The 136,259-nt window shown below is 40.5% G+C and overlaps 1 protein-coding gene and 1 long non-coding RNA gene across 5 annotated transcripts; one reads left to right on the top strand and one right to left on the bottom strand.

The window, feature by feature from the left end:
* The first annotated feature begins 21,826 nt into the window (after window positions 1-21,826).
* Window positions 21,827-52,835, top strand: prkcq (protein kinase C, theta). 4 transcript variants are annotated; one of them, XM_063007138.1, is made up of 18 exons: window positions 21,827-21,944; window positions 26,733-26,932; window positions 30,034-30,094; window positions 30,758-30,917; window positions 33,163-33,194; window positions 33,279-33,364; window positions 34,753-34,882; window positions 34,974-35,083; window positions 37,112-37,114; window positions 38,057-38,201; window positions 39,462-39,628; window positions 46,785-46,958; window positions 47,669-47,760; window positions 49,632-49,694; window positions 49,788-49,926; window positions 50,021-50,209; window positions 51,778-51,906; window positions 52,659-52,835. In XM_063007138.1, exons 1-18 carry the CDS (start codon window positions 21,827-21,829, stop codon window positions 52,815-52,817), a joined length of 2,157 nt encoding a protein of 718 aa, XP_062863208.1. In that variant the 3' UTR covers window positions 52,818-52,835. The 4 variants fall into 4 exon arrangements, with proteins under 4 accessions (XP_062863208.1, XP_062863200.1, XP_062863191.1 ...); XM_063007130.1 differs by lacking the exon at window positions 37,112-37,114 and having other exon boundaries at window positions 30,740-30,917; window positions 38,057-38,191; window positions 39,464-39,628; XM_063007121.1 differs by lacking the exon at window positions 37,112-37,114 and having other exon boundaries at window positions 30,740-30,917; window positions 38,057-38,195.
* An 18,778-nt stretch (window positions 52,836-71,613) lies between these two features.
* LOC134325073 (uncharacterized) lies at window positions 71,614-72,674 on the bottom strand. Its single transcript, XR_010014256.1, has 3 exons — window positions 72,591-72,674; window positions 72,115-72,162; window positions 71,614-71,697 (listed from the first exon to the last, which is right to left on the bottom strand). It is a non-coding gene; the product is annotated as an uncharacterized LOC134325073 (long non-coding RNA).
* Window positions 72,675-136,259: the final 63,585 nt, after the last annotated feature.

Below are 136,259 nucleotides of genomic sequence, written 5' to 3'. Positions count from 1 at the left end.
TACCCAGTGATCAGGCGTCTCATCCACCCACACAGTCAGAAAGAGAAAAGAAAGAGAGAGAAAAACAGACACAAAAGTGAGAACAAGGAACACTGGCACTAACAATCGTGCACATGTAACATGCTAATTACAACGAGTGTGTTTAAAATAAGCTCAAACATTCAGTGCAGAATTATTAAAGTACATTTATTACAATGTTTATTTATACAAATAAATAAACAAAAATCAGATGTATGGTACATGCAAATAAACCATTTTGTTAATTTTTTGTCATGAATTATAACAACTTTTGCAGCAAATACATATTTTTGCTGACTGTAATCCATTTACTTTATATTTAATTACTATTTATTTATTTATCAGGGTTTTACACTTTGGTTACATTCATGACAGAAACGGTAGTTACTCATTACACAAGATTCATCAGTTCTAGTTTAATATCAAACACAGTCATGGACAATTTAATGTCTCCAATTCACCTCACTTGCACGTCTTTGGACTGTGGGAGGAAACCAGAGCACCCGGAGGAAACCCACACAGACACAGGGAGAACATGCAAACTCCACACAGAAAGGACCCGGACCGCCCCACCTGGGGATCGAACCCACAGCCTTCTTGCTGTGAAAAATTCTGAACTCATTCGGGGAATGACATTCTAACTGCAGAATTGTGTTTACAAGACAAACTCCATCAAGACTTCAGCGTGATTATTCTACACTTTGTCATGTCTACCAAGCTGGCAGTTGTTACAAAATTAAAAGAATAAAAATATTATGATATTTATTATTATTATTAGAAGTATTATTATTATTATTATTATTATTATTACCAATTTAAATAATGTATTTGGGTCTTTAATGTACCTAATTATTTTATTTATTAGATTTTTTATTTCCTTTATTATTATTGTTATTATTATTATTTTTATTAGTAGTAGTAGTAGTTTTTTTTTGCTGCTGTTGTTTTTGTTATTATTATTGTTAATTTAAATAATGTATTTGGGTCTTTACTGTATACATAGATATATCTAATTATTTTTATTTATTTATTTTATCTTTATTATTATTGTTATTATTATTATTATCATATTATTATTATTATTGTTGTTTTTTATTATTAGTAGTAGTAGTAGTATTTTTTTGCTGCTGTTGTTTTTGTTAATGTTATTATTTTCTATTTTATTTATGCATTTTCTCCCAATTTAGCGTAGTCATTTTGTCTTCTGCTGCTGGAGGTATCCGGTATCCCGCCCTAGCAGAACCGTGTCTGCTGCAGGCACTGCCAATTATGCCCGCTATTATTATTATTGTCAATTTAAAATATGTATTTGGATCTTTACTGTACCTAATTATTTTATTTTTTTATTTTTTTATTTACTTTATTATTATTATTATTATTATTTGCAACAGATTAACTGTTAATGTTTGCTAAGTGTGCATGCAATACAAATAATAATAATAATAACAATAATAATAATAATAATAATAATAGCTCAGTAGTGATGAGTAGTGGTTATTTTGGTGAAATTGCTCCCTTTGTATGTATGAGAAGTTTTTTTGTTATATCAGAGAGTAACAGGGTGGGTCACGTCTTGCCACTGAGGAAGCTTGCCACTGAGCAAGAACTAAAAATGAAACCAACTTGTCTTGATAAAACAAAACTGTGGCTAAAAAAGCACAAACAAACAAACCGGGTAAAAGGAAAATAAAAGCAGTGGCCAAAATAAAAGAAACAAAAAAGGACACAAAAATGTCTGCAGCCACAATTGAGTACAGGGACAGAAAAGGGACAGAGCACAAACCAAAACTGGTTTTCACAATCCCAGAACAAGCTGGGGATAAATATTGCACACCCAGTGTGGATCCATAAGGGCCATCATGGAGCATCTGGGGCAGATTATTATTATTATTATTATTATTATTATTATTATTATTATTATTATTATAATTATTATTATAATTATTATTATAATTATTATTATTATTAGTGTTATTAATATTATTATTATTATTATTATTATTATTATTAGTGTTATTATTATTATTATTGTTATTATTATTAGTGTTATTATTATTATTATTATTATTATTAGTGTTATTATTATTATTGTTACTAATATTATTATTATTATTAGTGTTATTATTATTAGTGTTATTAATATTATTATTAGTGTTATTATTATTATTAGTGTTATTATTATTATTATTAGTGTTATTAATATTATTATTATTATTATTATTATTATTATTATTATTATTGGTGTTATTATTATTATTATAATTATTATTATTACTATTATTGTTGTTACTATTATTGACTAGCTGTGACTATAGAGTGTTTCAACCAGGCCAGTGGCCTCCTGTTGATTCTGTTCACTGTTGTTTAAATGCCAGCGAGGTGAGTGCCACACAGCAACATGCCCTAAGAACTTGGGTTCCATACTTGCTCTACTGGTGTATGTGTGGATCCTCCAGTTACTCCAGTTTCCTTTTATGCAGTGGATTGGCTGGCCACGTAGTTCCCCGATGTTAACACTGACACCAGGGACTTTTTAATGCCTGTAGTTTTCAGAGTTTGTATCTAAGGAGCTGGGTTTAATCTGTTCCCTTGGTCAATGACTGTGAGAAGTTCTGCTCGTTCCTCCGATGTCCACATGGTTATGTGGTTCTCTCCCACATTACAGGTGAACTAACTGCCCACATTTTGTTGTGCCCATTTTCTTTTTCTGTAATTGAGTGAGAAAACATGGAGTTGCCCCTTTGCTGCAATAACAGTTACCTCTCCGCTGGGAAGGCTCTCAACAAGAATGATGACCTGTGATACATGATGATGGCCTGCGATACATGGGCAGCCTGTGTAGATTTTAGTGTTTCTGTCTTGCCAGAGGGGCGGCACGGTGGCTCGGAGGGTAGCACTGTCGCCTCACAGCAAGAAGGTCCTGGGTTCGATCCCCAGGCGTTCTCCATGTGTCTGCGTGGGTTTCCTCCGGGAGCTCCGGTTTCCTCCCACAGTCCAAAAACATGCAGTCAGGTTAATTGGAGACACTAAATTGCCCTATAGGTGAATGTGTGTGTGTGTGTGTGTCTGCTCTGCGATGGACTGGCGCCCCGTCCTAGGTGTTACGGTGTGTCTTGCGCCCATTGAAAAGCTGGTATAGGCTCCAGCCCAGGGCGCGACCATAATTGGATAAGCGGTTAAGAAAGTGAGTGAGGGAGTGAGTGTCTTGCCAGACCAAACGGTGTTCCTGGATGATGCCGGGCCACCAAGACCCTGATCAGGTTAGTAAAGATGAAGACATTAAGTCATGTGTTGTATTAGTTGCTTTACTTTCACTTTTATTAGAGAAAAACTTTGCATTGCATGGGAGGGTGGAGGGTGGGTGGCACTTGCCGTCACCTATAGAGCTGTTTAAACACACTCGCACCCACACACAGACACACACGAACACACACACACACACAGCGACCTGTGTTCACTCAGCTTTCAAACACTGGCTCAGTCTTACGCAGCGCTGTGGGTTGCACGAGTTCACCTGCTTTTCCAAACCACCACCACACAGCTGGATCTCAAACTTACTGCACAGCATCTGTACTGGTGAGTACTGGTTTGTTTTTTACTTCTTCATCTGCAGTGTTGCAACACAGAATTATTTCTTTCATTCATTTTTGTTAACGCACTGAGTGTGTTGTAGGAATTTACTGATAATGTTTATGGCAGGTTCATTAAAGATTAAAAATCATGTAATATTTCGAGAATTACAGAATAATACATGTAATTGCATGTATTACTATTTAGTTTTCTCTTATATGACTGTTCGGTCGCTGTAGCCGACTTGTAACAGAAGTTGACAACATAGTGTAGGCGACAACAGTTTTCCTCCAGCAGCATCACTTACAGGAAACTGCAGAAAACCACATAAACACGACAGACAGATTTCTCAACTTAACGCTCCAAAAGTTGCTTTTCCAGTCAAAGTCTGAATTTGTTTTTTGCCCCCTAAGCAGTTTTCTGTGTTGAAAGTTTCATTATGATACCAACATATTTTAATACAGACTTACTACACACATTTTTCATTAGGTTATTCCGAGACGTAATTCTTCTTAAAATAACTTAATAAACATTCAGCATGAATGACATATGACATATTCTACGACTCCTCCTTAATGTCCAGACATTTGTGATGCATCGAATCTAAAAATGTGTGGTGACAATGATCCTGGCTATATTTGTACAGAATGAAATTGTCTGTTTTATTAGGATTTTAACGTCATGTTTTACACTTTGGTTACATTCATGACAGGAACGGTAGTTACTCAATACACAAGATTCATCAGTTCACACAAGGTTATATCAAACTCAGTCATGGACAATTTTGTATCTCCAATTCATCTCACTTGCACGTCTTGGACTGTGGGAGGAAAACAAAGCTCCCAGAGTAAACCCACGCAGACACGAGGAGAACATACAAACTCCACACAGAAAGGACCCGGAGTGCCCCACCTGGGGATCGAACCCAGGACCTTCTACCCACTGAACCACCATGCCGCTCCAGAATGATATAACCTCACTCACCCACCCACTCACTCACTACCTTAACCGCTTATCCAATTAGGCAAGTAGGTCCTGGGTTTGATCCCCAGGTGAAGTGGTCCGGGTCCTTTCTGTGTGGAGTTTGCATGTTCTCCCCGTGTCTGTGTGGGTTTCCTCTGGGAGCGCCGGTTATCTCCCACAGTCCAAAGACATTCAAGTGAGGTGAATTGGTTTGTTTTGTTTGTTTATTAGGATTATAACATCATGTTTTACACTGTGGTTACATTCATGACAGGAACGATAGTTACTCATTATACAAGGTTTATCAGTTCACACAAGGTTATATCAAACACAGTCTTGGACAATTCAGTATCTCCAATTCACCTCACTTGCACATCTTTGGACTGTGGGAAGAAACCCGAGCTCCCGGAGTAAACCCACACAGACACGGGGAGAACATGCAAACTCCACACAGAAAGGACCCGGACCGCCCCACCTGGGGATCGAACCCAGGACCTTCTTTCTGTGAGGCGACAGGTGAATTGGAGATACAAAATTGTCCGTGACTGTGTTTGACATTAAACTTGAACTGATGAATCTTGTGTAACGAGTAACTACCGTTTCTGTCCTGAATGTAACCAAAGTGTAAAACATGACATTAAAATATATAAATGAAACAATGAGAAGCAGTAAAACATCATTATTTCACTATTGGGTCATTCCTACAATTCGGTGCCTTTTGTGTCCCCAGTACTGATCAGTACATTTTAAACAGTACAATTTCTAAACATCTTACTGAAATTATTAACACTTTCAAATACTAAACACAATAAAATGACTATATACAGTGTATCACAAAAGTGAGTACACCCCTCACATTTCTGCAAATATTTTATTATATCTTTTCATGGGACAACACTATAGAAATAAAACTTGGATATAACTTAGAGTAGTCAGTGTACAACTTGTATAGCAGTGTAGATTTACTGTCTTCTGAAAATAACTCAACACACAGCCAATAATGTCTAAATAGCTGCAACATAAGTGAGTACACCCCACAGTGAACATGTCCAAATTGTGCCCAAAGTGTCAATATTTTGTGTGACCACCATTATTATCCAGCACTGCCTTAACCCTCCTGGGCATGGAATTCACCAGAGCTGCACAGGTTGCTACTGGAATCCTCTTCCACTCCTCCATGATGACATCACGGAGCTGGTGGATGTTAGACACCTTGAACTCCTCCACCTTCCACTTGAGGATGCGCCACAGGTGCTCAATTGGGTTTAGTCCATCACCTTTACCTTCAGCTTCCTCAGCAAGGCAGTTGTCATCTTGGAGGTTGTGTTTGGGGTCGTTATCCTGTTGGAAAACTGCCATGAGGCCCAGTTTTCGAAGGGAGGGGATCATGCTCTGTTTCAGAATGTCACAGTACATGTTGGAATTCATGTTTCCCTCAATGAACTGCAGCTCCCCAGTGCCAGCAACAATCATGCAGCCCAAGACCATGATGCTACCACCACCATGCTTGACTGTAGGCAAGATACAGTTGTCTTGGTACTTCTCACCAGAGCGCCGCCACACATGCTGGACACCATCTGAGCCAAACAAGTTTATCTTGGTCTCGTCAGACCACAGGGCATTCCAGTAATCCATGTTCTTGGACTGCTTGTCTTCAGCAAACTGTTTGCGGGCTTTCTTGTGCGTCAGCTTCCTTCTGGGATGACGACCATGCAGACCGAGTTGATGCAGTGTGCGGCGTATGGTCTGAGCACTGACCGGCTGACCTCCCACGTCTTCAACCTCTGCAGCAATGCTGGCAGCACTCATGTGTCTATTTTTTAAAGCCAACCTCTGGATATGACGCCGAACACGTGGACTCAACTTCTTTGGTCGACCCTGGCGAAGCCTGTTCCGAGTGGAACCTGTCCTGGAAAACCGCTGTATGACCTTGGCCACCATGCTGTAGCTCAGTTTCAGGGTGTTAGCAATCTTCTTATAGCCCAGGCCATCTTTGTGGAGAGCAACAATTCTATTTCTCACATCCTCAGAGAGTTCTTTGCCATGAGGTGCCATGTTGAATATCCAGTGGCCAGTATGAGAGAATTGTACCCAAAACACCAAATTTAACAGCCCTGCTCCCCATTTACACCTGGGACCTTGACACATGACACCAGGGAGGGACAACGACACATTTGGGCACAATTTGGACATGTTCACTGTGGGGTGTACTCACTTATGTTGCCAGCTATTTAGACATTAATGGCTGTGTGTTGAGTTATTTTCAGAAGACAGTAAATCTACACTGCTATACAAGCTGTACACTGACTACTCTAAGTTATATCCAAGTTTCATGTCTATAGTGTTGTCCCATGAAAAGATATAATGAAATATTTGCAGAAATGTGAGGGGTGTACTCACTTTTGTGATACACTGTATATACGGTTTTTATCTCTCAGATAGCAGAGGTTTTCCCATGTCCCCAGTGCTGTACATTCTGATTTAGTGATGATCATGAAAATATCTCAGTCTTTTAATACTGTTTAAAAGTTTTGCTTAAGTCCCTCTAACCCTGGATTTTTTTTTTCTTTATGAGTTTGATTTTATTGCTGATCATGAGGGTTTTTCACACGTCCCTCAAGTTGCTGTTCACCCTGTTATTTCTTACTACTGTCTCTTAAAATGAAGAGCTGTTTTACATACTGACATCATTTCCTGGAGCTCATGTGATCTTTTTGGAGGGAAAACAACTGTGGAAGATGAGCGGCTTATTAAACTCCTCATTTTAATGTTGTTTTTTTTCCACATTTTATCCTAAAAGTCTTATATGGTCAACCAAACCATAACATGTCCACCCTGTTATGGGATATATGTTTCATTTTCAAAAAGTTTTAAGGTCCAAAAGGCACCCAATCCCAGGAATGACCCTATTGCTATTTAGTTTGGAGTCTATTTACTTCATTTGCTGTTTTGCAGTTCCTTGTTCTTGTTGGATATTCCTTCTGGATATCACAAAGCTACTTTCTATCAAAAACCATTAAAACAAAAAAACATTAAAAACCATCTCCAACACCAAATACCAACAGTTCATCAGTAAAACATCAGCAGTTCCTTTTAAAAATCAATACAGATCAAGTGTTGGCCAAGAAGTTTCTTCCAGGTTGGTTTAGTGACGCTTGACCTTATGGAAACAGTTTCATAATCGCTTTGAAACCCTTATATGTCAGTGATTAGTGTGTGTGTATGTGTGTGTGTGTGTGTGTGTGTGTGTGTGTGGTTCTGCTGGAGTTATGAATAGTTCAGGACGTTAAATTTAGCTTGTCCTTTCAAAACACAAAACCTCAGGTGGTCCCCTGCTGGGTTCTTCAATTAATGCAGTGGATTTTTGCAACCTAAGCCCAGATTTTCCACGTACAGCTTAATAGCTTTTCAGCCCCAGTGTGCTTTAATCAGGCTGCATATTTTCTCTCTAAGCACAGTGAGCTTCACACAAAATAATGAAATAAGTAAATGAAATAAAAAATAAAAGAAATAAATACCCACACCTGTTGAGTTATGAATGCATTAAAATGCATTAGTGATTATGTGGTCCTATTTATTATTTTATCACATTCTGTTAGAGGTTTATTATTATTATTATTATTATTATTATTATTATAGAATTATATAATCTCTTAACATTACCAGCTAGTTATTCTTAAAATAAATGTTTCTCTTGGATCTTTATTTAAATAAAAAGCTATTATAAAAATAGGGCAATTCAGTATCTCCAATTCACCTCACTTGGATGTCTTTGGACTGTGGGAGGTAACCGACAAAGTCACGGGGAGAACATGTGCAGAACATGGGCAGAAAAGACCCGGACCGCCCCGCCTGGGGATCGAACCCAGGACCTTCTTGTTGTGAGGCGACAGTGCTACCCACCGAGCCACCCACGCACAGTTTACTGTCTTTTTAAAGAGATAAAATACGTATTAAGTGGAAATAAGTTCAGCCCATTGGTCCGGCCCACCACAACGGTCTCAGTTTCTCATGTGTCCCCTTGCAAAATTGAATTGCCCACCCTTGTTTTAGATGCTAAATGTTGGCCTTTTTTTGCACAACAAATGGAAGGTGGTGTCTTATTAATTATTCAATAGCCTGCCCACTTCTTTTCATCATACTGGTTACTTGAACTAAATAATGAATGATCTCACAATTTTAAACAAATAAAATAAAATAAAAAAAGTCAGCAGGTGAACTGGTAACAGCTAACAGATAATCTATATAAAAGTAGGGCTCGGGCTCCGATGGGTCATGGCTCACCACTTTGTTTCACTTTTCATTTGATGTTTTCTATTATTTTTATTTTTTTTGAGAGATTTGTCAATTTGTTTCAGTGCAGGACTGCATTAAGGTCTATTACCATCTACCATTAACGATATTGTGGAAAGATAATTCAGAAAAATCTTCATCCATGTAGATCAAGGTCAGAAACCACTGTTTGATGTAGGTGAACTTAGCAATCGACAAATGTGGAACAACCAACGGAGTTCTTTTCAAATGTAAATAAATTCTCATTTGTTTTTATGTTTTTGGTACACGGATGGAGACGTTAGCTGGTGTGCTAGCGGGTTTGTCATCTCAGCACATTGGTTTGAGGTTAACTGTGTTAGCTTAGTAAGCTCATCCAAGTGAGCTGAGCTCAGACTAAAGAAGTCACTTGGATGCACCAAGCTTTGTGTCCAGATGAACTGATAGGCATTAACATGAAGTTGCCCCTTTGCTGCTATAACAGGCTAAAGAGCAATTCTCAGGTCATGCATGGGTGTTAGACGAGGAGGCCTGGCTCACAATCCACATTCCAGTTCATCCCAAAATGGTTTAACTGGGTTGAAGTTTGTGCTCTAAATGAGCCGCTGGACTTTCTTAACACTATAAGACTATAGTCTTTATAAACCTCACTTTTTGACAGTGGTAGCTCAGCAGTTAAGGTGCTGGACAAGCAATCAGAAGGTTGCCGGTTCAAGCTCTACCACAGCCAAATTACCACTGATGGGCTCCTGATCAAGACCCTTAACCCTCAATTTCTTGAATTGTAAGTCGCTTTGGATAAAAGCGTCTCCTAAATGATGCACATGTAAATGCAGCACGGTTTTACATAGGCAGTTGTAGCCTAGCGGTTAAGGTACTAGACTAGTAATCAGAAGGTCACTGGTTTAAGCCCCACCAGTGCCAGGTTGCTGCTGTTGGGCCCTTGAGCAAGGCCCTTAACCCTCAATTGCTTAGCCTGTATACTGTCACAGTACTGTAAGTCGCTTTGGATGAAAGCATCTGCTCACAAACGAAAACATGCCAGACTTCCTGGTAAAGTGGCTTGTATTGTATGGTATTATTCTACACTTGTGAGAAATGAAAACGATCAGCTGCTGTAGTTCACCTAGAAAACATTAAAGCCAAAATTTTAGTCTGTCGTCCTTAGTACCATTTTCACTACTTTGTGAACGTAGCGGTTGGTGAGGAGTTGATGTTTGATCTCTGCTGGACCATCTGAACTTTACTGGAGGGTCAGATCTGGACTTCACTCGCCTCTCGTTGTTTGATGAAATATTAAACAGAGCAGTGAGAAGGGCAGAGGGGCTTTGAACGATAAATGATGACATTTTAGCCTCTCCCACACTTTGACAGACTACCTTTTTGACACAGGAAGTGTGCAGTTTGAATCGTTACATAAAGACAGGAAGTAGAAGGCATCGAGGCATACATGAGCTAACAGTGTTAGAATGCTTACCTTAAAAACGTCAATGACTGAAACACATTAGGGTTGGTAAATCTCAGGACTGATGTTCCTGAAGTTCATTCACAGATTTTGTGTATATGTGTAACTTTATACGCTAGTATTGGGACGCCCCTACTAATTATTACATTAATGTGTTTCAGCCACAGCAATTGCTAACATTATATAAAGAAAATTATAAGCCTCTAACTTAGCAGCCAGTGGGTAGCACTGTCGCCTCACAGCAAGAAGGTCCTGGGTGCGATCCCCAGGTGGGGTGGTCCGGGTCCTTTCTGTGCGGAGTTTGCATGTTCTCCCTGTGTCTGCGTGGGTTTCCTCCGGGAGCTCCGGTTTCCTCCAACAGTCCAAAAACATGCAGTCAGGTTAACTGGAGATACTGAATTGCCCTATAGGTGAATGGTTGTGTGTGTGTGTGTGTGTGTGTGTGTGTGTGCCCTGCGATGGACTGGCGCCCCATCCAGGGTGTTACATTGAACAGCTGGGATAGGCTCTAGCACCCCCCACCCCCGGCGACCCTAATCGGATAAGCGGTTAAGACAGTGAGTGAGTGAGTAACTTAACAGCAATAGTCTAGGGAAGACCGTTTCCTGTTCCATCATGACTGTGCCCCTGTGCACAAAGCTAGCTCTATACAGACATAACTCACTCAACAGCTCTGGAATAACCTGGAACATTAACTGAGGCGTTCTTGACCTACATCAGCGCCCAGCCATACAAATGCTGTCATCTTTTGATTGTATGGGCACAAATTCCAACAGACATACAGTACTTCAAATACCTCACATATAGGTCACTTTATTTTAATAGGATTTGTTTTTGAACAAGCTGTAGCCTAGTGATTAAGGTATTGGACTAGTAATCAGAAGGTTGCTGGTTCAAGTCCCACCACTGCCAGGTTGCTGCTGTTGGGCTCTTGAGCAAGGCCTTTAACCCTCAATTGCTTAAACTGTATACTGTCACTGTGTCACAGTACTGTAAGTCACTTTGGATAAAGGCGTCTGCTAAATGCCAAAAATGTAAATGTAAATTGGGTGTTTAACAAGCTCACGGTCAGGTGTCCAAGTACTTTTGGACATAAAGTGTATGTGTTGATGAATGTGGGTGCCAGTTTTTGAATTGTGTAATTTGTTGCAATTTTTTTTACATATTTATGCCTGGTACAGTACAATTCCAGACATCCCTAGAGTGGACCATACCATTTCTTCTCTCGTCTGCCTGCCTTCACTTCCATGACTGGTTGCTTCTTCATTAAGGTTGCAGTTGCGCAGGCCAGAGAAGGAGCTGTATGGTGCTGTATGTTAATGTTAGTAACTCTGTATTACTTTATTAAAACACTTTATTACTTTCTAAGGTTCTGGATCAAATTGTGTCAACTGATATGTATGAGTATATGAGTGTATACTGATACACTCTAACATCAGCTAGTTTTAAAGTTTTGCCTTAAGTTAAAGTGTAGGTAACCTACGACCCAGAGATAGGGACTTGAGTCTGTGACTCAAGTCTGAGTCACACATAAGTCGCACACACAGCGACTTTAGACTTGACTCATGACTCGCAAAAAAATGACTCGTAAACAACAAGAGTTGCTAGTGTCAGCATGTGTTAACATTAGTTACGTGTGACAATAACTAATAACGCTCCGGCCGTCTTAACCCGCAATGCACGCAATGGGTAAATGTTCCAGCCAGCTTCCGGCGTAGTGATGAAGCGTCGCTCCCTACTCCCTAGACAGTTTGAAGTTCACTTCATTTGAACATTTTTGTTACCTTTGGATTGCAATCTCATTTAAAATGATGGAATACCCTACGTAGTGCACTTCACAGGAACAACTGGGGTGAATGGAACGCTCCTACAGAATTGGTGCTAATGGTTCAAAGAGCGCTTTTTGAACCAATCAGACCTTCTGATTTAAATTTTTAGTAAGTTTGCGTCACGTGACGTGGTAATGAAACGCTTCATTGGCTTTCTAACGAGTTTGTGTTTTACTTCACAACCCGGAAAAGTTTGGAGGTTTTTAATTATAAGCACATTTACAAAATAACGGATTCTATTCCTAATGGGACACACGCTTATAAATGTAATAGCATCTGGAATAACATAAGCTAAGGTAAGCAGTGGTTATGATTTTTTTGCTGGGTTTTGGATTTTGGCCGCTGTGCCGTGATTTATCGCACGCTTTTGTTCTGCAGTGAAAACAAAACGTATCAGTTGAAGCTTTTAACTGGAACCTTCTTGTTACGGAAATTACATTCATTTGCACAATGACTAGGAAAGTAAAGGCACGAAGTTCGCTTGCTAATCTGTTGTTGTTTTTTATCTGAATTTACAGATTATTTGTTTATTTCTGCGCTAAATTTCCAATATATGTTTTGTGTTCATTATATTGACTTGTGACTTGACTTGACTAGTATTCTGTGACTTCTCTGCACCTCTGCTACGACCCCAAAACTGTATTTTTGACATCTTTTTTGTCCCCCAATCCTTCCCTGTTATTCGTACCATGACCATAACCAAACTCATCACAGACAAGTGGACCTACCATGAGTCTGTGCTCCATTTATCTTAACAGATATTGTACAGACCACTAAAATTGTACAAACCACCATCAGCTTCTACTGTTTCCAGTGTCCACTAGTGACTCTATTGTTAGGATGTTATGATTCATCTGAGCTCAACTGAATATTTTCCACAGAAGCCGATTTACAGAAATGAAACTCTTAAGTCATAATTTACGTAATGCCTGATGAGAGCTGCCAGTAAAGCATATCACAAATATTTGGACTGTTTTCAGCGTTAGAGACCCTGAATATAACGGTTTGGGTCCTGTTAAAAGAAATATGCAAAATTTTTTGGACAAAATGTGTACTTACTTAGAGAAGCTCAATGCTCCTTTTCTGATTCATCTTTCAAAGAATGTATCAGCGTTCATTGTTGTGGGTTGAGGCGTGACACTTTCTAATCAGATTTTCCACACAGAAGATCTTGAAAAGTTTAGCCAAACATTTTAAACAAATCATTAAAATATTTCCATTTAAAGGGACTTTTTTTTTAGCAAATGTTTGCTCGCAGGTCAGATGGGTGGTGGTAGCTCAGCAGTTAAAGTACTGTACTTGTAATCAGAGGATTGTTGGTTTAAGTCCCACTTTTGCCAGGTTAAAAGCTTAACCCTGAAAAGCTTGGCTTATATACAGCCTTTTACATAAAGTGTAAAAGAGTGTAAAATTACGTTTCCATTCAACAATCTGAGTGGCAGCATGTAAATAATAATAAAATTCGACTGTTGGTAGCTCTACATAATACAGACAATACAGTATACAGACAAAACTATACATATACACAGACAAAACTATACACAGACAAAACTATACACAGACAATACAGTATATAGACAAAACAATATACAGACAATACAGTATACAGACAAAACAATATACAGACAATACAGTATACAGACAAAAGAATATACAGACAATACAGTATACTGACAATACAGTATATAGACAAAACTATACACAGACAAAACAGTATACAGACAAAACAATATACAGACAATACAGTATACAGACAAAACAGTATACAGACAAAAGAATATACAGACAATACAGTATACTGACAATACAGTATATAGACAAAACTATACACAGACAAAACAATATACAGACAATACAGTATATACACAAAACAATATACAGACAAAACTATACACAGACAATACAGTATACAGACATTACAGTATATACACAAAACTATACACAGACAAAACAGTATACAGACAAAACAATATACAGACAATACAGTATACAGACAAAACTATACACAGACAAAACAATATACAGACAAAACTATACACAGACAAAACAATATACAGACAATACAGTATATACACAAAACTATACACAGACAAAACAGTATACAGACAAAACAATATACAGACAATACAGTATACAGACAAAACAATATACAGACAATACAGTATACAGACAAAAGAATATACAGACAATACAGTATACTGACAATACAGTATATAGACAAAACTATACACAGACAAAACAATATACAGACAATACAGTATATACACAAAACAATATACAGACAAAACTATACACAGACAAAACAATATACAGACAATACAGTATACAGACAAAAGAATATACAGACAATACAGTATACTGACAATACAGTATATAGACAAAACTATACACAGACAATACAGTATACAGACAAAACAATATACAGACAATACAGTATACAGACAAAACAATATACAGACAATACAGTATACAGACAAAAGAATATACAGACAATACAGTATACTGACAATACAGTATATAGACAAAACTATACACAGACAAAACAATATACAGACAATACAGTATATACACAAAACAATATACAGACAAAACTATACACAGACAATACAGTATACAGACATTACAGTATATAGGCAAAACAATATACAGACAATACAGTATCCAGACAATACAGTATATAGACAAAACTATACGCAGACAAAACAATATACAGACAAGAAAGTGTACAGACAAAACAATACAGACAATACAGAATACAGGCAAAACAATATACAGACAATACAGTATATTGACAAAACAATATACAGACAATACAGTATACAGACAATACAGTATATAGACAAAACAATATACAGACAATACAGTATACAGGCAAAACAATATACAGACAATACAGTATATAGACAAAACAATATACAGACAATACAGAATACAGGCAAAACAATTTACAGACAATACAGTATATACACAAAACAATATACATATAATACAGTATATACACAAAACAATATACAGACAATACAGTATATAGACAAAACAATATACAGACAATACAGTATACAGACAATACAGTATATAGACAAAACTATACACAGACAAAACAATATACAGACAATACAGTATATACACAAAACAATATACAGACAAAACTATACACAGACAATACAGTATACAGACATTACAGTATATAGGCAAAACAATATACAGACAATACAGTATCCAGACAATACAGTATATAGACAAAACTATACACAGACAAAACAATATACAGACAAGAAAGTGTACAGACAAAACAATACAGACAATACAGAATACAGGCAAAACAATATACAGACAATACAGTATATAGACAAAACAATATACAGACAATACAGTATACAGGCAAAACAATATACAGACAATACAGTATATAGACAAAACAATATACAGACAATACAGTATACAGGCAAAACAATATACAGACAATACAGTATATACACAAAACAATATACAGATAATACAGTATATACACAAAACAATATACAGACAATACAGTATATAGACAAAACAATATACAGACAATACAGTATACAGGCAAAACAATATACAGACAATACAGTATATTGACAAAACAATATACAGACAATACAGTATACAGACAAAAGAATATACAGACAATACAGTATACTGACAATACAGTATATAGACAAAACTATACACAGACAAAACAATATACAGACAATACAGTATATACACAAAACAATATACAGACAAAACTATACACAGACAAAACAATATACAGACAATACAGTATACAGACAAAAGAATATACAGACAATACAGTATACTGACAATACAGTATATAGACAAAACTATACACAGACAATACAGTATACAGACAAAACAATATACAGACAATACAGTATACAGACAAAACAATATACAGACAATACAGTATACAGACAAAAGAATATACAGACAATACAGTATACTGACAATACAGTATATAGACAAAACTATACACAGACAATACAGTATACAGACAAAACAATATACAGACAATACAGTATACAGACAAAACAATATACAGACAATACAGTATACAGACAAAAGAATATACAGACAATACAGTATACTGACAATACAGTATATAGACAAAACTATACACAGACAAAACAATATACAGACAATACAGTATATACACAAAACAATATACAGACAAAACTATACACAGACAATACAGTATACAGACATTACAGTATATAGGCAAAACAATATACAGACAATACAGTATCCAGACAATACAGTATATACGCAGACAAAACAATATACAGACAAGAAAGTGTACAGACAAAACAATACAGACAATACAGAATACAGGCAAAACAATATACAGACAATACAGTATATTGACAAAACAATATACAGACAATACAGTATACAGACAATACAGTATATAGACAAAACAATATACAGACAATACAGTATACAGGCAAAACAATATACAGACAATACAGTATATAGACAAAACAATATACAGACAATACAGAATACAGGCAAAACAATTTACAGACAATACAGTATATACACAAAACAATATACATATAATACAGTATATACACAAAACAATATACAGACAATACAGTATATAGACAAAACAATATACAGACAATACAGTATACAGACAATACAGTATATAGACAAAACTATACACAGACAAAACAATATACAGACAATACAGTATATACACAAAACAATATACAGACAAAACTATACACAGACAATACAGTATACAGACATTACAGTATATAGGCAAAACAATATACAGACAATACAGTATCCAGACAATACAGTATATAGACAAAACTATACACAGACAAAACAATATACAGACAAGAAAGTGTACAGACAAAACAATACAGACAATACAGAATACAGGCAAAACAATATACAGACAATACAGTATATAGACAAAACAATATACAGACAATACAGTATACAGGCAAAACAATATACAGACAATACAGTATATAGACAAAACAATATACAGACAATACAGTATACAGGCAAAACAATATACAGACAATACAGTATATACACAAAACAATATACAGATAATACAGTATATACACAAAACAATATACAGACAATACAGTATATAGACAAAACAATATACAGACAATACAGTATACAGGCAAAACAATATACAGACAATACAGTATATTGACAAAACAATATACAGACAATACAGTATACAGGCAAAACAATATACAGACAATACAGTATATAGACAAAACAATATACAGACAATACAGTATACAGGCAAAACAATATACAGACAATACAGTATATACACAACAATATACAGACAATACAGTATATAGACAAAACAATATACAGACAATACAGTATATTGACAAAACAATATACAGACAATACAGTATACAGACAATACAGTATATAGACAAAACTATACGCAGACAAAACAATATACAGACAAGAAAGTGTACAGACAAAACAATACAGACAATACAGAATACAGGCAAAACAATATACAGACAATACAGTATATAGACAAAACAATATACAGACAATACAGTATACAGGCAAAACAATATACAGACAATACAGTATACAGACAGACCTATACACAGACAATATACAGACAATACAGTGTACATACAAAACAATATACAGACAAAATACAATATACAAACAGTGTGCATATCTTTACGTGCTAAGCAAAAAAAAATACAAATACAGGAAAATAGAAAAAAATATATAGGATAAATAACAAATAAATAAATACATACAGTAGGAGTAGAAAACAATAAAAGAATACTGAGCTGTTGAGGTTTTTCTCTGCTTTGTGAATGTACTGTGGTATTAACAAATAAATAAATAATGAAACAAAGCATGACTTGCTGGTACGTAAGTCTGGCGTTGAACTAAATTTGGCCATGACTGAGGGCAGAGGTCACCTCAGATGGTAGTTTTGGATTACACAGCTATTAATAGACATTTCCTTCTCCAACACAAAATCCCCCCCCACGCTTTCATTCTCTCTAACGGGCAGAGCGTACGTTTCACTTCTGCACTTAAGGCTTCTTATCTCCCAAAGGTAAGGCCTTTTAACCTCACCACGCCGTGTATCCACTAGTCCTGGAACATTAGCTGGTAAAGTTCTGAATGTGTGTCTGTGTTACTCTAATCCAGTGACTGACCTGTCTGTGACTGCTGAGATTTTACACACATTACACCCTGTGTACCTTGTGTTTGTTTTTGGGAAGTGAAAGTGTTGGTTCCCAGTGGTGCATGCGATAATTCTACAAAGTCTTGTGATCTAAAGGTGTCTGTTTTTATCTGAGCGTGCAGTGAAGGGATTTAACACTATCACACTCACAGAATCAACTCAGATTGAACCTGAGTGCGGTAAAGCTTTGTTAAAGCTGTTGATAACAAAATAAAAAATCAGATCATGACCGCTTGTCCAGAATATTATAAAAACAAAGATCAAAGAAGGTAAACCAAAATCGCTGTGTGTTATTACACTATAAGGACAAAGGTATTGGGGCACCCCCTCTAATTATTGAATTTACACTGATCAGCCATAACATTCAAACCACTTCCCTGTTTCTACACTCAGAGGGATAGAGGGCACAAGGACAGAGGGCACAGGGATAGAGGGCACAGAGGGATAGAGGGCACAGGGATAGTGGGCACAGAGGGATAGAGGGCACAGAGAGATAGAGGGCACAGGGATAGAGGGCAGAGGGATAGAGGGCACATGGATAGAGGGCACAGGGATAGAGGGCACAGAGGGATAGAGGGCACAGGGATAGAGGGCACAGAGGGATAGAGGGCACAGGGATAGAGGGCACAGAGGAATAGAGGGCACATGGATAGAGGGCAGATGGATAGAGGGCACAGGGATAGAGGGCACAGAGGAATAGAGGGCACAGGGATAGAGGGCACAGAGGGATAGAAGGCACAGAGGAATAGAGGGCACATGGATAGAGGGCAGATGGATAGAGGGCACAGGTTCTCGACTACGAAAATTTGACAGCGACTTCTACAATCAAACTAGACCACACAGGAGACATGGCTCAGAATGTGGAGCAGCTCTTGGCCACCATGTTACATACGTAGGGCAAGCAGGGTCTGCCTGAAAACCTAGTGAGCTGCCTTGCTGCCTGCTGCCTAGCTAGTCAGCTGCCTCAGTGGAGAGGATTCTATTAAGACGTCAAACTCATAAGGCAGATTATTTAGACGCACTACGTAGACAGAGATTGTGGTGATTACGTCACCGCAGTTTTTACTTACTAAGCTAACACAGTTAGCCTCAGGACATTTAAACCAATGGGCTGAGATGGCACAACCCGCTAGCACGCCAGCTAACGCCTCCCTCTGTGTATCAAAAACGGTTAAACTGTCACTGACGAGCCTGAATTTACAAATAATAAATGCACCTTTATACAAATTACAAATCAATAAGAATTTATTTACGTTTGAAAAGAATTCTGTTAGTTGCTCCGCATTCGTCCAACATATTTGTAATTTTTTTGTGAGAAAAGTTGTGCTGCACTGAATCCTGGGATTGCCTTCAGCACTGAGGAAGCGCCAGACGCTCCCTCGTTATTCAGTCAGATTATCACTCAGAATTAAGGTGCCTCAGTAGGGGCATTTTAAGGCATCTAAGAATTTAGACACGCCCACTTCTCGGGAGTGTAGGATGATGTAAAATGCGTCTATGTAGAGAGATCACCAGGTTTTCAGACAGACCCTTAGTAAACCAGAAATGAAGGAGCTAATCTCTGTAATCAGAGCGTTGAAGCCAAAGCTGTTATATGGCTTTGCTGAACGCTCGTTCTGATCAACACAAGACGTTTGTTTTAACTAACTGGTTAAGTTCTCATGATCTGAACCTTCTGTTTCTAACTGAGACGTGGGCTACGGTTAGGAATGATGTCCAGCAGTCTGTGATTTCTTCAGTTTACCGTGGTATACGGGTCGTGGCGGAGGTGGTTTTTAAACAGTCTTAGATGTGAAATGTTAGCCGTGGGACGTTCAAACGTTTTGAGGCTAGTTTTTGAAGTTTACTCTATTTTTCCTTTACTTTGTGCTGTAATATATAAACCTACTAAACCACACAGAGATTTGATCACAGACTTTCTTTGCTTTGATTGTACTGATGTCAGACAGAGTCGTACTTATGGGTATTTTAATATTCATGTTTGTTGCCCTGATAAACATCACACTAATGATTTTATTCAGCTTCATTTTATATATTTATGGGGCCATTTACACCGATCAGCCATAACATTAAAACCACCTCCTTGTTTCTACACTCACTGTCCATTTTATCAGCTCCACTTATATATACTGTATATAAGCACTTACATATAGCAGCACTTTGTAGTTCTACAATTACTGACTGTATTCCATCTGTTTCTCTGCATGCTTTTTTAGCCTCCTTTCATGCTGTTTTTCAATGGTCAGGACCCCGAAAAGACCACAGAGCAGGTATTATTTAGGTGGTGGATCATTCTCAGCACTGCAGTGACACTGACATGGTGCTGGTGTGTTAATGTGTGTTGTGCTGGTATGAGTGGATCAGAAACAGCAGCGCTGCTGGAGTTTTTAAACACCTCACTGTTACTGCTGGACTGAAAATAGTCCACCAACCAAAAATATCCAGCCAACAGCGCCCCGTGGGCAGCGTCCTGTGACCACTGATGAAGGTCTAGAAGATGACCGACTCAAACAGCAGCAATAGATGAGCGATCGTCTCTGACTTTACATCTACAAGGTGGACATACTAGGTAGGAGTGTCTAATAGAGTGGACAGTGAGTGGACACGGTATTTAAAAACTCCAGCAGCACTGCTGTGTCTGATCCTCTCATGCCAGCACAACACACACTAACACACCACCACCATGTCAGTGTCACTGCAGTGCTGAGAATGATCCACCACCTAAATAATACCTGCTCTGTGGTGGTCCTGTGGGGGTTTTGACTATTGAAGAACAGGGTGAAAGGGGGCGAACAAAGCATGTAGAAAAACAGATTGACTACTGTCAGTAATTGTAGTACTACAAAGTGCTTCTATATGGTAAGTGGAGCTGATAAAATGGACAGTGAGTGTAGAAACAAGGAGGTGGTTTTAATGTTATGACCGATCAGATTACAATGTAACTGTTCTAGATTTTTTTTTGTACCTAGTTTATTTATTTATATTTATTTTTAGTGGACTGTCATCCTGATTCTGCATGACTGATTACTGCAGTCAGAAAAGCTGGTCCAGATCTTCTCATCATTTCATCTCATCATCTGACGTACACCCAGTCATCAGTGTCTTCAAAGAGCAGAAGGGCACCAAGAGGGATCAGAAGCTGACCTTTCGTCCACCCTCACACATGCTCACCTACACACTGGCACTGCTGCGGAGGAGCTACTCGTGGAGGGGTCACTGAGCCAAGCCAACTCTACCAGCTCAAAAATAATTACTCGCTTCTGCAGATGCTCCTACACCAACTCACACAGCATTAAATAATCGTTCTAACAAGCTCCAGCTTTTGCTGGTACCATTCTGTATTTTTGGAACACCAGGAACCGACTTCACTAGCATGGTGGACATCATCTGAGGGGATTTATCAAAAGGGTGTTAGGTGTAATAAATATTGTAATATTGTTATTTAATACCTTGAGGAGGATCCAAGTGAGTGAAATCATGTCTCCGTTCCTGAGGATCGGCTTCTCCAGCTTCGAGATGGACCCTGGACTTGCTTACCATGAAGAAGTGCTGAACCCATACTGCGCTGTCTACATGAAGGAAGCTGTGGAGACTGGTAAGCATGTGTGTCTGCTTCAGTTTGGGTTACGATGATTAGAAATAGAAACAATAACATAAAGTGTATGATCAGAAATATGTGGACATTATTATGATTTTAACGTCATGTTTTACACTTTGGTTAGATTCATGACAGGACAGGTAATTACTTATTACACAAGGTTCATCAGTTCACACAAGGTTATATCAAACACAGCAGACACGGGGAGAACATGCAAACTCCACACAGACCGGACCGCCCCACCTGGGGATCGAACCCAGGGCCTTCTTGCTGTGAAGCGACAGTGCTACCCACTGAGCCACCGTGCCGCCCCCAGATGTATTGCATCAAATATATTAAATTAATTAATTAATTATTAATGAGGGGCAACAGTTTGCAAAAAACCTCTGGAATGAATTCAGACACTGACTGTGAACCAGGCTTTTTAGTGCAACGTCAATGCCAGACCTCACAAATGATCTTTTGAATGGCACTGGCATGCCCTCACGCTGGTTTAAACACAAAAAAGGGTTAAAGGTGAACGCATAACTTCAATGACATAATGCTCTCTCTCTCTCTCTCTCTCTCTCTCTCTCTCTCTCTATGTATATATATATATATATATATACATATACAGTATATATATATATATATATATATATATATATATATATATATATATATATATATATATATATATATATATATACCGATCAGGCATAACATTATGAGCACTGACAGGTGAAGTGAATAACACTGATTATCTCTTCATCACGGCACCTGTTAGTGGGTGGGATATATCAGGCAGCAAGTGAAAATGTAATTCTCAGAGTTGATGTTAGAAGCAGGAAAAATGAAAGTGTGAGGATTTGAGCGACTTTGACGAGGGCCAAATTGTGATGGCTAGACGACTGGGTCAGAGCATCTCCAAAACTGCAGCTCTGCAGTGCTCAGTATCTATCAAAAGTGGTCCAAGGAAGGAACAGTGGTAAACCGGCGACAGGGTCATAGGCGGCCAAGGCTCACTGATGCACATGGAGTGCGAAGGCTGGTCTGTGTGGTCCGATCCAATAGACGAGCTAATAACTGCTAAAAAAGTTAATGCTGGTTCTGATAGAAAGGTGTCAGAATACACAGTTCATCCTAGTTGCAGGGCTGTTTTGGCAGAAAAAGGGGGACCAACACAATATTAGAATGTGGTCATAATGTTATGCCTGATCGGTGTATATATATATATATATATATATATACAGTGTATCACAAAAGTGAGTACACCCCTCACATTTCTGCAAATATTTTATTATATCTTTTCATGGGACAACACTATAGAAATAAAACTTGGATATAACTTAGAGTAGTCAGTGTACAGCTTGTATAGCAGTGTAGATTTACTGTCTTCTGAAAATAACTCAACACACAGCCATTAATGTCTAAATAGCTGCAACATAAGTGAGTACACCCCACAGTGAACATGTCCAAATTGTGCCCAAAGTGTCAATATTTTGTGTGACCACCATTATTATCCAGCACTGCCTTAACCCTCCTGGGCATGGAATTCACCAGAGCTGCACAGGTTGCTACTGGAATCCTCTTCCACTCCTCCATGATGACATCACGGAGCTGGTGGATGTTAGACACCTTGAACTCCTCCACCTTCCACTTGAGGATGCGCCACAGGTGCTCAATTGGGTTTAGTCCATCACCTTTACCTTCAGCTTCCTCAGCAAGGCAGTTGTCATCTTGGAGGTTGTGTTTGGGGTCGTTATCCTGTTGGAAAACTGCCATGAGGCCCAGTTTTCGAAGGGAGGGGATCATGCTCTGTTTCAGAATGTCACAGTACATGTTGGAATTCATGTTTCCCTCAATGAACTGCAGCTCCCCAGTGCCTGCAGCACTCATGCAGCCCAAGACCATGATGCTACCACCACCATGCTTGACTGTAGGCAAGATACAGTTGTCTTGGTACTTCTCACCAGGGCGCCGCCACACATGCTGGACACCATCTGAGCCAAACAAGTTTATTTTGGTCTCGTCAGACCACAGGGCATTCCAGTAATCCATGTTCTTGGACTGCTTGTCTTCAGCAAACTGTTTGCGGGCTTTCTTGTGCGTCAGCTTCCTTCTGGGATGACGACCATGCAGACCGAGTTGATGCAGTGTGCGGCATATGGTCTGAGCACTGACAGGCTGACCTCCCACGTCTTCAACCTCTGCAGCAATGCTGGCAGCACTCATGTGTCTATTTTTTAAAGCCAACCTCTGGATATGACGCCGAACACGTGGACTCAACTTCTTTGGTCGACCCTGGCGAAGCCTGTTCCGAGTGGAACCTGTCCTGGAAAACCGCTGTATGACCTTGGCCACCATGCTGTAGCTCAGTTTCAGGGTGTTAGCAATCTTCTTATAGCCCAGGCCATCTTTGTGGAGAGCAACAATTCTATTTCTCACATCCTCAGAGAGTTCTTTGCCATGAGGTGCCATGTTCAATATCCAGTGGCCAGTATGAGAGAATTGTACCCAAAACACCAAATTTAACAGCCCTGCTCCCCATTTACACCTGGGACCTTGACACATGACACCAGGGAAGGACAACGACAATTTGGACATGTTCACTGTGGGGTGTACTCACTTATGTTGCCAGCTATTTAGACATTAATGGCTGTGTGTTGAGTTATTTTCAGAAGACAGTAAATCTACACTGCTATACAAGCTGTACACTGACTACTCTAAGTTATATCCAAGTTTCATGTCTATAGTGTTGTCCCATGAAAAGATATAATGAAATATTTGCAGAAATGTGAGGGGTGTACTCACTTTTGTGATACACTGTATATATACAGTATATACTGTATATATATATATATATACAGTGTATCACAAAAGTGAGTACACCCCTCACATTTCTGCAAATATTTCATTATATCTTTTCATGGGACAACACTATAGACATGAAACTTGGATATAACTTAGAGTAGTCAGTGTACAACTTGTATAGCAGTGTAGATTTACTGTCTTCTGAAAATAACTCAACACACAGCCATTAATGTCTAAATAGCTGGCAACATAAGTGAGTACACCCCACAGTGAACATGTCCAAATTGTGCCCAAATGTGTCGTTGTCCCTCCCTGGTGTCATGTGTCAAGATCCCAGGTGTAAATGGGGAGCAGGGCTGTTAAATTTGGTGTTTTGGGTACAATTCTCTCATACTGGCCACTGGATATTCAACATGGCACCTCATGGCAAAGAACTCTCTGAGGATGTGAGAAATAGAATTGTTGCTCTCCACAAAGATGGCCTGGGCTATAAGAAGATTGCTAACACCCTGAAACTGAGCTACAGCATGGTGGCCAAGGTCATACAGCGGTTTTCCAGGACAGGTTCCACTCGGAACAGGCTTCGCCAGGGTCGACCAAAGAAGTTGAGTCCACGTATTCGGCGTCATATCCAGAGGTTTGCTTTAAAAAATAGACACATGAGTGCTGCCAGCATTGCTGCAGAGGTTGAAGACGTGGGAGGTCAGCCTGTCAGTGCTCAGACCATACGCCGCACACTGCATCAACTCGGTCTGCATGGTCGTCATCCCAGAAGGAAGCTGACGCACAAGAAAGCCCGCAAACAGTTGCTGAAGACAAGCAGTCCAAGAACATGGATTACTGGAATGCCCTGTGGTCTGACGAGACCAAGATAAACTTGTTTGGCTCAGATGGTGTCCAGCATGTGTGGTGGCGCCCTGGTGAGAAGTACCAAGACAACTGTATCTTGCCTACAGTCAAGCATGGTGGTGGTAGCATCATGGTCTTGGGCTGCATGAGTGTTGCTGGCACTGGGGAGCTGCAGTTCATTGAGGGAAACATGAATTCCAACATGTACTGTGACATTCTGAAACAGAGCATGATCCCCTCCCTTCGAAAACTGGGCCTCATGGCAGTTTTCCAACAGGACAACGACCCCAAACACAACCTCCAGGATGACAACTGCCTTGCTGAGGAAGCTGAAGGTAAAGGTGATGGACTAAACCCAATTGAGCACCTGTGGCGCATCCTCAAGTGGAAGATGGAGGAGTTCAAGGTGTCTAACATCCACCAGCTCCGTGATGTCATCATGGAGGAGTGGAAGAGGATTCCAGTAGCAACCTGTGCAGCTCTGGTGAATTCCATGCCCAGGAGGGTTAAGGCAGTGATAATAATGGTGGTCACACAAAATATTGACACTTTGGGCACAATTTGGACATGTTCACTGTGGGGTGTACTCACTTATGTTGCCAGCCATTTAGACATTAATGGCTGTGTGTTGAGTTATTTTCAGAAGACAGTAAATCTACACTGCTATACAAGTTGTACACTGACTACTCTAAGTTATATCCAAGTTTCATGTCTATAGTGTCGTCCCATGAAAAGATATAATAAAATATTTGCAGAAATGTGAGGGGTGTACTCACTTTTGTGATACACTGTATATATATATATATATATATATATATATATATATATATATATATACTGTATATATATAGTATATATATATATATATACGTATATAGTTATAATAACTCAATGTGAAACGTGCACAAAATCTAAGTTTAAAAACAATGCTATGTGTTGGACTAACAACCTGTCTGAGGTGAATGTCCACTTCATGCCAGGTGTTTTTGTGAGGCACCAGACACACTGTGATACTGATCAGGAGAAATGAGGTTACTGAGAAAGAATCAATCAATAAATCATGTACATACCACACAGATGATTTACTGTGTAGTAATGTGGGTGTTTTATTTAATTATTAATTAATTAATTTATTATTTTCAGAAAAAGGCCAAGTGTATAAGCAGAAGCGACCCACCATGTACCCTCCATGGAGCAGCACATTCGACGCTCATGTTCACAAAGGGCGAGTAATGCACGTGGTGGTAAAAGATAAAACGGCCGAGCTGAAGACTGAAGCCACGGTGCAGTTAGACACGCTCGCTTCCCGCTGCAAAAAGGAGAATGGCAAACTGGAGATCTGGGTGAGTAAAGAAACATTACATTACATTTATACGGTAATTAGGACTTTATTCTGGTTCTTAACACATGCAGTGGAGCCCATGTTTCAGGATAATGCACTCAGTAAGAGAACTGAAACACAGATTACACCTAATAATACCGGTGAGAGTGGTAAATATAACAGAAACTAAAAACAGGCAGTAAAATGCAGGGCGCATGTGCATTAAATTTGCAATCTCATTATTGGGGCAAATGAAGATTAAAATCAGAGTCCATAACAGGGGTCAAGAACCAGGCAAACCATATTCGAGCTGGACACACTCTGGTACTGTAGTGTAAGGTGAATGCACAGACCGTAAGAATTGAAATACATAGAACCCAAGTGCAGACGTTTGAATGGGGGTAGAATGATACTGAATCAAACATCTGAGCCTCCCTGCACCCTCCACCAGCCAAAATGGCAATGCAGAAGTACACAACTCTTTAAAACATGTAATCAAAGGGAGTCAAACTGATTTTACTTTCTCATCATAACCATCCTCCTTGGGATCAAGTTGTTGCTTGAAATAAAGATGTTCTTCCTCACACCCTTGCTGTGCTTATCAGAGGAGCTGCATTCTTCTTCACTGTCCAGGGCAAAGCTAACCTGGATCAGTTGCAAGGCATCAGCAGTTGAGAATCATGAGCGTACCATCTCAAAGCTCCTGTGCTCTGTATGAAAGCAACTAATAAATGTTTATAGGAGTCAAAATGGGCGTTTCACTCATTGGGTTTGTTCGAAAACCTAGTAAGCTACCCTGCTGTCTACTGCCTACATAAGCAGCTGCCTAAGTAGAGAGGATTCTAATAAGTCATTAAATATAAATCAGGTTATTTGGACGCACTACTTAGGCAGAGATTACAGCGATTACATCAGTTTTTGCTCACACAGTTAGCCTCATGCCATTCAAACCAATGGGATGAAGTGGCACAACTCGCTAGCATGTCAACTAACATCTTCCTCTGTGTACCGAAAACGGTTAAACTGTCCCTGATGAGCCCAAATGTGCAAATAAAAGACACTCGTGCAGCTTTATACAAATGAAACATCAATGAGAATTTATTAACATTTAAAAAGAAGCTTTGGATGCTCACTCGTTATTCAGTCAAAATACCGTTCTACCATCTACCATCTCTACAGTCTTTAGAGTGTTCAGCTCTAGGTTGTTCTGACTGCACCAGAGCACCAACCGTTCAATCTCCTGTCGATATGCAGACTCATCTCCAATGCGCATTTAAATAGTACTTAAAGAGTCCAGGTGTTGCAAATATTTAAGAGAGCTCAACGGTTTTTGAATGCACCCATTGTATTTCTTCATAATACCCCAGTTGCGGCTGCCGAATTATCATGTTTTTAACATATAATTAGCTGAATTTGTAAATTTTTGAATAGGTGGGCATTTAAGGTTTGTGGTCTGACTGAAAAACTAAAGCTTGCCTCTTGTTATTTATGCTTCTCTTATAATGCTAAAAAAATATTTTATTTCAACCATTATATATTGTAAAAAATAGATCGTTTAATGTCTCTGTGGGTTAGTTTATTACGTTTAAGGTCAAAAACTGGCATTATTTAAATGTTTGAGCAACATTTTTGTTTTCTACCATCTGCGAGCATGCCAGCTTCAAAGAATAAAGGACAGCATGCACTCCATCTGGCATAGATTTAATAATCCATGTTCTCCCACCATGATTTGATAATAATCCTATGAGCATCTTGTGTTTCGACTTTCTCTGTCTTCAGACGCCCCCAATAATTCTGGATGGGCTTTAGGTCAAGTGACTATAAAGAAAGGTCTTTGACTGCCAGCAGTGCTTGATCCTCTTAGGAGTTCTTGTAGTTGTTAAAAAGCTTTGAGGGTTGAGAATTATAATGAAAAAAGAAATATTACATGTACAATTTACACATAACAAGCAAACAAACAAAGAGACGAGACACAGGAACAAGGAAACAGGAAAGAATTGGGAACATGAGAGAAACGCTCTGTGTGCACGTATAGTCGGCAACACTTATCAAGGGGTTACAGAGTGACATCATGAGTGTTGTGATGAAAACCAAAGATTAATTTACATACACAGTATTTTCATTAGTACATTATTACATTAGTATGTATTTTTATGCCAACAGACATGCACACATACTGTGACCCAGAAAAAATGAGGGGAAATGTGATCTTACAGAATATTAAGGGTCTAATACGCTAACCCACCATCACTGAGATATTGAGCTTTTGAGTCAGAATCCCAGCTGGTGCTATCAGCCTAGTGGGGTTTCCAAACAGGCACAATTGGCCATATGTGAGGAAGGTAGGAGGACTGAGCTTCATTGCCGATGTACTATTGCGACCTCTGCTGTCTGGCTGAAGATAACGCCACTGTTGTAATGTTTGTGAAGTTCATAGTGTGTCTATCCAAGCATGATACGTCTCTCTCTGAGACTCTAATATAAAAACAAAAGATGTAGCTGGTGACTGTGCGTGTGTGGGAGGAGGCAAGTGATAGTCTCAGCTCTCCTCAGCCTGTACAGGGGTGGTACAGGTAGCAATGATTAGATTGGGAAATAAAATGGGAATTAAAGACGTGACAAATGATTGCAGTGAAAAGTAAAAACAACAACAATAAAACAACAAGGGTGTTATTAAACTTTATAGTTCAAATTTATCAATGATGCTACTTAAATGAACTTATGAGTCGTAGTGTGTACATTAAATTTGTCCTAGTACTAAAATGTACCTGTATTGAGGTAACACCAGTAAACAAAATGTTTGGAAGAAAAAAGTTTCTGATACAAACCTGCATTATGAAAAATACACAAGTTCAGGACTGAAAAGTACATCATTCTGCTTAGAAAATGTGACTTAAAGCTTTACTTTGGAGCTGGGACACTTGTACTATATGACCAAGAGTATTTGGACACCTGACCAGAAGGTTGATTGATATCCTATTCCAAAACTTTGTGTATTAGTATGGAGTTACAAAACTTTTGCTGTGTGTCTGTACAGTGTCGTGTGAGGTCGGGCTCTGATGTTGTCCGTGAAGGCCTGGCTTGCAATCGATGGTATGACATGTTGAACTTTTGTTGTTAAAGGTGGAACTAAAACCGCAGGGTCGTCTACTGATGGAGGCCAGATATTTCTTGGAGAGAAAAGGTGAGTCTGTCTTACACACACAAACAAATACACACAAATACATAAATACACACATATACAAATACATCTGGAGTACTATGGGGGCTTTTAAAAAGTACTATTACAGATATAAGCAGGCGTAAAGACCTGAGTGACTTTGAAGAGCGCCCGTGCCTATGGGTGGCTATGGTTATAACCTACCAACAGTAGTCTGAGGGAGGACTGGTATTAGTGTGTCAAAGCTTGCCACGGAGGCACCAGGTATACTCTCGCAACTGCAAAAACTGAAAATGCTCTGGTCTCCAAAAAAAAAAGTGAAATTCTGATTCATCTGACCACAATACACATTTCCACTGTGTGATGGTCCATCCCAGATACGTCTGAGCCCAGAGAACTTACTGCTTCTGAACATGGTTAACACAATGCACACACACACACACACTCAAACATTCAAACGTAACTTTGTCATGACTAAATATGGACATTTATATTGCCAAAGTATAACACACACACACACACACACTCTTACTCACACAGAGAGAAACCCATACAAATACACTAGCAGATATACATAAACATAATTAATGTCTATATTTAGAGCATGTAACTAATGGCAGCAGTGTACAACATCACATGTCCTGTCCTGACTGTAGCTCGTGTGTTTAGATGCAGGTCATGGGGAAGGCGATGGTGAAATTGAACAAGAGAGAGAGGTCAAGTTTGCCCTCCATCAGAGACGTGGTGCAATCAAACAGGCCAAAGTTCATGTTGTAAAGTGTCATGAGTTCACCGCCACCTTTTTCCCCCAACCCACCTTCTGTTCCGTCTGCAAGGAGTTTGTCTGGTGAGTTTTACCATTTTCAGCTACACCATCTTAAAACAATGAACATTGTCAGTTGTTTTACTGGTTTGAGTAAAGCAGATGTGATGGTGAAGAAGGCAAGGAGGCTCGTAGGATGTATGTCCTACTGTTTTCCAGCATTAATTCTAAACTTTTGTGGACTCTTGTGTTGGGCGGTCTTTGGTCCACACTTTTTTTATATTTTGTTTATGCGTTTTCTCCCTTTTTCTCTCGACTTTAGTGTGTCCAATTGCGTCATGGTTCCTCTTCACTAATGCTAACCCCGGCTCTGATTGAGGAGAACGAAGCTAACCCACGCCCCCCTCTGACATGTGGGCAGCAGTCGTATGCATTTCGTCACCTACACTTTGACGAGTGCAATGAGGATCAGCACCGTGTACGGAGAGACACACCTTGATCAGCGCACTCTTTTCTCTTCTCTATTCAGGTGCCATCGAGCTGAGACTCGATACGATGTATTCGAGATCCCAGCTCTGGTGTTCTAGCATGTGTTTTACTGCTTGCCTCCTGAAACTGAAAATGCCCTAGTCTCAACCCACCTCAACAATTTTCAGGTGAATTAAACTTGGATTGAACGCCAGGCCTTTTCTTCCAACATTACTGCCTGATTTTACTGACTTTATTGAGTGAATGGACACAAATTCCCACATACACACCCCTGTAAAAAGGGTTCTTAAAAAGGAAAAAGGGATTGATTCAGTATAAATGCCCATTTTGGAATTGGATGTCCAACAAGCTCATGCTCAGGTGTCCCAATACTCAACAGTCAAATAACACAAGTCTGCTAAAAGCCTGCTAGGCAACAAAATACTGTAGTTTAATAATAATTAAACATGGTTTAATAATTGCTTTCAGGTTAGTCAGGATCTATCTATTTTTGGCTTTAAAGGAAAGCATCATGGTTTTTATGTGGGCAGCTACAGGAAGCTAGTGGAAAGAGTGCAGCGGTGCTATTACTGCAATGCTTGGGGTGAAGATCTGTGGGTTTTTAATATCTGATTGGTTAAAAATGTTATTATTTATTTGTTGCTGTAAAAAGTTCATGGCCTCTTCATTCCTTGTTGATCAATTTGATGAACTAAAGTTGAGATAAACTAAAGTTTGAATTAAATCCAGTCATCTGAGCAGCCTAGTCTAGTCTAGGTCTAGTAACGTTAAGCACTCACTGTATATTTTGATTACATCCGCTGTCCGCTGGGGGTCTTTTGCTGCGTGCGGTGGTGGAGGTGTGGGAATAGAGGCACACGACAAGGTAGAGTCACTTTAACTGTTTAGTCAGGACTTCAATGAGCATAACAACACTTCAGACTGCCTAGCTCCAGCAACAGAACTTCAATGCTGAGGCCGTACTGCGAGTCTCATATACAAAACTAACTGCAGAACGTCCTACTGCACATGTAGAAACCGGGTGCTGCATTCTGATTGGCTGAGCTGAATGTCACTCACATATCGCCGCTACAATATTGTAATATAATAATAACGACCTGGCGAATGCAGCCAATGGGGAGGCAGTGTGGTGGGGGGTTGAGTTCATGTCGTGGAGGGCCCCCCCCCAGGCATGGGCCCCAGTGCACCTGCACCCCCGGTAGTTACACCCCTGATTAGGTCAATGATTAGGTTTTTCCTTTGTAGCTATGGAGTGAGACCACTGTTCCATTTGCTTTTCAGTGGATGCAGTTATGTTCTATCTATCTAGCTATATTTATATAGACACAGGGTATCTATAACAGCAGTATTTGGTCATAAATACTAATAAACAACTAGAAGGCTGTGCCACAAAGCTAAATGACTTCAAACTATTAAACTTAATTTTTTTATTTATGTTTTTGAACTTATAGCTAACAGAAATACAGCAAAACAGCAATACAGTGGTTAGCCCTGTCACCTCACAGCAAGAGCCTGTGTTCGATTCCTTGGCCAGGTGGCCAGAGTCCTTTCTGTGTGGAGTTTGCATGTTCTCCCTGTGTCCACATGGGATTCATCCAGATGCTCCAGTCCAAAGACATGCAGTCAGGCAAACTGGAGCTACTAAAATTGCCCTAAGTGTGTGTGTGTGTGTGTGTGTGTGTGTTTGCCCTGTGATGAACTGGTGACCTGTCCATGGTGGTTCCTGCCTTGCACCAATGAATCAGATCCATTTTGACCCTTAATAGGATAAAGCTGTGATGAAACAGACAATCAATCAATCTGATCCGCTCAAAATTTCTTTCTGGTTCTCTCACTGCAGGGGTCTGAATAAACAGGGATATCAGTGCCGACGTAAGTTTGAAATTTCTATTTCATTTATAAACCCGTACTGTGCTTAAATCAAACCGTTTTTAATATATCTGCTTTATGTTTCAGAATGCAATGCTGCCATCCATAAAAAGTGCATAGACAAAGTGATCGCTAAGTGCACAGGTTCAGCCATTAACAGTAAAGAGACCATGGTAAGTCCGACACAATTTTAATTTACTTACAAAGCATTGTTCTTATGAAAAGGTAGTTTTGTGAAGCTAAATTGATTACATCTAGCAGCTTTTATTTGTTTTACCACTGCGCCACCTGAGCGCCCTGGCATGACAATGTTTATTATACAACAAACATACATTTGACAGTCAGTGATACATTAAGTGTTGGGTTTATGGTAGTTCCACATAGTTCATGTGTTAAATGCAGCAGATATAATCAAGACCTGAGGATTTAACCTGTAGGAATTTAGTCGAAAGAGCATTTGTAAGGTCAGAAACAAAACTTGTCAAACCATGTTTTATAGACCTCGCTGTCACACGGGTACATTCATGCTGAAACATATATACAACATTAAAACCTCCTCCTTGTTTCTACACCCACTGTCCATTGTATCAGTGCCACTTAACTTTGTAGTTCTACAATTACTGACTGTAGTCCATCTGTTTCTCTGTATGCTTTGTTAGCCCCCTTTAATGCTGTTCTTCAATGGTCAGGACTCCCAGGACCACCACAGAGCAGGTATTATTTAGGTGGTGGATCATTCTCAGCACTGCTGTGACACTGACATGGTGGTGGTGTGTTAGTGTGTGTTGTGCTGGTATGAGTGGATCAGACACAGCAGCGCTGATGGAGTTTTTAAACACCTCACTGTCACTGCTGGACTGAGAATAGTCCACCAACCAAAAATATTCAGCCAACAGCGCTCCGTGGGCAGCGTCCTGTGACCACTGATGAAGGTCTAGAAGATGACCAACTCAAACGGCAGCAATAGATAAGCGATCGTCTCTGACTTTACATCTACAAGGTGGACCAACTAGGTAGGAGTGTCTAATAGAGTGGACAGTGAGTGGACACGGTATTTAAAAACTCCATCAGCGCTGCTGTGTCTGATCCACTCATACCAGCACAACACACACTAACACACCACCACCATGTCAGTGTCACTGCAGTGCTGAGAATGATCCACCACCTAAATAATACCTGCTCTGTGGTGGTCCTGTGGGGTCCTGACCATTGAAGAACAGAGTAAAAGCAGGTTAAAAAGTATGTAGAGAAACAGATGGACTACAGTCAGTAATTGTAGAACTACAAAGTGCTTCTATATGGTAAGTGGAGCTGATAAAATGGACAGTGAGTGTAGAAACAAGGAGGTGGTTTTAATGTTATGGCTGAGCAGTGTATATACAGTATATATATATATATGAATAATAATAATAATAATAATAATAATAATAATCTAAGGCAGGTGGAACAACTTTATTTGTAATAAATATAAAATAAGATAAGTCTTGATTATATTTTTGACCATATAGTGTATATTAAATGAAAAGTCCCCCCATACTGAATCTGTGCCTGTGTGTTTCAGATCCATAAAGAGCGCTTTAAAATCGACATGCCTCATAGATTCAAGGTGTACAACTATAAGAGTCCAACCTTCTGTGAGCACTGTGGCACCCTGCTGTGGGGACTGGCACGCCAGGGTCTTAAATGTGAAGGTAAGTCATCACACGTCAAATGATCAGCAAAGGTCATGCTGTATTACATTCAACAGACCTGTGAATCCAGGAATCTGTGTTTTCTGTTCAGAGTGTGGCATGAATGTTCATCACAAGTGTCAGAAAAAAGTAGCCAATCTCTGTGGTGTCAACCAGAAGCTGATGGCCGAGGCTCTCGCTACGATTGAGAACATTCAGCAGGTTGGATCTTATTGTTTATCTTTCATACATTACAGCAGGGTTTTTTAAACTCTGGGTCACGAGCCGAAAAAATATTAACAATTAAATAAACTTATACATGAATGCCCCCTTGTGGAGACTTTATGTTACATCTTGTAAGCCAACATGGGACCAGATTTTACAAAGAGAGAGTAAGATGTATAGTTTGTGTTGGCTGGGTTGCGTAAAAACATGGACATAATGTAGGTCGCCTAAAAATTCCTGCGTACAGTCTATTACACACAATTAGGTAGAATGATGAAATATTAAAAATGAATAATTAGGGTGTTTGGGCAGTCCAGCAGTCTAACCCTACACTCAGACAGGCAGCGATTTTGTTGCATCTTGTCGCCCGAATCACTCATCGCTCATCACACTGTGTTCACACTGAAAGCATCAGCATCGACGCATGTGGACGTTTGATTGCCAGGAAACAAAGCAATTGCCATAGCAGTACAGTGTGATTTACTGACTAGTATTTACAGAGCGTATAGAAAACAATCACAAATCAGATCACAAATCAGACGTGTTACTGCTAAAAATTAAAATCTTCACCGCTCAGGTGGCGCAGCGGTACAAACACACGCTAGCGCACCAGAGCTGGGATTTCAAATACATCGTATTGAATCTCAGCTCCGCCATCAGGCTGGGCTGAACAGCCACATAAACAACGCTTGGCCTGTTGTTTATATAGGGGTGGGGTATCAAGCCGGATAGGGACTCCTTGTAACTGATGCACTATGACCTCTGCTGGCTGGTTGATGGCACCTGCACAGAGACGGGGAAAGAGTGTGTTGATCAGGGTGTGTCTCTCCATACACAAGGCTGATTCGCATATATGCACTCGGCTAGTGTGGGTGACAAAATGCATACGGCTGCTGCCCACGTGTCGGAGGGGTTGTGGGTTAGCTTCGTTCTCCTCAAATCAGAGCGGGGTCGGCATTAGTGGAGAGGAAGCATGACGCAATCGGGCGATTGGATACGCTAAAAAGTCGGGAGAAAAAGGGGGAAAGTGCATTAACAAAAAAATATATATAAAAAAAATATCTTCAGTAAAACACGCTAGCACACCAGAGCTGACATCTCAAACTCGTGAGTTCAAATCTCAGCTCTGGTACCGGCAGGCTGGGCACCTATGCAGACATGGATTGGTTTGTTTGTTGGGTTTACTGATGCAATTACTCCATCTGCTGGTTGATCGATGCTGGTTGATCGAATAATGGAGATGAGTGTGTGACTCTTCGTACGTGATACTGAGCCCAGTATAAACTCACCTCATGCAGGTGAAAAGAAGTGGTCAGCTACTGCACACGTGTGTTAGTCATGGCTCTCCTCGGTCAGGAGTAAAGGTCAGCAGCAGCAGATTGAGAGGAATATTTGGAAAAATGTAAAATATGTAAATTAATTATTAAAATAAATAAATAAATAAAAATCCTGGAGGGAAATCACTCATCTAAGTCCATCACTGTCTGTGCAGTAAACATGACAACTGAACAACTTTTTCTCAATGCCGACTCCGCCCACACTGCTCCACCTCCTGTCACCAAAATCACCAGCTCTAATTGAAAATGTCCCGTCATTTTGCTGTCGGTCTAAACCTATACCCTAATACATTACCACTGCAAAAATCTGAGCTCCTGAGTTTGAATTTCAGTGGTGCTACCAACCCGGCCAGACACCTATCAGACACATTTGGCTGTGTCTAAAAAGGAAGCTATTTCTAATCATCTTAATCCAATCAGGTTCCAAGATCACAAAATACATAGAACAGTGTTTTGCTTTTGCCAAGATATAAAAAACTCAACAAACTGTCACATTATGATGAGAGTAAATGTGTCCAGGATGCAAATTTAATGAAAGAACCACCAAAAACAGGTATGCAAAAAAATTCAAAGCAGCTAAACCACATACACCGACTAGGCATAACATTATGACCACTGACAGGCGAAGTGAATAACACAATTATCTTTTCATCACTGCACCTGTTAGTGGGGGGGATATATCAGGCAGCAAGTGAACATTTTATCATCCAAGTTGATGTTAGAAGCAGGAAAAATGGGCGAGTTTGACAAGGACCAAATTGTGATGGCTAGACGACTGGGTCAGAGCATCTCCAAAACTGCAGCTCTTGTGGGGTGTTCCCGGTCTGCAGTGGTCAGTATCAAATGTGGTCCAAGGATGGAACAGTGGTAAACCGACGATAGGGTCATGGGCGGCCAAGGCTCATTGATGCACGTGGGGGCGAAGGCTGGCCCGTGTGGTCCGATCCAACAGACGAGCTACTGTAGCTCAGACTGCTGAAGAAGTTCATGCTGGTTCTGATAGAAAGGTGTCAGAATACACAGAGCATCGCAGTTTATTACGTATGGGGCAGCAAAAGGGGGACCAACACAATATTAGGAAGGTATAATCATAATGTGGTCATAATGTTATGCCTGATTGGTGTATAAGTGATCTACCTTCACACTGTCAGTAGATTAAAGGCTGCTGACTTTCTAACATTAATGAAGGTTTGCTGCTGATCATGTGGACAAAGGAAAAGACTTTGAGATGAGAATTGTGGTTCTTCAAAATGAGAGACTTATTTGTGCACTTTTTTTTAATGCCCCCTCTGGTACTAGCACAGCTGTTGGCTGTTTCCACACAGAGCCGTATAGCGCATGGAGAGTCACGTTGTTCTCCTTGTGAATCTCTCACCACTCATGTCTGCAACTCAACCCGTCTCAGGGATCGCATATCACAGCAGCATTATGAAGAAACTACTCACTTTCTGATATACAGCCAGATGTGTCTGTAGGATGCCAGGCCAGATCGCTAGCACTGCTGAGATTCGAATTTAAAAAGCTTAAACACTGACTCAGCAAATGTAAACCATTTTTTTCATTCCAATCATGACTGTATACATCGTTTCTTTGATCATAGTGAATGTTCACTGACTGTGTGTCCCTCCCTCAGGCCAGAAGCTCCAGAGATAGTGAGATTATTGGACGTGATGGACCGGTAGGTGTTGGGCAGGCTGGAGTGGTCAGAGAGTGCTCAGGCTATGTGAGCTCTCAAACAAGCCAAGCCCTCACAGACGGCCCAGCATCAGTACGTAAAGGTAACACATACACACATGCTTTGTTGTTCACACAGGAAGTGACCTGTTTCAGTATAAGTGTCGTAGCAGCCTGACTCAAACTGAGATGCCATCAAAGCTTAATATGTGATCAGTCTGATTTATCTACTCATCTTTGAAGTAAATAGAAGTGCTTCTAAATACTTAAGTAGCTGGTATTTAGCTGGTATTTTAGCTTAGCTGTAAACATTCAGGGTAAATATGAACACATAATATACTGTGGTATTAAAACGTAATTGCCCCCACCCCTTCCCGTTGTTTGCCACTGTTATTGCTCGTCACGCAATATTTTTTACGGAATCAAACAAAACATATTACACGAAATAGGGCGGCACGGTGGTGCAGTGGGCAGCGCTCTCCCCTTACAGCAACATAAAGCTTGGGTTTGGTCCTTTGTGTACAGAATTTGCATGTTCTCCTGGTTTCTGGTGGGTTTCCTCTGGGAGCTTAAAAAAATCCCTAAGTGTGTGTGTGTGTGTGTGTGTGTGTTTGCCCTGTGATGGATTGGCAACCTATATGGGGTGTTTCCGACATTTGGCCCAATGAATCAGATCCACCACAAACCTGATCAGGATAAAGCAGTGTAGCCTCACAGCAAGAAGGGTCTGGGTTAGATTCCCAGGTGGCCAGGGTCCTTTCTGTGTGGAGTTTGTATAATCTCCCTGTGTCCATGTGGGTTTCCTCCAGGTGTTTTGTTTTCCTTCCACAAGTCCAAATACATGCAGTCAGGTCAGTTGGAGGTGTGTGTGTGTGTGTGTGTGTGTGTGTGTGTGTGTGTGTGTGTGTGTGTGTGTGTGCCTCCCTTGTAATGGACTGGCAACCTGTTCGGGGTGTTCCCTCACTCAGACCCACCATGACCTTGACCAGGACAAAGCTGTAATTATACTGACGTAAATGAATAAATGAATCTTTTATTCCTAAACATAAACAGAATGCTGTTAAAATAAAGTAACAATAGAAAACATTCTACTGTCCCAACTTTTTTTGGAAAATGTTGCAGCCATTAAATTTAAATTAAAGAATGAAATAAATTATTCTTTCTCTGTCTGCAGAAATATAATTTTTTCTATCGCCCCAACATTTTTGGAATAATATAGAAATTATTTTTAGATAAAAGACCAACAGTAACACATTTTGTGTTTAGTCAGATCTGTAAGTTCCTCTCCACTGTCAACATACAGCATAAATAATACACAGTAATAGAGAGAATAATAAATACTCTGCTTTCTTCTTTACTCTTAGAGGTACAAGGTGTAGCCTGGGACTCTCCACTAGAGGGCGACAAATCGAGTCTCAGTGTGGATCCAGAGCCGCTGTACGCTGTCCCACACAAAGAACACAAGGAGCACAAATTTACTTTTGATGATTTTATTCTGCATAAGTTGCTGGGAAAGGGAAGCTTCGGCAAGGTAAGCCAAACGCTTCGGATGACAAAAAGCCACCAACAGATTTAATTCACAGCTTCTAATTACTAATTACTTCATTACTAAGCATTTAGGCTGATCAATTACATGCACTTACTAAACTTCTATAGCATCTTATAAAAAAATCTGTTCTAACAGAGTTTCATTAGATTTGTATCTTTGGACTGTTGTCTAGTTAAACTAGAGTGAGGAAATGTTTACTGTGAAAAGACTTCTGTAAGTTGCTCTATAAAAGAGCATCTGCTAAATGCCAAAAATGTAAATATTAGGGCTGTCACGCGATTAAAATTTTTAATCAAGATTAATCGCGATTAAAGAACCAAATTAATCGCAATTAATCTTAAACTAATAACTTAGCAAAATTTTAACTGTTATGCACATTTTTATTGCAAGAACATGTTTACCAAAAAAATATTTATAAAATTATGATAAAATTATCAAATCTAAATTATTTTAGAAAGCCAGTCAATGCTTATATAGAGTTGTTTACAGCTTCCCATCTTTCAGCCAGTTCTTTAAAATGTGTCTGTTCACACTATCTGACAAAAGTGAGGATCTTTTCCTGTTCATAATGCTGCCACTGAAAACAGGTGCTCATAATATGAACCATTTCTAGATGCAACACCAGTGGTGTAACTAGGAGCTCATGGGCCCCAGTGCAAAAAAAAAATGTTGGGCCCCCTCAACAAATTGCATACGCTGATAGCTGATCAGAATGAATTAAAAGTCAATCAGATGTTACACTTCAAGTCCAAATTCCTGCCTCTGGTATTTTCAATGCACAGTTTTAGTTATTTTAATTTTACTTAATGAAAATATTGTAATATAATAATAACAACCTGCACTGGGTCCATGGGCATGATGATTTCTCAAGCTTTTTAAAAATGATTATTTAAAATACCCAATATTTCGCAATATGTAGCAGCAGCAGCTCGAGTCATTTCTAACTCACGACACCTGTAATTAACGCAATTAACGACAGCCTTAGTAAATATTAATTACAGCTGTTAAAACTCTACATATACTTATAATGGACGTTACTTACATTTAATGAATTTCATTATGAATTTAAGGTTTTTTTCATGTTTACTGTGGGTATTTTGAAAATGGGTAAACAATTGTACAGAGCAATGTAGGTTATTAATCTTGTAGTGTTAAAAGTTCTATAATAGCATTTGAGGTTGTGACATTGCCTTTCAATTCCTCATTATAACTGTAACTGACTATGGTAGCTCAGGCGGCACAGCGGTAAAACAAGCTAGCAAACCAGAGCTGTCATTTCAAACTCGCCGTCCGGCAGGCTGGTCACCTACATAAACAGCGATTGGCTTGTTGCTCATACAGGGTGGGAGCCGGAGAGGGTTCCTCATAACTGATGCAATTATGACCTCTGCTGGCTAATTGATGGCGTCTGCACAGGGTCGAGGGGTAATGCATTGATCAGGGTGTGTCTCACCATACACAAAAGCTGATCCGCATATCAGAGTCAGAGTCAGAGTCAGAGAGGTTTTATTGTCATTTCAGCTACATACAAGTACATATTGAAACGAAACAGCGTTCCTCTAGGATCACGGTGTAACACGGTACAAAAAGTGCAAGACAAAACAGTGTAAATACAAAACAGTGTAAGTACAACAATAAATACAAAAAATCCTATAATAAATAACTACAAAAGATATTCCTAATTATCCCTAATATAAACAAGTAATTAGAAGACAGGACTAAAGACAAGTGTTAGTACATGATGGTGAACATGTTGTACATTAGCAGCGTAAAATTGGCAATGCCGATAAGGTGCCTAAAAAGTAAATAAGGTGCAAAAATACAAGTAAGGTGCAGAAATTACTTGTGCAGTTCCAGGAGGTGTGCAAAAAATGCAAGTAACATAGTCAATACAGTTCAGTGTGTGGCAGCAGAACATTTCCGGAGGAAATTGTTACAGTACTGAGTTGAGGAGTCTGATTGCTTGTGGGATAAAACTGTTACACAGTCTGGTTGTGTTAGTCCGGATGCTGCGGTATCGTCTCCCAGACGGGAGCAGAGTCAAAAGTCCATGTGATGGATGGGTTGGATCGTCCACAATGCTGAGAGCTTTGTGAACTATGAACTCGCCTCGTGCAGGTAAAAAGATGCAGTCGGCTACTGCAGGTGTCGAAAGGAGCATGTATTAGTCTTACTCTCCTCAACCAGGGTGGAGATCAACATCAGTAGAGAGGAAGCATAATGCAATTGGGTAATTGGATACAGTAAAGTTGGACGAAAAAGAGGAGAAAATGCATAAAAAACAAATAAAATAAATAATTGTAACTGACTGTATTGACTTCTTTATGTCCATAGAAATCTCATCAGTTTGACTGCATGTTACAGAGTGCACAGAATAATAATCTTTTTCAATGTAAAAAAAACCAACAAAACAAAACACCAAAAGACTTGAATATGAATATAAGGCTCTTGAAAACAAGTGTCACTGTCCACAGTCAAGTGAGCTTTGGCTTAGAGGTTTCTGTGCAAAAACAATAATAAAGAAATGGTTGCACAAGTTTGGTGTGGATACATTTCAGTGTCCTGCTCAGAGCCGTGACCTAAACCTCATTAAACACCTGTGTTTTTAAATGTATTTAAATGTCAAATACAAGCCAGACCTTTTTGTATAATGCCAGCGCTCGACCTCTGATTTGCTCTTTTGACAAAACAGCAGGTGTAAATTTCCCCAGACACATTGCACAATCGTATTCAAAGCATTTATAGAGGAGTGAAGGCTGGTAAAGTGCACAGGCGTGGGGTCAAATCTATATCTTCAGTTATTGCTGCTGCATGTTCACAAGCCACACATGGCTGTGTGTTCTCATAATTTTAGCCATTAAGTCTATTTCCAGGTCATATTTTTACCAGTTATCTTTCATGAGCTCGACCTATAGATGTAAGCAATAAGCTATACTTACCTATAGATGAAAGTAAATGTTTGGATGAGCTCTGATGACTTACATTTAAATGATTTGTGGTACTTACTGTGTTAACAGTGGGGGACTGGGTTTGGAATAGGATTTCCAACAAACTCATGGTCAAACTTGTGTCCACATACTTTTGACCATAAAGTTCATTTATTTTTACATACCTGCAGTTTTTGGTTTAGTTTTAGACAAACAGAACTTAAAAAAAAAGAAAATGCCGCTCAGGTGGCGCAGCGGTAAAATACGCTAACACAACAGAGCTGGGATTTCGAATACATCGACCTCTGCTGGCGCCTGCACAGTTGAGGAATAATGCTGATCAGGGTGTGGCTTTCCGTACACAAGGCTGATCGGCATATGAACTGTCTCGCTCTCCTCAATCGGGACGGGGGTCAGCTACAGTAGAGAGGAAGCATAACGCAATTGGGTAAAAATTGGACATGCTAAAATTGGGAGAAAAAGGGAGAAAATGCATTTAAAAAAATAATAAATAATAATAATTGAGAGAGAAACAAGTTAAATTATTTTTTAAAAAATTTGATTTTTTTTTGTAGGTGATTGAAATACTTATGATAAAGTTATGAATATTTTCTTGATATCAGAATCACAAACCTGAAGTTTTAAAACAGCAGGAGTTTAACACACATACAAAATGATATTAAACAATGTGATTGAGGAAGGCTATACTGATCTGCAGAACAATGGTGGTCAGTCTTTTGCCTAAAAACACAGTACATACATGGATGACAAAACAGCTCATTTTATCTCTATTATCTAGGATTTATGGCATTTAGCAGATGTTTCTTTTCCTTTTGCTCAAGGGCCCAACATTGGCAACCTGGCATATGTGGGACCTGAACCAGTGACCTTTCTATTTACTCCAGTACCTAAACCACTGAGCGCATTTGTGTTTTTAAAGATGTGCAATAGGGTAGTGTAGCTCAGTGGTTAATGTACTGGCCTAATAACTAGCGGTTAAAGTACTGAACTCGTCATTGTTGGGCACCTGAGCAGGGACCTATACCCTCAATTGCTTGAAATATACACTATTCAGTCATAATCCTAAGTTGATTTGAATAAAAGCAACGTACTTACATAATGATTATCTTACACATCTTTAAAAAGCATTTCTGTGTAAGTAGGTCAGAAACATTGGGTGTGTTTGAAAAGCTAGTGAGCTCTCTACATAAACAGCGTTTTATGTCAGCCTACGCGCGCTCCCGAGAAGGAGGCTGTTTGAAATTTTAAGATGCCTAACTAGACAGCATATTAAGGCATCTAGGATTTCGATGATATTTTGACTCAAGAACGTGTGAGCATCGGAAGCGTCCTTAGTGATCAAGGCAATCCGATCATTCAGTGCGGCAGCTCTTCTCTCACAGAAAAAAAAAAAAAAACATGGCTGACGGTGCAGAGAAACGAAGTTATTTTCAAACATAAATAAATTATTACTTTGTTTAATTAAAGTGTTTTATTTTGCAAGTTTGGGCTTGTCAGCTAATTTAATAATAATAATAATAATAATAATAATAATACATTTTATTTATATAGTGCTTTTCAAGATACTCAAAGACGCTTTACATAAAACAAATAATCATAAAACAAATACAAAAAAAAACATACAAATCATAGTACAAAATCCACACACTACATCAATCAACATCAAGATAATTAAGATGAAAACAAAGAGAGCAGCATGAGACTTCATTAAAAATCAGCAAAAATATGAGAGAGAACAACAAAATAACAGTAGGAAAAAGATTGAGAACGAACAGCCATAAAAGATACACTGAACATATAAAAAAGTAGAAGATGTATAGATAAGAACAATTTCTTAAAAGTAGACAGAACAGGACAGATTCACATGCAATCAGGAACGGAGGTCACTGCGATGAGTGGGGAGATCACTGAAAAAAAACTTTACAAGTTTTAGGATCCAGGACTTCACATTTCTGTCATGATCTAAACATAAAAACTATTAAAAAGAATAGCAAAATAAAACCAATTTTTTTTCGTGTTGTTACAAGTTAAATGCCACTCTGAATAGATGAGTTTTGAGAAGTGACTTGAATTTGGACAAGTCAGGACAATCTCGTAGGTGTTTAGGGAGAGCATTCCATAAAGATGGAGCAGCTATGGAAAAGGCCCTGTCACCCCAGGTCCGGTGCTTGGTCCTAGTGGGTATGGACAGTAAGTTAGCCTCAGAAGAGCGAAGGCTACGGGAGGGAATGTGATGATGGAGCAGGTCGGTGAGGTAGGATGGGGCCTGATTATGGAGAGCTTTGTGAGTGAATAGAAGAATTTTGAATTGAATGCGTTGAGCAACGGGAAGCCAATTAAGTTTTTGGAGAACAGGTGTAATATGTTCACAAGAGCGAGTATGATTAAGGAGGCGAGCAGCTGAATTCTGAATATACTGAAGTTTTTTTAGGATTTTGTTAGATGTACCATAAAGGATGCTATTGCAATAATCAATTCTGGATGTAATAAAAGCATGAATCAAGGTTTCGGCGGCAGAAAAGGAGAGTGATGGACGTAGACGTGCTATGTTTTTTAGATGAAAGAAAGCAGTTTTGGTGATTTGATTTACATGGTGTTCAAATGAGAGATTGCTATCAAAAATTACACCAAGATTTCGGATGTTAGAAGACGGAGACAAAGTGTCATTATCAATGGTAATTTGAACATTTTTTGTGTTTTTGCCAGGGATGTAGGACCTACGATGATCATATCAGATTTTTCACAGTTTAATTTAAGGAAATTGGCTTTCATCCACAATTTCATTTCAGTGATGCAATTTGTCAGAGTGGAGTGAAGCTCAGTATTAATGGTTTCGGAGGAGATGTAAACAGTTTTCGGTACACAGAGGGAGATGTTAGGTGACATGCAAGCGTGCTGTGCCACCTCATCCTATTAGTTTGAATGGCAAGATGCTAACTGTTAGCTTAGTAAGCGAAACCCGATGGAATCGCTGTCTAAGTAGCACATTCGAATAAGCTGCCCTATAAGTCGATGACTTATTAGAATCCTCTCTACTGAGGCAGCTGCCTATGTAGGCAGTAAGACAGCAAGGCAGCTCACTAGGTTTGTGAACACACCCATAGTAAATAGGAAAATACATACAGTATATAACAAGAACTGGAAAATGGATTTAAGTCTCTTAAATCTTGTTTCCATATGCATTTTTTGTGTAGTAGATTTGCTGCTTAAGAAGAAAACAATAAAGACAGAATGGTGTTTTTGGCAGAATCTGAAAAGTTAGATTCAGAGTGATTCTGTTAAGTTTAGTGTTTGGATTAGAGTTGTATGGTGATGCTCCTGAGAGTCCAAGGCTGTCGTGAGATAGACGTCCCTTACACCGACTTAGCATAACATTATGACCACTGACAGGTGAGGTGAATAACACTGATTATCTTTTCATCATGGCACCAGTTAGTTGGTGAGATATATTAGGCAGCAAGTGAACATTTTATCCTCAAAGTTGATGTTAGAAGCAGGAAAAATGATCAAGCGTGAGGATTTGAGCGAGTTTGACAAGGGCCAAATTGTGATGGCTAGATGACTGGGTCAGAGCATCTCCAAAACTGCAGCTCTTGTGGAGTGTTCCCAGTCTGCAGTGGTCAGTATCTATCAAAAGTGGTCCAAGGATGGAACAGTGGTAAACCCACGACAGGGTCATGGGCAGCCAGGGCTCATTGATGTACGTGGGTAACGAAGGCTGGCCCGTGTGGTCCGTCCAACAGACTGAAGAATCCAACTGCTGAAGAAGTTAATGCTGGTTCTGATAGAAAGGTGTCAGAATACACAGAGCATCACAGTTTGTTGTGTATGGGGCTGCATAGCAGCAGACCAGACAGGGTGCCCATGCTGACCCCTGTCCACCACCAAAAGCTGCAACAATGGGCACGTGAGCATCGGAACTGGACCACGGAGCAACTTACAGGAGTTAAAGGATCTGCTGCCAACATCTGGGTGCCAGATAACACAGCATACCTTTAGGGTTCTAGTGGAGTCCATACCTCGATGGGTCAGGGCTGTTTTGGCAGCAAAAGAGGGACCAACACAATATTAGGAAGGTGGTCATTATGTTTTGCCTGATCGGTGTACTTGTGTATGTAAACTTTTGACACAGTTCTGTCCTCGCCATCCATCACACGTCCTGTTTAATTTCTTTGTGTCTATGTGTGTAGGTGTTTCTTGCTGAGCTGAAAGCTACTGGACAGTTCTTTGCAGTGAAGGCTCTGAAGAAGGATGTGGTCCTGATGGATGATGATGTTGAGTGCACCATGGTTGAGAGGAGAGTTCTTTCACTTGCGTGGGAGCATCCCTTCCTTACACACCTCTACTGCACCTTTCAGACCAGGGTAACACCTGCCTAAACACACACACACACACACACATGCATGTGCAACAACAGAGAATGGACAAAATAATGGAAACCAACATTATGTGAACCTTTTCTTTAACCACTTTATCCCGGTCAGGGTTGCGATGGATTTGAACCTGGAGTTTTGCTTACCTGCTTTGCGACAATGTTCTTTGTAAAAATGCTTAAATCAGGGCAAAACACCCTAGCACACCAGAGCTGACATCTCAAACTCATCGGTTCGAATCTCAGCTCTGCTACCAGCAGGCTGAAAGCCTACATGAACAATTGGCTTGTTGTTTAGAGGGAGGGTGGCGGAGGTGATTCCTTATTACTGATGCTGGCTGATTGATGGCGCCTGCACAGAGACGAGGGATGAGGGATGATCAGGGTGTGTCTATCTGTACACATATGATTCACATATGAACTCGCCTTGTGCAGGTAAAAACATCGGCTACTGCACACGTGCTGGAGCGGGTGTGTGTTAGTCACGGCTCTCCTCAGTCAGAGTGGAGGTCAACATCAGTAGAGGGGAAGCGTAATGCAATCAGGTGATTGGATATGAAAAGCTTAAATAATGTGCTGTTTCTATTCATTTGTCCACTGACCACCCACTGACAAATCACAAACAGAGATGTGCAGATTTGAAGCATATATTATTATGTGCATTATTATGTGCATGTGTGACTGTGTTGATGTGCCTTATAGGAGAACCTGTTCTTTGTGATGGAGTATCTAAACGGTGGAGATTTAATGTTCCACATCCAGACGTGCCACAGATTTGACCTTCCACGTTCCACGTGAGACCAACATCCATTCTTTTATATCTGCTTGTTCAGGTGTTGTAAGGGACAAAAAGTAATTTTCTGGCTTCAGTGATTTTTCAGTGATTTTAAAGTCTGCCAATAACTTTTCAGTCCCATCCATATAAGTATTGAGGTCAGGGCTTTGGGAGGGTCATTCCAGAATCTTAAATCTAAGCCTGAATCAGCTATTCCAAAGTCAGATTTATTGTATTTCTGGGTCATTATCCAGTTGCTATGCAGTAGTTTCACAGACAGCATAACATTCATGTCTGCTTTTAATTCATCACAGTGATTTTTTTTCACTGATTCATTGGTGGTTCTTGTATTACATCTGTCCCTCCAGAGTAATTTCTCCTCAGCATGGCGACACTTTGGGTTTTCTTTCCAACAATAAAGTGAAATAACTGTCCTGTGTAATTTGTACTTAAGATACTAGATAATTCTGTTCTGATGATTCTGTTCTGATGATTCTGTTCTGTTCTAATGGTTTTGTTCTGTTCTGATGGTTCTGTTCTTTTCTGATGATTCTGTTCTGTTCTAATGATGGTTCTCTTCTGATGGTTCTGTAGAAGTTTTGTTCTGATGGTTCTGTTCTTTTATGTTCTGATGGTTCTGTTCTGTAGAGACGGTTCTGTTTTGATGGTTCTGTTCTGTAGAGACGGTTCTGTTCTGATGGTTCTGTTATGTAGAAGTTCTGTTCTGATGGTTCTTTTCTGTAGAAGTTCTGTTCTGATGGTTCTGTTCTGTTCTTATGGTTCAGTTCTGATGGTACTGTTTTGTTCTAATGGTTCTGTTCTGATGATTTTGTTCTGTTCTGATGGTTCTGTTCTTTTCTGATGGTTCTCTTCTGATGGTTCTGTAGAAGTTCTGGTCTGATGGTTCTGTTCTTTTCTGATAATTCTGTTATGTTCTTATGGTTGCGTTGTCTTTTGATGGTTCTGTAGAAGTTATTTTCTGATGGTTCTGTTTTTTCTGATGGTTCTGTTCTGATGGTTCTGTTCTTTTCTGGTGGTTCTGTTCTTTTCTGATGGTTCTGTTCTTTTCTGATGGTTCTCTTCTAATGGTTCTGTAGAAGTTCTGTTCCGATGGTTCTGTTCTGATGGTTCTGTTCTTTTCTGTTCTGATGGTTCTGTTCTGTAGAGACGGTTCTGTTTTGATGGTTCTGTTCTGTAGAGGCGGTTCTGTTCCGATGGTTCTGTTATGTAGAAGTTCTGTTCTGATGGTTCTGTTCTGTAGATGTTCTGTTCTGATGGTTCTGTTCTTTTATGTTCTGATGGTTCTGTTCTGATGGTTCTGTTCTGTAGAGACGGTTCTGTTTTGATGGTTCTGTTCTGTAGAGACAGTTCTGTTCTGATGGTTCTGTTATGTAGAAGTTCTGTTCTGATGGTTCTGTTCTGTAGATGTTCTGTTCTGATGGTTCTGTTCTGTTCTTATGGTTCAGTTCTGATGGTTCTGTTCTAATGGTTCTGTTCTGATGATTTTGTTCTGTTCTGATGGTTCTGTTCTTTTCTGATGGTTCTCTTCTGATGGTTCTGTAGAAGTTCTGTTCTGATGGTTCTGTTCTTTTCTGATCATTCTGTTATGTTTTTATGGTTCTGTTGTCTTTTGATGGTTCTGTAGAAGTTATTTTCTGATAGTTCTGTTCTTTTCTGATGGTTCTGTAGAAGTTATTTTCTGATGGTTCTGTTTTTTCTGATGGTTCTGTTCCGATGGTTCTGTTCTTTTCTGGTGGTTCTGTTCTGAGGGAGTTGTAGAAATGATTGACACTTTAAGACTTCTTTTATACGTGTATGTACAAACATTACAGTTATTATTTGTATTTTATATTAGGATTGTTTTAAGTATATTTTTTCTCTTGGTGGTAGGTTCTATGCTGCTGAGATCATCTGTGGTTTGCAGTTTTTACATTCTAAAGGAATTGTGTACAGGTAACCACAAACATCATGTTGACATAATGAAGATGTGTGTAAAACTGGAAACGACCAAATAACTGTGAGCACATTCATGTGATCTTTCTGCAGAGACCTGAAACTGGATAATATCCTGCTAGATATCGATGGTCATATTAAGATTGCAGACTTTGGCATGTGTAAGGAGAACATGGTGGGAGAAGCTCGAACCTCCACCTTCTGTGGAACACCAGATTACATCGCCCCTGAGGTGAGGAATTATTTGTCTACATTCTGTCAAGGTAAATCTGGATTAAATATACTCATTATATATAACACATGTATACTGGTGTGTGTGTGTGTAGATTTTGCTTGGGCAGAAATATGGCATCTCTGTGGATTGGTGGTCTTATGGAGTCCTTCTGTATGAGATGCTGATTGGTCAGTCACCGTTCCATGGTCATGACGAGGAGGAACTGTTCCAGTCCATTCGTACAGATGACCCATGTTACCCGCGCTGGCTGACCAAAGATGCTCGAGACATGCTTGTTAAGGTATTTATTAAAGATTTGGTAGAGGTGCTCAACAGCCAGTGTAAAAATTTTTTTACACACAGTAAAATATGGTGGAGGTAGCATCATGTTATGGGTAAGCTTTTCACGAGCAGGAACTAACAGTTTGGTCTGGATTATTATGATAATGAATGGTGGATACACAGATTTAAAATCAAAGCACACTGTAAAAAGTATTTTGTTGTTAGACTATAAATAGCCATAAGCTGTTAATACTGCATGTGAACTGATTTAAAAGATGAGCGATAGATTTGCCAGTTGGAGCCGAATAGGGACCTCATAAATGATGCAATTACGACCTCTGCTGGCTGATTGATGGTGTCTGCACAGAGTTGAGGAATAATGTGGATCAGGGTGTGGCTCTCCGTACACAAAGCTGATCCGCATATGAACTCACCTTGTGCAGGTGAAAAGATGCAGTCGGCTACTGCACACGTGTCAGAGTGTGTCAGTTTGCTCTCCTCAGTCGGGGTGGGGGTCAGCACCAGTAGAGAGGAAGCATAACGCAATTGGGTAAAAATTGGACGTGCTAAAAATCAGAAGAAAAGGGGAGAAAATACATAAAAATAAATAAAACGGAACACAGAACTTGATTTTGAACCAGTTCTGCGTGCTTCCAAAAAAAGGGGATCCAGATAGCGAACTAGCGTCTAATCTGGCACCACATAATACTTCTTTTTCAACGCGAACCGTGATGTCATCTGTGGGCATATCAAAGTGTAGAGGTTTGGGTGCTTTCACATGAGAAGCTGTAAACCCGCCGTGCTGTTCTCTCGTATGAAACTTAATGCTGCACTTCCATCTTTTAAAGTTCACCTGATTACATTTTGAGCCAGTTTGCCGCTGATATTTTCAAAGTGCCTCAAAAGAGACGAACTGTTTGATATGACGTGGTAAAAGTGACCCAGACAGTACGAAAAACGCTAGCTCTGCCATCATGTTACTATTAGTTACTTTCGTTGTGTAACGCCCACTGTTGATGACACAGGCTTGGTTCTCAAAAAGTGGTGGAAACACGGGTTGGTTCTCTAAAAAACACCAAGGTTCTAAGAAACCTGAAAAGAACCGGTTCATGAACCACGGTTTTTTCGGTGGAAAAGCGCTATAGGAGTGTTCAAGGTCTTGGTAATCTTCCTCTATTGGTGTGACAGCTCTTTAGTTTCTACCCTGGTTGCAGCACAGCTTGACCACTCAGGCTGGTGTTTATATAATACACTGACCTGCACAGTGCCTTAACCACAATGAGTACGTTTGGGTTAAATGCAAGAACATAAATTAAGAACTGGTAAAAGGGTTCAAATTAAACCAACAATTATTGAGGTGGTGTGTTGGTTTCAAAACAAGGAAAGAAAATAGAGTTGCCTGAAATGCTATTAGCAGAAAGCAGAACTATAAGAACTCACTTAAATGGTGATTTTGATGTTAACATAAATATGTTTTGTAAAAAGGACAAATACTGTTAAAATGAACCAATTCAACCTCACATTTAACTTTGTGACTGACGGATGTGTGATCACTTGATCCTGATCAGATTTTCTGATTAACTGCAGCTGTTTGTGCGGGAGCCCGAGCAAAGGCTGGGTGTGAAGGGAAATATACGACAACATCCGTTCTTTAAGGACACAGATTGGAATATGCTGGAGAAACGGCAGGTGGAGCCGCCCTTCAGGCCGACTGTGGTAAGATTAACAGCCACATCCATTTATTAATTACTGTAGATTTGCTAATTCACCCATGGTTCTTAGGTCGGCCAGCATTTTTACAGTTTGAAAGTGTGTGCACCAAAGTTTTGTTTATAGATAGAAACATTTTCTTAAATACATAAACGCCCCCTTATCATGATTGGTCCACAGCCAATTATCCACAGCTGCACCTGTTTAGGGGTAATGCTTATAGGATTTAAGAAAGCAGCTGTGGATAAGTCATTGGAGACTATTTTGGCTTTGATTTGCCATGCTCTTGGTCTGGTCTGGTCCAGTCCGGTCCATTCTGTGGTCCGATGTATGCTCTTGTCTGGTCCATGTTCTTGTCTAGTCCATGCTCTTGTAGTGTTTAGTCTTGTTCATGTTAAGCTTAAGCCTTGTTCATGTGTGTATAGATTAGCCTTAGCAATTAGTGTAGCATTTAGCCTAGCCTAGGGTTTAGTATAGTTTAGTCAGGTTCCTTTGTGTTTAGAGTAGCGTTAGCATTTAGCTTAGTCCATGTGTGTGTGTCTTGTCATGTGTAAACCTGTCTAGTGTCTTTTATTATTATTAAACGTTTTGCAAAACATCTCTGCAATTATGTCCGCCCCTCTCTTGTCACGTCAACCCCATCGCTACAAATGCAAAAGTAAAATGAATGTAAACATGCTGGGTGTCCAAGTGTTTCTGAGTATCAGATGTTTGTACCATGTGTTGGAGTTTCCACTGAAACTGTTCTGTGTTTGTAGAACTCACCGAGCGACTGCAGTAACTTCGATAAGGAGTTCATCAACGAGAAGCCACGTCTATCCTGCGCAGATCGCACCCTTATCAACAGCGTGGACCAGACTATGTTCAAGAACTTCTCCTTTATTAACCCGGGAATGGCACGCATGAAGAACCCCTGAGATACGTATACACAGACATACGGGGGAATAGACAATCACGGGACGTTCGCATGTCATAGAGAAACCTAAAAGAGGAGGCGAAATTCTTATTATTTTGAGCATATAAGTAAAAGTCTCTGTCTCTTAGCTGGACTAAAAATCTTCATCAGAACCTACATGAGAACATTTCCCAAATCATTCCACAGACAGACTAGAAAACTAATTTTTTAAATATATTCTTGAATATTGTTAAAATGTGAGAGATTTTATTCTTTGTACAAAACACAGTAATTGAAAATGTACTGGGACACTGCTTCTAATCACTGAGTTCATGTGTTTCATCCATGACAATTGCTTAGGTGTAATACACCGACCAGGCATAACATTATGACCACTGACAGGTGAAGTGAATAACACTGATTATCTCTTCATCACGGCACCTGTTAGTAGGTGGGATATATTAGGCAGCAGTTGAACACTTTATCCTCAAAGTTGATGTTGTAATTGTGATGGCTAGACGACTGGGTCAGATCATCTCCAAAACTGCAGCTCTTGTGGGGTGTTCCCTGTTTGCAGTGGTGAGTATCTATCAAAAGTGGTCCAAGGAATGAACAGGTGGTAAACCGGCAACAGGGTCATGGGCGGCCAGGGCTCATTGATGCACGTGGGGAGCGAAGGCTGGCCCGTGTGGTCCGATCCAACAGACGAACTACTGTAGCTCAAACTGCTGAAGAAGTTCATGCTGGTTCTGATAGAAAGGTGTCAGAATACACAGTGCATCACAGTTTGTTGCTTATGGGGCTGCATAGCCGCAGACCAGTCAGTTAGGAAGGTGGTCATAATGTTATGCCTGATCAGTGTAAATCAATTATATAAAGAAAATTATATGCACCTAACTTTGCATTAACAGTTTAGGGAAGGCACTTTCATGTTCCAGCATGACTTCCCCCCTGTGCACAAAGCAAGCTCTATAAAGATATGAAGAAATTCTCAGTTTATAAAGAGACTCCAGTGTCCTGCACAGAGCCCTGACCTCAGCCCCACTCAACAGCTCAAAACATCTATATCTGTGGTTGTGTAGATTTCAAAGGAGTTTTACGTTCAGCAGACGCTTATGTATAAAGCAGCTTACAGTGGTGACTGAGTACAATCGAGGGTTGAGGGCCTTGCTGAAGGGTTCAACAGTGTCAACTAGGGGTGGGTTTATAAAATCACCAGCCAGTGTTTTTTCATGCAACGAGATCTGACCTGCACATCAGTTTTGCATGGCAGAAGCTCAAGTTATGACCACTACACAACTTTTTGCACTGATTTTCGCTCGGCGACGGGTCGGTGCTGGATTCGGGAGGAACTCGGTGTTCGCTCTGCGATCAAAACTCGGCTCTCGATCGATGTGAGAAACAGCGAGGGGAAACACAGGGGAGAGGTTGTAAACAGGTGGTGGAGCGCAATATAGTTTCTATCAGAATACATCAGCACACACGCGAGTTTTACAGTATTTCTGACCTGATCGTTCTCTACAAAACAAAATATTTATTAACCTCCAACTCACTATAGAACAAGCCATGCTGCTCGTGTTGCCAAATCCACTCAGATTCATTTATTTCATCAGCGCACAAACTTTGATCGCTCGCTACTTGTTGATGTGCATGTTTGGACGTGGTATCATTAAACCTTTCATCACTTCTCACGTGTGTTTTCGTGACAGAACGTAGTTTTGGAGAGCAGAGAAGCTCGCCTGTGATTCCCCCTGGTGATAGATGGTGTAGTGTAAAACCCCCCATCGCCGATCAGTCGTGTAGTGTGAACATTACAGCGACCAGGTGTTAATCAGAGTGTCGTGTCATGTAAACTTGGCATAAGCTGTTCAACAGCCAGGTGTATGTTTACATTACATTTACAATGTTGTAGCGTGTCAGACATATAAAATAATAATAAAAAATGAATGTTAATGTTTTCTGTTTTGGATTAATTATTTATGTAAACAAAATACACAAATATTTTTAATAATGAGTGTTCTTTGTACAATTATCACATTCGTTCTCTGAACATCTGTACATATTTAAACAAAAACTGTTAATGTAACTTAAATATGCCTAAATGTGTTGAATCGAAAATGAATCGAAGATCCAGGAAATTAGTGGTGATACCCAGCCCTAGTGTCAACTTAGCAGGGATGGGACCTTCTGAGAACTAGTTTAAAACATTAACCGCTAAGCTGTCACTACCCTGGTTTGATGTAGATGTTTTATAAACATTGCAGGCTGAAGAACTGTCATGTCTTAAATATCAGCCTGAGCAGGACTGAAGATTTCTCAGCTGTGACTGGATGTTTGTTCATGTCTAACTTTCTAAATAAATAAAAGATCACTTAGATGAGAGTAAAAACTTATTGTATTGAATTTTGGACATTATGTTAATGGTTTTGTGACAATCTTTACATTGCTGTATTTGAGTAAATGAGTTTTACTGCTGTAAAATTATTGATAAGAAATAAAGTTGTGTAAAATATAACGTGAAGAACAGTGTTCATGTGTAAAAAAAGCTACAAATATATTGATTTATTGTTTTTAGGTATGTTTTTTTTTGGTTCTTTTATCACATTTTAACAAAATATGATAACACTATGAGGCTAAAAGTATACAGCGACTTCAGACTCGACTCGGACTCGTTTCAAATGACTCGGACTCAACTCATGACTCGCAAAAAATGACTCTTAAACAAACGAGTCCCTAGTGTCAGCATGTGTTAACATTAGTTACATGTGACAATTATATATATATATACAGTACCAGTCAAAAGTTTGGACACACCTTCTCATTCAGTGGTTTTTCTTGATTTTTTTAATTTTCTACATTGTACATTAATACTGAAGACATCCAAACTATGAAGGAACACATATGGAATTATGTAGTAAACAAAAAAGTGTTAAACAAACCAGAATAACTTTTATATTTTAGATTCTTCAAAGTAGCCACATTTTGCTTTGATGACAGCTTTGAACTCTTTTGCCATTTTTTCCATCAGCTTCATGAGGTAGTTACCTGAAATGTTTTTGAATTACCAATTGTGCCTTGTCGAGTTAATTTCTTGCCTTCTTAATGTGTTTGAGACCATCAGTTGTATTGTGCAGAGGCAGGGTTAGTACAAAGGTCTATACAGTAACTAGCCCTATTTGACTACTGTTCTAATCCATATTATGGCAAGAATCACTAAACTAAGTAAAGAGAAACAACAATCCATCATTACATTAAGACATGAAGGTCAGTCAATCCGGAAAATTTCATGAACTTTGAACGTATCATCAAGTGCAGTCGCAAAGACCATCAGATGCTATGATGAAACTGGCTCTCATGAGGACCGCCCCAGGAGAGGAAGACCAAGAGTTACCTCTGCTGCAGAGGATAAGTTCATTAGAGTTACCTGCCTCAGAAACCGCAAATTATCAGCACCTCAGATTAGAGATCACATAAATGCTTCACAGAGTTCAAGTAGCAAACACATCTCAACATCAACTATTCAGAGGAGACTGCATGAATCAGGCCTTCATGGTCAAATTGCTGCAAAGAAGCCACTTCTGAGAAAGAACAATAATAAGAAGAGAATTACTTAGGCAAAGAAACACAGGGAATGGACATTAGACAGTGTAAATCTGTCCTTTGGTCTGATGAGTCAAAAAAGAAGCAAAAAAGGTGAGTGGATGGTTTGTACATGTGTGGTTCCCACCGGAAAGCATGGAGGAGGAGGTGTGACGGTATGGGAGTGCTTTGCTGGTGACACTGTTGGTGATTTTTTCAAAATCCAAGGCACACTTAACCAGCATGGCTACTACAGCATTCTGCAGAGACATGCCATCCCATCTGGTTTGCTCTTAGTGGGACCATCATTTGTTTTTTAACAGGACAATGACCCCAAACACACCTCCAGGCTATGTAAGGGCTATCTGACCAAGAAAGAGAGTGATGGAGTGCTGCGTCAGATGACCTGGCCTCCAAAATTACCTAATCTAAACCCAATTGAGATGGTTTGGGATGAGTTGGACCGCAGAGTGAAAACAAAGCAGCCAACAAGGGCTCAGCACCTCTGAGAACTCCTTCAAGACCGTTGGATAACCATTTCAGGTAACTACCTCATGAAGCTGATGGAAAGAATAACAGAAGAGTTCAAAGCTGTCATCAAAGCAAAATGTGGCTACTTTGAAGAATCTAAAATATAAAAGTTATTCTGGTTTGTTTAACACTTTTTGGTTTGTTTAACACTGGTTTGTTTAACACCTAAGAGACTACACCCCTAAATGTCCAAATTGAGCACTGCTTGTCATTTTCCCTCCAAAATGTCATGTGACTCGTTAGTGTTACTAGGTCTCAGGTGTGCATAGGGAGCAGGTGTGTTCAATTTAGTAGTACAGCTCTCACACTCTCTCATACTGGTCACTGAAAGTTCCAACATGGCACCTCATGGCAAAGAACTCTCTGAGGATCTTAAAAGACGAATTCTTTGGGGCATCCTCAAGCGGAACGTGGAGGAGCGCAAAGTCTCGAATATCTGCCAGCTCCGTGATGTCGTCATGGAGGAGTGGAAAAGCATTCCAGTGGCAACCTGTGAAGCTCTGGTAAACTCTGTGCCCAGGAGAGTTAAGGCAGTTCTGGGAAATAATGGTGGCCACACAAAATATTGACACTTCAGGAACTTTCACTAAGGGGTGTACTCACTTTTGTTGCCGGTGGTTTAGACATTAATGGCTGTATATTGAGTTATTTTGAGGAAAGAATAAATTGACACTGTTATATAAGCTGCACACAGACTACTTTTCATTGTGTCAAAGTGTCATTTTGTCAGTGTTGTCCCATGAAAAGATATACTTAAATATCTGCAGAAATGTGAGGGGTGTACTCACTTTTGTGATACACTGTATATATACAGTGTATCACAAAAGTGAGTACACCCCTCACATTTCTGCAAATATTTCATTATATCTTTTCATGGGACAACACTATAGACATGAAACTTGGATATAACTTAGAGTAGTCAGTGTACAGCTTGTATAGCAGTGTAGATTTACTGTCTTCTGAAAATAACTCAACACACAGCCATTAATGTCTAAATAGCTGGCAACATAAGTGAGTACACCCCACAGTGAACATGTCCAAATTGTGCCCAAATGTGTCGTTGTCCCTCCCTGGTGTCATGTGTCAAGGTCCCAGGTGTAAATGGGGAGCAGGGCTGTTAAATTTGGTGTTTTGGGTACAATTCTCTCATACTGGCCACTGGATATTCAACATGGCACCTCATGGCAAAGAACTCTCTGAGGATGTGAGAAATAGAATTGTTGCTCTCCACAAAGATGGCCTGGGCTATAAGAAGATTGCTAACACCCTGAAACTGAGCTACAGCATGGTGGCCAAGGTCATACAGCGGTTTTCCAGGACAGGTTCCACTCGGAACAGGCTTCGCCAGGGTCGACCAAAGAAGTTGAGTCCACGTGTTCGGCGTCATATCCAGAGGTTGGCTTTAAAAAATAGACACATGAGTGCTGCCAGCATTGCTGCAGAGGTTGAAGACGTGGGAGGTCAGCCTGTCAGTGCTCAGACCATACGCCGCACACTGCATCAACTCGGTCTGCATGGTCGTCATCCCAGAAGGAAGCTGACGCACAAGAAAGCCCGCAAACAGTTTGCTGAAGACAAGCAGTCCAAGAACATGGATTACTGGAATGCCCTGTGGTCTGACGAGACCAAGATTAACTTGTTTGGCTTAGATGGTGTCCAGCATGTGTGGCGGCGCCCTGGTGAGAAGTACCAAGACAACTGTATCTTGCCTACAGTCAAGCATGGTGGTGGTAGCATCATGGTCTTGGGCTGCATGAGTGTTGCTGGCACTGGGTAGCTGCAGTTCATTGAGGGAAACATGAATTCCAACATGTACTGTGACATTCTGAAACAGAGCATGATCCCCTCCCTTCGAAAACTGGGCCTCATGGCAGTTTTCCAACAGGATAACGACCCCAAACACAACCTCCAAGATGACAACTGCCTTGCTGAGGAAGCTGAAGGTAAAGGTGATGGACTAAACCCAATTGAGCACCTGTGGCGCATCCTCAAGTGGAAGGTGGAGGAGTTCAAGGTGTCTAACATCCACCAGCTCCGTGATGTCATCATGGAGGAGTGGAAGAGGATTCCAGTAGCAACCTGTGCAGCTCTGGTGAATTCCATGCCCAGGAGGGTTAAGGCAGTGCTGGATAATAATGGTGGTCACACAAAATATTGACACTTTGGGCACAATTTGGACATGTTCACTGTGGGGTGTACTCACTTATGTTGCCAGCTATTTAGACATTAATGGCTGTGTGTTGAGTTATTTTCAGAAGACAGTAAATCTACACTGCTATACAAGTTGTACACTGACTACTCTAAGTTATTTCCAAGTTTTATTTCTATAGTGTTGTCCCATGAAAAGATATAATGAAATATTTGCAGAAATGTGAGGGGTGTACTCACTTTTGTGATACACTGTATATATATATATACAGTGTATCACAAAAGTGAGTACACCCCTCACATTTCTGCAGATATTTAAGTATATCTTTTCATGGGACAACACTGACAAAATGACACTTTGACACAATGAAAAGTAGTCTGTGTGCAGCTTATATAACAGTGTAAATTTATTCTTCCCTCAAAATAACTCAATATACAGCCATTAATGTCTAAACCACCGGCAACAAAAGTGAGTACACCCCTAAGAGACTACACCCCTAAATGTCCAAATTGAGCACTGCTTGTCATTTTCCCTCCAAAATGTCATGTGATTTGTTAGTGTTACTAGGTCTCAGGTGTGCATAGGGAGCAGGTGTGTTCAATTTAGTAGTACAGCTCTCACACTCGCTCATACTGGTCACTGAAAGTTCCAACATGGCACCTCATGGCAAAGAACTCTCTGAGGATCTTAAAAGACGAATTGTTGCGCTACATGAAGATGGCCAAGGCTACAAGAAGATTGCCAACACCCTGAAACTGAGCTGCAGCACAGTGGCCAAGATCATCCAGCGTTTTAAAAGAGCAGGGTCCACTCAGAACAGACCTCGCGTTGGTCGTCCATAGAAACTGAGTGCACGTGCTCAGCGTCACATCCAACTGCTGTCTTTGAAAGATAGGCGCAGGAGTGCTGTCAGCATTGCTGCAGAGATTGAAAAGGTGGGGGGTCAGCCTGTCAGTGCTCAGACCATACGCCGCACACTACATCAAATTGGTCTGCATGGCTGTCACCCCAGAAGGAAGCCTCTTCTGAAGTCTCTACACAAGAAAGCCCGCAAACAGTTTGCTGAAGACATGTCAACAAAGGACATGGATTACTGGAACCATGTCCTATGGTCTGATGAGACCAAGATTAATTTGTTTGGTTCAGATGGTCTTAAGCATGTGTGGCGGCAATCAGGTGAGGAGTACAAAGATAAGTGTGTCATGCCTACAGTCAAGCATGGTGGTGGGAATGCCATGGTCTGGGGCTGCATGAGTGCAGCAGGTGTTGGGGAGTTACATTTCATTGAGGGACACATGAACTCCAATATGTACTGTGAAATACTGAAGCAGAGCATGATCCCCTCCCTCCGGAAACTGGGTCGCAGGGCAGTGTTCCAGCATGATAATGACCCCAAACACACCTCTAAGACGACCACTGCTTTATTGAAGAGGCTGAGGGTAAAGGTGATGGACTGGCCAAGCATGTCTCCAGACCTAAACCCAATAGAACATCTTTGGGGCATCCTCAAGCGGAAGGTGGAGGAGCGCAAAGTCTCGAATATCCGCCAGCTCCGTGATGTCGTCATGGAGGAGTGGAAAAGCATTCCAGTGGCAACCTGTGAAGCTCTGGTAAACTCCATGCCCAGGAGAGTTAAAGCAGTTCTGGGAAATAATGGTGGCCACACAAAATATTGACACTTCAGGAACTTTCACTAAGGGGTGTACTCACTTTTGTTGCCGGTGGTTTAGACATTAATGGCTGTATATTGAGTTATTTTGAGGGAAGAATAAATTTACACTGTTATATAAGCTGCACACAGACTACTTTTCATTGTGTCAAAGTGTCATTTTGTCAGTGTTGTCCCATGAAAAGATATACTTAAATATCTGCAGAAATGTGAGGGGTGTACTCACTTTTGTGATACACTGTATATACGTATATATATGTAGTTATATAAATTTGGAAAAGTTTGGAGGTTTTTAATTATAAGCACATTTACAAAATAACGGATTCTATTCCTAATATTGACTTGTAACTTGACTCAGACACTAGTCTAAAGACTCGTGACTTGACTTGGACTCATATTTTGTGACTTGTGAACATCTCTGGGACACCCTACCTATCATTAGGATAAGGTGTTTTAATCCGAAGACTGTTCAATCCAAACTGTTACTGCATGCTAAGAGGGAATTCGACCAAATAGTTCGATGAAATCCAAGAACCATTAAAAAAGTGATCCCTTGATTTTGAAACTGCTGAAACACAGATGAGGCTGTACAAATTTAACTAAAATTTAAATCACTCTGGGCTTGGAGGCTGCAGTGCAAGAAAACTGAAACATGCTGAGGAACTTTTGCACATGTATTTGCATACATTTGTTTACTGCCTGAGAGTAATCTAATACCTAGGGTATCTTTAAAAACAAAACTTATACACACCACAAGGTGACTGCGGTGGACCTAAATGTCAAAACAAATGTACATACCATTAGTGATCCCTTTATTAAGGCTATTCCAATAATCAAAGTCAGAAATCATAGCAGGGGTCAAGAAACACAGGTGGGCAAACACAGTACATGCAGCAAATATATAATCATTATCCAAACAGGTTATAGTCAAAACTAGGAGAGCAATAACCACAGAACCCAGAAACAGGGCACAAAAACAAGGAACAAGACAAGGAGCAAGAATCAGGAGCAAAGCATCAAGCATGGGATCAAGAAAAAAGAACTGGGAACAAGGGCAGAGAATTAGAAACACAAACATCACAAATCTGGAATGCTTTTTATGTGTGTAGCACAACAATACTCAGTAAAAAAAACTGACACTGGGTACATTTACTCAGAGTGATCGATGAATGAGTGACAAGTGAGGACAATGAACAAAATCACAAACGAGGTGGTGACGATATGAGGAACACAATGAAAACAACACAGAAGTGAAACACTGAAATGGAAAAGGAATAGTATAATGCGTTATGTTATACACAAGTGTAACAGTAGCATCTACTGGTCTGTTGTCTGTTGCAAACGTTAATTGGTTTTGGGAGTGGCGTCGAGTTAGTCGAGTTAAAAATAGCTTAGTGTTCCTGTTAGGAAGTTTAGTGTTCCTGTCTAGTTCTTTTAGTACATTTATCCACGATAAGCGTTTTGGATTCAGAAAAGCTGATTCTCACAATTTATCAGAACCTCGAGCTATAACACAAGTTTAAAATTGAAACAGAGAGGAAAATCCAGATAAACACAGATACATGTGGAGCTTTTAGAGTAGATTTAATGGTTATTCCACACAAATGAAGATTTGTCTCATATTTGCATGTATGACGTTTTACCGAGAACTGCACGAAGATATATTTAGCTTAAAAACTAGTAAAATTGTATTACTTTTAATCTTTGACAGACTGAATGGCAAGTATTTGTGAACTTCCATTTTCAGCTGTCTCCACAAAATAAAGGTGACTAAAAACATATGGACACCTAACCATAACCATAATGCACTTTATTATTTTGTGTGTAAGATTGTGGATGAAGTATAAATTTGCATAACGAGTATGTGCTTTAATTTAAGTATACAGGAACAATAAATTATATATTATAAGGCACAATTTGTTTTAAGCACAACATATACGTATAATAAAACACATACACAGTATAATAAGCTACTATATATTATTACAATAATATATCTACTATCAAAACATATCAACACAGAGTGGAAAGAGAAAGTTATTACATACTAAATCTATATTTATATCTAACCATGAGTATAATATAACGTTAAGCCTATATACACTGCTTTACAAAGCTTTTTCCAAGAGTGTATCTTGAAGTCCATCTGTGGGAATGAATGCATCACATGTCTCTCCTTCTTCTCTTCTCCTTCTTGTGGTCGTCTTGATTGTAGTGAATCTCTTCATGTTTAAATTATGATCTATTTAGTTAAAAAAAACACACACTTTGAATTTTGTGTCTTTATAAATGATTGTATTCCACATTATAATGCTAAAATTTAAAATGTAAATAACTTACCTTAATAGACGTAGCAAACGAAGGGTTTTTTCTTCTTACAGTCTTGATTCTCTAAGACATTATCTCCAGTTGTTAAGGCTCCACACACAAAAGGTTGAATGGGACATGAGGGCAGTTAGAACAGGCTTCCCAGACCGTCCCCGTTCACCCAGTACCATGAACCATCATGAAAGCGCAGACCAGTACAGAAACCGTGTGTCTGGATATCCTTGGTCACATTGTTAAACAAAACCAGATCAATTTTTGAGTTAAGGCTCATCAGGTCAGTGTAGTGAGTTCTACAGTGCTTCAGTGCTTCATCCCAGGTCTTCTCCTCCTGCACCACAATTAACTTAGGTTCCCATGTGTAGCAGAAGAAAGAACAAGTCCTATCACAGAAATAATCAATCAGTGCAGCATATTTCACTACACAACAGTGCTGAGTGTCTGGGCCGTCAGGTTGACCGGAGTACCATTTGATAGTATTTGCTGAGCTTCCATCAGACCACAAAGTAAAGTGTTTCTCATCTGGTTTCTTGCTAAGGCCGATCCAGCATAATTGAGAAGCATGTGCTGCTGTCTGATTCTTGAAGTTTTCAACTTCCTCTGGTGTGTCAATGGTTGATAGATCCACATAATTACTTCTGCAGTACGCCTGAGCACCAAACCAATCCAAAGCTTTTTCAACATAAATGTTTTCTTTTAATCAGACCAGTAGCAGCTACTGTTAGAGCTGCCAGATAAAGAAAAGCACGAACAACCTTCATCTTTCACTGTGGTGTGTTTGAGTGGCACTGACCTGTGTTTTGTAGCACCAACCTACTTCGACTGTAAACTAATATATGCAAAGCCAAGTCAGACCGACAGATGGTCTTTCTAGAGACATATGCAACAAAAAATTAAAGTAGGTCTACCTGTCACTTAAAAATTATATATGTATACAGAACTGTTCATGACACATCTTTTCTGTTTGTTGTTTTTGTTTTAATGACAATCTTTGTTTATTTCTTGGTTTCTTTATTAAGATCTAAACTAAATACAGAACATATGTAGACAAAAGATAAAGATAAAAGAAAAGAATCTGAACAAAATGGCTTCTACAGGAAAAAAAAAATCTGCATTTATTGTGACCTACCTTGGCACTAAGCATATAAAACTTTTTTGGGAAGACTTTGGAAGTTTTTTAAAGTAATATTTTTTTAGATATTGGCTTTTTTTCTCTCCAAATATGATTGAACTGCATTAGCATCAGGTGCACCACATCAGCTGCAATGATTAGACCATTGTAGAGGACATTCTGAGTTTTATTTAAACTCAGACATTGGTTTGGTTTGCTCTTGATTGTTGAAGTAAGTGTTATCACCACAGTGAAATCTAAAGAGCTCTCTGAGGCCTTCAGAAAGAAGGTTGTAAATGCATATGAGTCTGGGAAGGGATTTATAAGGATCTCAAAACAATTCGAAATCAGCCATTCCACTGTCCGGAAAATAATTTACAAGTGGAGAACATTTAAAACAACTGCCAACATTACCAGGTCAGGCCATCCTAGCAAATTCAGCCCAAGAGCATACTGTAAGATACGTAAAGAAATCTCCAATAATCCTACAATGTCATCACGGGATCTACAGGTAGCTCTTGCCACAGTTGGTGTCAAGGTACATGCATCTACCATCAGAAAGAGACTGCACACGTCTGATTTTCAAGGAAGGTGAGCAAGGAGGAAACCTTTGCTTTTAAAAAAAACATCAGGGCAAGACTAAAGTTTGCCAGAGAACACCTAGACAAAGACCAGGACTTCTGGAACAATGTGCTTTGGACAGATGAATCCAAAGTTGAATTATTTGGGCACAGTAACAGAAGACATGTTTGGTGCAAAACAAACACAGCATTTGAGCACAAGAACCTCATACCAACTGTGAAGCATGGAGGTGGAAATGTCATGGTTTGGGGCTGCTTTGCAGCAGCAGGGCCTGACAAGCTCTCCATTATAGAATCCACAATGAATTCTTCGCTGTATCAGAGGGTGCTTGAGAAAAATGTAAGACCATCTGTCCAAAAACTAAAGCTGAAGCAGAAGTGGACCATGCAACATGACAACAACCCATGGGGGAGTGGGAAAAACTTTCTCCCAGTCGATGTCAGAGACTGGTAGATGGTTATAGGAAACGTCTAATTGAGGTTATTGTAGCCAAAGGGGGAAATACCAGCTATTAGGGCATAGGGTTTCCTAACTGTTTCCAATTTCCAGTTTATTACATTTTATAACTTGTGTTTAAAAGTTTTTTTTTTTTTAGTTTTATTTGTTTAATGATATAAGCTCCATCTCTCAATACTGTTCAAATGTAGCTCAAATGTTCATGTGTTTAAATATGTTCAAAAAGATAAAGGTTTTCATGGAGTGTCCTAACTTTTTCACATGACTATATATACATATATATATATTTCTTGAACATTTTCTGTGAGAGAAGTCCTCAACATATATTTGTTGTTCTGTCTGTTGTGTTTGAAATTAGTGCCAAAGGTTTTAAGAACAGTAATTGTCCCAAATCCTATGAAACTCCTAAATAATGGATTTAAAGATTAGGACAACGTACTTACACAGGTATATGGTTTGATAATTTACATGGATTGACGAAATCCACAGGGCTTTTTCCAAGGCAAAGTTCTTTTAAATCGGAATATTTGCGGACTGCTACACTGTTTTTAGTGGATAAATATGGAGACCCTGATAGGGATTGTGAATTTATGACAGATGGTTTAGATTTTTGGATGGAAAAGAAAGGTATTTGGTATTTAAAAATAAAAGAAAGTAGGGAATAAGAGGAATACGGATTCTGTGCCGGTTTGATGTCAGCCTGTTATTATAAGTCAGACAATAAAAGCAGAAAGGATTCAGAATGTAGGGATTGTTTCTCAAGGACAAACAACGAAACCTAAGTTGTTACCTACTTTTAAATACAGCTTGTCCTTTTAAAGTCAAGGGGACTTCCAACAACGATACTCAGTTCTAAATTATTTCAATTTCAGTGTCGGATTTGAAAAAAATTCTGGACTTATTGCCTTCACTAGGAAATCTATGGCTTTTAAGTACAGTTTGAGATCTTTAACTTCACATTTTAATTTGGCAAATACTGATTACAGAACTATTCTTTTCAATAATGTTTCAATAATTCCATCACTGAAACTGATCTTGTGACTGAAATTCCCCCTTTACATCATGATTTCGATCTTCTATACCATTATGTAACACACCCACGGATGAGCATTGTCAGAAGATGGACCACGTCCACAACATTCTAATGCTAATTCAGGAACTGAAGGAAACTCTGCAAGGTATCCTGCTATATATATAACCCCAAATCAGAAAAAAGTTGGGACAGCATGGAAAATGCAAATAATAAAAAAATTACTTTGACTTTTAATCAATTGCAGACAGTTTGAACCCGAGATATTTCATGTTTTGTCTGGTCAACTTCATTTCATTTATTAATAAACCTCCATTCCTTTGAAAAGTGAGTTTATCCACATCTTTGCTTCTTAGTTCATGTCTTACCTGTGCCAGACTAGACAATACAACCACGGGTGGTAAACATGATTCTTTACCTTTACTAGAACAGTCTTTCACAGTCTTGCAAATTGACTTTACACATATGCCATCTTATGGACAGTTTAAGTATTTACTTGTCATTGTGGATAGATTTTACAAATGGGTTGAAGCCTTTCCCACTGCTACAGAAAAGGCTGAGACTGTGTTGAAGATATTGGCACAAGAAATCTATCCCAGATATGGTGTTCTTCTGTGGATTGATAGTGACCAAGGTACACTTCTAGGGTTACTTAGAAGTTATGTAAATATCTGTAAATTAATCTGCATTTTAACGTTTCATATCACCCTCAATCATCTGGGGTGGTAAATTGAATGAACTGGACTATTACGGGTTGATTTGTTACCTGCTGTGTTGGCTGAAATCAGAATTCAGAGTTCAACCACTAAACTCTCCCTGTTCAAGGTCATTTTTGGCAAATAATTTTCTTGTCTGTTGGTGAAGGGAACTAACAAACAAACTAACTAACAAACTCTTCTCTGCAGGTGACCTGGACATGCTGACCTGTGATTATGCAGCAGCGTTGGTTGAAAAATTGTCTAGTATACATGCTAAAGTTTTAGTCTCTCTGCCTAACTCAACACACCCATATCAACCTGGTGATTTAGTTCTAGTGACGTCTGTAAATCCTAGGAGGGTTGGAAAAGCTGCTTTTGGACAGCCCACTACCGTGTTTGCTGTAACGTGGACAGGGGTTTTGATGGATTCACAGCCTCAGTGGATACTTGCCTCATGTCTCAAGTGGTACCCAAAAGACTCTTCTGCACATCCGTAACCAACACAGCTTGCATGATGTGCTGCGCTTGCTGTTGTGGCCGAGGACAAGAATACCGACAACAGTGCTTTTGATAACAACAACATCACACATTTACCTACATAGTCTTGCTACACCACACACACAAACACATATTCTCCTCCTTGGACCCTGTCTGTTATGAATATCATTCCAAGGCCCAGAACCAAGGGGAAGTGTTAGGTAAAATATCAAAGTGTCCATAAAAAACAACATTCGCCAGAGATGCACTTTATTATTTTGTGCACAAGATTGCATAAAGAATGTGCTTCTGTTTAACCATACAGGAAAATTAAATTCATTAAGCACTGTAAGTAATCATATAGCTGAATTAATTTCATAACACATGATATACAGTATAATAAGCGACAATCTCTTAATGTGGTTACCACATAAAACAAATCTAAAACATTCCCCATCTTCTTTCCCCTCGACTTAAACCCGGGTTTGCATACTTTTTACTCCATCTTTTCCCCAACAAGAAAGTTTGGACAGTGAGCTTAGAGGTTGCAGTGCAAGAACTTACGCACATGGCTTTGCATACATTTGTTTACTGCCTGCAAAAGTAATCAAATACCAAGAGCATCTTTAAAAACAAAGTCTATAGGCACCACAGTGTGACTGCTGGTGGACCTAAGAGTGAAAACACATGTACATACCACGTACATGGTGATTCCTTTATTATTTATATCCTATTATTATTATTATTATTATTATTATTATTATCCCTTTATTTTTTGTCTTCCTTTTTTATTTTCTTGGATTATTTATTTCTTTTTTATTTTTTTTCAATGAATCATATAATCAGCACAGTAATTTAAGTAAAAGCTTAAATCTTTGAAAATTGTACATACATTTAAGGATTCTTTAGTATTTTGTTTTTTCATATGTAGGTGAACAAGTGCTGTGAATGTATTAACTTAAACAGTTACTGATGAGTGGATCAAATCCACCTGCTCAAAGTCATCTAATTATGTGCTTAGATGAGAGGAATCAGACTCAATAAAATCTGGCTTTCTGTACAAAGGAATCAACATGGTCACTTTCACAAACTGATTCTAATTCACTTTCAGTAGTTTAATACTAAGAAATTTTGAAATCCATGTAAATCTGTCAAATATTGAACTTTTCACTTACATTGTTATGCTAAATATATGAATTGTAATTATGAACATTATATTAAGGTGCAGTATTACCTGAGAAAATGTCAAATTAAAAGCAAGTTCACCAGATATGAAATGGCTTCAAAATGTATTTCAGAGATTTAAAATAAAAATAACATAACCAATAACACAAAAAACTCCACGCTACAAGCTTCACACACACACACACACACACACATTCTTTTAATCTTTGTCAGACTGAATGACAAGCATTTGTGAACCTCTATTTTCAGCTGTCTCCACAGAGAGTGACTAAAAGTATTTGGACACCTACACTGAAAAAAAAAATCCATTGAATTTACTTAATTTTAATGTGTACATCGGTCCCACATGATCAAATTGTGGCCAACTGATATTATTTTTTCTTGTCAAGGTAAAATATTTCATTCACATTCAAACTAGTAAATTGAATCATGTTGATACAAAACAGAAATTCTCATTACTGTTAAATAAATGTATTGTGTTATGTTAAATCAATTTAATCATGTAATGTTAATCAATTTATTCATGTAATGTTAAATCAATTTAATCATGTAATGTTAATCAATTTCATCAGGTAATGTTAAATCAATTTAATAATGTAATGTTAATCAATTTATTCAGGTAATGTTAAATCAATTTAATCATGTAATGTTAATCAATTTCATCAGGTAATGTTAAATCAATTTAATAATGTAATGTTAATCAATTTCATCAAATAACATTAAATCAATTTCATCATGTTAAGGGTACATGATTTTAACTGTAACGGCAGCTATATTTTTATTGTGGAATTTGAGTTAATTTTAATTAAGCAAGTTAACTGTTCAGATCTTACAGTGGTACTAAGGACCTATTGAAATTGCTTCATTTAAATAAATCACAAACATCCATATGTTAGTTGTATGCAAATACAAAACCATGAATGGAAACATATGACAAAGAAAAGGCAGAGTCAGAATTCTGTACTAAAATTGCTTTAGTGAGTTTTTTTTTTTTTTTTAAGCTTCACAGAGAACAAAATTTTGCCAACAGACTCATTTTAGTTCCTATAAACTGATTTAACTTTTAAATATATACTATACTATAAAAATACTATTTAATACTGTAAACCCTGTTTAAGCAACAGATTATTCAAACACATGCAAACCACCATAGTGGTTTAAAAAAAAAAGTGCAATGTATTCACAATACACAAGACTTGCACTGACTATTTTCACACTAAATAAATGCAATACATGGTACTCATACATAATCCAAGTGCATTTTTAATGCATTTTTAATTAGAGCTAGAGTGTACATCCAACCTCAAAGTGCTGAAAACATTTTAACAGTATAAACTATATATGTACTTCTATACACTGATCAGACATACCATTAAACCCACCCACCTTGTTTCTACACTCACTGTCCATTTTATCAGCTCCACTTAACATATAGAAGCACTTTGTAGTTCTACAATTACTGACTGTAGTCCATCTGTTTCACTACATGCCTTTTTAGCCTCCTTTCACCCTATTCTGCAAGTCAGGACCCCCACAGAGCAGGTATTATTTAGGTGGTGGATCATTCTCAGCACTGCAGTGACACTGACATGGTGGTGGTGTGTTATTGTGTGTTGTGTTGGTATGAGTGTATCAGATACAGCAGTGCTGCTGGAGTTTTTAAACACAGTGTCCACTTACTGTCCACTCTTATTAGACACTCCTACCTAGTCGGTCCACCATGTAGATGTAAAGTCAGAGACAATCGCTCATCTATTGCTGCTGTTTGAGTCGCTCATCTTCTAGACCTTCATCAGTGGTCACAGGATGCTGCCCACAGGGCACTGTTGTCTGGATGTTTTTGGTTGGTGGACAATTATCAGTCCAGCAGTGACAGTGAATTGTTTAAAAACCCCATTAGTGCTGCTGTGTCTGATTCACTCATACCAGCACAACCACCACAATGTCAGTCACTGAAGTGCTGAGAATGATCCACCACCCAAATAATACCTGCTCTGTGGGGGTCCTGACCATTGAAGAACAGTGTGAAAGGGGGCTAACAAAGCATGAAGAGAACAGATGGACTACAGTCAGTAATTGTAAAACTACAAAGTGCTTCTATATGGTAAGTGGAGCTGATAAAATGGACAATGAGTCTAGAAACAAGAAGGTGCATGCAAGTCTGCATATACAACCCCAAATCAGATAAAGTTGTGGAGAATGCTAATAAAAAAAAAACAGTTTTCTCAGCTTTGTATGGTAGTTAGATAGTTTATGACAATTTAGGCACATGAAAAAAAGCAGGTCAAGTAGATAGTGCACTTGAACAGTCACTTGATGACATATCTGTATCAGAACCAGCTGACAGGGAAGAAGAGTCACTTACAGAGGAAAGACTGAAAGCTTGGGGATTTAAGACTGGACCACTAACTACAGAACTTTCATAATCTTACTGCATAGTCCTCTACTTCTGAAATTGAGATAAGGTAAAAAAAAAACTCATTTCCAAACATGGAATCCAGGTACTAAAGTCTAAACCTTTCAGCAAGTCCACACCATAAGATCAATAGATGCAGGGAGTCCTTGGGAGAGAGTTAACCTCTGAGCACTGGCATCAGGCAAGATAACCTTAGGGATTAAAGAAGTCACCATCTTCAAAGCTGTTTACTCTGCACAAAAACAAAAAAAAAAAAATTCAGGACAACAAAAATAATATTTAAATCCCTTAAAAAACATTAATACAAAATGTTAACTACATTTCAGGCTGATATTTGGCCAAATCACCTTTTCCCAAATTAAACCACAAGTGAAAAGGTCAGTACTGCATATCTGGTGAATAGCATAGATCAGTGTCAATTTTTTAAAATTAAATTAATAAATTATAATAACTTATAAATTAGACATAACGACAAGTCCTAATACATACCTATAATGTTAATGACCTGCAGACTCCATGAAATAGAATAATGAAAGAGTAGGTTAGCATAAGTATTTTAATGTATAACTAATTATCTGAGATAAACAGCACATTTACTTTCTTAGCTCACCTTTTATATCAATGTGCCTTTTCAAAGTCAACATGCAAGCTGATCCAATCTTGTAGTGGATAAGTATCAAGGAGTTCACCAGCCCTATAAGAGAGACCTATTTGAAACAGTTTCTGTGCACCCCTTGCAACGCCACATTCCCACCACTAAACCCTGTAACAAACACCAAAATAATCAGTAGGCACATAATTAAACCTCCAATGTGCCCCAAACACACACAACATATAAAAATATACACAAAATGACTGCACCTCATAATATATTATGGAAATCTGCTATAACCTCCACATCAACTGTCCCTAAAAAGTAACACTAACTAGACTAACTCAAAACAACTAAATGAGTTATTATTATTATTGATTTCAGGTGTTTGTTAAAGTCTTGTTTGGAATGGCAGTGTGCAAATATATATATATATATATATAAAACTTATGGGTGGATCTTAAAGCCTCACAAAACACAGCTTTATGAATTTAGAGGCAGGACAAAGACAGCACTTACCAGAACAATGCCTTTTAGTGCGTGTGCGTTGCGAAAAGAATGAGGAACCTAAGAAAAGATATTTTAATCAATAAGGTAAACTCAGTACATGCCCTCAGTTAATTAAAAGACCACAAACAAATAAAGATGCAACAGACTTATTTTCTGTAATAGCTTACAATGTTAGACATAACGGCAATATTTAAACAAAACTTAGACTCAACTTATATTATAGGCTAATTGTGTAATATTTTTGTAAGCAAAATCCTCAAAACGATGCATAAAGTACAGAGCCACAATATTACCATACAGCCGTTTATAAAATATGGGATTTTTTCCAGTTATAATGCTGATTGACGGTTTAGCTGTGAGTAGGCCTACACTGAAGCACTGTTCTCATCTAAGAAACGTTCATATTTAACCAGCGAATGTTAATGTTGGTTATACTAGTGGGAATGTTGCCTACTCGAACACGAACATAAATTAATTTGACTTACTTTTTCGATTAGTGTTGATGACAACGTGTCGCCACCTAATCATTCACAGTTCTGGCGGTAAACGACTTGTTATTTGACGAAAGTTAAAATCCAGTTAATTTGTGCAATACCGCCACTTTCTGCTCCGGAGTGCAGAATGACACTGACCGGCGTCTTCAAACATATTTAGTTCCGGTTGTGTCCAAACGCAAATAAATTGATTTCACTTTTCAATGTAATTATTTAAACCATCGTGAAATAAATGTCTACATTTAGTATTCATCATAATATGTAGTCTACGTGATTAAATCATGTTCACCAAACGGAATATTATCTAATTGTTGCATGTACGTGTTTTATTATTTTAAATTTAAAAACCTTCTCTTTTTCAGTTATAACTGGACCTACGGTTTAAATTTAAATTACACAATGTTACAACAGGACTTAAGACGCGACTGAAATGGTTTAAAATGAAGTTTTATATCGAATACTAAGTCCAAACTAAAAACGTAATGCTGTTATTCATTTAAAATGACCAGAATCACTTACCAAAAAGACCGACATCACATGAAACTAAATTTTAAAAATATAATATATTTTGAAAATACACATGAAAATATTTTGAATAAAACAGCTATTACAGCTCAAAATGTAACAAAATGATAAAACTAAATACTCACCGGATTGATTTCTGAAGAGGAAAAATGGCGCTGCTGAAGTGGAAAAAGTTCAGACAGCCTCGAATGTCCCGGATGAAGAAAGTGGACGCACGTTGAGATAACTCAGAAATATTGCATTGACCGAAAATGAATTAATTAAGTAAATCGGTGATTCAGCTGTATTTCATTAACTCAACTTAATTAAATCAAGTTTTACGCACTTACACGAATATGTTAAGTAACTGTAATGAAAGAAACATGAGTAAAATCAACAACAGCCTTAAATCATTTTTTTCAGTGTAACCATAACCTTTTTGTACAGTATTTTTATACATGATAATGAAAAAAATATAACACAGCATTCTCAAACAATGCACTTTATTACTTTGTATGTAAGATTGTGGATGAAGTATACATTTGCATGAAGTATGTGCTTTTATTTAAGCATACAGGAACATTAAATCATATACAATAAGACACATATACAGTATAATAAGCTATAATAATAATTATTATTAATAATTAATATCCAAATAAACATAACATAAAAATAAATAAACATAATTAATGAATACACAGAACAAACTGGACAAAAAGGGCACACTACACTGAAAAAAGTGAAACAACCTTGTTATTTATTTAAAGTGTATTTTTGTTTTGGTCTAACTGTAAATCATGATTTCCAGTTCAAACCTGATTTGTTCAGTTTGCCCAAAAGTAAAAAACATTCTGCAGAAAAGAACTTAAAATAAATAATTTTACTGAAATTATATTTTTACTTCAACCCAAACGGTTTGATGTCACGTGACCTCATGACGTCAAATCAGAAGACTTATAAACAAGTTTTGTTATCCGGCATTATACTTCGCTCAGACTGACAACTTTTTAAGGTAAAGATTCATTCGAAAGTCCTTTTTTTAAGAAAAATGTGTGTTGTACATGTACAATTATGGTTAGTAGTAGGATGGATAGTTAATTGGTACTTCACAGACTGTCCTTGGGGCCCAGGTCTGACAGTACTGCTGCAGCAGGTCCAGTTTGTGCTGGAGACCCTGAGCGCTAAGGGACAGCAGGACCAGATCATCTGCATACAGCAGGAGTTTAATCTCTGAGTCGTGTAGAGTGAGACCGGGCGTGGCTGAGTGCTCTAACATGGAGGCCAATTCATTAATATAGATGTTAAATAGAGTTGGCCTCAGACAGCAGCCCTGTCTCACTCCACGCTCCTGAGAGATAAAATTTGTTTGTTTATTGCCAATTCTTATTCCGCACTGGTTTTCTGTGTACATAGATTCAATAAGATAAGAAAATAGTTTGTAAAACAATCCTTGATGCCAAATTGAGTCAAAAGCCGTTTTAAAGTCAATAAAGCAGGCAAATATTTTTACATGGTTTTGAACAACATATTTTTCAATGAGGGTGTGTAGGGTGTAAATATGCTCGGTAGTGCGGTAATTTGGTAAAAATCCAATTTGACTTTTACTCAGGACGTTGTGCTCAATAAGGAAGCTTAAAAACCTTGAGTTAATGATACTACAGAATAACTTCCCCAGATTACTGTTTACACAGATGCCCCAGTAATTATTAGGGTCGAATTTATTTCCACTTTTGTAAATTGGTGTTATGAGACCTTGATTATCTCTCTCTCTCTCTCTCTCTCTCTCTCTCTCTCTCTCTCTCTCTCTGTGTGTGTGTGTGTGTGGAGCAGATCACACAGTCTTTGAGTCAGTGGTGGCAGTTCACCAGTCTGATGGCGTATAACTAAGAACTGTATATCTGGGTGTATATATGTTTATTCCTTGCAGAGAGAGTCAGAGAGAGTCAGAGAGGTTTTATTGTCATTCAGCTACATACAAGTACATATTGAAACGAAACAGCGTTCCTCTAGGATCACGGTGTAACACGGTACAAAAAGTGCAAGACAATACAAAACACTGTAAATACAACAATAAATACAAAAAATCCTATAATAAATAACTACAAAAGATATTCCTAATTATCCCTAATATAAACAAGTAATTAGAAGACAGGACTAAAGACAAGTGTTAGTACATGATGGTGAATAGATGGTACAATGGTTCATGAGGTAGTGACATGTTGTACATTAGCAGCGTAAAATTGGCAATGCCGATAAGGTGCCTAAAAAGTAAATAAGGTGCAAAAATACAAGTAAGGTGCAGAAATTACTTGTGCAGTTCCAGGAGGTGTGCAAAAAATGCAAGTAACATAGTCAATACAGTTCAGTGTGTGGCAGCAGAACATTTCCGGAGGAAATTGTTACAGTACTGAGTTGAGGAGTCTGATTGCCTGAAGGATGCAGCACCAGTATTTAGGCAGTTTATCCCATTCTTTATGCAACATCTATTCAATATTCTTCAGACTGATTGGCAAGAATTTCTGAACAGCCATTTTCCTCTATCTACACATGTTGAAAAAGGTAACAATATATATGGCCAAAAGTATTTGGACACCTAACCATGAGCTTGTTGGACATCTTAACTGCTCTTCTAAATAGACTTTTCACAAGACTTTGAAATATGCCTGGGAATGTGTGTCCATTCAGTCAGAAGAGCATTTTTATGACTGATCACTGATGCTGGTCAAGAAAGCTTCAACTGACCTTCCAGTTCATCCCAGAGCTGTTCGGTGGGGCTGCAGCCAGAGCTCTGTGCAGGACACTGCTTTAAACCGGCTTGATTTTTAATGTCTCGTGGGGTATTTTAGGAATAAAATTAGAGTAGGTCCAATATTAAGCAGGTTTTAAAAAAACTGATTGAATTGTTTGAACTTTGAGTGTCGCTACAGACAGAGCAAAAAAAAAAAAACAGTAAAACATGCTGAAGAACTCACGCACGTGGCTTTGCGTACATTTGTTTACTGTCTGCAAAAGTAATCAAATACCAAGAGTATCTTTAAAAACAAAGTCTATAGTGAAGTGAAGCACTGAAATGAAAATGACTAGTCTAGTGCAGGACGTTATACACAAGTGTGTATTTCTAAGTTTATTATAATTCAGAAATAAAGAGATGTTATTATTTACCACCAAAATTTACCATCAGTACTCAAGTACTCAGGTTACAATGAACAAGCAAAAGGGTTCCGATGTCGATCGATAATGACAAAGACATGAGAACAGTGAGAGAGTTTTTTACCTCTTAAACTCCCCAATTTGTATTTATTTATTCATGTTTTGCAACTTCTCATATAATCAGCATAAAAATTTTGATAAAACCCTAAATCTTTGGAAATTCTACATAAATTAAAAGATTTTGTTACTATTTTGTTTATTCGTATGTAGGTGAACAACTGCTGTGAATGTATTAACTTGTTTATTGTTTATGAGGATTTTAACATCATGTTTTACACTTTGGTTACATTCATGACAGGAAACGGTAGTTACTCATTACACAAGGTTCATCATTTCACAAGTTTATATCGAACACAGTCATGGACAATTTATTATCTCCAATTCACCTCACTTGCATGTTTCTGGACTGTGGGAGGAAACCGGAGCACCCGGAGTAAACCCACGCATACACAGGGAGAACATGCAAACCACACAGAAAGGACCTGGACTACCCCATCTGGAGATTGAACCCAGGACCTTCTTGCTGTGAGGCAACAGTGCTACCCACTTAGCCACCGTGCCGCCCGAATGTATTAATTTAAACAAGTTACTGATGAGCTCAAATCCACCTGCTTAAAGTAGTCTAATTATGTGCTTAGATGCTTCGATAAGAGGAATCAGACTCAACAAAATCTTCATTTATTATAACTTAGAAATAGAGATTTTATTAAATCTCCAAAATATGTTTAATCTTTTATTTTTTAGAACCTCAGAAACTAGTAAAAGTTGTATTACCCACTTTCATCAGATAAGAGGAAATCTGACCTTCTGTACAATCAGAAACTGATTCTGGTTCATTTTCAGTAGTGCTTAATGCTAAGAAATTCTGAAATCCATGTAAATCTGTCAAAGATTGAACTCTTCACTTACATTGTTATGCTAAATATATGAATGGTAATGATGAACATTCTGTGAGAAAATGACAAATTAACAGCAAATGGCTCCTTAACGCTTTATTGTACTGTGGATTTAACTCTGAATGAACACATTTGCCCTTTTTACCTTTAATTCTACATTTATTCACCAATAATAACAAAGTAAAAACCATTTTGGCCATTCCATACTTCATGTATGTTTATTTAACATGATAACCATGTATTAAACAAAACAAAAACACAACATTTTCAAACAATACACTTATTATTTTGGGCATACGATTATGGATGAAGTATACATTTGCATAAAGTATTTGCCTTTATTTAAGCATAAATGGAAATAAAATCATATATAATAAAACACAACATGTTTACAGTACATCATATATACTAGACACAAATACAGTAAAATAAACTACTATATGTCATTACAATGAGTTAATATCCACTAAAGATACACAACAATGTCCACACAATAAATACACAAAGCAAAGTGGAAAATATTACACACTATATGACCAAAAGTGTATTTATATCTAAGCAGAAGTACAACATGGAATTAGGCCTATATACACTGCTTCTACAAAGCTTTTTACAAGAGTGTATCTTGGAGTGTATCTATGGGAATGTTTGCTCATTCAGTCAAACAGAAAACAATGGTCAGGCACTGATGTATGAGAACATCTGGCTCACAATCTCAATTTTAAATAATTCCATAATGTTCATTTAGTTTGATTTCAGAACTCTGAAGTTCCTTCATACCAAACCTGTCAAACATTTGTGCTTGTGATTTCTGGAATTGTTTTTCTCTCATTTCCTCTCCTTGATTTCTTTTTTATTTCTAACTTTTCCCTTCAGTGATGTAAGAGAACTGATCGAGCAAAGATGATGACTCTGCTAAGTTTAAAACTGGAGAATTTATTTTATAATTTGCAGGGGTGTCCACATATTGTTGACCATATAGTGTATATAGGCAATACAAAGACAGTGAAATCAATATTAGTATTTAAGGTAAAGCATTTAATTCAGTGTATATGATCACTACTATACATCTAAATCTGACAGGCATCACATATCTTCTCTTCTCCTTCTTGTGGTCGTATTGATTGTAGTGAATCTCTTCATGTTTAAATTATGATCTAGTTAGTAAAAAAAAACACTTTGAATTTTGTGGCTTTATAAATGATTGTATTCCACATTATAATGCAAAAATTTTAAATGTTAATAACTTACCCTAATAGACGTAGCAAACGAAGGGTTTCTTCTCCTTACAGTCTCTGTTCTCCAAGAGATCATATCCAGTCGTTAGGGCTCCACACACAAAAGGTTGAATGGGACACGAGGGCAGTGAGAACAGGCTTCCCAGACCGTCCCCGTTCACCCAGTACCATGAACCATCATGAAAGCGCAGACTAGTCCAGAAACCGGGTGTCTGGATATCCTTGGTCACATTGTTGAACAAAACCAGATCATTTTTTGAGTTAAGGCTCATCAAGTCAGTGTAGTGAGTTCTACAGTGCTTCAGTGCTTCATCCCAGGTCTTCTCCTCCTGCACCACAATTAACTTAGGTTCCCATGTGTAGCAGAAGAAATTTGTCATTGCATTACAATTATAATTACACACTCTGGTAGCATACACCAAACCACACTGTTCAGTGTCTGGAAAATAAGGTTCACTGGAGAACCAATTCACAAAATCTACTGAGCTTCCATCAGACCACAAAGTAAAGTGTTTCTCATTTGGTTTCTTGTTAAGTCCAAACCAGCAGTATTGAGAAGCATGTGCTGCTGTCTGATTCTTGAAGTTTTCAACTTCCTCTGGTGTGTCAATGGTTGATAGATCCACATAATTACTTCTGCAGTACGCCTGAGCACCAAACCAATCCAAAGCTTTATCAACATAAATATGTGTTCTTGTAATCAGACCAGTAGCAGCTACTGTTAGAGCTGCCAGATAAAGAAAAGTGTGAACAACCTTCATCTTTCACTGTGGTGTGTTTGAGTAGCACTGACCTGTGTTTTGTAGCACCAACCTACTTCGACTGTAAACAAACATATGCAAAGCCAAGTCAGATGATTTTTCTAGGGATATTTGCAACAAAAAATTTAAGTAGATCTACCTGTTGCATGCCAATATTTGTCAAATAGACCTACTTTTAGAAAATAAATGTATACAGTACTGTTCATGACACAGCTTCACTGTTTGTTGTTTTTGCAAAGTTTTATTGACCATCTTTACTTATTCTTTGGTTTCTTTATTAAGATCTTAACAGAAAAACAGGAAATATGTAAACAAAATAAAGAGAATATCAGAACTAAATGGCTTCTACAGGCAAAATTCAGTATTTACTGTGACCTCCTTTGGTATCAAGCATATCTTAGAGTTTTTTGTGGAGACTGTTTTAAAGTTTTCTGAAGTAATATTGTTTTCTTTTTTCTTTTTGAGTTCTTTAGATTTAGACTGTATTTCATTTTCTTCTCTGTCCAGGTGACCCCAGACTGTCAGTGTTTATCAGCTGTTTTCTCTCGAAATATGATTGAACTGCATTAGCAGTGTGATTGGGATTGTTATCATGTTGAAAAATAAAACCATTCCCAATCAGACACTTTCCAGAAAGAATGACATGATTAATTAAAACCGGTCTGTACTTTTCAATGTTTCATGATCCCACCAATTCAGACCCTATCACCAACACCACTGGCTGAAACGCAGCCCCAAACCAAAACAAACCCAAGAAGAAAAGTTTGGACAGTGGGCTTAAAGAGTGCAGTGCAAAAAAACCTAAAACATGCCAAAAAACCTTCACACGTGGCTTTGCATACATTTGTTTACTGCTGAAAGTAAACAAATACCAAGGTTATCTTTAAAAGTCAAACAAAGGCTGGCGGACCTAAGAGACAAAACATATGTACATATCATTGGTGATCCCTTTTCTAGTACAGGAAAATGATACTTAAGGTTTAAGTATACTACAGATAAACTAGCATATCGTCGTTGTCCGATCAAAAACATGCATCTCCAAAAACCCAACTTTTCAGGAAAAGGAAAAAAACTTTTTCCCCTGACAGTAACGAAAACAAACCACAGATGGAGCAATTTAGATACAATACGGTACATTTACCACTGCACATAAGTCATCTAAGGAGAAAGAGATTTTGCGCAAAACATAAAGTGAACTAGTTCGTTTTTGGTAAGTTAGCTGGCTAAGGTTAGCTGGCTAGTCAGTAAGCAAGCTAATCTTAAAGTAAACATGTAATAAGAACCACTCATATGAACGCGAGCTCACACATGATTGTGACAAATAAAAGCGTATTTTAGAAACCAAAGTGCTTATTTTAAAAAGAAGCTTAAGTTTAATTCTTACCTTGAAGGCAAAAGTAATGCAAAATGCAAAAATGGCTCAAACTGGCTACTGATGAATGAAAACGTTTTAGATTAGTGGTGCTTTAGGCGGGCTGAGGTGTAGCTTTGGTAACAAACCGCAGTGACCACAGTTCATGTCAATCACGTTGATCTGTTTAAATAAGACCGATCTACTTAATGGGCACCTCTACTCTAAGTACACAATTCAGCAGCAACACAGCGTCTAGGGCAATGAGCAAAGGACACAAGTGACCATTCCTCTCTGATTTATGAACGGTTGACTCCCGCCTCCCCACATGGATCCGACGCTCTGGTTGGTTGTGAAGTTGAGCATCTGGATCCAGGCTGACATGTCCCATTTGTTCTTTCCAATCCCAGCCTCCGTACAGGACAGTGATCTACTGGTTGTCGCAGAAATGACACAACCTCCCCAGAAATTACACAAATAAAAAAAAATAATCGCTGCCAGTTCGGAGGCGTAACATAAGCTTCACACACACACACACACACACACACACCTATCTGTATTTAGTTGATCCTTATAATACAGTTGTGGGCAAACTACAGCCCGTTAGGCTGTATAATCCGGCCTGATGAGTAATTACGAAATTGTCCTAAAAACTGCATTAATTTCACCTTTTTCCTGCAATACCCTGCAATTCAAATGATTCCACTAGAAGGCGCACGCCAAACACTACTGACCTTTGCTAAAGCCGAGTCTGTCTGGTCTACACACAGGTATTCATTCATCACGTCTGTGTGATCTATAACCACTCGGCTGGTTTGAAACGTTACACATAAACCATTAACTTGTCGAAAGTGCTGCTTTAAACACTAAATTGGTTTTGTTTAGACGGCGATACACCAAGCCATAGCCTAGTGGTTAGGGTACTGGACAAGTAATCAGAAGATCGCTGGTTCAAGTCCCACCACTGCCAGGTTACTGCTGTTGGGCCCCTGAGCGAGGCCCTTAACCCTCAATTGCTCAGGCTGTATACTGTAACTGTACTGCAAGTTGCTTTGGATAAAGGCGTCTGCTAAATGCTGAAAATGTAAATGCAAGTAGACACAAATAGAACACTGAAGTCGTTTCGTCATTTTGTAGGCCACGCCGTGTTGTTACGCCCATATTTGGTAATCCGGGTCTAAGAGAAATTTTGAATGGGAAATATGAATGGAGATTTAGCAAATTGCCTCTCTCGCATCCTGTAGTCATAAAAAATTTTCCAAAGCTGTTAGGTTTTGTTTTATGGAGATTCTTCTGTCTATTATCACTGGATCCCCTGAATTATGAAGTCGTTAAAGAGTCAAAATATGAATAGTGCTACACATAAGCCAATGCTACTGCACACTGAATTGACGTCACTAAACTGGAAGCCTCTTAATGTTTTTTTTTTTTTTTTTTTTTTTATAAGCCTCTTAAATAACCGCACGAAGCAGCGCAATTCACCAGAGTAACAGTGCAGTGATATTCACAAGTTTTACTTTATATTTTTAGTAGCTAGCTACATTAAAGTAGAAAGCGAGGATGGTCGGGTGTTACGCCTTTGGTTGTACTCACCAAAAGCGAGCCGCTCGTTCCGTTGATTTGATCGGTGTAGTTCAGTGACGTCTAATTAATGTGCAGTAGCATTAGCTTTCGTGTAGCATTATTAGTATTACGACCCTTTAACAACCTCGTAATTCAGAGGATCCAGTGATGTACAGGAGAAAAATGTACACAGAACAAAACGTACAGGGTTCTGAAAATGTTTATTTAGCACAGGATGCGTTAGACCCGAATTTTTGAAAACCCCGTTCATTTTTCCCATAGGAAATCTGAGTTAGACCCGGGTCTCCAAATTTGGGCATAACTAGGACTACAGAATGACGCACGACTTCAGTGGTCTATATAAAAATAATAAAAAATACATTTAGTAAAATCAGATTCACACATGTGTACACATGCACATAATGAGATAAGTCTGGCTTTTCATTTATATTAAAAAATTAATCCTTTAATCACGAGAATAAAGGTTAAATGGGTTATATAGAGGTCAAATCTGACGTTCAATGCCCAGACTCGACCAAGACTCCTAGGGTTTAACAATAAATGGACCAAAGAAAAGAAAAATTGACAGTGAGTGCGGACTTTATAATGTGTGGACAGCTAAATATTTTTCACTGAAGTCCAGTCAAAGGTGGTATGTCTTTTTTGTCAAGAAACTGTTGCTGTTTTCAAAGAATACAATATCAGCCCCCACTTTTCCACAAAGCATGCTAACTAACTGCTCAGAGGTTAGCAATTATATTAGTTCCAAACCCCCGCACCCACCCGGCCCATCTGCCAATTTTTAAAACCCAGTGTGGCCCTTGAGCCGAAAAGTTTGCCCACTCCTGTTATAATCTTTGTCAGACTCGATAACAAGTGTTTGTTAACTTCCATTTTTAGCTTTCACCACAGAAGAAAAGGTGACTAAAAATATTTGGACACCTAACCATAACCTTTCTGGACATTCTATATAAATAAATAAATATATAACACAACATTCTCAAACAATGCACTTTATTACTTTGTGGGTAAGATTATGGATGAAGTATACATTTGCATGAGGAATGTGCTTTTATTTATGGATACAGGAAAATAAAATCATATGTAATAAAGCGCAATATGTTTTAAGCATCATATTCATCATATATAATAAGACACAGATACAGTGCAATTAATTACAATATATTATTACAGTAAATCAATATCCATTAAATAATCATAACATTCAATAAATACACAAAGCAAAGTGGAAAATAGTACACACTATATAACCAAAAGTATATTTATATCTAAGCATAAGTATAATATGGAATTAGGCCTATATACACTGCTTTACAAAGCTTTTCACAAGAGTGTGTCATGGACTGTATCTATGGGAATGTTTGCTCATTCAGTCAAAAAGAAAAAAAAATGGTCAGGCACTGATGTATGAGAACATCTGGCCCACAATATCAATTTTAAATAATTCCAAAATGTTCATTTAGTTTGAGTTCAGAACTCTGAAGTTCCTTCATACCAAACCTGTCAAAACATTTGTGCTTGTGATTTCTGGAATTGTTGTCTTCTCATTTCCTCTACATGATTTCTTTTTAATTTCAAACTTTCCTTTCAGTGATGTAAGAGAAATGATCGAGGAAAGATGATGACTCTGCTAAGTTTAAAAATTGAGAATTTATTTTTAAATTTGAAGGGGTGTCCACATACTGTTGATCATATAGTGTATATAGGCTGTACAAAACCAGTAAAATTAATATAACTTTTAAAGGTAAAGTATTAAATTCAGAGTATATGATCACTGCTGCACAAATATAAATCACCTAAACAAAAATCTGAATCTGACAGGTATCACAGATCTCTCCTACTTCTCTTCTCCTTCTTGTGGTCGTCTTGATTGTAGTGAATCTCTTCATGTTTAAATTATGATCTAGTTAGTAAAACAATACAATAAATTTTAAATTTTGTGGCATCATAAATGATTGTATCCACATTATAATGCTGAAATGTACAATTTTAATAACTTACCCTAATAGACATAGCAAACGAAGGGCTTTTTTCTCCTTACAGTCTCTGTTCTCCAAGACATTATCTCCAGTCTTTAGGGCTCCACACACAAAAGGTCGAACGGGACACGAGGGCAGTGAGAACAGGCTTCCCAGACAGTCCCTGTTCACCCAGTACCATGAACCATCAGAAAGCGCAGACCAGTCCAGAAACCGGGTGTCTGGATATCCATATATCAATTTTTGAGTTAAGGCTGATCAGGTCAGTGTAGTGAGTTCTACAGTGCTTCATCCCAGGTCTTCTCCTCCTGCACCACAATTAACTTAGGTTCCCATGTGTAGCAGAAAAAAGAACAAGCCTGGTTACATACATAATCATACACTGCAGCATATTTCACTACACAACAGTGCTGAGTGTCTGGAAAATCAGGTTGACCGGAGAACCAATTTAGAAAATTTACTGAGCTTCCATCAGACCACAAAGTATAGCTTCTCTTATCTGGTTTCTTGTTAAGTCCAAACCAGCAGTATTGAGAAGCATGTGCTGCTGTCTGATTCTTGAACCTCTTAAGTTCCTCTGGTGTGTCAATGGTTGACAGATCCACAAAATTACTTCTGCAGTACGCCTGAGCGCCAAACCAATCCAAAGCTTGTTCAACATAAATATGTTTTCTTGTTCTTTCACTGTGGTGTGTTTGAGTGGCACTGACCTGTGTTTTGTAGCACCAACCTACTTCGACTGTAAACAAATACAGTATATGCAAAGCCAAGTCAGACGATCTTTCTAGGGATATTTGCAACAAAAAATTAAAGTAGTTCTTGCTGTCACAGTAAAATTATACATGTATACAGAACTGTTCATGACACATCTTCACTGTTTGTTGTTTTTGCAGTTTTATTGACCATCTTTACTTATTCTTCGGTTTCTTTATTAAGATCTAAACAGAAAAACAGGAAATATGTAGACAGAATAAAGAGAATATCAAACTGATGTGAGAATCAGTACTTAAGTACTCAGGTTGCAGTGAACAAGAAAAAGGGTCCCGATGCCTGTTGATGATGACAAAGGCACCATGAAATTGAAATTCCCTGATTATTATTATAATTTTTTTATTTTTTGCAACAAATCATATAATCAGTATAGTAAGTAAAAAAACATTTAATATTTTTCTGTAATTTATTTTGGAGTGCAATGAGAGGGGGAATTATGTTTTCTTATTGTTTCTGAACAAAACCTCCCGACTTTATTAAAGTTTATTACATTAATAAAATTACTTTATATTTAATCATTAAAAATCATTTAGTCATCGAAGCATATTGATAATACTGTGGTTTCCACGGCGTCGACGACGAAGCGGGATGGGAAATTGCTCTTTCTGTGAATATGTGGACAAACACCCATTCACACACATAGACATTCATACCACATTCACACGGCCACACAGCCTTTAGCCGTACAGCCCATAGAGCTGCACAGCCGAAAGCCGATAGGCCACAGCTCATAGCCATCTGCTGCATTACTCAGCACAGCCAACCCCATTCCCAGTGCTGAATAACACGGTCACGGTGGATCTTGTCACCACAACCGCAAGTCCTTCTGGGTAAAGCTCCGCCCCCTTCTCATCCACAGCAGCGGGTGTGGATGAGAAGGTCCAAAGTCCCCGTTTTGGAAGTTCTGCTCACCCTCCCCCGGTTTGAAGAGATGGTGTGCTGGGTAGCCCGGTGCCATCACTCGCCGCAGTCATCACACCAGCTGCCGAGCCGCTGCCTCCACTCACCGCCTCATCTGGAACACTGGCATGCCGCACCGATACGGTCCGGTGCATGTGATCCATCAGGACGAGCTCCACACGCTCAGGCTCCCTGACCGCCGCCCAAACCGCCAGTCTCTCACAGCCTCAGCAGTTCATGGACCAGCACACCCGACAGCAATCCAGCACCGCTTCCTCCGTACCGAGCTCAGCAACACCAGCGTAGCGCCATGATGTCATCTTGCCGCCAACCGTATGTTCCGCCGGGTATTCGTTGTGTCCAAATCAACCCCCACAAAGTCCCCCAGGATGGTGCACCGGGTGGCTCCATGGCCGCACACACCGCAACCCATCACGCCAGCTGCCGAGTCGCTGCCCACTGCTCATTTGGGCCACTGGCATGCCGCACCGATCCGGTCCAGCGGGCGCAGCTCAATAAGACGAGCGCCGCACGCTCTGCACGCTCTGTCTCCCTGCTCGCCGCTTGAAGTCGCCAGCCTCTTCAGCCACCAGCAGTTCATCTGGGCCAGCGCACCCGCACAGCAAGCCCGCATCAACTCCCGTCGCGCCGAGCTCAGAATGCCGGTCCAGCCAGAGCCACCCCGAACACCAAACCACCAGCACGCTGCCGTCTCACGCTGCTGGCTCCGCCGGATAATTCACGCCGTCGCGTTCCATTTCCACACGCTTCCCCGTAAGCTCCACCATTGAAGCCATGCTGTTGTCTCGCTGTCGGCCTCTGCTGCTGCTGCTCAGTTGCCGCTGCTGGACTAAAGCACCCCATCAGAAGCTGCATTCTCCATCCTCACCAGATCATCTTCTTGCCGTCCGCCAAGGGTTCACCTAGTTGAAGAAACTTAATTTCTTCTGCCATTGCCCCAGTCCAGGGCACCAGGATCCCACTTCTGACACCAATGTGGCGTTTCCACGGCGTCGACGACGAAGCGGGATGGGAAATTGCTCTTTCTGTGAATTCATACATACATTCATACCACATTCACACGGCCACACAGCCTTTAGCCGTACAGCCCATAGAGTCACACACGTCGGCACTAATGATGTTCGTTTACGGCAGTCTGAGGTTACTAAGAGTAATGTTAAAGAGGTGTGTGAGTTAGCTAGGTCGATGTCCGAGGCAGTAGTGTGCTCTGGTCCCTTACCGATTCGACCCAGTGGCGAAACCTACAGCAGGTTGTTGTCGCTGAACCGCTGGATGTCTAAATGGTGCTCAGAAAACTGCATTGATTTTGTAGATAAATGGTCCACTTTTGAGGGAAGGCCTGGTCTTTTGAAGCGGGATGGTGTCCACCCCACGTGGGAGGGTGCTGCTCGCATTTCTTGCAGCATAGGTGACAGGCTTTACCACCGCGTTAGTGTAGCGGCAGATAGTGTTAAATGACTATCCAGAGCCAAGACCAGGCAGCAGACTAACAGGCCTAACCAACTGTCTGCGAGTCGCCATCGGACGTCACCCGGAATCCTTAGGTCACAAACCATTGAGACTGTGTCTGTTTACCGTGGCAGGTGTAAGCCAAAACAAAATAAAAAAGTATGTCATAATAACTTAATTAAAATTAATCTAAATGAGCATCATGAAAACCCTAGTAAGGCTAAACTAAAGTTAGGACTTCTAAACATCAGGTCACTGGCATGCAAAACAGTAATTGTAAATGAAATAATTACAGATAATAGTCTTAGTGCACTTTGTTTAACCGAGACCTGGGCTAGACCTGATGAGTATCTAGGTTGAAATGAAGCATCTCCTCCGGGTTACAGTTATGAACATAAGCCACGTCTTAGCGGTCGTGGTGGAGGAATAGCCGCAATTTATGATAAAGACATACTGTAGGTCTTACTGTAAAATCATCTCCCACAACAAACTCGGTTGAAGTTCTTATCTCTGACATAACCAATAAATGTTCATCTGATAAAACTAGTATGTTTAAACTGGTTACTGTTTATCGACCTCCTGGTCCTTACTCAGAATTTCTTAACGAATTTGCCGATTTTCTTTCTAAATTAGTTTTATCAACTAAAAAAGCTTTAATTGTTGGTGACTTTAATATTCATTATGAGGATAAGTGTAATCCACTCATAATTGCGTTTGACTCTATTTTAGAATCTTTAGGTATTACACAAAATGTAACAGGACCCACTCACCGCTGTAAACATACCTTAGATTTAATACTTACTTATGGTATGAACATAGACAACCTTGTAATTGTACCACAGAATGACTTAATTTCTGATCACTCCCTACTAATATATGAAGTGTCCCTATCCAATAATGTACAGCAACCACATCGTTTTAAATGTAAGCGCACTATTACATCTGCAACTGCAGCAGCGTTCATAAACTGCCTACCAGAATTACCAAATATATCAGCATCAGAACCTAAAGAACTAGATCAGGCAACTCAACACCTAGAGACCGTATTGCGCACAACCTTAGATAACGTAGCCCCACTCAAAACTAAACTGATTAGGGAGAAAAAACTTGCTCCATGGTACAATGACCACACATGCGCACTTAAACAAGCAGCACGGAAATTAGAACGCAAGTGGCGTCACACTACACTGGAAGTGTATAAGATTGCTTGGAAAGATGCTCTAACTGAGTATAAACATGCACTTATAAAAGCTAAATCGTCATATTATTCGTCCCTAATAGAGAAAAATAAAAAACAATCCCAGATTCCTTTTCGAGACAGTGTCCAAATTAACTAAAAACGTCAATGAAACATTTACATTTTCAGCATTTAGCAGACGCTTTTATCCAAAGCGACTTACACAATGAGCAATTGAGGGTTAAGGGCCTTGCTCAGGGACCCAACAGTGGCAACTTGGTGGTGGCGGGGCTTGAACCGGGAACCTTCTGTTTACTAGTCCAGTACCTTAACCACTGAGCTATCACTGGCCCACGAGTAACGAGTTAATCCAACTAAATTCCTTTAATCCAATCTCCCAAAATGAACTAACTATGTTGATTAAATCATTAAAGTCATCATCGTGTATACTCAATCCTGTTCCAACTCGTTTACTTAAAGATTTACTCCCAGCTATTGTAGAGCCCCTGCTTACAATAATCAATGCATCCCTTAGCCTTGGGTACGTACCTAAATTGTTTAAAAGCGCTGTTATTAAACCCCTGATTAAAAAACCTAATCTTGATCCACATGTTCTAGCTAATTATAGGCCAATTTCAAATCTTCCTTTTGTCTCTAAGATATTAGAAAAAGTAGTTTCGTACTATGTATTCACGAAAAATTTCAATTTGGATTTAGACCCAACCATAGTACTGAAACCGCATTAATTAGAGTAGTTAACGAGTTGTTAATGTCTTCTGATAATGGATGTGTCTCTTTTCTTGTTCTATTAGATCTTAGTGCAGCGTTTGATACGGTCGATCATAACATTTTACTGGAGAGGCTAGAAAATACAGTAGGTGTTAAAGGACTCGCACTCTCTTGGTTTCAATCATATTTGACTGACCGCTCTCAATTTGTTTATGTAAATAATAAATGCTCGGAAACAACAAAAGTAAAGTGTGGTGTTCCACAGGGGTCGGTACTGGGACCGCTATTATTTACACTCTATATGCTTCCACTAGGAGAAATTATTCATAAACATGGCATACATTTTCACTGCTATGCAGATGACACACAGCTGTATATATCAGCCGTGATACTGACACAATCAGTAAGATAGAAGATTGTGTAAACGACTTAAAAAACTGGATCTCAGGTAATTTCTTTTACTTAATTCAGATAAAACAGAGGTTTTACTTGTTGGCTCTAAAGCTGCAAGAGACAAGTTGTCTAACCTGGTGCTAAACCTAAACACTTTCTCTGTTACTCCCAGCCCAGATGTAAAAAACTTGGGTGTCACAATAGATTCAGATCTCTCCTTTGATACACACATTAATAATATTACTAGAGTTGCTTTCTATCATTTGCGTAATATTTCTAAAATAAGAAATTGAAAAACTGAAAAACTGATCCATGCGTTTATAACTTTTCGGTTAGATTATTGTAATGCTCTTCTAACTGGATGCTCTGGTAGATCCATACACAAACTCCAGTTAGTTCAAAATGCAGCAGCTCGAGTGCTAACTAGAACTAAAAAATTTGATCATATTAGTGCTGTTCTATCATCTCTACTCTGGCTGCCAGTTAAATTCCGCATTAATTACAAAATACTTTTACTAACCTATAAAGCGCTACATGGTCTGTACCACAGTATCTGAGTGAACTTATCAATCACTACAATCACTACACTTCGCTCACAAGATGCAGGGTTACTTATAGTTCCTAGAATTAAAAAGATCACGGCTGGTGGAAGAGCATTTTCTTACAAAGCTCCACAACTCTGGAATAATCTTCCTGCCTCTGTTCGGGATTCAGACACAGTCTCAATGTTTAAGTCTAGACTGAAAACATATTTATTTTCTCAGGCTTTTTGATTAATATAGACAAAGGCGCAGAGCTTGGGGGTTCTTGGTCATAGAAACTTGTGGTGATCAGGGATGTTGGGTTGCTGTCGTTCTGCCTCTCTTGTCCGATCACTCAGGTTTGATGATGTGGGGAGGTGGGCGCTGATGTCCTGTGAAAGCCTTCATGACCTTGTTACCTGCTCGCTCTCCCTTTTAGTTATGCTGTAATAATTAGGACTGCCGGAGTCTAAAACTCTCTGTAAAACTGTTTTACTCAACTAGCATTGTACATTATTAACTACATTCTCTGTTGTTTTACCCCGAGGGCATTCTGATGGAAACCTGTTTACCCGCCAAGGTTAAGGATTAAAGTCGAGACTGCAGTGCCAATATTGCTGCTCCTGCCAGATGTGACGGGTCGGGAGTAATTGCACCAAGAATGACAAGAACTCACTACAGACTTTATTAAGACCGAATAATAACTCTATTATTATTTATTTCTTTATTTAATGCCAGTTATGACTTTTAGTTCATTTAATTCTGTGTTTGTATGATTTGTGTAAATCCTATTTATTTAAAGTATCCTCCAGACCACCCAAGAAGGATGGGCCCTGCTGAGTCTGGTTCCTCTCAAGGTTTCTTCCTGTAATTTTAAGGGAGTTTTTTCTTGCCACTGTCGCCCTCGGCTTGCTCAACAGGGGTTTTTGTATCTGTTGGTCCTGGATTTTGTAAAGTTGCTTTGAGACAATGTCTGTAAAAAGCGCTATATAAATAAAGTTGACTTGACTTGACTAGTGCTTAGATGCTTCGATAAGAGGAATCAGACTCAAGAAAATCTTCATTTACTATAACTTAGAAATAAAGAGCTTTTATTATTTACCACCAAAATATGTTTAATCTTTTATTTTTTAAAACCTCAAAAACTGGTCAAAGTTTTATTACCCACTTTCATCAGATATGAGGAAATCTGACCTCAAGAAAATCTGACCTTCTGTACAAAGGAACTGACATGGTCACTGTTACAAACTGATTCTCATTAATTTTCAGTTGTGCCAAATACTAAGAAATTCTGAAATCCATGTTGTAAGGTATAACATCTAACAAATGTAAATGTCAAAGATTTCACTTTTCACTAAAATAGTGTGAAGAAAAAAATGGTAATTTAATACATAATCAGTTACTCATTAGAAAACACAGATATGCATAGGGCATTTTTGCTAATAGTCATTTTCCAGTAATACTGCTACAATAGATTGTTAACATGGTGTACGCGATAATAAGTGTGTCAGTCACTTTGTATGACCTCCATAACCCAGTTCTAGCTCGTTTAGACCAGTTCCCATGTTCTAGCTAAGAAATCAGTTTTAACAGTGGAATCTTCAACTGTCCTACAAGGTCACCAACAAGTATAAAAAGATGTTTGTTATAATTATCGTTAATTATAATTATCGTTATCACAACTATTTATCAGGAATTGCTAACTTCCCCTGCTGCCCATCCTGAATTCCTCTCATCTTTTTCCCCAGCATTTTCATTCTCTACCTTTTCTCTAATTGACTCAGCTAACGTTGTTAAAATTGTTACAAATTCCAAGTCTTCATCTTCATATCTTGACCCTGCTCCCACCTATCTTCTTCAGCGCTGTGTTTCTGATCTGTCTGAACCTATCTCGTACCTAGTCAATCTCTCACTCTGCTGCTGCAGTAAGCCCAATCATCAAAAAACCGGCCCTTGATAGATCCGTTCTGAGTAACTTCAGGCCGATTTCTAATCTTCCCTTTATTTCCAAAGTTCTAGAAAAAGTCGTTGCCTCCCAGCTTCTTGACTATCTAAACTCTAACGAACTTTTTGAAAGATTCCAGTCTGGTTTTCGTTCCAACCATAGTACTGAGACTGCTCTTTTGTGTGTTCTGAATGACCTTCTTCTCTCTGCCGACACTGGTTCTGCTTCAATTCTACTACTTCTGGACCTTACTGCTGCCTTTGATACGGTTAACCACAACCGTCTCCTAACCAGGCTCTCTGAGATTGGTCTCTCAGGGACTGTATTGTGCTGGTTTAAATCTTATCTTACTGATAGGCAACACTTCATCTGTATTGGAAGTCGTATCGGACACGATCTCTACCACACAAGGTGTACCTCAGGGTTCTGTCCTTGGACCGCTCCTATTTGTCATCTACATTCTCCCTCTTGGCAAATTATTATGGTTTGAACTTTCATTGTTACGCTGATGATACTCAGGTTTATCTCAGCTTTAAACCCTCTGATAATTTTCCTCCCACTCCCCTAACTAGGTGTCTCACTGAGCTGAACTCATGGCTTAGAGCAAATTTTCTGTTACTAAATGCACACAAAACAGAGTTTATTGTGACTGGCAAAAAATCTGTTGTTTCCTCTCTCACTGATTTGGTCCTTCCCATAAATGATATCAATATCAAACCTGCTGTTACAGTACGCAATCTTGGTGTCATATTTGACTCTACTCTGTCTTTCGAACCTCACATGAAATCAATATCCAAGTCGGCCTTCTACCATTTATGTAATATTACGCGTATCCGCCCTTTACTGTCCTCTATGGCAGCGGAGACTCTGGTTCATGCTTTACATTTACATTTACATTTTCAGCATTTAGCAGACGCTTTTATCCAAAGCGACTTACACAGTGAGCAGAACACAATGAGCAATTGAGGGTTAAGGGCCTTGCTCAGGGACCCAACAGGGACACAACAGTGGCAACTTGGTGGTGGCGGGGCTTGAACCGGCAACCTTCTGTTTACTAGTCCAGTACCTTAACCACTGAGCTATCACTGGCTTTTGTGACCTCTCGGCTGGACTATTGTAACTCTGTGCTTTACGGGCTTCCTTCCAGGTCACTTCGCCATCTGCAAATTGTTTGCTGCTAGGATCCTCACTCACACTAAAAAATATGATCACATCACTCCTGTCCTTGAGCAGCTCCACTGGCTGCCCATTAATAAGCGTATTCAATACAAAATATTGCTTCTCACTTTTAAGGCACTGCATGGGTCAGGTCCGGCTTACTTGAGGGACCTTCACAGGTTCCACACTCCATCTAGGAATTTAAGGTCATCGGATGCTGGTCACTTGGTTGTTCCTAGGCACAGGCTCAGTACCATGGGTGGTCGTTCCTTTAGTGTTGCTGCCCCCTCACTCTGGAACTCTCTTCCTTCCTCTTTACGTTCCACTTCCTCTCTCTCTGAATTTAAAATTCTCCTCAAGACTCACCTTTTCTCTTAGTACTTTCTCACTTCTTCTTCTGCTATTTCTGTGTGATTGTTTTATTTTCTGTTCAATATTGTGTGATTGTCTATTAACTTTCTGTTCAATTTTGTGTGTTTGATTATTTTCTGTTTAATTTCTGAGTTGTGCTCATCTCCGGTTTATTTTCCGGTGTGTCTTGTTACCTTTAATGTAAAGTGACCTTGGGTTTGAGAAAGGCGCTATATAAGTTCAACTTATTAATATTATTATTATTATCACATACACGAGCCTCTGTGTGAGACTCTGTTTGTGTGATCTCTTCTCTGCAGACAAGAATAAAACTTTTCTTTTTTTTTTTTTTAAATCCATCTTTTATTGAGGGTTTTTCTACCACAATTTGGCGCCCAACGTGGGGCAGCTCGACTGGTCTGGGGGTTGTGGATGAGTGTCGATTCAGGGACGCCTGGTGAAGACTGATCTTCAACCCTTACCTTGCGGTTCAGAGAGAAGGAATCAGGCGCTGCTGCTTCAACAAACCATGGTCAGAAAATTTTAGTTTTAACATTTAATGTAATTGGTAATGAGATTATGTGTCAATGGGTGTGTTCGAAAACCTAGTGAGCTCTCTACATAGACAGCATTTTAAGTCATCCTACGCGCGCTCCCGAGAAGGAGGCTGTTCGAAATCCTTGATGCCTTAATATTCTCACTAGTTAGCTATCTTAAAACTTCAATGTTATTTTGACTCAAGAACGAGTGAGCATCGGAAGCGTCCTTAGTGATCAAGGCAATCCCAGCATTCAGTGCGGCAGCTCTTTTCTTACAGAACAAAAAAAAAAACATGGCGGACGGTGGGGGGAAACGAAAAGAGTTATTTTCAAACGTAAATAAATTATTATTGATTTTTAATTTGTATAAACTTGCACAAGTGTCGTTTATTTGCAAATTTGAGCTTGTCAGCGAATTTAACCATTTTCGTTACACAGAGGGAGATGTTATTTGACATGCTAGCGCGTTGTGCCACCCCATCCCATTGGTTTGACTGGCATGATGCTAACTGTGTTAGCTCAGTAAGCGAAACCCGATGGAATCGCTGTCTAAGTAGCATGTTCGAATAACCTGCCTTATAAGTCATTGACTTATTAGAATCCTCTCTATTGAGGCAGCTGCCTATGTAGGCAGTAAGACAGCAAGGCAGCTTACTGGGTTTTCTTGTAACGGTTATGTGGGCTAGACTGACAGGAGGGGCGGACACAAATGCAGAGATGTGAAGAAAAGCAAGGATTTATTAATAATTAAAGATAATACAAAGGAATACAAACAAACATACAGGGCTAAACAGGCTAATTGGGCTAAACTAAACATGAAACACAAACCTAAACCCTAAACTAAGCTAAACAGGGACTAGACAGGACTGGACAGGACAAAACAGACTAAACTGGACTAAACAGACTAAACAGGCTAACGGACAGGCTAAACAGGCTAACGGGGCTAAACAGGCTAACGGACAGGCTAAACAGGCTAACGGGGCTAAACAGGCTAACGGGGCAAACAAACAGGCTAAACAGGCTAACGGGGCTAAACAGGCTAACGGGGCAAACAAACAGGCTAAACAGACTAAACAGGTTAACGGACAGGCTAAACAGGCTAACGGGGCTAAACAGGCTAACGGACAGGCTAAACAGGCTAACGGGGCTAAACAGGCTAACGGACCGGCTAAACAAAGACTAAACAGGCAAAACAGACTAAACAGGCTAACGGACAGGCTAAACAAAGTCTAAACAGGCTAAACAGGCTAACGGACAGGCTAAACAAAGACTAAACAGACTTACAGGGCAAACAGGGCAATCGGAGCAAACGGAGCAAATGGAGCAAACGGAGCAAACGGAGCAAACGGACAGAGTACCAGGAGCAGAGCAAACAGACGCAAACAGAGTTACCATGAACAAACAGACAGAGTTACCATGAACAAACAGACAGAGTTACCATGAACAAACAGACAGAGTTACACTCAATAATCTCCAACCTGCCCATTGCCCCAGCTCTCCTTATAAATGCTCCTTGATGAGGAGCAGCTGGGGCTGATTAGCTCAGGGAGCCAATCACCTGTGAGGCATGGCAGGGGAGTGAGTGTGCACACAGAGAAGAGGGGCGTGGCACACATGAGCACACCGAGGCTAGCAGTGTGACAGATGCCCCTCCCAAAGGCACTACACCTGGAGTGCCTAAAAAAACAAAAACAAGGAGGTCCTGGGCCCTGCGGGGTAAATTTGAAGTCATTAAAAATGTCCTCAGGCAGGCGTGATAAAAATGGTGGGACGCAGGCTGCCGACAGAAATCCAGAGGCGTAGTCGGGGAGCGCCGACGAGAGTTCAAAAGCGCCGTCGGGGGGCGCCAATGTGGGAACAGAAGCACTATCGGGGGGCGCCAACACGGAAACAGAAACGCCATTTGGGGGCGTCATCTCGGAAACAGGAGCGCCGTCGGTGGGTGCCGATGAGGAAACAGAAGCACCTTCGAAGGACACAAACTCTGGAACAGCAGCGCCATCAGGGGGCGCCAACTCAGGCACAGAAGTGCCGTCGGAGGACACCAACTCAGGAACAGAAGTGCCGTCGGAGGACACCAACTCAGGAACAGAAGTGCCGTCGGAGGACACCAACTCAGGATCAGAAGTGCCGTCGGAGGACACCAACTCAGGAACAGAAGTGCCGTCGGAGGACACCAACTCAGGAACAGAAGTGCCGTCGGAGGACACCAACTCAGGAACAGATGTGCCGTCGGAGGACACCAACTCAGGAACAGAAGCGCCGTCGGAGGACACCAACTCAGGAACAGAAGCGCCGTCGGAGGACACCAACTCAGGAACAGGAGCGCCGTCGGAGGACACCAACTCAGGAACAGGAGCGCCGTCGGAGGACACCAACTCAGGAACAGGAGCGCCGTCGGGATGCGCCAACTCAGGAACAGGAGCGCCGTCGGGATGCGCCAACTCAGGAACAGGAGCGCCGTCGGGATGCGCCAACTCAGGAACAGGAGCGCCGTCGGGATGCGCCAACTCAGGAACAGGAGCGCCGTCGGAGGACACCAACTCAGGAACAGGAGCGCCGTCGGGATGCGCCAACTCAGGAACAGGAGCGCCGTCGGGATGCGCCAACTCAGGAACAGGAGCGCCGTCGGGATGCGCCAACTCAGGAACAGGAGCGCCGTCGGGATGCGCCAACTCAGGAACAGGAGCGCCGTCGGGATGCGCCAACTCAGGAACAGGAGCGCCGTCGGGATGCGCCAACTCAGGAACAGGAGCGCCGTCGGGATGCGCCAACTCAGGAACAGGAGCGCCGTCGGGATGCGCCAACTCAGGAACAGGAGCGCCGTCGGGATGCGCCAACTCAGGAACAGGAGCGCCGTCGGGATGCGCCAACTCAGGAACAGGAGCGCCGTCGGGATGCGCCAACTCAGGAACAGGAGCGCCGTCGGGATGCGCCAACTCAGGAACAGGAGCGCCGTCGGGATGCGCCAACTCAGGAACAGGAGCGCCGTCGGGATGCGCCAACTCAGGAACAGGAGCGCCGTCGGGATGCGCCAACTCAGGAACAGGAGCGCCGTCGGGATGCGCCAACTCAGGAACAGGAGCGCCGTCGGGATGCGCCAACTCAGGAACAGGAATCAACTGCGGTGAGCCTGGCGAAGAGGCTTCGGGAGTCAGCTGCGGTGAGCCTGGCGAAGAGGCTTCGGGAGTCAGCTGCGGTGAGCCTGGCGAAGAGGCTTCGGGAGTCAGCAGCGGTGAGCCTGGCGAAGAGGCTTCGGAAGTCAGCTGCGGTGAGCCTGGCGAAGAGGCTTCGGGAGTCAGCTGCGGTGAGCCTGGCGAAGAGGCTTCGGGAGTCAGCTGCGGTGAGCCTGGCGAAGAGGCTTCGGGAGTCAGCTGCGGTGAGCCTGGCGAAGAGGCTTCGGGAGTCAGCTGCGGTGAGCCTGGCGAAGAGGCTTCGGGAGTCAGCTGCGTGGACCCTGGCGAAGAGGCGTCCGGAGTCAGCTGCGAGGACCCTGGCGAAGAGGCGTCCGGAGTCAGCTGCGAGGACCCTGGCGAAGAGGCGTCCGGAGTCACTTGAGAAAACACTGGAGAAACGTCATTCAGCTGCGAGGACCCTGGAGAGGCGTCCGAAATCAGCTGCGAAAATACTGGAGAAACGTCATACAGCTGCGAGGACCCTGGAGAGGCGTCCGAAGTCAGCTGCGAAAACACTGGAGAAACATCACTCAGCTGTGAGGACCCTGGAGAGGCGTCCGAAGTCACTTGGGAGAACACTGGAGAAACGTCATTCAGCTGCGAGGACCCTGGAGAGGCGTCCGAAGTCAGCTGCGAAAACCCTGGAGGAACAGCACTCAGCTGTGAGGACCCTGGAGAGGCGTCCGAAGTCACTTGCGAAAACACTGGAGAAACGTCACTGAGCTGCGAGGACCCTGGAGAGGCGTCCGAAGTCAGCTGCAAAAATCCTTGAGAAATTCCTTGAAAGCACAGTGAGGACCCTGGAGAGGCGTCCGAAGTCACTTGCGAAAACACTGGAGAAACAGCACTCAGCTGTGAGGACCCTGGAGAGGCGTCCGAGGTCACTTGCGAAAACACTGGAGAAATGTCACTCGGCTGCGAGGACCCTGGAGAGGTGTCCGAAGTCACTTGCGAAAACACTGGAGAACGTAAAGCCACCCAAACTGGCAGGATACCATCATCAACATTCCTAACAAAAGACTTGGGCTGACTACGAGTCACGGAAACAGACGGACCTGGCCAAGGAGTCACCCGAACCTGAGTCCTAGAAAATTGATCTCGCATGAGGCCCTCAAACACCTTTGCCGAGTTCAGCACAACTCCCCGGTCAGACCACAGCTTCCTGGCCCAGTCACGAGCGGGACCCCTCAGCCTAGACATCATAAACCGAATTTTATCGGTTTCAGCTGGCTGGGGGTCCAAAAGGTTCTGCAGGTAGAGCTGGCTCTGCAGAAGGAAGCCTTCGACGCCTGAGTCGCTTCCATCATACGGAGCTGGCCTACTTAACGGGAAGGTCTGAGGGAACCTCATGGAGTTAAACTCCGGGAAGACATGAACAATGAACATCTCGCTGTGTCCTTGCAAGGGGAGATTATTCTGTAACGGTTATGTGGGCTAGACTGACAGGAGGGGCGGACACAAATGCAGAGATGTGAAGAAAAGCAAGGATTTATTAATAATTAAAGATAATACAAAGGAATACAAACAAACATACAGGGCTAAACAGGCTAATTGGGCTAAACTAAACATGAAACACAAACCTAAACCCTAAACTAAGCTAAACAGGGACTAGACAGGACTGGACAGGACAAAACAGACTAAACTGGACTAAACAGACTAAACAGGCTAACGGACAGGCTAAACAGGCTAACGGGGCTAAACAGGCTAACGGACAGGCTAAACAGGCTAACGGGGCTAAACAGGCTAACGGGGCAAACAAACAGGCTAAACAGGCTAACGGGGCTAAACAGGCTAACGGGGCAAACAAACAGGCTAAACAGACTAAACAGGTTAACGGACAGGCTAAACAGGCTAACGGGGCTAAACAGGCTAACGGACAGGCTAAACAGGCTAACGGGGCTAAACAGGCTAACGGACCGGCTAAACAAAGACTAAACAGGCAAAACAGACTAAACAGGCTAACGGACAGGCTAAACAAAGTCTAAACAGGCTAAACAGGCTAACGGACAGGCTAAACAAAGACTAAACAGACTTACAGGGCAAACAGGGCAATCGGAGCAAACGGAGCAAACGGAGCAAACGGAGCAAACGGAGCAAACGGAGCAAACGGAGCAAACGGACAGAGTACCAGGAGCAGAGCAAACAGACGCAAACAGAGTTACCATGAACAAACAGACAGAGTTACCATGAACAAACAGACAGAGTTACCATGAACAAACAGACAGAGTTACACTCAATAATCTCCAACCTGCCCATTGCCCCAGCTCTCCTTATAAATGCTCCTTGATGAGGAGCAGCTGGGGCTGATTAGCTCAGGGAGCCAATCACCTGTGAGGCATGGCAGGGGAGTGAGTGTGCACACAGAGAAGAGGGGCGTGGCACACATGAGCACACCGAGGCTAGCAGTGTGACATTTCTATCACACCCAATATCTGAGTTGTGTGGCTGTGAGGTTCAAGAGTAACTTTGTAAGTTTAAAGAATAATTATTATATAATATACAATTTATCTGTGTTAATTACGGACCAAATAGTTTAAGTTCCTGAAAAGGGAGGTTTTAGTGAAAGATACACTCCTGATCAAAATCTTAAGACCAGTTAAAAAATTGCAAGAATTTGCATTTTGCACTATTGGATCTTAAGAATGCTAAAAGAAGGAAATGGGTGCAAGAGACAAAAACTTTTAAGCAGCCAATTTATTGAAAACTGCATTTACACTCAAACATGCTTTTTTCAGCTGATCAAAAGTTTAAGACCACAGCCTTTAAAAGCCAAAATGTGCGCAGAAATTTGGATTCCATGTCATTTTCTGTCAAGTATTTACACTGTCAAGACCTCCTGATGGCAAAAGTAAAAAAGCTCACTGACTTTGAACGTGGTAGGATTGTTGAGCTTCATAAGCAAGGCCTCTCACAACGTGCCATCGCTGCTGAGATTGGATGCAGTAAGACAGTCATTTTGCATTTATTAAAAGACCCTGAGGGTTATGGAACAAAAAAGTCAAGTGGTAGACCCAAAAACATTTCACCAGCGCTGAGCCGCAGGATCCGATTGGCTGTCCGTCAAGACACGGGACAATCCTCGACCCAAATTAAGGCCATTACTGGTGCTGACTGCAGCTCAATAACCATCAGACGGCATCTGCGAGGGAAGGGCTTCAGAAACAAAAAACGTCTTCAAAGGCCACGTCTTCTTCAACGCCACAAAATTGCCCGTTTGGACTTTGCAAGGGAGCCCCAAACATGGGACATTGAAAGGTGGAAGAAAGTTTTATTCTCTGATGAGAAAAAATTTTACCTTGACGGTCCTGATGGCTTCCAACGTTACTGGCATGACAAGGAGATCCCACCTGAGATGTTTTCTACGCGGCACAGTGGGGGGACGCCATCATGATTTGGGGTGCTTTTTCCTTCAATGGAACAATGGAGCTTCAGGTTGTGCAGGGGCATCAAACAGCAGCTGGCTTTGTGGAGATGTTGCAGCGGGCATCCCTCATGACTGAGGGCCCTCGTCTGTGTGGTAACGACTGGGTTTTTCAACAGGACAATGCTGTAGTTCACAATGCCCGCCTGACAAAGGACTTCTTCCAAGAGAATAACGTCACTTTTTTGGACCATCCTAAAAAATTCCCCTGATCTAAATCTGAATGAGAACATTTGGGGATGGACAAATGGATGCATTCCAGACAGTGGATGCCCTTTGTGAAGCCATCTTCAACACTTGGAGCAACGTTCCCACTAGCCTCCTGAAAACACTTGCATCAAGCATGCCTAAACGATTGTTTGAAGTGATCAACAAGAATGGTGGAGCTACTCATTACTGAGTCCTTTTTTTGACACTTTGATTTCTGTTTTGAGGGGGTTTTCAGGGTTTTTTGAGCTATGGTCTTAAACTTTTGATCAGCTGATGAACAGCCTATTTCAGTTAAATTGTTGTTTTCAATAAATTGCCTGCTCAAAAGTTTTTGTCTCTTGCGCCCATTTCTTCTTTTAGCATTGTGAAGCTCTACTTAGAACCTTCTTAAGATCCAGTAGTGCAAAATGCAAATTCTTGCAATTTTTTAACTGGTCTTAAGATTTTGATCAGGAGTGTATATTAAGAGGGAAGCTGAAACATAAAAGAAAAAAGAAGAAAAAGTACAAGCATAAAGAAAATAAAGCTTGTAGTGAATTCGAAAGCATTTTCAGAAAAAGGAGAGAGGGGCTGGCACAGCCAGAGACAGACGGAGGAGCAAAGGGAGGAGAAACCACTCCCAGTGTGCCAAGTATCTACCCAGACATGCGAGAAGTCACCTACGACCAGAGCTGGCAAAGTGCATGAAGTGGAGGGTCAAACAAGAAAAGAACACCCTTACAAGACATTATCTCCAGTCGTTAGGGCTCCACACATTAAAGGTTGAATGGGACACGAGGGCAGTGAGAACAGGCTTCCCAGACCGTCCCCGTTGTTCACCCAGTTCCATAAACCATCATGAAAGTGCAGACCAGTCCAGAAACCGGGTGTCTGGATATCCTTGGTTACATTGTTGAACAAAACCAGATCATTTTTTGAGTTAATGCTGATCAGGTCAGTGTAGTGAGTTCTACAGTGCTTCAGTGCTTCATCCCAGGTCTTCTCCTCCTGCACCACAATTAACTTCCCATGTGTAGCAGAAGAAAGAACAAGCTGGTTACATAAATAATCATACACTGCAGAAATATACATCATACCACAGTGCCGAGTGGTTGGGTCGCCAGGTTAACTGAGCTTCCATTAGAGCACAAAGTAAAGCTTTTCTCATCTCTCAATGGTTGATAGATCAATATAGTTTCCCCTGCAGTATGCCTGAGCACCAAACCAATCCAAAGCTTGATTAAAATAAGTATGTTTTCTTGTAATCAGACCAGTACCAGCTACTGTTAGAGCTGCCAGATAAAGAAAAGCGTAAACAACCTTCATCTTTCACTGTGGTGTGTTTTGTAGCACCAACCTACGACGACTGTAAACAAATAAATGCAAAGCCAAGTCAGACAGACAAAGGGTCTTTTTTTTTTGGCACTAAGCATATAGTAGGGCAGTTGTAGCCTAACGGTTAGGGTACTAGACTAGTAAGCAGAAGGTCGCTGGTTCAAATCCCACTACTGACAGGTTGCACTGTTGAGCTCTTGAGCAAGGCCCTTAACCCTCAGTTGCTTAGACTGTATACTGTAAGTCGCTTTGGGTAAAAGTGTATGCTGAAAATGTAAATATTAAACTTTTCCAAAGACTGTTCAAAAGTTTTCCAGTAATGGAGACTGTTCCAAAGTAATATGTCTAGTTCTACTTTAGATTTAGGCTGTATTTCATTTATTTCCATGTCCAGGTGACCCCATACTGCTTCTGCACTATTCAGGTCTGGACTCTGTAGAGGCCAGTCCATTACTGTCAGTGTTTTATTATTTCTTTTCCACTTTAAATATGATTTAACTGCATTAGCAGTGTGCTTGGGATAAAGGCTGAAAAATAAAACCATAACATACTGTACTTTTCATGATCCCACATATTCAGACAATATCACCAACACCATTGGCAAAAATCGAGCCCTAAACCAGGACAAACCCTTCAAGCACTGATTCTTCCATCTCTCTCCAACTCGTATTCTCACAAATTGTAAATGAATGGACCCAACATTTTAAACCTGGATTTGTCACTTTATAATCCTGTTTACCACTGATCTTCCTTTTAGTCTTCATGAGCTCAAAAGTTATTATGCAAAGGAAACGTTTTATATGCAAAAAAGTGTCATATGCAAAAAAACAGCCGTGCAAATAACAGATACTCAAGTGTCATATGCAAATAACAGTCCAGATTTAACAGTAGCAGCGTGTGTGTGTGTGTGTGTGTAGAGCACATTAGACAGCCCTTGTGGTCGCGGTGAAATGTCAGCAAAGTGCAAATATGAGACAAATCTACATTTGTGTGAAATAACGATCAGATTCACTTTGAAAACGTTTACATACATCTATGTTTAGATGTATTTTCCTCACCGTTTCACTTTTAAACTTGTGTTTTATAGCTGTATATACAGTGGGGGAAATAAGTATTTGATCCCCTGCTGATTTTGTAAGTTTACTCCCTTACAAAGACTTGAACAGTCTATAATTTTTATGGAAGGTTTATTTTAACAGAGAGAGACAGAATATCAACAAAAAATCCAGAAAAAAAACATTAAATAAAAGTTATAAATTAATTTGTATTTAATTAAGGGAAATAAGTATTTGATCCCCTACCAACCAGCAAGAATTCTGACCCCCACAGACCGGTTATGTGACCATGTGGCACACAAATTAGTCCTGTCCCTGTATAAAAGACTCCTGTCACAGAATCAGTTTCTTCCGTTCAAATCTCTCGACCACCATGGGCAAGACCAAAGAGCTATCAAAGGACGTCAGGGACAAGATTGTAGACCTGCACAAGGCTGGAATGGGCTACAAGACCATCAGCAAGAAGCTTGGTGAGAAAGAGACCACTGTTAGTGCGATAATTCGAAAATGGAAGAAATACAAGATCACAGTCAATCACCCTCACTCTGGAGCTCCATGCAAGATCTCACCTGGTGGGGTAAGAATGATTCTGAGAAAGGTGAAGTCAGTCCAGAATTACACGGGAGGAGCTTGTCAATGATCTCAAGGGAGCTGGGAGCAGAGAAATGCTGGATAGGACCCCAAGAACACCATCCCCACCGGGCATTGCTCTGCCTCCAAACACGGCGAGTGGAGTTGATGCCAAAGAGCTCAATTTTGGTCTCATCTGACCATATCACATTCTCCCAAGCTTTCTCTGAATCATTCAGGTGTTCATTGGCAAACTTCAGACGGGCCTGTACATGAGCCTTCTTGAGCAAAGGGACTTTGCGGGCACTGCAGGATCTCAATCCATTACGGCGAAGTGTGTTACTAATGGTTTTCTTGGTGACTGTGCTCCCAGCTCCCTTGAGATCATTGACAAGCTCCTCCTGTCTTCCCCATGATTGTGTAGCCTACAGAACTAGACTGAGAGACCATTTAAAGGCCTTTGCAGGTGTTTTGAGTTAATTAGCTGATTAGAGTGTGCCACCAGGTGTCTTCAATATTGTACCTTGTCACAATATTCTAATTTTCTGAGATACTGAATTTGGGGTTTTCATTAGTTGTCAGTTATAATCATCAACATTAAAAGAAATAAACATTTGAAATAGATCAGTCTGTGTGTAATGAATGAATATAATATACAAGTTTCACTTTTTGAATGGAATTACTGAAATAAATCAACTTTTTCATGATATTCAAATTTTATGACCAGCACCTTTATATAAAGCTTTTATTTAGCAATAAGCATTTTAGAGGCTATATATACAGTTTATATATATCCTCCCTTTGTTGTTGATTGTGTAATTTTTGTGTGATATGCTTTTGTCTTGGCCAGGGCTTACTTGTAAAAGAGATTTTTAATCCCAGTGTGACTTCCCTGGTTAAATAAAGGTTAATAAAATATATGATATGCAAGAGCCCCTTTGGCAGCACAACAATGCAAACACCTGTATTGGGGTAGTTTATCCCATTCTTCATGCAAGATCTTTTCAATCTTTCTGAACTGCCATTTTTTTCTTTATATACACAATATACGTACATATATGGCCAAAAGTATTTGGACACCTAACAATGAGCCTGTTTGACATCCCAACAACTCTTCTAGCTAGACTTCGCACAAGACATCAGTTGATGTTCCAGTTCATTCCAGAGCTGTTCAGTGGGGCTGAGGTCAGGGCTTTGTGCAGGTCACTGGAGTTTCTTTAAACCAAGCATTCCTTCATGTCTTTATATAGCTTGCTTTGTACACGGGGACACATTCATGCTGGAACAGAAAAGGACCTTAACTAAACTATTGCTGCATATCAGGAAGCATAACATTTCATTTATATAGTTTGATTATTAATCCTGTTAATAATTGTTAATAATTGTGAATTCAATAATTAGAAGGGGTGTCCTAATATTCTGTCCATATAGTGTATTTGCATGTATTTCACATGATAACATGTGATAACAACATTTACCAGAGATGCACTTTATTATGTTGTGCAGAAGATTGTGGATGAAGTTTACATTTGTTTACATTTGCATAAAGAACGTGCTTCTATTTAAGTATACAGGAAAATTAAATCCTATAGGCACTGAAAGTAATCTTATAGCTGAAGTCATTTCATAACACATGATATATAATAAGAGACAATATGTTTAAAACACATAATATATAATAGGATGCATATACAGTATAATAAGCTATTATTACAATAAGCTCATATCTACTAAATAACCATAACAATCAATAAACACACAGAGCAAAGATAGTGGTGTCCAAATTACAGCCTGTAGGCCATTTGCAGCCTGTTATGATTTTTAAACAACTCATGTTTAAATACAATTATTATTGGCCTGCTATTAAGTAGGTTTAAAAAAAAACTGATTAAACTGTTTGAGCTCTGGGTGTTGCTATAGCATAAAACAAATCTAAAACACAAATCCCCAACAAGAAAAGTTTGAACAGCCCTGTTTTACACACTATATGATCAAAGGTATATTTACATCTAATCATGAGTATAATATGAAATTAAACTTACATACGCTGCTTAATAAAGCTTTCATCAAGAGTGTATCTATGAGAATGCATGCCCATTCAATCATCAATTGATAAATGAAAATAAATAAATAGAATTTAGGCACTGTTAATAACCTTATAGCACAATTAATTTCAGAATGCATCATACAGTATATAATAAGACACATATACAGTATTCTAAGCTACAGTCTGTTATTACAATAAGATAATTTTTACTAAAGAAACATTATAATCAATAAATACACAAAGCAAAAACGAAATTTTTACACACTATATGATCAAAAGTATATTCACATTTAACCATGAGTATAATATGGAATTAACCCTTTATACACTGATTTACATAGCTTTACAATAATGTCTCTATGGGAATGGAAAAAATGGTCAGGCACTGATGTATGAGAATATCTGGCTCACAATCTCAATTTTAAATTATTCTAAAATGTTTATTTCATTTGAGTTCAGGACTCAAGTTAACTCAAGAAGTTCCTTCATACCAAACCTATCAAAACATTTGTGCTTGTAATTTCTGGAATTTCTGTCTTCTCATGTCTTCTCACTAATCTAAACAAAAATCTAAATCTGACAGGTATCACAGATCTCTCCTAGTTCTCTTCTCCTTCTTGTGGTCGTCTTGATTGTAGTGAATCTCTTCATGTTTAAATTATGATCTAGTTAGTTTTAAAAAAGTAGATAAAACACTTTGAATTTTGTGTCATCATAAATGATTGTATTCTACATTATAATGCTGAAATGTAAGATTTTAATAACTTACCCTAATAGACGTAGCAAACGAAGGGTTTCTTCTCCTTACAGTCCTTGTTCTCCAAGACATTATCTCCAGTCGTTAGGGCTCCACACACAAAAGGTTGAATGGGACACGAGGGCAGTGAGAACAGGCTTCCCAGACCGTCCCTGTTCACCCAGTACCATGAACCATCATGAAAGCGCAGACCAGTCCAGAAACCGGGTGTCTGAATATTCTTGATCACATTGTTGAACAAAACCAGATCCAAGCTTATCAGGTCAGTGTAGTGAGTTCTACAGTGCTTGAGTGCTTCATCCCAGGTCTTCTCCTCCTGCACCACAATTAACTTAGGTTCCCATGTGTAGCAGAAGAAACGTACTATCCAATCACAGGTATGATCAAACATTGCAGTACCATACACCAGACCACAGTGCTCACTGTCTGGGAAATCAGGTTGACTGGGGTACCAATTTACAAAATTTACTGAGCTTCCATCAGACCACAAAGTAAAGTTTCTCTCACCTGGTTTCTTGTTAAGTCCAATCCAGCAAAATTGCCAACCATATGCTGCTGTCTGATTCTTGAACTTCCCAAGTTCCTCTGCTGTGTCAATGGTTGATAGATCCACAAAATTACTTCTGCAGTACGCCTGAGCGCCAAACCAATCCAAAGCTTGATTAACGTAAATATGTTTTTTTGTAATCAGACCAGTGGCAGCTACTGTTAGAGCTGCCAAGAGGACAAAATAATAAACAATCTCCATCTTTCACTGTGGTGTGTTTGAGTTCTGTTTTGTAGCACAAACATACTTCAGGTGACCTTAAACAAATATATGCAAAGGCTGAAGGTGAAGGTTTTTCCAGGGACATATTCAGCAAATATTTTAAATAGGTCCACCTGTTGCACGCCAGTGTTTGTCCATTTGCAACAAGTAGACCTACTTTTAAAATAGATTTAATAGATCTTTTACTTCTTTCCCTGTCCAGAAGATCCCATACTGCCCCTACAATATTGAGGTTTGTTGGGATTGTTGTCATTTTGAAAAATAAAACCATTCCCGATCAGTCGCTTTCAAGAAAGAATAACACGAAGAATTAAAACGTATCTGTACTTTTCAGCATGTATGATCCCATTACCATTCATGATCAAGCATCTCAAGACCAAGATCAACTTGGCTTCTAGATAAAGCGCAGATGCTGAGCGAGGTTCTTGCAGGACTTGTTCCGGTCTCTTGAAAAAGAAACTCTGAGACTTCAGACTTTTGGTAAGATTTTGAGTTTGCTTGGCCATCTAGTCCATTTTTAACCTTGACATCTTATTCTTTACATTTCTTTATAACAGCTTAAATAGCACATCTTGAGTATCCAGTTTGTTTGCTAATTCATCTTTAAGAGTGACCTTGCTGATGCAAAATTATAATTTTATGTCTGTCAAATTCTGTGATCTTTGGAAAGTTGGTCTTATGCATATTAACAAGCATTAGCAATGACATTAATTAAGGTTCCATTCCATTTAGGTTTAAAAGAACCTGTTCCTGCTATTCCTCAAGTGCCTGAAGGAGGTCACGCTAAAAACTTGCCACTTTTGCCTGTAGAAACTGTTTTCTTGTGTTCTTCTTTTTAATACTAAATAAATTTTTTGCTGAAGGAAGCAAATTTTGCCTTTTGTTGTAAGGTTATGTGAAACGTACTCTCCTGGACAGTGTAACTAGCTTCTAATAAATGGCAGCCCTGTTAAAACAGCCATGTAAATAACAGATACTTTAGAGTATTATAATGCAAATTATAGTCAAGATTTAACAGTACCAGCATCTGGGTGTGTGTGTGAAGCACACTGGTGGAGTGTGTGTGTGTGGAGTCTGGTGGTTCTTGATTTTACACTCCTGTACCATCTCAAGACATTGGGATTACCCCACTCTTCTCCCCTGATCCGCACATTAATTAGTCTTGCACTATTATAGACTAAATTCTATTTATTATTTATCAATATTTAATTCCTATTTGCACATCACATTGCACATTATTTGTATCTTTTACAGTACCTGTGTGCAGGTGAAATCACACCCTCTCTCTCGTTTACATTGTGTGTGAACATTGTGAATGACAATAAATTGATCGTAATGATACCGGTGTTGGTCTGGGAGGCTATGCAGTTGTACATGAAAAGGGTGTAGAGCAATGGCTTTATCATTGGCCAACACTGGTATGATTAACGTGTGATTGTTGTGTTGGACGTTCGATTGTTGATTCTTACAGACTGAGGCCTTCCTGTGAGAAAGTTCAGGATCCTCTTGCAGCCTTTGGTACAGCGATTGGTTTTGTAGCTTCATAGAATCAGACATGCTGTTTTAAAGCCAGAAGTCTAGCGTTCTCTAATTTCACATTGTGTCATGATCCTGGTCCAGAGCTCGGCCAGCTGGTTATTAAGAGAGCGAACATTAGCTAGCAGTGGGCTAGGTAGCAGTGGCCGGCTATCTCTTGCTTTTAGCCTAGCGTATCCCTGGTGAAAAAAAAGTATACTAAGTATACTAATCTTCAATATGCTAAAATGCACTAAAGTGTATTATTGTCAAACTAATGATCAATACACTTAAAGAGTGCTAAAATGGAACAACTATTTTTGTACTTAATATAATTTAGTTGTACAAAGATAATACAAAAGCTCAACTTTAATTGTATTAAGTGTACTAAACTGTACTAATTGAGACAATTTTAAGTATATTTAATTCAACTTAAGTATACTACTGCATGTGTATTTAATTCCGTTTCACATACACTTAAAATGAAGTTGAAGCACATTTAATCAGTATTTCAAGTGCACTTAGAGTACATTAAAAATAGACTTTAAATATATTTATTTTAGAGCAAAATTCTTACAGTTCTTTGGAGTTCAGAGCAAAGCTTCACAGCCAAGCACTGATCTCTGAGTTGTAACCAGTAGGGGTCGTTATTTTTTTATATTTTGAGGTGGTGTTCAGACTTTTAGCAGACGTGGGGTTCGAACTCCTGACTTTCACATGTCATATGAAAACAAGTATATGAGATGTATATTAAATTTAATGAAAGTTAATTTTAACTACGAGTATACTTCATGGTAATGTATTTATTAAAAGTATAATTATAAGTATACCTATATAAGGTTGGTATTACTTCATATGTCATTACAGTGCTCATAAAAAATATACTGATACATTTGTATTTGAAAACAAGTATATGAGAAGTATATTAAATTAAATGAAACTTAAATGTAACTAAAAGTATACTTCATGGAAATGCATTTATTAAAAGTATACTTTTTGTATATATGATACAGTATGATAAGTTTACTTGCTCAAAGTATGACATTAATATATTTTTAACATGTTTGAAATAAGTACATTTGCTAGTTTATTTATTGTATACTTAGACGAATCTTATTATATTTTAAGTACATTTAAGTACACTTTTTTTTCACTAGGGATAGCAAAATAGAACAGCCACAAAGTTGTGGTATGGATTTCTCAAGGTGTTGGTAACAGCAAATACAGTGCCGCCTAGTGTCAGGATATCATTTCTGATGACGCACGCGTCTCCTCGGCCAGCACTGATGTCATGCAGCAGGCAGAGGTGTAAACAAAGGTGTACAGGAAAATCAGGCATATTCAAAATTCTGAAAGCAAATTTTGTCTGTACACAATCCCCAGCTGAAAAGAGACAGTGAGGGTCCAGAACAACACTTAACATTCAACAAAACTTCAAGCAACTCAAGCTTTTATAGTGGTCCTTACAGTCTCCTGATGATATCATTAAAAGATGTGGAAATATTCTGACTGTCGTTTTACAGTTAAAGGTTAGAGTTACTGAATTTCACAACAAATCTAGTTTTTTTTCCTGTATTCTGCCTTTTAGTTTGATTTAATTGAAAGCATCTAAAGATTTATTACATTAAACATCGGGGCCAGTGATAGCTCAGTGGTTAAGGTACTGGAGTAGTAAACAGAAGGTTGCCGGTTCAAGCCCCGCCGCCACCAAGCGAGTTGAGCAAGGCCCTTAACCCTCAATTGCTCATCGTGTTAAGCTCATTGTGTAAGTAGCTTTGGATTAAAGCGTCTGCTAAATGCTGAAAATGTAAATGTAAACACACTTCTGATCAAATCCACCTGCATGTCTAATCAAGTGCTTAGATGAGAAGAATCAGACTCAAGAAAATCTGACCTCTGTACAAAGGAATTGTTCATACAAAATTGTTACGGCTGGGTATTCCAGACTGGACATAGGGACACCCCTTCCTCCCGCCCCGCCTCCAGAAAAAAAAATATAAGAAAAAACACGCCTAGAAACAACAATATTTCAAGCCTTAATTCTTTTATTTTCTTAAAAGCAGAAAATGCAGTTCGAGGGTAAGTTAAACCCCAAGAAAAACAACAAACAAAATATTGCTAACTGATATAGAAAACTAAACTACCAAACAAAACAAAATAAAAGACAATGTTTCCCTGTCTCCCTCTCTATACCATAAACAGGAGAAAACATGAAAACAAAATAACAGGGCCTTACCCCCTTACTCTGCTTTTAGGCTTGATGATCTGAACATAAAATTTACATTAATAACTTAACTTGCAATTACACAAAAAAATATACAACATAACAACTTTGGCGTTTAATCTGGTTGGCGGCGCAGGAGAAAAAAAGATGTCCCCTTGCTCAGCGCAACAAAGAGTCTTTATAGCGGTGCTTGTTTATCACTCCACCAATCACATGGAGCCACGTCACAACAACAGGTGGATCCTCTTGTCTCTATTATCCAGGCCATCTGCGTTAGCACAGAAGAAGAAGAAAAAGAAAGGAAAGAGCAACACCATACACAACAAAAAATATCTTTGTGTCCGTAACACCCCCACCACTAAGAGCAAAATAAGTTTAAAACGTAATTTTGTGATATCACTTCACTCACAAGGAGCACGAGACAGGGCATCGGCTAACACATTTTCAGATCCTTTTTTATGACGAATTTTAATATTAAAATCTTGGGCTAGAAGTGACCAGCGCATCAACCGCTGATTTGAATTACACATTCGGTTTAGAAATATCAAAGGGTTGTGGTCGGTATAAACATCGACAGGGAGACGGCTAGATCCCACATACACCTCGAAATGTTGTAAAGCTAAAAGTAAAGCCAAGGTTACTTTTTCAATGGTGCTATACATAACCTGATGTTTGTTAAACTTTTTAGAGTAAAAACAAACTGGATGGTCCACCCCATCTTCATGTTCTTGCAACAACACGGCACCAGCTCCCACAGCACTCGCATCCACCTCCAATTTAAATGGACGACTAAAGTCGGGGGCAGCCAGCACGGGTGCAGTACACAGTAACGCCTTAACTGATTCAAAAGATTTAGTACAAAGATCAGACCACACAAAATCTCTCTTTGAACTTAACAAGTCAGTTAATGGAGACACTACATCAGCAAAATTTTTACAAAACCCCCGGTAGTAACCCGTCATACCCAGAAAACGCCTCAGTTCTCGTTTAGTTGTGGGTGTTGGGAACTCCATGACCCCCTTCACTTTCACATTAATCGGGCGCACTTCACCATGCCCGACCTGCTTACCTAAATAAGTTACCGTGGCTCTACCAAACTCGCATTTGGCAAGATTTAAAGTTAGTGAGGCTTCTTGTAAACGACCAAACACACTGTTAAGATCACCCAGATGTTCAGTCCATGAAGGAGAAAAAATAACTATCATCTAAATACACATTGCAATGTTTTACACCGACCAACACAGAATTCATCAAGCGTTGAAAAGTTGCAGGTGCATTTTTCATCCCGAAGGGAAGAACTGTATATTTTAGAAAGTTATCAGGAGTCACGAATGCCAAAATTTCAGATGCCCGATCTGTCAAAGGAACTTGCCAGTATCCCTTTAAAAGATCAAGTTTCGTTACAAACTGCGTTCCTATTCGATCGATACAATCATCCATCCTCGGTAGGGGATAGGAATCAGCTTTTGTTACTGAGTTCACTCTCCTGTAATCGGTGCAAAAACGGAACGTGCCATCAGGCTTTGGCACCAATATACAAGGGGAACTCCAAGGGCTAGTACAAGGCACGGCAAAACCATGTTGAAGTAAATATTGTACTTCTTGTTGCATAAGCAACTGCTTGCGTGGATTGCATCGATAAGCATGCTGTTTACTAGGTCGGGCATCACTAACATCAATGTCATGTTTAATAACATGAGTCTGAGTGGGTACATCAGAAAACAGAGTATTATATTTAGTTAACAACAACTTAATGTCATCCTGAGGTGTATTTTATATACAAGATATTTATTCATATGTGTATTTTATTCATATGTGTTGTGGCCCCATTGTTAGAGAACACAAATCTGTAGAAGGCGCCATTCATCATGGCCTTCGTCTGGTGTTTAAGGGTCTCACGGTGTTGGGGTCACTAGGCTTGGATGGGTCTATGTAGGTTTATGTAAAGGAGAGACCCTACTATGAACAAAGTCTGTCTTATGAGAGGCCCATATAGGTATGTCCCCACATCTGGAATGCATCTATGTGAGGCTCTGTTTGGGGAAAGCTTTTCAAGAACTGTAAGGATCTCCTGGTGAAGTTGGAAGTTGGGAGCCAAGGCCTCTATAGACCACGTGTCCAGCTTCCATTCTTTGTGTTTGAAAGCTATTGAAAACAGATGTTCTCCTGTATGTAAATCCTGAGTATATAAGGAGAGGAGTTTTCGGCTGAGAGCCAGAGCGAGCACAAATTGGCTTACTCCTCTCCCGATCAGCTTGGGTGTTCGGATCGATACTGTTTTGGTTTGAAATAAATAATTTGCTTGTAAACCCAGAACAGTGTCGATGGAGTCATTTCTTCATTCCTCGTCTATACCTCATCGCTAAGGAAGACACCTCAAACATGGCGACGAGGATGGGATTCTGATGTGGCTACTACACTGCTGATGACATAACGACCTATCCGGTGAGCGTTCTATTCTATGACGTTGGGCGCGAGCCTGTGTGTTGTAATCTGTGGTGTTTGGCTGCACTGAATCGTTCCTTGTGTGTGCTATGAGGTGTAGACGGTGGAGTGTGGAGTGATGCTCTGTCTAAATTTGAGGTTTATTGCGTAGTAAACTTCGAGGATAGAAAAGGAAAAAGTTTACGTAAAGTGTGGAATAGCCTTAATTAGTAACGGTTACAGTGTGTTAATACGCCATGCGAGATTATGGAGTTTGGGCCCAATAGACTTTATGGCAGTAAGACGTGAGTATTGACCATTGTGTGAAAATTGGCTAGATATACTGTAGTTGTGTTGTGAAAATAAGAGGAGAACAATGAAGCTCTGAGCACGGGGACATAGGACTAAGAATAAGAGATGAAGTTAAGGATTAAGAGAAATTGTGGTGAAAAGGAACAAGAGAAGAAATAGAGAAATAGAGAATACAGAGGTAAAATAAGAGGAAAAGTGAAGTAACAAAAGAGAATAAGTTAAAGTTGTGACATAAGGATATTTATGTAAGAGAAATTAGAAAATGTGGGAGAAAAAGGAATTTTAGAGAAATAGAGAACTGGTAATAAAGGGAAAGAAAGAGGATTTAAAATGAGTAAAGGAGAGTAAATGAGTGTAAGGAAGAAGCATGCGTTAAGGAAAACATGGATTAGTCGACTTTGAAGCATTAAAATTTGTAGGATGTGTGTGTGAGCGCAAAGTGTTAGTGTGTGCGTAAGGACGGGCCTCTAGGCCTCTATGTGTGTGCGTCTGTGTGTGTGTAAACCCCCTTGTGTGAGGAGAAGAAGGAGAGGGGGGTTGAAGCTCCATGTGTGTCTATGGGTGTGTGCTCTATGTAATGTATATCTGTGTGTGTGTTAGAGGGAAAAAGTCTCTTTATGTCTGTGTTTAGTATGTGCAGTTGAGCAGGTCTTAAGTGCATATGTGTATGTGGCGCCTGTCTGTGTGTAATTATTGCATATGCATATAGGTGGAGAAAGGAGGTTTAGTAATTATGTGTATAGTTATTTTGTCTTTTAATATTAAAAACACATGAGCCCTTGAAGAAGATTTATTTTATTCAAGAGGACAGTTAATGCTAATTAGTTAATAATAATTAATGAGCTCTCTTGGGAGATTAAATAGTTAAATAACTCATGAGCCTCAGAAATAAGAGGACATTGTGTAGTTAAAATAAATAAACAACCAAAGAGAGACATAGTGCTTTTATGAATGGATAGATATTATTAGAGTGGAAACTAGATGTTTTATTGAAGAAGTATAGTGTGATATTATGGCGTAGTGTTTAAATGTGGACAACATTCATGTAGAAGAAGCGATTGACATATAACTTGCGTAAGTCATGTGTGTGTGTGTGTGAGAACAGAAAGGTGGGGGCTAATATGGCGTTCCCCTGTGTGAGTGGAGAACAGTGTGTGTGTGCGTGTAAAGGCCCAGAAAGTCACAAAGCTGAGTAGGCTGATGTTAGAGGTGCAGCTTTTGTGTGTGTGTGAGGGAGAGAGACGGTACCACATGGTTAAGAATAAGGAAATCAAATGGTATGGAGATCTGTCAATCATTGTGATTGGAGGGAGTCGTCTAGTGTGAGGTTGAGTGTAATATGAGTAATGATGGAAACCAGAAAAAATAAAATGTATGTAATTGAGACTTGTAGTTTAAGGAGTAAAATTAATTGTAAAAGAGTTTAAGATGACCTAATTAAGCAGGAGTTAATTTAAGGAGGGAAAAAAGGTGTGTAACTGCAATGCTTAGCTGTTGTGTGTGTAAAAGGTAACCCGAATGCAAATGCTCGAGTGTGTAAAAGTTTATCGAAGTGAAGGGAAAAAACCTGAGCAAAGTTGTGAATTAATAGAGTGCTGTTTGGTAAAAGACTTTATAAAATTTGTCCTGTTTTCCGATTCTTATGTGATTTCATATGAGACGACTACAAAGTGGGTTTCTGTGAGCAGAGGAGAAGGAGGGGTGATTCTCCCCTTGTGTGCGCAGACGCGGAGTGGAGGTGCTGTTGTTCAATAAGGACTGAAGTGTGCTGACATCATTCATCTAATCAGGCCAGTGTTCCTGTTTATTTGTTCACAAACTCTGTTATCCAATACCTGCATTCTAAGTGTATTTTTATGATTGTTATTATTAGTACAAACTTGGTCTGATTTTACAATATAGGCAATTTTTAATTTACATCTATTTGTTTATACAAGAGTTTGTGCATTTGTTTACACTAAATGATATAGTTTTAGAGAGAAAAGGCTTGGCAACAGACTGATCGTTCATAGGAATATACTAAACTTTGATTGCTAATGTGAGTTTTATTGTCTGTGCATGATTTCTGATCTGAGCTGTGTTGGGGTTTGATATTGAGACTTTTTGTTGGTTTGAGGTGAATGAATATGCGAATTGGTGATAAATAGGTGATTGTTTGTTGCAAATAGGAATATATTTGATGATAGTTGGTCCCTTGTGGGAGTGTGTGATTTTTGAGTTTCATATGGGACAGGACTTTCTTTTATTTGGGGGATTAATTGAGTGAGATTTTGCTTACAATTTGATAGATGATTTGGGTGTTTGGTTATTATAATAGGGGATACTTAGTGTTGTGTGGATGGTTGTCACCTTTGGAGTTGGCAAATTCATTTTATGTTTTACTGACTGTGTCAAATCAGTTGCTTAGGAAAATAAAGGAGTGGTAATTGAAATAGTTTTAAGTAGTTATAGTGATTAGTCTCATTTTTGCAATAAGGGTACATAAGGAAGTCATTACAATGTCGGAGAAATTACAATGGACGTTAAAATTGCAAAGGTTATTACTCCTGTTGATGTGATACAGAAGAATAACTCTTTAGTTAAAGGCATCCCAAAGATGATGGAGAAGTGGAATAAGCATTGGCCTGAGATTAACCAACCTTGGCCATTGGAGGGAACGTTTAATCCAGATGTAATTAATACAATGCAGGTGCTTGTGTCTACATATAAAGCTGATCAAAAGAAGGGTAAAAAAGGTGAAAAACGTAAAGAAAAAAGACAAGAGGAGCTTGGCATTCTCCAGTTGTTTGAGAATGAAGGGCAGAAGCGGATGAGAGCTGCAAAAGAGAAGAGAGATAGAGGTGCAGAAGAAATAGAAAAAAGCACAAAAGAAATAGAAAAACGAATGGCGGAAATCAATGTGCCTTTTTCACATGTGGACTCAGTAAAGAAACCCCCTCCCTATCAGAAGAATGTGAAGTTTGAGGAGGTTTATCCCCAGCTCCCAGTGATCAGTCAGGAGGGCAATTATCAAATAAGAAATGAGGATGATCGAATAATAGAAATGGGACAAGCGGAAACGACCATAAAGATGTACCCAAGTTCTAAAAGTAAGAAGAAGACGACATCTTTGAAAACTAAGGGTGAGCTGAGGATCAGGAGGATGGAATTTGAAGATGATGAAGATCGAAGTGATCTGGAGGAGGTCATGGGAGGATATGACCCTGCAGTCAGGAAGATATTGGCTAAAGCGGAAAAGAGAGGAGATAAAACAAGGAGGAGAGAAGACTCAGGAGATGAAAGCTCTAAGGAGAGTGAAAATGGAGATAGCGATGGTGATTCAGATGGTCCTATGTATTCAAGAGGGTTTTTTCCTGCAACATCCAGTACCAGAATTGAGGACAAACAGAAGGCTTTAAGAAAGGTGGGAAAAAGTATAGATCAATGTCTTTCACGCTTGGAAGAATCTACTAGCCCGGAAGGCCGGAAAGAGCTGGAGGAGCAATTAAGGGAATTGCAGATACAGAAGAAAGAATTGCAGAAAGAAGACTCCAAACAAGTGGACAGAAAGTATGTGTTGCGTTCAAGAAAAGGGAAGTCACTGGAGAAGATGTGTCCAGTGGTCATCCGAGGACAGAGTTTGGAGTATAAGCCTTGGCAGAATACAGATATGTCAGATATACTTGAGAAGTTGCCTACTCTTCAGGATGGAGCCCATCCTTGGATTTCAAAGCTGGAAGAGATTATGGTGGGGACACAATCGGCTATAGGAGATATTAAGAGACTTTTAGCTAATCTCCTTGGGGTTCCAGCCATGGAGGAGCTTCTACAGAAAGCAGGGCTTAATCGATATGTGGGGACTGCTGTGAATGACCCGGAGCTGTTTTCTGCGAATAGAGGTCGAGTGTGGAGAGCGCTAAGAGATACGTTTCCGACAAATGTGCATCCAGATAATATTCTCATTGAGCCATTGGGCCAGGAAGAAAACCCGAGGGCATATGTCTCGAGAGCCCATCAAGTGTGGAGAAATGATCCGGACTTGAATCGAATGGAGCAGTCAATTTTGCGAGCTAAAATACAAAAGGGGCTGCCTTTGCCAGTGAGGAGTAAGCTAGCAGAGGTGGTTGGTCTTGGAAGCATGGAAAAGGGTGTCTATGCAGATCATATAGCCCACCAGGTGGAGCTATATAGGAAGAAGGAGCATGATCAGAAAGAGCAGGACCAAGAAACCCTCAGAAAACTTAACCAAATACAATTGGTGGATAATAAGAAGAAGGAGAAGAAGCAGGCTGTGGTTATACAGAGTCAGTCTCAGCAAAATCCACCTTTGCCACAAGTACAGCCGAGTCAGGCTCAGCCTCAACCATCTCAGTCATCATCAGTGGTTCCAGTTGTTTCTTACCCACAGCCATTGTTTGGTCAAGTGCAGACCTGGAGAGGAAGAGGTCGTGGAAACATTGGAAGAGGAGGAAGATTTAATCCGTATTTCCAACAGTCTTCGGAAGTGTGCTTTAATTGTGGACAGTTTGGTCACTTTGCCAGGGAGTGCAACAGGCCAGGAGGAAATGTCAGAGGAGGAATTTTCAGAGGAAGAAATTTCCGAAGAGGAGGATTTAGGGCCGAGGACTTTTGAGGGACCTGTGAACCCTTACAGGGGCCCGGAGCAAGGATTCTAGAGGTGCCCAGAGGACCCAAAAGGGGGGTGTCAGCTGGTAGCATCAGGGTCGGAGAAAGATCCAACAATAGAGGTGAAAGTAAATAATAGACCTTTGGAAATGATGGCGGATAGTGGAGCGGCTTTCACCTGTATTCGACCTGAAGATGCTATACATCTCCCTATGTCTAATCAATGGATTAGGACAATTGGGTTTGAGGGAATAAAACAGCTGATACCTCTCACAAAACCGATTGAGCTTTGTTATAAAAATCTGAAGACTACAATACCTATATTGGTATCAGAACATACACCTATTGCACTTTTGGGAAGAGATGCTTTATGTAGATTGAACTGTACGATAAAGTGTACACCTGACGGCTGTTTGGTGGAGGTGCCAAATGATGTGGTGCACCAATTGTTGATGTCAGTGGAGACTGAGGTCTCTTCAGTATTTTGGATTGGAAATCTTGGTGCAGAATTTTTGAAGCCCGCCAAGTTGTGGGAGAAGTTTATTGTAGCAAACATGCCTGATGCGAAGCTCCCGCAGTATCCATATCACTGTACGTTTAAGTATTTCAAGGATGCTGCCCAATCGAATTCAGAGGAATGGTTGAGTCATCAACCGAAGCAAGTTCAACTTCGTTCGTGCTGCATAGTTTTGGGACCACAAGGGGCAGCTATGCAGATAGATAGAGATGATTATTTGTCCAAGGAGTTTGATATTAAAAAGAGTGTCCCACATGTGACTTTGTTGGTGTCTGAAGAGTATGAGCAGAAGCATATAGGAGAAATGATGGTGCAAGCAGAGGAAGCTGTTTTTCTACCGATGAAGGAGAATCTTGCAATTTGGAGAAGTGAGGACCAGCGATTTATTAAGATTATGATTTCTGCTCAAGGGCAGGGACAGCCACAAACTGTGCGGATGACGCATGAGTCCATTTGCAGTGCTGGGATGGATGGAAACTCTATGAGGGAAGAGATGTTGCAACAAGTTCCAGGATGTTTATGGTCTCAGCATAGTACTGATATTGGACTGGTGAAGTCAGCTCAACCAGTGAAAGTTGAACTATGACCAGGAGTCAAACTTCCTTGGAAGAACCAGTATCCATTGAAAGAAGAGGCAATTCGAGGGATTGGACCACAAATTGAAGGACTTTTGAAAGCAGATGTTTTGAAGATAACGCAGAATCCTCAGAGTAATACGCCTTTGTTGCCTGTAAAAAAGCCAGATGATTCTTATCGCCTGGTACATGATTTAAGAGCAGTGAATGAAGTAGTGGCTGATTTTCCAGCAGAAGTGCCGGATCCGCATACTCTGTTAGCCCAAATGCCTCCAGATGCGACACATTTTACAGTGATAGATTTATGTGGTGCGTTTTTTAGTGTTCCACTTGGTATAGAAAGTTGGGGTTTATTTGGATTCACATACAGAGGTCAGTTCTATGAGTATAAGAGGTTGCCGCAAGGATTTAAACATAGTCCTCATATATTCAATAAAGTGTTGAAGGACGATTTGGCAGGAATAGATCAGATGCTAAAAAGCACGGTTATTCAGTATGTGGATGACATTATTATTTGTTCACTAGATGAGCAAATATGTCACAAGGACTCAGTTAGGTTGTTACAGATACTGGCAGAAAAGGGGCATAAGGTCTCTCTGAAAAAGCTGCAGTATTGTCAGGAGAGAGTGGTTTATTTGGGTCAAACAATAACGCAGGGACATAGAAGTATTGCTGGTAGTCAGTTGGAAGCTATTCGCAAGGCTCCAAAGCCTAGAACGGTCAGAGAGATGATGACATTTCTGGGTATGGCTGGCTATTCTTCAGCATGGGTAGAGGATTATGCTAGTTTAACGGGGCCTTTGAGAGCTATGATTAAAGATATAGGGAATGCTCAATTGCATTGTAATCTTTCTTGGACACAGGATGGCCTTTTGGCTTTTGAGACGATCAAACGGAGGTTACAGGAGGCTCCAGCGCTAGCGCTTCCAGACTACTCTAGGAATTTTCTGTTGTATGTGTCTACTTCTGTTGGGGGTAAATATGCATGTGCAGTTCTTTGTCAGCCAACAGGAACAGGAACAAGCCCTCAACCTGTTTCTTATTATTCTACTGCGTATTCAGAAGTAGAATTGGGGTTACCCCTGTGCTACAGAGCAATGGTGGGAGTTTCTTTGATGTATGTTAAGGCATCATCTGTTACGATGGGATATCCGGTAACAATTCTTATTCATCATAGCCTTAGAAATCTTTTGAACTATGGCAAGTATACATTGACTATGCCTAGGCTTAGATACTATCATAGACTCTTAGAGCAGGAAGATGTCACTTTAGCGAGGTGTGTTACAGTGAACCCAGCTGAGACTTTGCCAACTCCTGAGGATGGTGAACCGCATGATTGTGTTCAGGAAGCAGAGAGGTATATGAAACTTAGGTCAGATTTGCAAGCTCTCCCACTGCGTGAAGCAGATGTGGAATATTGGACTGATGGATCTTGTTATCGTGTGGGAGATAAGTTGAGTGCTGGTTATGCAGTAGTGAAAGCCCAAGGAGCTGGATTTGTTATTGAGAAGGCTGAAGTAGTACCGCAGCCTGCATCTGCGCAGCTTGCTGAACTTGTGGGGCTAACTGATACTGATCATGCTCAAATAATGAAACTGTTGCATGCTATGATGAAGCCTAAGGAAATAGCAATAGCTAAATGTGCAGCACATAAAAAGGATATGTCAAGGGTCACACAAGGAAATAAAGTAGCTGATGAAGCTGCAAAGGCGGTTACAGGAGCAGACAAAGTGGGTGAAGTGTTTCTGGTTACGCATGAAGTGAATTTGGAAGAGAAAATTACACTTAAGGATGTGATTTTACTTCAGGAAGCTGTTCCTGAAGGGGATAAACAGTTGTGGCTAGACCGAGGTGCCACCAAGGATTCTACAGGTCTTTGGAGAAATCATGAGGGATTGATAGTAGCACCTCCAGACCTGTTAGGTCTAATGATTCAGGAAGCACATGGGTTGGCTCATGTTGCAAGGGGGGAAGTTAAACGTAAGATTACAAAGGAGTATGGTTTTTGGGCACCATGTCTGCTTGAGCAGATTGATTATGTTATAGGTAGATGTACTATCTGTCTGAAAAATAATGTTCGAAGGGGAGTGATGGTTCCTCCTGGTTATATTCCAACTCCGAGAGGTCCTATGCGTGAGTTGGTTGTGGACTTTGTGGATATGATAAAGCCAGTTGAAGGTAAGAGGTATATGTTGGTTGTTGTGGATAGATTTTCACGATGGCCTGAGGCTTGTCCAACCAAGCGGAAGGATGCCCAGTCTGTTGCTAAGTTTTTGTGTAGAGAGGTCATAAGCAGGTGGGGACTTCCAGATCGGATATCCTCAGATAATGGGAAAGAGTTTGTGGATAAAACAGTGAAATAGATTTTGCAAAAACTGGGAATTAAACAGCGTCTTGGTGCGGTCTATCATCCGCAAAGTCAAGGGATTTGTGAAAAGATGAATGGTGTTTTGAAAAATCGCATTGTGAAAATTTGCCAGCATACGGGGTTGAATTGGATAGCAGCACTTCTATTGGCGCTAATGGTGTGTCGCTCGAGTGAGCTGCAAGAGTTACATATGACACCTCATGAATTGGTTACAGGTAGATTGATGCCGATGCCTTGTTTGCGTACAAGTGGAAAGGGTCCAAGCTTAGCCCTTTTAGAGGATGAAATGAGAGCATATGTTGCGTATATGGCTAATCTGCATAAAAGAATATCCGCGTACGTTTCTGACAGGCAAAAGAAAGAGGTGCAGGAGAGACTGGACGAACAAAGGAAGTGTTCAGTGCAACCTGGAGACAAGGTGTTTGTGAAGGTATTTAGAAGAAAGTGGTATAACGAACGCCGTGAAGGACCATTTGAAGTTGTTCGCAGTACGGGAACTGCGGTTCAGGTTAAGGGGTCTCCAACGTGGTACCATTTGTCGCATTGTGTTAAAGCGCCAAGTGAAGAGGTACTAGATTCACAAAGTCAGGAAGTTGAAGGTTCAAGAAAGTTAGAAGGGAATGTTGTGGAAGATAATGTGGAAGATGTTGATGGGAGTGTGCATGTTTCTGATAATGTCGGAGATGACTCTGCAGTTAGTGAGCAGGAAAGGAGATTTGGAGACGTTGATTTTCAATATGTCCCAGGAACAGCAGAGCCTGTTTCTGAGGAGTGTGAAGCGCCAGAGGTTACAAAGGGAAGTGATTCTGATGCAGGAGAATGCGGAGACACAGGTAGACAAAGGAGTCAAAGACCAGCTAGGAAAAGGGTTAGACCAAAGCGTTATGACGACTAGAGTGGTAGGAACTTCAGGGAAGTGTAATCTTTCAGCACTGAATGATTCTGAAGGTATGAGTGTGTTATGTTTAACTACGGTAGCGCCTCCGATGGTGACAATGGTGTCAACTCTTAAGAAGAAGGTAGTTAGAGCCAAGTTAGGAGGAGCAGTTTATCTTCCCTGTAAATGCTCGAGGTTTAATGTTGGTGGTAGTAATCCTCCTGAGTGGAGAAATAGTCATGGTGAAGAAGTGTTGTTAATGGGATCTGAGGTTGATACTGTGCCTCTTGATCAGAGGAAATATCTTTTGCTAAATGACGTAAGGTGGTTGAAAATCAGTGATGATTGTACACTTTTTGTGAGAAATATTACTAGGGAAGACCAAGGGGAATATACATGTACTTATTATGAGCTGGAGTTTAAATTCATTCCCTTGGTAAATAGTTGGAGAGGAGGTTATATAACTCGTAAAGTGGTGGTTATGATAGTAGATTTGAGTCCGGTGGAGATGTTTACGGTTGCTAAGAGAATTGAGGAGCAAGCTACTACAGCGACTACTCTAGGGGTAAATAGAACACAGATGAGGAGTATTATTTTAGTTCCGGAAACGACTAAGAGTGTTAATACATCAGTGGAGATTACTACTGTAGCTGCGACTTTGAAGGGAATGGAAGCTACTACAGTGATGGTGAAAGCGTCTACTTTTGTCACTTCTGGAAATACTACAAGTAAGGTTGATACAAGGGCAACCTTTGTTAAAAATTCGGTGACGACGATGTTGCCTAAGAATTTTGTAAGAGTGACTCAAACACCTGACATGACGACTTTGAACTTTAGGGAAGTGGTGAAAATAACTCAGAAGCCTATGTTAAAGATAGAGCTTAGTGTAAATAGTAGTAGTAAGATGTCTGAACCTGGGAAGCAGATGGAGGAAGAGAAGGGTGTAAATTCATCTGTGACAACTCAGAGGACTGTTTTAGATGTTAAAGATCAGTTCTTAGATTTTGATTGGACACTAGAAGAGATGACTGACCAGTACCATTCATTACAGAAGAGAGAAACTAAGTGGAAGGCATTTGGATTCGATTCTTCAGTGTTACAAATCTCAGACCCATGGGCAAGTAGGAATTTGTGGTTTCAGCAGTTAACTCATTCTATAAGATCAGTTAGACGACTGAATGGTCCATGTGTAGTGAAAGTTCCAACACCAGGTACATGGCCTTCAATTTTGGAGACGGTACCAGAGCCGTTGCTTGCTATATGTCAGTCTTATGCGCTATCGTGGTTGTTATATCAGCAACAATCAGGAGGAGATAGAGTGATGGCTATGTCGGTACATTTGTTTAGGCCTAGAAATAATTGTTCTTGGTTGAGAGATTTACCATATGTGAATTTACTTGATCAACATGAGAATGTGTTGACAGCGGTTCCTGATGCGATGGAGGTGACGCCTGTGGGAGCTAAAGATTGTTTTTGTTCAAATGAAACTAGTAAAGGAACTAGAATGTTTATGGGAATATCAGATTGTGACAATTATATGATGGATTTGGGTGAGCGTAAGTAGAAGGCTAAGAGTGATTTATTTAAGGTGACTTTTTATATGCCACACCGTAAACAGAGCAGAACTTTAATGGTGCGGAATCAGATTTTGCCTGGAAATGTGACTATAGGAAATTTTAAAGATATTTGGTGGGTTTGTGGTGATAAAGCTTATATATTTCTGCCATATGGGTGGATAGGATGTTGTTACATGGCAACATTGAAGCTTCCGTATGAGGTTTTTACCTGATGAGGGCCAATCTGAGGCTGTTTCTGGAAGTAGAAAGAAAAGGGAAATGGCACAATTTCATAATCTGGAGTCCTACCATTGGAGAATAAGTATAGGAGAAAAGTGGGGTATAGGCTTATTTCCATGGTATGGTGTGACATTTTTAGCAGATCACATTGATAATATTACCTACACCCTACAGGGTTTTGCGAATGAGACTGTGAGAGGGTTTGAATACTTGTCAAATACTCAGAAAAGTCATAGATTGACGTTACTGAAACATGATATGGCTCTTGATTGCATATTGGCCAAACAGGGTGGCCTGTGTGTAGCTTTGAACTTGACAGGAGATGCCTGTTATACTTTGATTCCTGATAATTCTGATAATATGACTAGTGTTATAGATGCATTGAAGCATATAAGGGATGCGTTTGGAGCGTCGGAAGGAGCTGGATGGTCTGCGAATGCTTGGCTGCAGGAGAAATTAGGACCGTTGGGAGCAGTGTTAGTTCAGATTTTGGTAGCGGTTCTTCTGTCCTTATGTGTGATGTTTTGTTTTTGTACGCTGTTATTGACCTTTGCGAAGGCTATGATAATGAGATGGGTTGGAGTTGTGATGCCTGGCGATAGGATTCAGATGCCATTGTTACGAGGGACTGACATGGACGATGACGAGGAACTGGTAATAGAAGGTGAACTGATGGAAACATATCCATTTTGAATATGTAATCTCATTATATGACTGTAGTCTTAACATGTATTGGGGTTATTTTATGTAGTAGTTTTATGAAAGTATGATCCTGTGCATCTTCACATTTATGTATACATCTATGTATAAGGGGTTATTAATTTGCATTTGATGTTTCAATTTACATCTGTTGTTTTTGCAAAAGATACTGGTTGGTGTTCTTTCTTTCCTTCTAGTATGAAAGGGGGGAGACCACTTTTTGGGTGATTGATTATTAAAGGACCCTGATGTGCTGAAGGGGTTCATACAGCTCACATGAGGACAATAAGAATGGACTGAAAGACTCTGAACAAGGACTCTGTGATAAAGGTCAAGATTCAATACATCATCAAGACTACATGGAGTCACATGGAGAGTCAACGCTGCTGAGGAGCTGCAGTGTGATACATTCTTATGTCTTTCTTATGTCTTTCTTACGTTATTCTTTGCAAATAGATGTGTGCTGTTATAATTGTAGTCTGGTATTATGAGTAATATTCTTGTTAAAATATGATAGATATCCTTACTATATGAGTACTTAATATGATATTATGTTGTTTTTGGGGGTATTAGTCTTTAATGAAGAATGTTCAGTTATGAAGTAAGTACATAGGGGACCTCAGAGGGTTTTTTCTTTTGGACGATGGTTAGGGACAGCTTGGTGATAGGTAGGAATGAGTTTCAATAGATCAATCCGAAGGGTCGACCTGTTGGTCTTTGGACATTTTATTGATTTTCTTTTCTGAGGTTTTCAATTGTATTTACTAAAGTCATAATCTTATCAAATATAATAGTTCCACTTTTAGTTTGGGGTAAAATTGGACGTGATCCTTTCAAATATAATGATTCCTCCTTTAGGTTCTGGGGAAAATTGGACTGGAGTACAATATGTGGCCGCCTGGGGCAGAGGGGTCACGAGTGAGTTTTTCCTGTCTAGATTGATTGATGGACATTTCAGAAGGACGATACTGCCTGATAGGTTTTTCGCTCCCGCATAAAAGTTGCTAAGTGCTAAATTTAAGTTGGGACACATATAGGGAGGAACAGATATTATGTTACAACTATAACAAATATTGATTATGTTGTCCTTTTGGTTTTGAGACTGATTAGCCTCAAAGGGGGGAATGAGGTGTATTTTATATACAAGATATTTATTCATATGTGTATTTTATTCATATGTGTTGTGGCCCCATTGTTAGAGAACACAAATCTGTAGAAGGCGCCATTCATCATGGCCTTCGTCTGGTGTTTAAGGGTCTCATGGTGTTGGGGTCACTAGGCTTGGATGGGTCTATGTAGGTTTATGTAAAGGAGAGACCCTACTATGAACAAAGTCTGTCTTATGAGAGGCCCATATAGGTATGTCCCCACATCTGGAATGCATCTATGTGAGGCTCTGTTTGGGGAAAGCTTTTCAAGAACTGTAAGGATCTCCTGGTGAAGTTGGAAGTTGGGAGCCAAGGCCTCTATAGACCACGTGTCCAGCTTCCATTCTTTGTGTTTGAAAGCTATTGAAAACAGATGTTCTCCTGTATGTAAATCCTGAGTATATAAGGAGAGGAGTTTTCGGCTGAGAGCCAGAGCGAGCACAAATTGGCTTACTCCTCTCCCGATCAGCTTGGGTGTTCGGATCGATACTGTTTTGGTTTGAAATAAATAATTTGCTTGTAAACCCAGAACAGTGTCGACGGAGTCATTTCTTCATTCCTCGTCTATACCTCATCGCTAAGGAAGACACCTCAATCCCTCTCAGACAAAGACATCTCAGATAAATAGGAGTCCAGATCACTTAAAATAGCAGTGTTATTTAACCGTGCACAAGAAAATGGAACATCCTTCACGTTAATACCATCATCAACAAACGCTCCATCATTCAAAGCGACGGACAAAACAGATGCCGTTTTAACATTTTCCGTTATCTGGTTAGTTTTTTTTTCACTAAAGTTGGGGGCACCATCTCGAATCACGTAAGATTTTAACATATTAACGTGACACAAGCGGGTCTTTTTCCTCCGATCAGGTGTACGAATTACATAATTCGTTTCACTCAGTTTAGAATCCACCTGGACCAGCAAACTTGGCTTGCAAAGCCGAGCCAACAACGGGCAACAACACTAAAACCTGATCACCAACATTAAAAGTGCGCTTCTTCGCATTTTTATCAACACTAAGCCTGGACTTTATATTTAATCAAACATTTTTAGTACAACATACATAAATTATTTAAGTTTTTTTTGCTCTACTATAAAATGCAGAGTACATTGTACTAATTTGAGTACACATTTAAATGTGCTAAAAGATTTAAGTTTACTAAACAAAAAAAATTACTTCTCTATCAGATTAACTTAAAAAAGTTAAGTTAAGGTAATAAAACAGAAAAACGCCACCATTTACATGTAAGTCCGCCTTTTTTCAGCTTGCTGTTGGTGAATCAGGCAAAAATGATTTTCTTGTGTTCGGATAGCCATTTGTTTTAACTTTTGTAACCTGTTGTTGCAAATGACTTTTTACTTTTCATTGAAGGATTTTTGCAAAAGTAAATGTTAGGATCCGCCAGCACTTACCTTTTATTTTCAGGGTTTCCCAGCGTTTTGTTTTTATTCTGGGTTGTATTTTGTTTTTCTCGGTTTTCTTTAGTTTCCCCCGATCGCTTTTGTTCTTGGTGGTGGTTTGCGTTTGTTTTCCCGTTTTGCTCCCTGCTCCCCCTAGCGGCCTGGAGCGGTACTGTTTTCGGAGGTTGCTGCGGTACCAGCCAATAGATCGCTGGAGGGCGGACTCCACACACACCTGCGCCTCATTCCTCATCTCATCAACTCCTGCATTTAAACGCCGGCTTTTCCTGCATTCCTCGCCAGATTGTCTGCTTGCCATACGGTACACAGACGGCCGTTCATCGTGTCTAGTAACGTGAGTTTGCTTCTGTTACCTTCCTCTCCTAACGCATCTTGTTTTTCATCGCTCCCTAGACCATCTCCCCGCTCCTGGTTCCGCCGCTCCTGGTTCTCCTGCGTTCCTACAGCTTCCTGTTTTCTGGTTCCCCTGTTCCTGGTCTTCCTGCGTTCCTGCCATCCTTCTGCATCCGTTCTCCACCTGTGTCCTGCACTCCGGCTCCACTACTCATCGTTCGTTCCCTGCATCCCGGTTCATCGCTCCTGGTCACCTGTCCGCCCTGCAGTTCCCCGGCGCTACCCGTACCGCTCCTGCCGCTCCCCTCTTGTTTCGGTTTTCCTTTTGGTTGTTGTTTTGCTTTCATTTTATATTGTTTATTAAAACATTGTGTTTCTACGTTTGGGTTTTGGTTATTTGTGCACTCGCCTTTTGGGTTCCCCCCCCTGGTCCTTGGTGGGCTACGACCCCAACCGTAACAGTACAATCTGGCCACTATGGAACCCACGGGTGCACAAACGGGTGGGGACCTGACCGTTGAGATGGTCCTGTCCCGCCATAACCAGATGCTGGGGACACTCAGCCAGCAGCTCGCTGACTTGACCCAACAAGTAGCACGTCTAATACCTCCTAACACTGTACCTCTTGCTCCTTCCCAGGTTCCGGTCGTACCTCCGACGGGTCCCGTGGTTCCAGGGTCCTCCGTGGAAACACCTGTCCCCAACCCCGAGCCTTTCAGTGGAGACCTGGAGAGGTGCAGAGGGTTCTTATTCCAATGCGAATCCATTTTCCGCCAGCGTCCCACTACCTTTGCCACCGAGGCCAGTAAGGTGGCCTTTATTATTGGTCACCTGAGAGGCAGGGCCCTGACCTGGGCTGAAGCGGTACAGTCACAGACGGACCCTCGAGAGGGCTCGTTTGTTGACTTCCTTGCCCGGTTCAGAACAGTGTTTGACCACCCGGATTATTCGGGGAGTGCCTCTTCCCGACTATTTTCCCTGCATCAAGGTTCCCGGCCCGTGGCGGAATACTCTATTGAGTTCTGGACCTTGGCCGCCGACTCCGGGTGGAACGACGAGGCCCTCCGGGAGGCCTTCCAGCGGGGCCTCATTGACTCCCTGAGGGATGAGTTGGCGGTAAGGGACGAGAGTCCCGACCTCCACTCCCTGGTAGCTCTGACCATCCGCCTGGACAACCGCCTCCGCGGCCGCCGCCATGAAAGGGCGGCCAGACCCGATTCCGGGCTACCTTCCCCTTTGACCTGTTCAAGCCCCTCAGAGCCCTCAGGTGCCTCCAGTTTTGTCCATAGACCCTTGGTAACCATGCCTGAACCCATGCAGTTGGGGCGTGCCCGGTTAACCCCCCAGGAGCGGGCTAACCGCTTCAGGGCCGGGCAATGCCTTTATTGTGGTCAGGCTGGCCATATTCTCCGGGCATGCCCTGTCCGGCCAAAAGAGGGCGCCCGTCAGTAGCCGTGGGGGTACTGGCGGGCGACTCCCAGCTATCCCCTCTCCCCCACCTATCCCATTCCTCCCGGCAACGCAACCTCCGAATGCAGGCAACCCTCTGCTGCCATGGCTGCTCGATCCCTCTCCAGGTCTTGGTGGACTCGGGTGCGGAGGACAACCTGTTAGACGAAGGGCTGGCTAGTCAGCTGGGGGGGACCCTGGAGCCCCTGGACCCTCCTATCACTGCGCGAGCCCTGGATGGACGGATCATTGCCCGGGTGACCCACCGTATCGCGCCTTTGTCCCTGATCCTCTCAGGGAACCACCGGGAGACCCTCTCCTTCGTAGTTATCAAAGCTCCTCAGACCCCCCTAGTCCTGGGCTACCCCTGGTTGGCACGTCACAACCCCCACATCGACTGGGCTCGTGGACGAGTTGTGGCTTGGAGCGACTTTTGCCACGCCAACTGTCTGGTCTCCGCCATCCCTCAGCCGGGGAACGGGACAAGCACCACCCCCTCTGCAGCATCCCCTGACCTGTCCAAGGTGCCCCGGGAGTACCACTTCCTCCGCGAGGTGTTCAGCAAGGACCGGGCCCAGTCTCTACCCCCTCACCGACCCTACGATTGTGCCATCGACTTGCTGCCTGGTGCCCCACTGCCTACCAGTCGGCTCTATAACCTCTCTCGTGCCGAGAGGAGCACGATGGAGAGCTACATCTCTGAGTCTCTGGCCGTCGGGATCATCCGCCCTTCATCATCTCCCTTAGGAGCTGGTTTCTTTTTTGTCGAAAAGAAGGATAAGACCCTGCGGCCATGCATCGACTACCGGGGCCTCAACCAGATCACGGTCAAGAACCGGTATCCCCTGCCTTTGATATCGTCGGCCTTTGAACCCCTGCACGGTGCTACCATCTTCACAAAGTTGGACCTGCGTAACGCGTATCACCTGGTGCGGATCCGTGAAGGCGACGAGTGGAAGACGGCGTTCAACACCCCGCTCGGCCACTTCGAGTACCTCGTGATGCCCTTCGGGCTTTGTAACGCCCCAGCAGTCTTCCAAGCCTTGGTCAACGATGTGCTCAGAGACTTCCTTAACCGGTTCGTGTTCGTCTACCTTGATGACATCTTGATTTTTTTCAAGTCCCGGGAAGAACACGGAGCGCATGTCCGAAGGGTCCTCTCTCGGTTATTAGAGAACAGATTGTTCGTCAAGGTCGAGAAGTGCGAGTTCCACGTCGACTCTGTGGAATTCCTCGGGATCATTCTGGAGAGCGGCCAGGTTAGAGCCGACCCCCACAAGATCCGAGCGGTCACAGAGTGGCCTACCCCTACCACTCGGAAGGAGCTCCAACGCTTCCTGGGTTTCGCTAACTTCTACCGACGATTCATCCGGAACTACAGCCACGTTGCATCACCCCTCACTCGCCTCACCTCTACTAAGATTTCCTTCACCTGGCCCCGGGAGGCAGAGGAAGCTTTTCTCCGACTCAAGACCTTATTCACTTCCGCCCCCATCCTCATCCAGGCCGACCCCGACAAGCAATTCGTGGTGGAGGTAGATGCATCCGATACGGGGGTAGGGGCTGTGCTCTCCCAGCGGGCGAGTCCCGAGAACCCTCTGCACCCTTGTGCTTTTTTTTCACGTCGCCTTTCTTCTGCTGAGGCCAATTACGATGTCGGGGACCGTGAGCTACTGGCGGTGAAACTGGCCTTGGAGGAGTGGAGGCACTGGCTGGAGGGGGCTGCTCAGCCCTTTGTCGTCTGGACGGATCACAAGAATTTGTCTTACGTCCAGACGGCAAAGAGGCTGAACGCCAGGCAAGCCAGATGGGCACTGTTCTTCGCCCGTTTTGATTTTACTTTGACCTACCGGCCTGGATCCCGGAACATCAAACCGGACGCCCTCTCTCGCCAGTTTGCCCCGAAGGAAGCCCTCACCTCTTCCGAGACTATCCTTCCGCCGAGTCGACTTGTTGGGCTCCTCACTTGGGATGTTCGTCGTCTAGTCACCGAAGCCCTGGCCCAGGAACCAGACCCCAGGACAGGAACCCAAACCCGTCTCTTCGTCCCGGCCACAGCTCGCTCGCCGGTCCTTCAATGGGCCCATGAGTCCCGCGTCGCCTGCCATCCCGGGACGAGTCGTACCTTATCCCTCCTAAAGAGGCATTTCTGGTGGCCATCCTTGGAGAAGGATGTTAGGGAATTTGTGGCGGCCTGTACCACCTGTGCACGCAACAAAGCATCCCATCAGTCTCCTGCGGGGCTACTCCAGCCTCTTCCTATCCCGGGTCGCCCATGGTCCCATATTGCTTTGGACTTCGTCACGGGCCTTCCGGACTCCAACGGGAACACAGTCATCCTCACCATTGTGGACCGGTTTTCCAAGGCCGTGCACTTTGCCGCTCTGCCGAAGCTTCCCACAGCCTTCCAAACAGCAGAACTTTTAGTAAATTTAGTTTTCCGCGTGCACGGTATTCCGTTGGACATTGTGTCGGACCGAGGGCCCCAATTCACCTCCCAGGTTTGGAAGGCCTTCTGCAGGGCACTAGGCGCCACAGTCAGCCTTTCCTCCGGCTTCCACCCACAGTCCAACGGTCAGGCGGAGAGGACCAACCAGGGCCTGGAGTCGGCCTTACGGTGCATGGCTGCTCGCAACCCCAAGGCCTGGAGCTCCCACCTGGCCTGGGTCGAGTACGCCCACAACTCTCTAGTGTCATCCGCCACAGGACTGTCCCCCTTCGAGGCCTCCCTAGGCTACCAGCCACCCCTGTTCCCCGAACAAGAAGCCGATGTGGCAGTCCCCTCAGTTAGGCACCACCTTCACAGGTGCAGAAGACTCTGGCGCGCCACCAGGACCACCCTCCTGCGCACTCGGGACGCCAACCGGCAGTCGGCCGATCATCATAGAAGACCGGCCCCCCCCTATGCTCCTGGTCAAGCTGTCTGGTTGTCCACCCTTCACATCCCCCTGCGTGCTGAGTCTAGGAAACTTTCCCCCCGCTACATCGGCCCCTACACTGTCGAGAAGATCATCAACCCCACGTCAGTGCGACTGAAACTCCCCCGCCACATGCGGATCCATCCCACATTCCACGTCTCCCAACTCAAACCCGTGGTATCCTCTCCCTTGAACCCTCCGGCCGAACCCCCACCACCCCCCCGGCTTGTCGATGGGCATCCGGCGTACACGGTTCGCCGGTTGCTGGATGTCCGTAGGCGTGGTCGGGGCCTCCAATACCTGGTGGACTGGGAGGGTTATGGGCCTGAGGAGCGGTCGTGGGTTCCCCGGGTTGCCATCCTTGACTCCAACCTGGTCCGTGAGTTCCACCGTCTACATCCCGATAGACCCGGTAGGCCACCTAGAGGTGGCCGTTGAGGGGGGGGTACTGTTAGGATCCGCCAGCACTTACCTTTTATTTTCAGGGTTTCCCAGCGTTTTGTTTTTATTCCGGGTTGTATTTTGTTTTTCTCGGTTTTCTTTAGTTTCCCCCGATCGCTTTTGTTCTTGGTGGTGGTTTGCGTTTGTTTTCCCGTTTTGCTCCCTGCTCCCCCTAGCGGCCTGGAGCGGTACTGTTTTCGGAGGTTGCTGCGGTACCAGCCAATAGATCGCTGGAGGGCGGACTCCACACACACCTGCGCCTCATTCCTCATCTCATCAACTCCTGCATTTAAACGCCGGCTTTTCCTGCATTCCTCGCCAGATTGTCTGCTTGCCATACGGTACACAGACGGCCGTTCATCGTGTCTAGTAACGTGAGTTTGCTTCTGTTACCTTCCTCTCCTAACGCATCTTGTTTTTCATCGCTCCCTAGACCATCTCCCCGCTCCTGGTTCCGCCGCTCCTGGTTCTCCTGCGTTCCTACAGCTTCCTGTTTTCTGGTTCCCCTGTTCCTGGTCTTCCTGCGTTCCTGCCATCCTTCTGCATCCGTTCTCCACCTGTGTCCTGCACTCCGGCTCCACTACTCATCGTTCGTTCCCTGCATCCCGGTTCATCGCTCCTGGTCACCTGTCCGCCCTGCAGTTCCCCGGCGCTACCCGTACCGCTCCTGCCGCTCCCCTCTTGTTTCGGTTTTCCTTTTGGTTGTTGTTTTGCTTTCATTTTATATTGTTTATTAAAACATTGTGTTTCTACGTTTGGGTTTTGGTTATTTGTGCACTCGCCTTTTGGGTTCCCCCCCCTGGTCCTTGGTGGGCTACGACCCCAACCGTAACAGTAAACTTGTCTTCCTGAAATGTCTTTTGTGAAGTGGAACCTTTGTTAAACTAAGTGGACAAACATGTGCTTTTTCATCTTCCGTCTAATTTTGGTAAGTGTTGTACTTTACTTAACAATTTTGTTTAAAATAAATGATCTTAATGTTGACACTAAATAAATAATCAAACAGCACTGCTTTATTTGCCGTATTTAGGCTACATGCTAGCATGTTAGCATGCTAGCCTTCATACGAAGCAAAGAGTGTGCTGGCTTGCTTTATTTTAATCCTTAAATTAATGCTATTAATGTTGATTTTAATACTTCTGTTTCTTTGTTTCTTTTTGTTGTTTTACAGGTTCATGGTTACTGTGAGGAGCTGTTTGTGTTTCATCAGAACTTTATATACAGTTTGTACAGTTTTAAAGATGTTTTCTTGACATAGTAAATACTTCTGAAGTGAAATAAAGAAAAATAATTTTATAATTGTGTCTGTTTTTCTATAAACATTTGTAATTCATATTTAAAATGTAATTAACATGAAAACTAAGAAGAAATCAATAGTTTTTTCCATTGAGCTCAAGATAATAAGTAGAATTATTGGGAAAAGCAGTTGGTATAACAAAAAAAAGAAAGTTTAATCAACTTGCCTTTTAGGTGTAAAAACTTAATGTTTTAAGTTATGCTAACTCAAGTTTTCATTATACATTACTTAACTTTTTTAAGGCAACCGGTTTCCTCAAATTTTTTAAGTAGATTGAACTTTTCCGAGCTTACAGTGAAACCGCCTTTTCATTTTTATTTGAGTAGAGCCTAGATGTTTTTTAGCGTGCATACATGCATGTTGTAAACGCTCACGAAAATCACTAACATAGTCTAGTATATTTTCCGATGATTTTTCCTCACATACCATCTCTTCACGAAGGAGACGAAGAGGCCCTCTAACCGTGTGAGCGAAAACCAAATCGGCAGGACTAAAACCCACTGATTCCTGAACCGTTTCACGAATGGCAGACAACAACAGGGGAACACCCTCATCCCAATCCTTACCAGTTTCCATACAATATGTGCGTAACATAGATTTTAATGTCTGATGGAAACGCTCCAAGGCACCTTGGGATTCGGGGTGATAGGGACTAGAGATTGTATGTGAAATGGCTAATTGTTTCTGCGCCTGGCTAAAAACCTTAGACATAAAATTTGTGCCTTGGTCTGTTTGAACCACCCTTGGCAACCCGAAGGTAGAAAAAAACTTCACTAACGCTTTAGTCACAACTTTCGCATTTAGGGTTCGTAATGGAATAGCCTCCGGATATCGCGTGGTTGCACACATAATAGTTAATAAATACTGATGACCAGACTTTGATTTTGGCAATGGGCCAACACAATCCAAAATAATCTGTTCAAAGGGTTCACCAACTACAGGGATGGGATATAATGGAGCCTGCGGAATACTCTGATTAGGTTTCCCGGCTATCTGGCACACAGAACAATATTTGACAATATTTCCGAACATCAGCCTTCAATCTAGGCCAAAAGAAAAAACGCAAAATACGTTCATAACTCTTAGTTATTCCCAAATGTCCAGATAATACATGATTGTGAGTTAAAATCTGCGAACGATAATCAAAGGGTACCACAAGCTGATGTGTTGTATTCCACTGTTCTCCCTCAGCCCCCTGTGGTGACCATTTACGCATTAGCATACCATCGTCCCAATAATAAACTCTGCCATCACAGAGTTTATCCTTTTCCACTGCAATGTTACGACACTTGGCTAAGGTGGGATCTTGTTTTTGTGCTTCAGCTATTTTATCCTTCCCTAAAAGAGTCGGAAATTTTTCTACCGACTCAGAACTGTCCAACGATAAATTTAATATACAGTTTACTGTTTGTGAAGGAGAAGCTAAAAACGTGTCCGATAACTCTAAATCACTGTCAAGTTTGCAAGACTGTGCGCGCGTCACAGCACACGCAGGAAAAACAGAAGGAAACCTCCGAGACAATTCACAAGATGACGTACAAGAAGTCTCCATATCAGTCAGGGCCAGTGATAGCTCAGTGGTTAAGGTACTGGACTAGTAAACAGAAGGTTGCCGGTTCAAGCCCCGCCCGCCAAGCCCCGCCACCAAGTTGCCACTGTTGGGTTCCTGAGCAAGGCCCTTAACCCTCATTGTGTAAGTCGCTTTGGATAAAAGCGTCTGCTAAATGCTGAAAATGTAAATGTAAATCATCAATAACCACAGGCAATGGAAAAACCTTCTCCCCTGCCAAATCATTTCCCAACAACAATGTCATGCCTTCCACCGGTAGTTTAGAACAAACTCCTACCTGGACAGCGCCGGTAACCAACCCTGAGCGGAGATGAACAGTGTGTAGGGGGATTTTCAAACAGCCCAGTTCGATGCCACGCACCAACACG

This window comes from Trichomycterus rosablanca, chromosome 1 (assembly GCF_030014385.1).
Source record: "Trichomycterus rosablanca isolate fTriRos1 chromosome 1, fTriRos1.hap1, whole genome shotgun sequence".
Lineage (NCBI taxonomy): Eukaryota > Metazoa > Chordata > Actinopteri > Siluriformes > Trichomycteridae > Trichomycterus > Trichomycterus rosablanca.
This window is presented reverse-complemented; position numbering and strand designations above follow the sequence as displayed.

Bases quoted from the DNA above. Each gene is read 5' to 3' on its own strand.
- prkcq (XM_063007111.1), top strand. From the start codon at position 21,827: ATGTCTCCGTTCCTGAGGATCGGCTTCTCCAGCTTCGAGATGGACCCT. The intron at 35,084-38,056 runs GTTGGATCTTAT...TCCCTCCCTCAG, and splicing joins CGATTGAGAACATTCAGCAG to GCCAGAAGCTCCAGAGATAG. The intron at 49,927-50,020 runs GTGAGGAATTAT...GTGTGTGTGTAG, and splicing joins CAGATTACATCGCCCCTGAG to ATTTTGCTTGGGCAGAAATA.